Source organism: Hypanus sabinus, chromosome 14, assembly GCF_030144855.1.
Source record: "Hypanus sabinus isolate sHypSab1 chromosome 14, sHypSab1.hap1, whole genome shotgun sequence".
NCBI lineage: Eukaryota > Metazoa > Chordata > Chondrichthyes > Myliobatiformes > Dasyatidae > Hypanus > Hypanus sabinus.
In genome coordinates, this window is record NC_082719.1 from 73,190,718 (window position 1) to 73,334,896 (window position 144,179).

Here is a 144,179-nt window from a genome sequence, read left to right on the forward strand (position 1 = left end):
CAAAGTTTCTGTAGAGCGTACAGCAAAGAAACCTGCACTTTCAAAAATATGCCATTGGTTTCCATGAAAAAAAATGCTTTGTTTGGTTTAATGGAAACAATTGATATTTTTTTCTTCAGTGCAACAGCATGAAATTTGATTCCCAGGAACGCCGTTTATTAAAAAAAATGCCAAAATGTAAATGATAAAATGTAATGGAATAGACAAATATAAAAAGTAAAAATATTTTGTGCAACTATAGAATCAGCACTCTAGATTATTGAAAATTGTACAAAGCCACATGGGCAATGAAATATGCAAGCATATATTAAAGTGGAATGTAGCAATTCGAAATTTGGTGTAAAACATGTGACTTGAGCAAGGTTGCAAATTTACCTCCAAAAATTTCCTTCTATAAAGAATAAGAAAAAATAGCAAGAACGTTTGCTGCATACAATAACATCTAATATTTGCACTGGTATGAAATATCACATACGCCAGGCCCTACTTGAAAAGTCCTCAAACCTATAATTATGTAGATTCACGTCGATTCCCCTTCGGAATGCACTGTATTTCAATAAGGGCAAAATGTATTCGATTATTTTTAGAGATCTAAGTAAAGGAGGTTACACCGCCCTGACAGCCATAAAACCATACATTAGATGATCTTTGAGCAATATAAATTGAAACGTCGATTCTTGAAAACAGCTTTGATGCATGTATATAGTAGAGGTCATTTTTATGATATCTTAAAGCAAGTCTCAAATTTGGGGTTTGATATTATTGCTTTAATATACATAAATATTAACAGGAAATTGTATTTACAAATCACAAGCACTGCACCTTACACACAATAAGTTGTCATTGGTAAATGACTGTATAAGAAAAGGCACTGGAAGAAAGTCCAGTTCTCGAATTCAGAAACAGAAAAATCTTCATTAAAATAACACAATTGAATAGTTATGGGAACATTTAGAACTGAATGTCTTCAAAGTTCTAATGTCGAACGACTGATGATTTAAACAGCTCAAATGAAAATATAAGGGTAACTGGACACTGTTCAAAAAGTTTTTAAATAAGTTGGAATGAAAGAAAAAAACATTTATATTCGTTAAGCATGTTTGTAATCTATCATGACTAGTGGCAGATATATATTTTTAATAATCAGGTACAAAATAAATGATTCAATGGGAACATGCAGTCCTAAGTATTTCGACTGTATGAAGCCTATTGTCAAGATCTAAAACTGTAGTGAATATGGGCAAATCCAAACTTTAGTTCACTACCGCCAACTGTGTGTGTATTCAAGTTCAATATGTAGTATAGAAGCAGTTAAGTTGTTTCATTCCATAATATCTGAATACATCCTCAGATAAAATCGAGTTTTGAAATCGTACATACCCGCCATCTGTAAGGGTCTGTTGCCGTGCATGGGACTGAGGGGATCTGGGCCAACCGACGCTCGCTCTACAACATCGTGGTCAGCCCGGCAGAAGAGTCCGTCTTCCCGCAACGCGAATTCATCACCGGGGATGAGCTGGCGACTACACGCCACACAGCGGAAGCAGTCGATGTGATACACCTTACTGCGTGCTCTCATCACAAAGTCATTCTTACTGAATCCTATGTTACACTTTGCACATTTAGTTCCATACAATCTGTAAGTCAAGAGGCACGAAGGACATTTACTAACGGTCAGAAATGCTTCCAGTATGTCAAATACTTCGACACAAAGGACCGAAACAGAATTACTTTTGATATCATTCTGTTGGGCTATTTTGTCAAAACAAATAACATCCTCATAAACCAAATTATACTTCATGTTACTCTAAATATGAAACATACTTCCTGATTTAAATCATTGGGTACAGCTGCTAAATCATAATACGGCTTTAGATAATGCTAAAGTATGTAGATCTTTATAATATATAGTATTTATAATATAAACAACCATTGAATGTGGTTTATTCATTAAAAATAAATTGTCTGCAAAATATACGTGTCGATATGACTTTAAATTCTTGCATATTGACATACTAAACACCAACATTAATTTCTTAACAAATCTAAATTTTAAATAATAAAAGCTGAAAAATAAAGTCATGTTGGAACTCGTATAAATGGAACTTATTATATTTCGAGTCAAATTGTCAATTGACGATTTTGTTTCAAGCATTTTTTCTCCATAGTTCAGCAAAGATTGCATTTTAGTCTAGATTTCCCCATTTTGAGGGGAAATAATGTGTATTTCAAACGCACTAGTAAAAGTGAATCAACACAATAGCTTTTGTACAACATTTTTCATTGGAAGTGATGCTTGGTGAAAATAACTGCTGTAAAGGGTCACCCGGTGATCAACAATTTTTTATATGTCAGGGTTCCTAGGGAGTCATTTGCATTTTCAGTTCACCTGCCTCATTTCGAAGTAATAATTACCAGCACTTGGAAATACACGGCCTAAACTGATGATGACAGTGAAGTTTTCTTTAACGAATTGTTGTGTCCCGCAAATAGTTAAAACAACCGATCGGTTGTTAGGCTGTGATGTGGACACCAGCACTAGAAGAGTCAAAATTCGCATATTCCCTGCTCACAGATTTGTGTAAAGGAAACAGTTACATGATATATATATCCCAATTGTTCACTGCCAAATAGTCAGCAATTTGATCTCTACCAGCCAGTTAAGATAAGATAAGGGGAAAACAAGGAATAAAGCAATTGAAGGGTTAACAATTTGATGGTGCCTGGGTGGGGAGGGGTTACGTTTAAATCGAGCACAGGAACGATATTGCTAGAATATTAAAGTATCCAAGATATTCACTCACCGAATATAGTCTCTTTTGCAGTATGTTTTTCCATCCCTAACGAAGCAGGTACAGGTTTCGTCCAAATACTGATTACACTCTGCACATTTTAGACAAGCGGCATGCCATTCCAGATCCGGAGAAACACGAAGAATATACTGATCATGAATCTGATTCCCACAACCAACACACAGAGAAATAAGGCGTTTTTCTGTAATTTGATATGAAAATAGTGTCGTGAAACCGATCAAAGGCGTCTTGTAGCAGACATAGATTGCAGTAGTGTTTTTAGTTAGCTGTTGCATTTGCTGGATAGATCTAAAGACAGATTATGTTTTCAGGCCGTATTGTAACAAGGTGGTGTTCAAAATAAGATATTAGAATAACTGGAGTACTGTCAATTGTATCTTTTAATGTTTCAGTGGGTTACTCAAGAATATATTCTAAATCAACAGGATTTCATTTCCATTTTAGTTTTAGCATTTTCACAGTTCTCAGCAAAACGCGTGCAGGGATAGATTTCTGATATTTAAACAAAAATTCTGACGACTCTTTAGCAGCATGCAAACTTTTTTTAGGAAAACTTCGTGCTTATATATGTACATCTTTAGAACATAGTCTGAAGTAAGCGTGCATCATACTGTTACAACTGGATTTTTACAAGCAGAAATTTATATTTGTTAGTAATATCAAACTGAGCTCATCTTAGTAGAGAGCCTGAAAATTCAGATACGTGTATCTGCGATACATGACAAGGCTCTGAAAGAAATGATCCAAATGCTCCAATAATGTCTAGCATTGCTTTACTTCAACACTATACTTTTATTCACACGAATCGCGAGTGGTGGGAATACATTTAACAATTCACACATAGTGGAAGACTTTCTTTTACCTGAACCTTCAGACCACTGTTGTACGACTTATGAAATAAACCGAAAAATCCAATTAATGTACAAGAGCAATGATTTTTTTTTAAAAAAGCCAGAGATAACAGTACAGTTACAGCTATAGTAACTAGTCAACTCCTTGCACCTGAATCCGATCCACGAAATGCAACAGCAATGAAGAAAACTTACTTTTGGGTGGATCTCCCATGTCTCCCATTTCTTGTTATTGTGCAAAAGTTTGTTTTTGTTTGCTTTTTTTCCCCTTGGATTTTGTATTTTTGTTTGGAGGAGTGGGGAGGCAGGGAGTCCTTGGTTATATCCACAGAGCAGGGCCGGTTAAGAGGAGTGCGGTCGCTGCTGCCAGACACTGGGGAAGGGATTGTGCACAGAGGCGGTGCGCGCTGTCCCGCCGCTCATGCTCACTGCTCCTTATCTTTCTCACACTCTGATTGCGCTTCCTCGAACCTCTCGCCATTGGTCTGACGTAGAGCGCGCCTGACGTCAGACGTACGCCATCTTCCACTTTCTACCCCCCTTCCCCCAGCACTCACCCCCCCCCCCCCCCACTACATTCAACTCTCTCTCCTGTTGGCCGATCTCCCCACCATGCGGTGATTGGTCTAGGGCTCGACCCGGGCAGCACCAGATGTTTGCATTGTCTTCCCGGGAGGCAGCGAGTGCGCGGGCGCCGGGTTTCAGCGCTGCAGCGGCTTCTCTCGAACCCCCCTGGGCCCGTCTGTTTCATTTGCTCCATTGCCCTGACTTATTTCTCCACCCCCCCCCCTCCTCCCCACCCGGCCCGACCACCATCTTCTACCGTTTCTTTTTTCTCTCTCCTCCTCTGAGGTCCGCCTCTAGCCGCGGATCTGCTTGCTGCACTTCCAGCCTTCCATTATTTGACCGTCCCAGTTCTGCTTGGCATTTGGCGATCGTCTCCTAGAGCTTAGCACCTGTATATGCATTTTGATGGTGGCATGAGCTTCTTTGAGCTTTGTCAGTTAGCGTTCATTATACCTCAAAGGTTCAGCTTCACTGTTAATACTTTGCAATTGCTTGAATTATAGAGTTTAACTTTCTCCCCGCACTCCCATAGGTAATTTGAATCCGAAATCATTTGCCTGATGAAAATCTTCCAGGATGCGGTTTTCAGCAGAACAGCCCATGGGATATGGACATTTTGTTTTACAAACACATGTTTCAGAAAATCGGGGTTGTAAGTAGGATCGTGGAATAAGTTACAATAAGGACGCAATCGGATTGTTTTTTTAATGCGTTATGTCTAGGTGTTTAGCGAAGTGCATGGCAAGGTCAGAGTGCTCCCAAGGAAACAGTCTTGCGGCAATAAACGCGATTCTGTTTCCACTGCAGACACGGTATAAACCGAAACAATAAAATGCAACTATAACTGTTTTCGATTGACTGTTTTACGACTTATATCTTTCTTGAATAAATAAATATGAGGGCAACATATGCATCTTGTTATACTCAGGGTTTCCATCAGACAAATTTATAGTGCAGCACTCAGCGTAGATAATCCATTGTCTTAGTTATTTTTCTGGAGAATGTTGCGGAGAGTGCTTCAGGACAGGAATGCGATGTACAAAATAAGAAACTGATAAATTCTGCTGAGTTGCACATCCGAAGTTTTCCAAGCTGTTTTTTTTTGGCGTCATGTGTAAGGTAGGTGCAGCATTAAGGTAAGAACTCTGGATCAGGCATCATACTTTTCTATGGTTTTATTTAAAGGCGAAATCTGGTTTGGTGAAAAGCAATAAAATAAATGGGAAAGTATTTTCCAAAAATAAGATTGCTTCCAAAATTATGGTGCATGTGCTTTATCGTTTAAACTCACTGCTGGGATACGCACAAAGCATCTTGATAAGAACACGTTTGATTGAAAGGACTCCTAGGGTATCATTGAGTCTGAATCCATGAATATATAATTTTATTGCTATGTACAATTTAACGATTCAGGGTTCGCGAAAAGACTTGGGATGGTGTTCGGTGCATTCACGAGAGAACCTTCTAATTTCCAAAATTTCCAGAGATTTTTAAAAAATCTCCTGAATTGACTATGATACGCCTAGAAATCTCTGAATTTGACCGCCCCAATTAAAGACATGGAAGGCGGAAGTAAAGCCAAAACGAATAGAAACGCTTTAACACTAACCGACAGCTGCTGTTCACTCTACGTTGTGATCAATTACGCAACCTCACTATGTGTGTGAGTTAAATCACCTATTTTCTGTATAGGGTTGATGCGCTGGCCAGTGCATTTTCTTTTATCAACAAGAATCACGAAAGTTTCTCCAGAATGTGAAGCTAATGTCACTCCTAACAACACTATTCCGTTGTGCATACTCTGTGCGCGTGCCCGCGCGCGCGCCCGTGCAATGTGTACATTGTAAAATTAGACCAGCCAGTCCATACGTGAGTAACGGAAAGACTGATAAAATCAACAAAAAGAGGGCAACTTCGCGGTAACTCTTCGGCTCTATGATGCGTGGATGCTGTCTTTAAACACTGAGCAAAAATCGCAGAGCTGAAAGTGGGGACAGACTACCGCATTGAATCATCAATTGTTCATTCGTGCATCTTCTGCCCAGTGCAATACAAACACTTCTAACGAGCTTTACATTTTTATACATTATCAAGAGTGCACATCTGACCAAATATAATTACCCTTCTTTTTAATATAAGCCAGCAATTTAGAAGTAACACACGTGGGTGGCACGGGCAGGAGACACCGGTGCGTGTTTTTTTTCGATATTTCAACTGTGCGTAAACCTAATACGTAATTACAAAGAATAATTGGGGATAATAGTCCTAAACTGACAAATAAGCACGTGGTTTAGCGGAAGCCCTATAGTGACAGACCGCAGCTCAGCGAGGAAGCAAAACAAAAGCATATAGCAGTTTGTCCGCTGTAACATTGCGGTAAATTGTCCGAAAAGCCTGCGCTTTTAGAGCCAAGGCATCCCTGTCCCAACGATCTACTTGTCAATTTCAGATCAGTTTGCTATTCAGAATCAACGAGCCAACCTGTAATTGCTACTCAGTTTGAATTAGAACGCAGAGAAGGGTCGGTGATAATTATATTCTAGCAAGTAAATTAGCTTGTTCTAAATTAGGAACAAGGTGGTTAGAGAGCACCAGCTAATGACAATTTTTAAACTTAGTTTCCTCTAGCTTTCGATTTTATTTAGTCAACACGTAGGATGAAGCTTTATATTTCGGACAGAAGCTCGTTTAAAGTATTACCATGCTTGGTGATTGTGTAAAAAAGAAACCGAGAATGTGCTTCATACTGGACCAAAAGTATTAGCCCTAAGTAACAGTACATACATTATACTGTATACACCTTTGCTTGGCGCTGTTTCCCAAAGCAACCATACGCCAGCAGTCATGAGGTGCTGCATTAAAGCCAAGCATTCCCAAATTTACAGATAGGCCAGAGAAAGTCCAAAAGCAACGGGATCCCGGAAATGGTCAGGCACAGGAGTTTATCGCCTAGAAGAAGATTCACTTGCAAAATTAATCAAACGAACAAGGAACACCTCTACATTCACCTTCTCAAACGAAGAATGGCCTATAATACTTACTGAATGCAGTATATGTATTAGCAACTTCATTCTGATGTTACTACCCTGAAGCACAATACTGCGACTAATTCTATAGTAAAAACATCCCACGTGTTTCCATTGATTGAAATGAACCCTAACTTCAGTAATAAAAAAAATAAGAGAAATTGCTTTCAGATTCCACCAGCAACGAATTTATTGTTCAACCTACAGTACTGGGTGACCGAAATTGCGGTAAAATTATGTTGTTCTTGGTTTCATTTCGGCAATCTCACATTGTGTTGTAGCTAACTTCCAATACGCTGCTTATATAATCCGTAGTACTCATGTCATTCAATTGAACAGAACAGTTCACGTGAAGAGGCAAACGATTTTAAGCAAGCAGTCTATGTTCCTGCTGATCTAAGCTTTTTTTTTGCATGTCAGAAATGCATGGTTTAATGGTCTTTTAGGGTGTATTATTTTATACGTAATCGAATGCAGACGTTTCCACAATTATTCACAGATATTCTAGCAGCGCATGCCAATTTGCGATGCCTATCATATCGCTGTTTGTTGCCTTTAGGATGGGAGGTGGTGGTAGGTAGAGGAAGGTCAGTCAATCCCCCCCCCCAAAAAAAAACAAATGATTAGCTTTAAAGCCACATTCTATAAAATGGAAAGCAACACACTCAAAATGCTGGAGGGATGGCACAGAAATCTAGCCATTCGTCTGATATCCATTTTTAGCAACCCCGCATAATTATTTGACAAACGTTCTGTTTTAGTATACAGGTTCCCCTTTCTGGATGGGTAATTGCACAAATTATACGCGAGCATGTGCGCCCGTCAGACAACGTACAAAAGAGACAATCAACACCAACCTTTTCACAGGACGTTTCAAATGCACAATTGCGTTTTAGATTAGCTCAGGTTTCGCGATATAGCGTGGGCATTTCATCTACTGATTAAATTAAGATATATTTTTAAATATTTGGAAAAAATGGGGGGGTTAGAGAGTAGTTTCATTTGGAGCACTGAAAAGAGACAATTGAAGCGCAAAATAAAAGCATTGAGGGGCCAATATAGTGTAAATGGAAAGGATCTACTCTCCTTAGAAAAATTATCCACAATCAGGAACATGGACTAAAATAAGTGCTAGGAAAAGAGGGGAGATGAGAATATATATTTTACCCAGAGGAGAAGAGGTGTCAGGAACTCGCGGCCTGAAGGGGTGCCCGTGGTAGACAGCATCGCAGCTTTTAAAAAATGTCTGGGACTGGTCTTCAAGATCAGTGATCTATGGGGTAACGGATCAACTGCTCGAAAGAAGGATTAGGCTGAGAAGCACCTTATTGATCGGGACGAATTGAAGGGGCCGAACAACCTCCTTCCATATAATAGTGAAATTGCTGAAACTCTATTCTACGAATATACCCAGAACAATATTATCATTATCCTCATTAAGACAGAATTTCAAAGACAGTTAATGTTCTTGGACGCGACAACCATGCTTACTCCCATTGGGGAACAGAACTTCCATGTGATATTTTTCCTCGTGTCCCAATTTGTTCAGCACGACGCTCATAAACTTCGCAAACATTTGAAGTGTAACTTAAGTTCTTCATCTAGAATCAGTAGGTTGCACAGATGACCGCATTGATACCAGAGCTATAAACATGATATTTCTAATATGTTAGAGTAATATGTCATAAGTTGTAAAAGTCCCGTTCGAAGTTCTTTTTCATTTCAAATAATCTTCACATTAAATTTATTCTGTCTACACAAAGATGCTGCTGACTGTATATTTTTTTCTTTTTGCAAATGTGTCTAAATTAAAATTAATTTGGCATATAGAAAACGAAGCGTTTTGCACATTGATCCAAAATCTGATAACTTGCTCCGAGCACGTATAAGTATCTATGTGGGTCGTCAATTTCAAACAATTATTACATTCACTTATTTCTCTGAAATACACGCAGCTGTGAATACGGTTCGTGTGAGGCATAACTAAGCGTATCTACGCGATGTGCATTGTTATTCAAGAGCTTAGTGGAAAATGGCGCGTTGAATATTTCCCCTTTTCCATCTTGTAAATCTGGCCAACCATTTCTCCCTTCGTGGTTGATGGCATTTTGCATTCCGAACAAAAAGGAACCGGGCGCTGTACTTCCTTGGAGCAAGCTCGCTTCACACTGCACTACGTTACTGTACGTTACTGCCTCTGTACAGTTTGGGGAGTGGAGTAAATACATCTAATTTTCTTTCTGTTCAATTAACTCAGTGCAGAATGCTGCAAACGGAAGATAATATATTCCCTGCCATTTAATGTCAAGGCACGATGTTTTGTGAAATGCAATTGTTTTGCCTATGTTTCGTACATGAAGTTTAGAAGAGGAAAATATATCAGAATCCAATAATGCCCCTGATGATCTATATACGCGGTGATACCTTCTAACTAGTTGGCTAGGAGTAATAATTGCTCTTAGACCTGCCTAAATATCAGTGGGCATGTTTAGCTGGGGTCGGAGTTGAAGGTGTAAGAGAGGAGTTAAAGTGTACAGTCCTTGAGGAACCCGGCGAGGTTCAAGGCTATCAAAATCAGACGCTAGAGCATTAAGGCCAGATTTATTCTCTCGGTTGCATTTTATTGGCCAAAAATAAACGTCCGTTTCACGGTTATAAAACCAGTATTGCTAATCTAGCTATTTTTAGGGCTGGGGTACGGGTTCATGGTGTCCCGTGGGCTCATGTGGGAAGGGTGCAGGCAATTTCTTTCCCAATCCTTGGAAGCCACAGGAACCGACGCGTGAAAAGCAAACTAAGTGATCAGTAACCTTCTACCACATGACATCAGAGGGTCAAATCGGCTTTGATTTTACGCTACGCAGAAGAGTTTTAACCGTTACCCTACCAATACTGAATGTTAGTCTATGTGTTTATGCAAATATAAGTGCACGCCTCACTGCCAATAAATTTCACCGCGATGTCCCATGATCCTGACGACTTACTAAAACGCTAATTAAAAGTGAATGTCTGCAATTTAATGCATTAGATTTTTTTTTGCAACAGTTTCCAATATCACCGTGGGGCAAAACACCGTTTACCATACTAATCCGACATGTATTAGTGTTAATGTAAATGTTAAACTTAGAAGTTATTGTAAAAAGAAACATAAACCACATTTCCACCAGTTTTTTGAATATATTAAACCTTATTAAAACGCATTTTAAGCTGCCAGTCTGTATGGGGATGGAGTACAACCAGCCTGCAATTTGTTAGAGTAAGTACATAACAGACACTGCTGCACAAGAGCCCCTGTGAGAGAACTTGAAACATATTCAACCTTTAGTTCTGCCTTAAGTACACAATTAGCCGTAATGGCTCGGCGAGTGATATTAACTGTATTCCGAAAAAAAAGTGAATTTATTTTAAAAATAGTCGAGTGGGAATAAGACTTGTCTCTGTCACTGCAGACTACGGGTACAGTTGACGATTCTTTAACATCGCTATTATAGTTTTAAGATTAAATGTATCCCTGTTCAAACAACCGTGTATTTTAATGCACTGAACCAAAGCCTGCAGGAGCTTGCTTTAAAGCAATCTATAAAACTAGTTCTGAAATACCTTTAAAATATGCTTTTACGAAGATTGCTTACGTAATCATTTAATTCCAGGCTGGTTTCTATTATATTCCACCGTATACACCAAGCCTATTCGAAGCCCATAGCACAATAAATCTTTTTAATTTTTGCTGCATTTGGAAGCCTGATGAATGAGGGAAGTTAACGTAAACTAAATTACAGCGGCAATACAGAAGAATTGTGCTGAGGTATGAATTCTTCTCCAGAGGAAAATGCACCAGAGAAATCAATCATCAAATTTATTGAATTCCCTAGAGTTTTCTTTATTCTCCAGAGGTGGGCGATCTTTAATCTCACGAACCTTGACTGCTGAATGTGTAGAACAAATGTACCATATTAGCACTAAATCTATTGAGAGGGCTCTACGCCGCCAACTGAAAGGCAGCACAGCCTGGAGCCTCAGTTTCAAGTCAACAAAATGCAATTCATTAGCACAACAACCTGCTTAAAGAGACAGTACATACCTCCCTTCAGCTGGCTGACCCGGCTACTTTATGCATCCAAGCCTGGCTGTCTTTCTTCGTACAACACACATATAAACGAAAATGTAGAACATACAGAGCAGTATTTCGCAACTTGCATATGTTTCTCCCAACAAACTAGAACAGAACAAAACTCTTATAAGCACCATATGTAAGTTTAATCTAATGGAGTCGATTTTTTAAAAATGAAGTTAACTTACTAGTAATTGAATTTATAACGTTTATATTTGTGTCCAGCATGAATCAACAGTGAATACTGGTCAGGCACTACCAAGAGAGAAGTCATAATTTATGAAATTGCCATTTTTAGTGTCGCATTTAACACGCTAAAATAAGATATATCGAAACATAGGAAACTAAACTTCAGAACGCTTGTAATATAAATTACATTGCATCTTTTCTCGAACGTTATTGCGATGAATAGTTGCAAAGCAGGCAATTCTGGGAGCTTTTTCTTAAGTGTATCAAACAATATTAACTGTATTTGGCATTTTATCGCATTACTATTAAGTGCATATGGAAGCAAATAAATACGCTGGAAGTGTAACTATTTTCGTGAATTACCGAAATGAATTAGTCACTAGTGATACTTCAAACTTATATATTCCAGTGCAGGGTTGTAGGAGAAAATGACGTTGCAGATGTATGGCCACTCAGATGGTTGCGTTGCGAAAAAATAAGTACACAATAGGGTAAACTTTGGTTAAATTCATTTATAGGGGGTAGCCATCCGATCAAGCAGAGTTGATATCGTGACTGTTGTATAGACACCAACACTTCAATTTAGGAAGCCATCTGAAATCACAATAGGCGTTTAACAAGCGAACTGAAGTTCTTTACAAAGTGGGAGAGCCAAGCTGAAGTACATTATGTTTTGTCTAGGTTTTACAAGTCATCCGACTTTGAGTATTGCCTGCGTGGGGAAGGTCGACCACGTGACGCTCAACCATCGAATATAAAGAAGACTAAATGTTACTATAGAAACCTAACAGTATTATTGAACACAGTACTACATGGATAGAACATTAATTATAGTTTATATATACGGTTGCAAAATAACCGTACTGTCAATTACTCAGATATTGAAAATTAACAAATTATACGGTGCATCGACTTATTTTGACGGAACCGCTAAAGTATTATTCTATAAATGTAACTTAAAAGGGGGCGCTGTACTTCAATGTATACAGTTCTGCAACTGCCAAATCTAAATTCCATGTGGTGCGACACATTTCTAATTCCAGATTTGGAATGCATTCTTCCCCATATTAAATTGAAATGATACTTAATGTCAATCTTTTTTGACGGTTTAAAGGTGGTATGTCCAACAATAAGTTCACTATGTGATCAGGTTTAGTCAAGGCAAAAAGATTTATCTCGGTTTTATTTTATTCTAGGTCTACTCTACTTAAATATTAATGCATTTTTCTTATTTCTTGTAATTGTCATTCTAAGACGTGTTTTAAGTGTCAGTATTAGGTGGGTGCGACAGGAGAACAGGGGCTTAATATTTCTAATATCAGGTTTTAAAGCCAATGATTTCCATTGTGTAGAGTTTATATTAGTATACTGTACAAGTCTCATATTTTAAAAGTAGAATGACATTTAATAACTGAAAGGTAAGTGAGCATCCTAAACAACCTCCTACGAAAGCGCATTCACAAAAATGTACGTAGACATATAATCTTTGCATTCATATTGTAAACATATAATTCATTTTTAACAAATTCTTGAGGATGGAGGTGAAGTTACTTGGCTTTCGTTTGTTGAAACTATTGAATCAAGGGCCCCAATGTGCGCGCGTTAAGTGACTTATTTCACATTGCGAGGGGAATGGACTCATTCACGTGGGGTTATAATAACCGGCAGGTAAGGGGACTAGTTCCATTTTATAATCAGAGGTGTAAATGCGACTTTTGTTAACTGTCTGCACGGCAGAATGGATGTTGACATAGGCCATCTTCAATGACTTCCCTATAAAATAATTTATTATTCTAAAATTATGAGCTCCCGGCCAAAAAGGGATAATATCGCTGGGTGATATGTTTCCACTCATATCAATATAACGATAATAAGACTTTGTTTAATTTTCCCCTTTGTTATATTTGTCACACAGTTAGTTGATGTATAAATGAGATACACCTAGATTATTTATAAGATCTTCCAGGACCCATTTGTAGGAAAGGCAGGCGGGACTTGGTGTTGGAATAAAATATTTTACCACGAGTAACGGTTACCTTAATACATGGTCACTGTTCCAATGTGTGGAACCGCATGTAAACCTTATTAGAGCAAATCGCTAAGAATGCACAGTTAGTTACATCGAGTAGTTCTGAGTAAGATCCAGATTCTTCCATGATTTTTATTTTGGCATTGGCCTGCCTACTTAGACGATCACTTGGAATCGAAGATCATTTGGTTTCACTTAAGCTGTGAGGAGTTCAAGATGCCACCGCATGCATGATTCTGACGTGGGATAAACGTACAGGAGTTGCCTAGTAAAGTGACACTGAGTGCATTTCTGTATGTTCATGGTCTGCTGTTGCTGTCGCCTGTCTGTCGTGCTGTGCGTTCAGAGATGCTCGTCTGTACACCACTGTTGTAAACGCGTGGTTATTTGAGTTAATGTCGCCTTCCTGTCAGCTCGAACCAAGCTGACCATTTTCCTTTGACTTTTTACATTTACAGACGTTTTCGCCCACAGAGCTACCGCTCACTGGATATCTCTTTGTGTTGTTTTTTTTTTGCGCACCACTCTCTATAAACTCTAGAGACTATTGTGTATGACAATCCCAGAGGGTAGCAGTTTCTGAGATACTCAAACCACCCCGCCTTGCACCAACAATCATTAGATCATATTCCTTCCCCATTCTGATGCTTGGTCTGAATAACATCCGAACCCCTTGACCATGTCAGCATGCTTTTACGCATTGAGTTGCTGCCACATGATTAACTGGTTAGATATTTACACCAGTGAGCAAGTGTTCAGCTGTACCTAATAAAGTGGCCACGGAGTGTACATATAACTTTCCCCAATTCGTCTCAGTACAGCAATGCAATTCATTAAATTGATCAATGAACTTCAGCAATTGTAAACAAAAAGGAGATTGATTTAAGAAGACAAACAAGAGAAAATCTGCAGATGCTGGAAATCCGAGCAATACACACAAAATGCAGGAGGAACTCAGCAGAACAGGCAGCATCTATGGAAAAGAGCACAGTCGACGTCTTGGGCCGAGACCCTTCATCAAGACTGGAAAGACAGGTGGGGAGTAGATTTCAAAGGTGAGGGAGGGGAGAGAGAAACACCGGGCGATGGGTGAAACCTTGGGCGGGGGGTTGGATGAAAAAAAGAGCTGGGTTGTTGATTGGTGAAAGAGATAGAAGGCCGTGGAAGAAAGGAAAAGAGGCGAGCACCAGAGGGAAGCGATGGGCGGGCAAGCGGGCAAGGAGATAAGGTGTGAGAGAATGGGAAATGGTGACGGGGAGGGGCTGGGAGCATTACCGGAAGTCTGAGAAATCCATGTTCTTGCCATCAAGTTGGAGGCTACCCAACCAGAATATAAGGTGCTGTTCCTCCAGCCGTGTGGCCTCATCACGACAGTGGAGGAGGCCATGGATGGATATATCGGAATGGGAATGGGAAGTGGAATTAAAATAGGTGGCCACTGGGAAATCCCGCTTGTCCTGTCGGGGGAGTGTAGATGCTCGGCGCAGCAGTCTTCCAATCTACGTCGGGTCTCACCGATATACAGGAGGCCACACCGGAAGCACCGAACACAGTACATGACCCCAACAGACTCACAGGTGAAGCTTCGCCTCACCTGGAAGGATTGCTTGGGGCCCTGAATGGTAGTGAGGGAGGAGGTTTAGGGACAGGTGTAGCATTTGTTCCGCTTGCACGGATAAGTGCCAGGAGGGAGATAAGTGGGGAGAGACGAATGGACAAGGGAGTCGCGAAGGGAGCGATCCCTGCGGAAAGAAGGAAGTGGGGTGGGGGGGGGGTGTGAGGAAGATGTGCTTGGTGGTGGGATCCCGTTGGAGGTGACGGAGGTTTCGAGAATTATGTGCTGGTCAAGGAGGCTGGCTGGGTGGTAGGTGAAGTCAAGAGGAACCCTATCCCTGGTAGGGTGGCGGGAAGATTGGGTAAGAGCAGATGTGCGGGAAATGTAATTTAAGAAGAATCGCAATTCCACTGTTTGGACATCTGTGACCAATTTACAAATAAACGTGTTTGACTTAATAAAATACGCGTTATTACATAGTACAGAAATAATTCCACAGCAATCGCTGGCATTGCGAGGCATCTTTCAATAATTTCAGAAACTATGGAGTAGCCGTTTATGAAAATCGAATGCCGTGAAATTAAATTCTTAGGAATAAAATAAAACTTTTTGCTAGACTCCAGGCAGAGAAATTTCAGGCAATTATATCTTTATATACAAAAATAGGTAAGAGCGTCTAAAGGTGAAGGGCTATGGTTTAACTCAAACGCATAGAAACGCTCTAGTCATCCAGATTCATTGCCATTTTAATCGTAGTAAGCTACCTTTCAGTCATTTAAAATATTCAAAAATGATACGTTTTACTATTAAATTAACATCTTGCCGATATACATTCTACTTTGGGCATCCTACAGAAATGTCTGCATAATAGAAGCTTTAAATCGACTGGGCCTAGCTCTGTGCCTCATCTACAGTATCTACATAGTATGTTGATACTATGAAAACACACAAAAATTGCTGGAGAAACTCAGCAGGTGAGTTAAAATCTATGGAGAGGAATAAAGAATCGACGTTTCGGGCCGCGACCATTGTTTCGGTCCTGATGAAGGGTCTCGACTCGAAACGTCGACAGTACATTTTCCTCCATTACTACAGCCTGGCCTGCTAAGTTCCTTTAGCATTTTGTGCGTGTTCACTCTGGACTTCCTGCATTTGCCAAATTTCTTGTGTTTTTTATATTGATATTACACGTTAATTTTCTGCGAAGAAGTCTGCTCCAGTTTGACAGGCAGTATTTATTACATGCAATCGACAAGGTGTGTGTCTTGAAAAGTGGAAACAACGGTAAGGAAAGTACACAAAATTAGAAGGCTAATCTAATGAACTCACTTAGTTCAAACTCACTTTGTGCGCGTTATCTCGATTCCACGGTCTGTATCGTATGGTAAATGCCCACTATCTTGTAACTTGACTCCCACTGACGCAGCCCTGCACCGTAAGCACTGGATTTTTTAAGAATCACAAGACGGCTGATTACATAATGATACATAACTTAAATAATAACTAAAACCACAAGATCTTATCCTGCACAAGGTGTAAATAATGCAAATACGCAAAAGTGAAATCAAGGGTATGAGAAACAAGGTTCCCTGTCGGAGTGCGGAGACGAACTCAGACTGATTGCTTTCAAACCGTGCTTTAATTGTTTTTAATTATTTGTTAGTTTTCCCCCTTTTTATTTACTCTTCAAAAATAATCCTTAAATTATTGAACTGAATATTTTTAAATAATTTATCAGATATATTTAAAAGATGACGAGCTGCCGCGGGTTGACATGAGCGTTCTGACACATGACCTCAAGGCAGGCGACCTTGGCAAGTCGCAGTTCACTGCCCGCTCGACCTATGAGGATATCTCGGAGGCTCAGTGAACCTGTAGTCCAGTACTCCATATCCAGGAATCAGTAAGAGGGAGAGTACCAGACTGTGGGTTGTGAACATCCGGCCAACCTCCCCAAAGCGTGCCCTCGGTTAGACATCAGGTTCCCAAATGCACCACTCGAGAGCTCGGCCGCTCGGTCACCGCCTGCCGCGTCTACGGAGAAATCAGCTGTCCTCGGATTGGCAGTATAGCTCTCAAGACCGTAGTGAAAACCTGTCATGCTTCACCCAAAGCAACTGTGGAAGAAGGTTCCCATGTCTGAAGTCAATTGCTGACCCCACTCCTCGTGAAGTTGTATACAACTTGGTGAACACACATAATATTCTGGAGGAACAAAGCAGGCCGGGCAGCACCTATGGATCATGTCTGAGGAAGGGTTTAGGCCCTAAACGGCTTTGTGCTTTTTCCCCCCATAGATGCTGCCTGGCCTGCTGAGTTCCTCCAGTATTTTGTGTGTGTTGCTTGGATTTCCAGCATCTGCAGATTTTCTCTTGTTTACAGCTTGGGGAAATTAGTTTTGAAATCTTGCAGTATAATAGCTGAGAAACAAAATAAAATTGAGAGAATGCATCCAAAAATGTTGCTAGCCTTTAAAGTTTCTATTATATGGACAGGTTTCATAATTACACTAGAAAAAAATCTGCAAAATTATAACAAATAAACGTGGCACATATTGTGGTGAGTAAGATTGAAATGGGAAATCAAGGAGTGCTTATTCAAATTAATGTTAAGAGTAGGAATGCAACTTATGCCAGTTTGCTTTTCTCATTAGTGGAAACAACTCTGTTGGCTGAAATGTTTCACCATTGTAATATGTAAAGAACAAATGGAATAGTTGCAAAAATATATCATTATTCTGTAGCCAGGCAGAAGTACTATTCCAGTGTAAAAAGAGCTTTACTCCAGTGTGCAAAGGTGGAATTGGCCAGGAGGAGAGTATAATAATATTCTGGTGCCTTTGCAAGGAGACCTGTTTACAACTCAAATACTGAAGGGTCTGGTGACAATTATACTGAATATTGTGTCTAAACTATTTCCTATTAGTTCTGAAAATTAGCTATGCTCTTGCAGAAGACTGTCAAAGATATCAGGAACCATGAGAGCAGGTGGGGTTAGCCTGCAGGCTTCAGGCCAGCCAAAAGGTATAACTCTGTCTGTTTCTGCCCTCACCAATGCAGTGCCAGTGGTAATCCACTCTGATGATCTTATACGTTTTAGACTGATGTGCCATGAATCTATGAAGACTAATTGATGAACATTAGAGAGGAATCACTATGTTTAAAGTCAAAGAAATGTATACATATACATCCTGAAATTCTTTTTCATCATAAACATCCACAAAAACAGAGAAGTGCCCCAAATAATGAATGACAGTTAAATACTAGAACCCCAAAGCCCCCCAGCTGCCCCCACCCACACACAAGCAGCAGCAAGGCAATGACCCCACCCACTCCCGCACCAGCAAAAAAGCATCGGCACCCTCTACTGAGAATTCAATGGTTCAGCAAAGCATCAATAAAGACGCAGTACCACAAAAGTTATTCATTCACCTGGTATTCAACATACCACAGGCTCTCTCTCTCTCCCTAATAAGGGAAAAAGTGTTGTCCCCATTTCACAGTAAGACAGGAGACATAACAAACAAGTTACTGATTTATGGTGGTAAAAGTCTGCTGCGTCACTTTTTCCATCTCTGAGCTCAGAGAGCTCAGGTCTCTGGACACACATCCAGCAGCCAAATCACTGCTCCTGATGTTCCATGACCTCCCGCGATGCCTCAGTCAGGGGCACCGGCCTTGAATCAGCTCGGCTCCAGAGCCACAAAAATCTGGCACCCTGAAGTCATGCTAGTCTTCCAGGCAGTGTCCTTGGAATATATCAAAAGGCAGCTGGTCATGAGACCCTGAGAGTGAGTCCCATTCTTGCAAAGAAGCAAAGTTGGAGTGTAACTCCAGGTCAGGATCTTAAAAAAAACCTTGAAAAGGATGAAAAAAAGATATTAGAGATAGAAGTAGAGCTGTTCCCAAAGATGCAAGCAAAGGAGTCGCCGTTTAGCGCCATCAGTCACCATGTAGAATATTCTTCCATGTTTTTATGGAACAATAACAGGAAAATAAAATAAGCAGCTCTTTGGCATAGAAAAGGCTCTGTCTAACTTGTGTTGTTATGTCGGATATTCTAGTCATATCATCTCAGCCTTTCAGCAAGTACTTCTGTTACCTCCTCCTTCATGTACCTTTCCTGGTTTTCCTTTAAAAATACCCAATTCATACAGAGTGTCTCCATAAATTTCTTTGAAGGCAATGACGTATTTTTGTGATATAGTAACACACATCAGCTCCACAAAATGAATGATTTTGGGTTGAGTGAAAAATAAAACAATTAACAAAATTTCACACCCAAACCCAAGACATATGATAGAAAGTATTGCAGTCAATTGATCGTTCATGGCAGAAGTGTGAAATTATATCACTATACTAATTGTTTGTTGGCCTGTCCTACAATAGAATTAAGGCTCTTAAACAACAGACACTGCTTGGTGATATGACAAGTGTTGAAATGCAGCCAGCTACCACTTCTGTTTGCAGAGTATGGGTTGAAGGCTCTATACAAAGTGAGGTGCCTGTTTGGGGCTTATCCTCCTCTTATTTATGTTTCTTTCATGTAACTGTTCAGCTAGTTATACTTCAGCATCTAATCGTGTGTGTCTGAAGGCTATTCCATCAATATCATGATCTGAGACTTCTTTAGCAGACTTCTCGCATCAGCTTGCTTGTCAGAAATCTAGCACTTAAGCTACCCTTACTCAGTTAGTGGCTTTAGTATATAGGAAATAGGATGTTTAGGCAGATTAATGCATGACTGAGGAGCTGGTGCAGGAGACAGGCTTTCAGAGTTCTGGATTATCGGAATCTCTTATGGGGAAGATATGATTTGCACTGAAGGGATGGGTGACACTTGAACCCCAGGAGGACCAATATCTTTGAGGACTAGTTTGCTAGAACTGTTGGGGAGTGTTTAAACTAATTTGGCAGGGGGTTGAGAAATGAGTGATAGGGCTGAGGATGGGGCAGTTGGTATACAGGCAGAGGCAGTATATGGTGAGACTATTGGGAAGGATAGGCAGATGATAGAACAAAATTACAGCCAGTGAAATGAGTTGCAGTGTAATAAGGTGAGACAATTCAAAAAGGTGGTGAAAACAGGACTGAAGGCGTTATATTTGAATGCACACAGTATACAAAATAAAGTAGATGATCTTGTAGTGCAGTTAGAGATTGGCAGGTATGTTTTTGTGGGTATCACTGAGATGTGGCTGAACAAAGATTACAGTTGGGAGCTTAGCATCCAAGGATCCACTTTGTATTGAAAGGACAGACAGGATTGGAAGATGTAGAATCATTGTGGGTAGAGTTAAGGAACTGCAAGGGTGAAAAGACCTGATGGAAGTTAGGCAAAGGCCACCAAACAGTAGCCAGGATTTGAGCTACAAATTACAACGGCAGATAGAAAATGCATGTCAAAAGGGCAAAGTTATGATGGTCATGGAGATTTCAATATTCAGGCAGATTGGGAAAATCAGGTTGCGACTGATTTTGGATCCCAAGAGAAAATGTGTTTTAGAACGCCCATGGGATGGCTTTTTTGAACAGCTGGTGGTTGAGCCCACTAGGGGATCAGCTATTATGGATTGGATGTTGTGTAATGAATCAGTTTTGACTAAGGAGCTTAAGGTAAATGACAAACATGAAAAAATCTGCAGATGCTGGAAATCCAAAGCAACACACACACACACACACGCACACACACACACACACACACACACACACACACAATGTTCCAGGAACTCAGCAACTCAGGCAGCTTCAATTAAAAAGACTGAGCAATCAACATTTCGGGTTGAGACCCCTCTTCAGGACTGGAAAGGAAGGGGTATGATGCCCACTGGGAGAAAGAAAAGAGGCTAGCTAGAGGGTGATGGGTGAAGCCAGGTGAGTGAGAAAGGCCAAGGCAGGAGAAGAAAGAATCTGATAGGAGAGGAGAGTGGGCAACAGGAGAAGGGGAAGGAGGCGAGTCCCAGGGGGAAGTAATAGGCAGGTGAGAAGAAGCGAAAGGTCTGAGTAGGGAAAAGAGGAAGTGGCAGAGGGCTGGAAATCTGTTCACCAGAAGGAGAGATCACTTTTCATGCCATCAGATTGGAGGGTACCCAGACAAACTACTCCTCCACCCTGAGGGTGGCCTCATCTTGACACAAGAGAAGGCCATGGATCGACTCATTGGAATGGGAATTGAAATGTTTGTCTAACAGAAAGTCTTGCTTCTGGCGGATGCCTGGAGTTGCTCGACAAAGTGGTCTGCCAATTTTCGATGGGTGTCACCAGTGTGGAGGAGGCTGCATCGGAGGCACTGGACACAATAGACAATCTCAGCAGATTCACAGGTGAAGTGTTGGAGGTGCTGGAAGAACTGTTTGGGGCACCAAATACAGGTAATGGAGGAGGTGAATGAGAAGTGCAGCATGAAAGAACAATGGAAGGAGCAATCCCTGTGGAAAGTGGGTGTGGGGGGAATAAACATTCGTTTAGTGGTAGGATCCCTTTGGAGATGGCGGGTGGTGTGTAGGATAATGTGTTGGATGTGGAGGCTGATTGCGTTCTAGGTAAGGACAAGAGGTACTCTCTCACAATAGTGGCAATGGGAAGTTGGGGTGAGTACAGATATATGGGAAATAGAGGAGATGTGGGTGAGGACAGCATCAATAGTAGAGGGAGGGAAACCAAGTTCTTTGAAGAAGGAGGTCCTGAAATGGCAAACCACATCCTGGGAACAGATGCGTTGGAGGCAAGAAAACTGAGTAAAGGGCATTTTTATAGGATATAGGGTGGGAAGAAGTATCATCAAGATCACCATGGGAGTTATTAGGTTTATAAATGATGTCGGTGGATAGAGAGATCAGGAAAGTGGAGGAAGGTGTCAGAGATGGACCAAGTAATGGGCAGTGTGGAAGTTAGAGGTAAAGTTGATAAAATTGACGAGCTCAGCATTGGTGCATGAAGCAGTGCCAATGGAGTCTTCAATGTAGTGGAGGAAGAGTTGGGGAATATAACCAGGGAAGGCTTTGAACACAGCTGACGAAGAGGCTGGCATAGCTTGGGTCCATGCGAGTGCCCATGGCTACCTCTGGGGTATGGAGAAAGCGGGAGGAGCCAAAGGAAAAATTGCTCAGGATGAGGACCATTTCTGCCAGACAGAGGAGGGTGGTGGGTGAGGAGGATTGATTGGTCCTTTTTGAGGGTTTTGAGGACTTCCTGATAGGGGATAGAAGTGTGTAGGGACTGAACATCCATTGTGAAGATCAGTCAGAGCCAGAGAATTGAAAAATACTGAGAAAATTGAGGGCATGAGAAGTGTCGTGGATGTAAGTGGAAGGGAAGTGAACCAAGGAGGAATAGAATGGATTTGAGATATGAGGAGTTCACCAGGGCAGGAGCACTTTCTTCAAACCCGAGGGGTACCCATGGGCACTTGCATGGGTGCAAGCTATGCCTGACTCTTTGTCAGCTAGGTAGGACAGTCTATGCCTGAAGCCTTCCCCAGTTATGCTCCCCAAATCTTCTTCTGCTACAATAGGCCTTACCCAGACAGTCCATTTTGTGGATCTTGGTATGGAGGTAGAAGTGAGCACTGCAATGTAAGCAAACTATGAGCTCACCAGAGTGGATGAGGTCAGAGACAGTTTTCTGATGGCATGGAGTGCGATTTTCCTCAAGGGGGAGGCATGAGGAGGTGTCAGAGAGTTGCCACCTGGCATCAACAAGTTAGAGGTCAGCGCCCACACTAAAACAGCACCCAGTCAGCAAGGTTGGGATTGGTGTAGAGAGAGTGGAGGGTAATGCATTCAGAAGGGGTCTGGTTGGAGAAGGAGGGTTGAAGTCAAGATGGTTGATGTCACATTGGCAATTAGAGATGAAAACATCCAGACTTGACAGAGAACTAGAGTGGGATGTCCAGGAAGAGAAGAAGGGTGATCATAACAGGATAGAATTCACCCTGTAATTTGAAAGGCAGAAAGTAAAGTCAGATGTTTCAGTATTACAGTGGAGTAAAAGGAATTGCAGACACATGAGAGAGGAGCTGACCAGAAGAGGACACTGGCAGGGAAGACAGCAGGGCAATAATAGCTGGTGTTTCTGGGAGCAATTCGGAAGATGCAGGATAGACAGATCCCAAAGAAGAATTATTCGAATGGCAGGATTTTGTGGCTGACACAGGAAGTCAAAGTCAACATAAAAACAAAAGAGAGGGCATATAATAGAGCAAAAATTAGTAGGAAGATAGAGATTTGCAAAACTTTTAAGAGCCAACAGAAGGCGACTAAAAAACGCCATAAAGGTGTGTGGGGGGGGGGGGCAACATTTGAAATATGAAGGTAAATTAGCCAACAATATCAAAAAGGATAGCAAATGTTTCTTCAGGTATATAAAGCATGAAAGAGAGGTGTGAGTCGATATTGTACCACTAGAAAATTATGCTGGAGATGTAGCAAAGGTGGGTAAGGGAATGGTAAAATAAGTATTTTGCATCACTCTTCACTGTGGAAGAACCTAACAGTATGCCAGTGCCAGGGGGCAGAAGTGAGTGTAGTTGCTATTACCCACATATTAAAAAATTAAAAGCAAGTCTGGCATGCCAGTTTCTCAACTTGCAAGATGAAGCCACAACCCTTTGGAGCAACTTGTTATGTGAAACATATCAAGACTTTAACCAGACAACTGTTAGACGAACAGTGAGAAATGTGCTCGTGGCCATACATGTTGTCAGGTTGCATGACCTTTTCAGAAGGGCACAGAGTAAAAGCTTCGTGGATTGTTTTGCAGGAAACAGATGGGAATAATTGTTTTTGAACTTCTCCTCAGTTCTGCCATATCTTTTCACATTAGCAACCAAGTCTTTGGGTTTTACGAAGAGCAAACTCCTTGTTAGTTTCCTCATACTAAGCATTTCAGATTCCTCTTATGTTGAAAGTGTGGTCTAAGGTTTTAACCAAAGCAATTGACATTTCCTTCATCACTTATAGTGACACATAAAGGTCATAAATATCCATGTACACTTTCCAGAATTCAGCACTGGTGAGAAATGATGGCGATCTTTAACCTTTGCATCCTAGTTCATGTAAAATTCTGGTTTAATTCACCCCCTCTATTGCTAGTAGGCACATTGGTGTCAATATTATCACCCATCATATACAAAAGAATGAGAGAAAGTTTAGGTTCTTTCTCCACATTTCCTGCTTTGTCTAAATGCCCCAATAATAATCCAGATGAGGATAAGTGTGCAGGTAGTGCTCCATGAGTTTCACATGCAGTTGCACAGGGTGATGTACAGTACGCAGTGTTCTGGTCAGTCTCACCTGAACGTGGTGGGACTTAATGACACTTTAATGAAGTGTGAACAGCTACATGAATTGCCTGAAATAGCTATGCTAGTTAATATGGAGCAAGTGACGCCTTTGTAATTGAAACTATGGTAATAAATAAAGAGGTCCACTTGCTCAATTGCCCGAGGCAGTTGGGATAAATAACAGAATACATTGTAGGAACTGCAATCCCTCAGTTTTCAACTTTTGTTTTTGTAGGTCAATGTATTTCGTTGGGAGCCCTTGAACGAAAACCTTCAAAAAAAATAGAATCTTTCTGACCTATCTGACAAACCCAGCACCTGTCGGCCATGGAGTATCTGTTCCACTGGGCTCAAGCATCTCTGACTGTATGTTGTGCTTTCAGCACCATTGGACCTTAGGTGGCTCAATAATATATGGAGGCATTGAATCTGTAATTCCCCACCTTGTCTTTGACAATCAGACAAAAGCAGGAGTTTGCCAGGAGCAAAAGCTACAACTAATTTTCAACATTCTTAACTAAATACTTAGAAATACTGTTAAATTGAGGCAAATATTTAATAAAACAGCAAAACACATAAAGCAATGATAAATAAAAGCCCTCCTTACATCTGCCTCTTAAACCTATCCTACAATCCCCATAGAAACCTCTGTCTATTATATCCTAATATTAAACACTGTTGAAAAATTATGGGCAGGTACATCATCAATTAACGTGAAAGTCCATTGGATAGGAACTATTCCAAAGTTTGACCCTTAAGCCTGTCAGCACTATAATTGTCTTTTTCACATACCAAGAAAATGTTGTATTGCTATTAATCCCAAAAAACAAACAAGGATTTAATCTAGTAGTGTAACAGGTGTGCTTTGCTTCTACAGTGATTTCATTCAGTTGCTTCAGCAATGCTTTTGGGAATTTTACTTCAAACATCCACTGAGAGCTCATTGAGAATGACTGATTATAGGTTGACTTCATCACTTGTCAATTCATTTAAATTCAAGTAAACCGTAGCCATGAAGTTGCATGAAGATCATCCAAGCCCCCACCAAGTCCACTGATACCATTTGGGAAGGAATGAAATCTCCCATCATTAACCAATTTAGTCTATGCAGACCCCACACTCGATAGATGGTCAACTGTGCTCAGCAATGAATTTCAACCCACTCAGTTAGGGCCTAATTTAGGATGGTTAATAAATGCTGCCTTTACCTGTAATGTGCACATCCTCTTGATAAATAAAAATGAAAATGAAGAGCATTATGATGAAAATTATTTGTCTGTCACCCTCGCTTTATATCCCTTCTTCAATTCTTCTCATTATTGGTGCTGAATCTGGTCGCCCACACTGAGGCAAAGCTCTGGAGGTAGACACACTAGGGGAGGGATTCCATAGGCCTTGTGCAGTAACTATGTCAATCACTGGGAGGTCAGTATTCGGAGTGAGCTGCCAGAGGCAGGGTCATTGATAACATTTAAAGGGTAATTGAAGGGGTACATTGATAGAGAAGGTTCACTGGAAGATGGGCCAAATACAAAACAATGGAACTAACTTAGATGGGAACCTTGGGTAGCATAAACCTAATGGGCTGAAGGGTCTCCTTCTGTACTGTATGGCTCAGTGACTATGTGCCCTGGAGTGTATCTGAATTAAAAACATTAGTAATATGTTGCATTAGAGAAGATAATCTTACAAAGTTAAATCTTGTGACATAGGGGAAAGCAGAGCTTTGCTTCCTGTGAGCTCAATGATTTCTATGCTTGCTTTAATCACCAGAACAGGGAGAAACCATAGTGCACCTGCACATCTCCCAAAATTCCTATTGTCTCGGTAACTGAAGATGACGTGCTGTCTGCCTTCAAGAGAGTGAATCCAAAGTAGGCACCCAATCCAGACAGAGTACCTGGATAAGTACTGAAGACCTATGCTGACCAGCTGGCAGGTGTATTCAGGTGTGTGGTACTCACCTGCCTCAAGCAGACTTCAAACATACTGGTGCCCAAGAAGAGTGCGTTAAATTACTATTGCCCAAAGGCACTTACATCCATAGTGATGGTGTTTTCAGAGGCTGGTGTTGAAGCATATCAGCTCCATTCTGAGTAGTGATGGATCTGCTCCAATTCACCTACTGAAGCAACAGGTCTAGAGCAGACGCCATCTTGTTGGCTCTTCACACAACCCTAGAACATTTGGATAGCAAAGATGCATATATCAGATGCTCTTGATTACAGCTTAGCATTTATCGCCATCATCCCCTCAAAACTAATCAGTAAACTCCAAGACCTGGGTCTCAATATCCCCTTGTTAAATTGGATCCTGGATTTCCTTACTTGTAGACTCCAGTCAGTTTGAATTACCAAAAACATCTTATCCACAATCTCCATCAGCACAGGAGCACTGCAGGGTTATATACATAGCCCCCTGCTCTACTCACTTTATACCGATGACTGTGTGGCTAAGTACAGTTTCAATGCTGTATACAACTTTGCAGATAACATTACTGTGTGTGCCATATCAAAAGTGGTGATGAATTAACATACTAGAGGGAGATGGAATATTTTACTGAGTGGTGTAATAACAACAACCTCTCACTCAATGTCAACAAGACCAAGGAACTGATTATAGACTTCAAGAGAGGGAGATCAATGACCCATGAGCTACTAATTATCAAAGGATTAGAGATGGAGAGGGTCAGTAACTTTACATTTCTGGGTGGGGTGTCACGATCTCAGAGGACTTGTCCTATGCCCATCATATAAATATAATTGCAAAGAAAGCACGATAGTGTCTCTACTTCCTCAGGAGTCTGTGGAAATTTGAGATGTCATCAAAACACTTGGCAAATTTCTATAGATATGTGGTGGAAAGGGGACTGATTGGCTGCATTTTGGCCTGGTATGGGAACACCAATGTCTCTTAGCAGAAATTCCTACAGTTACATACCCCGTGGGTATATTGTGACTGTCACATGACCATGATGTAATTGAGTCTCTGCTGAGCATGATGTAATGGCCTTGTGATGGTGGAGTGATGTAATTTTCCCGCCAGTGAGAGGTCATGTGATGGCCTGTTTCAACAGGTATAAAAGGGGAAAGCCTTGCTGTGATGCAGGTCAGTTGGTTGTTTAATTCATCTGTGACCCCGCTATGCTGTGTATTCATCTCATGACACAGTTTTGTTTTAAAGTGGAGTTTTACTTTCTATCTTAAGTCCCAAAGGTTGCTGCCAGCAGTCTCGCCAAACGCTGCCAGTTTAGTCCATTCGGAGAGTGAAGATTTACCGAAGTACGGAAAACTAGAAGGATCGAGTAAAGTTGGTGTCATTGGCAGCAATACAGGATCGACCTAACTTAATCTTCGTTCAAGGAATTACTAACCTGCATCCGAGATAGCTCCTGCATTGTGAAAGCAGAAAGAGCTGGACGCAGAATTTTGCCAAGGAAAGGTCAGTGCCTTTAAGCCATTTTACTTCCTTCGTCGTAAATCCTTCGGGCACGGCGTATTTCGGCTAGGATCAGCAGTAACGTCACGTCGTTGTGGAAGGGAATAGTGCTGACTTCAGGCAAAGTGGTGACGCTGCCAAAATTCCTGCAGAAGTAGTTGAGGAATAAGTTCTGATTGGACTTACAAACAGAAGGGTGTTTGGAGGTGAGGTCTAGTTTGGAGTATTATGTGCAGATCTGGTCACCTTCCTACAGGAAAGAATTAAACAAGGCTGAAGGAGTGCAGAGAAAATTTACAAGCATGATGCTGGGTCTGGAGGACCTGAGTAGAAGGAAAGATTGATTAGGTTAGGACTATGTTCTTTAAAACTTAGAAGATTGAGAGTAGAGAGGAGATTTGGTAGATGTATACAAAATTATGAGGGGTATAGATAGGGTAAATGGAAGAATGCTTTTCCACCCATGTTGGGTAGGACTACAACCAGAGGCCATGGCTCCTCTGTTGAGATCGTTAAGAGCACCAGATTTCTTGGTGTTCTGCTGATGGAAGATCTTACCTGTTTGCTCAATACCAGCTCCATAGCCAAGAAAGCCCAGCAGCGTCTCTACTTTCTGAGAAGGTTAAGGAAAGTCCATCTCCCATTCCCCCATCCTCATCACATTCTACAGGGGTTGTATTGAGAGCATCCTGAGCAGCTGCATCAATGCCTGGTTGGAGAATTGTACCGACTTGGATCGCAAGACTCTGCAGCAAATTGTGAAGTCAGCTGAGAAGATCATGGGGGTCTCTCTTCCCACCATTAAAGACATTTACACCACACGCTGCATCCGCAAAGCAAACAGCATTATGAAGGACCACACACACCCCTCACACAAACTCTTCTCCCTCCTGCCGTCTGGCAAAAGTCACCGAAGCATTCAGGCTGTCACGACAAGACTGTGCAACAGTTTCTTCCCCCAAGTTTCCTCAATACCCAGAGGCTAGACTGACATCTATATCATTTAGTATTATATTGAAATTTGTCCTCTACTGTGCCTATTGTCTTGTTTGTCTATTTATTTATTTATTTATTTATTTATTTATTTATTTATTTATTTATTCATTCATTCATTCATTCATTCATTCATTCATTCATTCATTCATTCATTATTGAACTGCCCTGCACTGTTTTGTGCACTTTATGTAGTCCTGTGTAGGTCTGTAGTCTAGTATAGTTTTTGTGTTGTTTTATGTAGTCTAGTGTAACCTTGTGCTATCTCACATAGTCTAGTGTAGTTTTGTGTTGTTTCATGTAGCACCATGGTCCTGGAGGAACATTGTTTCATTTTTACTGTGTAATGTACCAGCAGTTTATGGTCAAAATGACAATAAAAAACAACTTGACTTGACTTGACCTGAAAAGAAAGAAGTTTAAGGGGAATATGTGGTGAAATTTCTGCACTCAGATTGTCATTAGTGTGTGAAATGAGCTGCCAGCACAAGTGGTCTATATGAGTTTGATTTCAATGTTTAAGAAAGGTAAGTTTGGATAGGTACGTGGATAGAAGGGATATGAAAGGCTATGATCCCAGTGCAGGTCATTGGGAGTAGGCAGATTAAATGATTTTTGGCATGGATTAGAATGGCTGAAGGGACTGTTTGTATGCTGTACTTTTCTATGACACTATGCCTTTAAGCAAAGCCAGGGAAAGCCTGATGTGTACTAATTCATCAAGAGCGGCAATTCATGCATGAACAAAACTGAATGGAATAGTTTCCAGTCATACTGCTGGATGTTTCTTCTCATATCCAAGCTTCTCTGTGCATTAGAGTACCAGGCACACAAAAAAACCCACAGACTTCATGTAACTCAAAGAATATCTCTGATTTCCTTTTCCCATCTGGGTGGAACAGAAAAGTTGGGTACTGTATGGCCAGTTTCTAGGCATGAGATAATACATTCAGCCTGTTGAAGGCATATCTTGTAATTTTTAAAATCTCATTTTGGATTTCCACATTATTGAGCTTTTGTGACTTGTGGCCTACTGTGATTTGCAATAGAAGTTTGAAGAAACTCAATATTACATACAGAGATCAGCATGAGGGTGGTAGGCTGCCAAACATACCAGGAACATACCTTTTTGTATACACCTGAAATTGTGCATCAATATACACAGGGAGAGGTAGGAATCTTTCACTTGGTAGATGAATTTGATGAGCCATCTTCTGAAGTCTGTTACATTAACAGTATCTCAATGTGATTACAATGGAAGGTGGCTATTATTATACTGAAAGGATTTTAAGAAGCATCCCTTATGTATATTTATCCAGAATCAGCTGCAAAAAAACCCATCACAGTAATGTTGATTGTCACTTTGATATTGGCTGCTATTCCTCATCCTGCTCTGCTGTTGCATTTTCAGTTCAAAGTATATTTTCCCCTCAGGCCATCCTTACCAATGTACAGAGATCTCACACAGAGTTTCTTCCTGCAAAGTTGTGAAAGTCACTTTGTGGCTCCACTTGATCTTTTAGCATCGTATCACACTGTATCACCTTTGTAGTAATGAGCATTCTATGAGGAGTACCTGGGAGAAACAACATTGAGAAACTTGAAACATTTGAAGACATGTTAAAGCAGACAAGGCACAGGGCAGAGATTTCAGCAAGTTTAAAACTCTGAAACTGTGAACCAAAGTATGATCACTTTCAGTTGTGGGAATGAGGAGAAAGGTCTTACTTACTTTTTAACCTTTGTTGGACATTTAAGAGTGCGGTGAGCTCAATTTTAGCAATGCTACCACTGCTCAAGTATGTGAGGAGCAAGTGGATGAGACATGAGAGAATAGGACTAATCGAGTGTGACAGTGGGTGGAAAAGTGTGTACGGAACTGGAGGAGATAGTAGAAATACATCATGAATACTTTCTTTCAGTATGCACTACAGGAAAGGATCTTGGCAATTGTAGGGATGACTTACAGTGGATTAAAAAGCTCGAGCATGTAGACATTAAGAAAGACGATGTGCTGGAGCTTTAGGAAAGCATCAAGTTGGATAAGTCTCCAGGACCAAATGAGATGTACCCCAGGCTACTGTGGGAGGTGAGAGAGGAGATTGCTGAGTCTCTGGCAATGATCTTTGCATCATCAATAGGGACAAAGAGAGATTCCAGAGGATTGGAGGGTTGCAGATGTTGTTCCCTTATTCAAGAAAGGGAGTTGAGATAGCCCAGGAAATTATAGACCAGTGAGACTTACTTCAGTTAAGTTGATGGAGAAGATCCTGAGAGGCAGGATTTATGAACATTTGGAGAGGCATATATGATTAGGATTAGTCAGCATGGCTTTGTTAAAGGCTCGTCATGCCTTACGAGCCTGATTGATTTTTTTGAGGATGCGACTAAACTCATTGATGAATGTAAAGCTGTAGATGTAGTGTACACGGATTTCAGCAAGGCATTTGATAAAGTACCCCATTATTAAGAAAGTAAAGAAGCATGGGATCTAAGGAGATCTTGCTTTGTGGATCCAGAATTGGCAAATGACTGGTTGTAGATGGGTCATATTCTGCAGAGAGGCCAGTGACCAGTGGTGTGCCTCAGCAATATGTTCTGGGACCTCTTCTCTTTGTGGTTTTTATAAATGACCTGGATGAGAAGTAGAGGGATGGGTTAGTAAATTTGCTGATAACACAAAGGTTGGTGGTGTTGTGGATAGTGTGGAGGGATGACAGCAGAACATTGATAGGATGCAAAACTAGGCTGAGTTTAACTAGGCTGACAGATGGAGTTTAACCCAGATAAGTGTGAGTGGTTCATTTTGGTAGGTCAAATATGATGGCAGAATATAGTATTAACTGTAAGACTCTTGACAGTGTGAAGGACAGAAGGGGGTCCATGTCCATAGGACACACAAAGCTGCTGCGCAGGTTGACCTTGTGGTTAAGAAGACGTAGGTGCATTGGCCTTCATGAGCTGTGGGATTGAGTTCAATAGCTGAGAAGTAATGTTACAGCTATATAGGACCCTGGTCAGACCCGACTTGGAGCACTGTGCTCAGTTCTGATCACCTCACTACAGGAAGGATGTGGAAACTATAGGAAGGGTGCAGAGGAGATTTACAAGGATGTTGCCTAGATTGGGGAGCATGTCTTATGAGAATAGTTTGAGTGAACTTGGCCTTTTCTCCTTGGAGCGATAGAGGATGAAAGGTGACCTTATAGAAGTGTATAAGATGATGAGAGACATTGATCGTGTGGATAGTCAGAGGCTTTTTCCCAGGACTGAAATGGCTGCCAGAAGAGGGCACAATTTTAAGGTGCTTCAGAATAGGTACAGAGGAGGTGTCAGGGATAAGTTTTTTTACACAGAGAGTGATGAGAGCTGGAATGGGCTGCCGGCAATGGTGGTGGAGCCAAATATGATAGGGTCTTTTGGACAGGTACATGGAGCTCAGAAAAATAGAGGGCTATGGGTAATCCTCAAGCAAGTACATGTCTGGCACAGTATTGTGCTATAGGTTTTCTATGTTTCGAATCATCATAGCATGCCAATTGACTACTCCTGCCTCTTGACTTCAGCCCTAATTCAAACATGCAGACAAATTTTGCACCCAAGTTTTACATCTGAGAAACAGAATTCCTTTTTTTTAACTTACCATGGACCTATCATCCAGCAGTGGCATCAGTGGGGTGTAGGGCAAAGGTCAAAAACCTTTGACCTGTCACTTGAAAGTCACTTGCACTTCCTGATTCAATAGCTCTCACTTCAAGTTAGTGCAACATACACTTGTGATGTATTTATATATAAGCTTGAGATGAGTATCATACTCTCTGCTCTTTTGTTCTGATAGAGGAGCCATCTCAAGTAAATGGATAACAGTTATAAAATGAGAAGGAAGAAATTGCCACAGTAATTTTCATGCTATTATATATAGACAATAGAAAGAAATTCAGAAAATAATGTATAAAATAAAATTTAGAAAATATAAAGGTACTCACAGTGATGTGGAGACATGACAAAGGACATCTGTGGATGTTGGGCTAGCAAATGCTATGGATAAGGACCAGCAAGGGTGATGGCTGGTGGCCCCCCCATTTGTTAAGTCCCCCAGTCAGCGATTCCTGGGATCAACTGTTCATGCTAGCAGGAAGCACAAGGGTTGATGACTCCCTAGTTATGTGAGTTGCACATCCAGAGCTTGAGGCCTGGAGTTCAGGATTTCGCCTTTGGCTATTCATGGGGCTGATATCGAAGTTAAATCACGAAGGTTGGTCAGAAGTCTGGAAGTCAAAGTCTGATGGCAGAAGTCCTGAGTTTATGTGTCTATGATTCCACTGGGGAAGTTGGAGGTTTGTTGTCTGAAAGTCCACTAGAGGCGCCTTCCTGGGGTAGGAGGAGTGTGTATGTGTGTGTGTGTGTGTGTGTGTGTGTGTATGTGTGTGTGTGTGTGTGTGTGTGTGTGTGTGTGTGTGTGTGTGTGTGTGTGTGTGTGTGTGTGTGTATGTATGCGGGCAGGAAGGAGGTAAGGATCTTGTTTTGCTGTTGTTGTTTTGTTCCTTGTTGTGTTCTGTGTAGGTATGCCATGTTGGTGTCAAAATGTGTGACAACACTCGTGGGCTGCCCCCCGCACACCCTTAAGTTGTGTTGGTTGTTTTTGCAAATGGCACATTTCACTGTATGCTTTGAGGCGTACATGATAAATAAATTAAACTGAACTTAAATCTGAATCATACTTGCAGAATGTAAATATGCCAAAGAGTAAACAGATATTTAGCTTTGATACCATCATTTTAAGTTGATAATATTAACAAAATTCATAACATCTATTTTAAGGTTATGTTTTTCCTGTGCAGACTGAGGTTGTTCTATTTGACATTTAGTATCTGAGAGCCTTCTATTGGAATGGAATGTTACCTGAGCACTTTGTTTTTGAGCTCCATACACAGATTTCTGGTTGCTCTTAAGTAATACTATTGTCAGAAAACTACAGTGATATATAATATACATATAAAATATATTATGTCTGAATATAATACCACTTTGTTACCTCTGTGAAAATATGAAGGAGGCTGGAAATGCTGACAATCACTTACAGTCATTTTCAGAATTTACTAAATACAGCTGTATCGAGGTCAGAGGACAATAGTGTTCAGTACAGTTACACCTTTACATGATTCACTTAAGACGATTAAGAAAGCACTTTAGCTAGTCACTTTCAAGATATTGTCTCCAGGGTATTGTTCTATTACATCTTTGGACCACAGCCTTCAATACGTCTATCCACAATATAGTCATAAAACTGTTTTCAGTGGTGGTTTCAGTAGCGTAGATGGCTGAGATAATATTTGCCAAACTGAATTATGCCTAAGGCACTCATAGAACTCTGAGAGTATGATTTATATGTTTTTGCTGCCAGAGTTTGACTCCTGAGATGATGGTGCATGGCTGTAAGTTGACCTCCAGACCCATAACTAGTAGCCTGTTGTATTACATTTTAAAGAATTTTTATTGTATATGGCAATCAAAGCCCGTGTATAAAAGATGTTCTGAAGATAATATTAGAACATAGAACATGGAAAAATACAGCACAATACAGGCCTTTTGTAAACACTCTCTTGAAGCAGGTCATTTGCTACTTGTTAAATTGAGCATCATAATTTTTTGTGTACATGTGCTGGAAACTTATAGGATCAGCAGTTGCTGACAAAGTTCTCACGTTGCACAAATTTGATACCTGCCCTGACAGTGTGAACCTGGTGTGATAAATCTGCATTTAGCAGCAGGTCCAAACCAGTTGTCTTTCCAAACCCACCACAAGATGTTCCTCTTCAATGTGGACTTTCCCAAGTTAACAGTGGACTTATTAAGAGCTGAAGAAGAGATGATCTTAAATATTTCCACCTAATTCGGAAACCTGTGATAAAATTCCAATGTTGATGTGTATGAAGAATGTTCCCTCGGGCTCTGATCAGAAGGAGAAGAAGAAGGCTGATTTGTGAAGAATGTATTACCATTGGAGATCAAGAAGGAAGTGTTGAAAGTACTCCTACCAGGATTGCCTATCATTCATGATTAATAGAGGAATTACACTGTATCTCCACCTTGCAAAGGAGCACTGAATTCAAGAGATTCTCCAAAGAAGTGGTCACTGACGATTGGACCCTGTACTGGCAGAAATCAAACCTCAGTGCCAAGACTGGACGTAACAGGAGGCATGTTTATTTCTCCCTTTGCTGGATAGAGACCGGCGCACAATAAGAGTATGCGGACCAGCAAAGATAGTCTGTTTACCAATGATTCAGGGAGTGAGAGGTCATAATTGTTTCTTTTTTTTAATAGCTATTCACAGCTTACTCTTCTTGATTAATAATGAAAAAGACTTCAGTTACTACTTGTCAAAGCATTTTGGAGGGCAGTCATCACAGCTACTCAGCAGACCGTATGGCTTGTGCCAGATCTGAGGTCTTGACCTTTAGCTACCTTATTCCTCACTCAACCAGAGGATGTGCTAAAACACTTGAAGAGGGTGGTGAATTTCCCCAACTATGTCTACCAATAATGAGACTTGGCTTTTGAGATATGAGAAGAGGTCTATGTTTACTAGGACTTAACATGAACCTTTATTGCTAGACGTCAGTGTATTCAACAGGAACAGGAGCAAGGGTATCTTTTGCAGAAATTACCCATACTCATGTGTTCTTCAGTAAAACCATCAACAATGGCTGGGAATTTGGCCTCTGAGTGCACAGATACAAGTCACATTTGCCCATTGAAGCTTAATTAACAATCAGTTTTTGTAGAAGTTTGTTAATATTTCAGTCGTAATGCCGAATCTTTGAAAACTTCCTAGAAAGAAGAGGCACTGCTTTGGCCTCTTTGTAATGACACATATGTGCCGGAACCAGGACAGATCCACTGATGTGATAACACTGAAGAATTTAAAGTTGCTGACAGTCTCCAACGCTGATTCCTGATGAGGTCTGGCTCATGGTATTTGGTTTCCTCCACTTCTGGTCGATAATCTGCCCTTTGATTTTGCTGACTTTGTGTGAGAGTTTGTTATGACACCATTCAGGCAGATTTTCAATCTCCTTCCTATATGCTGATTTGCCAACATCTTTGATTTGGTCAGTGGTAGTGGTGTCATCAGCAAACTTAAATATGGCATGGAGCAATGTTCCCTCTAAGGTGTGTACATGTACTCTCGCATACATCTTTTGCTTCCATCGCACATTGTATGCAAAAGGTTGTCACCCTCTACCTCATTGGCATGTTAAGTATACAGTGTTTCACAATTGTACACAATCACATTTCCTTTTCCAGTTTTCTGATGTGAACAGTGTTGACAACATGGAGTTTGTGATGATCTGTCTGCAAATTTTAGAACTGACTTACTCATACCATCTTTAATGAAGAAATTAGTGATTCATTATGTCGAATTCCAAAGAAGCAAAGGGTGTGAAGTGCAAACGAAAAGCCTGTTCATTTAAGGCAGAATGGCTTAATGAAACAGAAGAACAGTACTAATGAACAGCTGAAACTGCTACACCAAAATCTCATGAGGGCAGGAACATGCAGTTGGAAGAAATATTTATGTACAATACAGGAACTGGTATTAACTGCGTGTATTGTCGCAATGCAAAAGTTGCTGGCGAATTTGCAAGTGGAATGGAGTGATATTTGAAAACTTGACTTCTTAAAGCATCATTTAGGAAGCAAATCACATATGATGGTGTGCAAAAGATCCATCGAGAAATCCTTCATTACCCACGATAGGGCTACTACATTAGTTTTGTGAGAGTGCAGATGAATGAGTGCGAAAACTATCAAACCCAGATATCAAAGTTCTGATTGACTAAAATTCAGTGCCCACATGCTGTTGGCTCTGGGCTAAAAATTGCACAGCAGAAGACTTTTGCACACTGGTCATTCCAGGTTAGAGGGGACATTGCATTGGACTTGTAGTTGGAACCTCTCAGCCATAAGTATAAAGCAAGTAGAACAGGAGGCTAAGCACAAAGGTTTGTGGTGCACCTGTGCTGCTGGTGATTGTGGAGGAGATGTTATTGCCAATCCTAATAAGGAAATAAGGAAATAAGGGAATTAAATAAGGAAATTATTAATTCCTTAATAATAAGGAAATTAAGGATTCAATTGCACAAGGAGGTATTGAGCCTTGGTCATGGAGCTTATTGATTATTTTTGAGGGGATTGAACACCATACTATAGTCATTGAAGAGCACCCTGATGTATGTAGCTTCACTCTCCACATGTTCCAGGATTGGGTGAAGAGCCAATAAAGTGACATCTGCTGTTGACCTGTTGACTGGATGCAAGTTGATCCTCAGGCAGGAGATGATAGGTTTCATCACCAACCTCTCAAAGCACTTCATCACAGTGGATGTACGTGCTAGTGGATGATAGTCACTGAGGCAGATTACCATGTTCTTCTTGAGCACCTGAATAATTGAAGCCTGCTTGAAGCAGGTGGGTACTTCAGACTGCCGAAGCAAGAAATTGAAGACCTCAGTGAAAACTCCAGCCAGTTGATTAACACAGGTCTTCAGTACTCAGCCAAACATGCCATCTGGGCCAAATGAACACAATGTGTTCACTTTCCTGAAGGATGCTATCACATCAGCCACAGACACAGACAGGATCATCAGCGGCTGTGGGAGTTTGTGAAGGTCCGTTCTAAGCTCATCTCGGAGCAAAACCTTGTTTTCACATACAGTATAGTATGTCACTTGGTTTTACTTTGTAGGAGGCGGTAGCATTCAAACCCTGCCATAGCTGTCGAGAATCCTTCTGTGATTCAAATTTAGTCTGGAAATGCCACTTCACTTGTGCAATGACTTTCCAGAGGTCATAGTTAGACCTCCTGTGTTTTACTAGGTAACCAGAAGTGAATGCCGTTAATCTGGTCCTCAGCAGATTGTGGAACTCTTGTTCATCCAAGGATTCTAGTTGGGTATGACTCTGAATGATTTTGTGTGGACACATTCATCCACAACTAACTTATAAAGTCTGTGATAACTGTGGTGTATTTGTCCAGATCCTCTGTTGAGTCCTTGAAAATGGCCCAACTGACTTTTAATAATCCTGTAGCCACTCCTTTGCCTCCTGCAGCTACCTCTTTGTTGTTGCTTTCTCTGGAGTCTTGCCCAGTAGGATGAATGCAGGTAGGGGGGGGACACCCAGAAGACCAGATTTCCCAAAATACAGTCTAGGGAAGGGATGTTAGGCACTCCTAATCATAGTGCAATAGTAGTCAAGTGTGTTGACAATCTGGTGTTGCAGGTAAGCCCCAGCAATGTCTTGAAAGGTATTAGGGAAGGCTGTTTCTTATTTTCAAATATAATGCTTGCTTAACATCCACCCTTGGTGGTATGTAAACTGCAGTCATGATCATGGAGAACACGGTTGCTAAGTAGAACGGACATCAGTTGATTATTAGATGATCAGATCGGGAGAACAAGGGTGCGACAAGACTGCTACGCCTGAGCACCAAGAAGAGTTTATCATGAAACACATCTAGCCTACTTCAAATTACCAGTTTGATGTATCTGGTGGATCACAAAGTACTTTGATCTGACCATCATATCCAACGTGTCCATTGTGAGCCATGTCTCCATGAAACAGAGAATGTAGCAATCCCTCATTGATACAGCAATCTTGTCCTTAGGACCTCTATCTTGTTCTTTAGTGACTGTACATTTACTAACGTGATGCTGTGTAGAGGAAGTTTTACACCGTTTTAGTCTGGCATGGAATGCACTCTTCCAGCCATACATTAAAGGTGCCACACCTGCATTGCTGGGATCAAATCTGCTGAATCCTTCAGATCATTAAATTGCTAGTTTGGCTAGACCAGCGGTTCCCAAAATGAGCAACATCTCCTCCCCTGGAGGTGTTGGGAATTTCTAAAGGGGTGATAAAGATAAACAGGGTGGTGGGGTGGTGTTTGGTAGCCAGCAGGGCAGCTGGGGTATTTTAGGGTTAATTTAAGAAATGAATTGCTTGTTTTAAGCATTTGATTACAACAATCACATAATCACCTCACCTGTTTCTCAACCATTGTTTTAAAAGACTTCAGTCAAAGCATGTTACAGTTGTTGAAGAGCAATGGGACATGTTTGTATTCCTGTAAATTGGGTATGGCATTCAAGGTGGTCAGCTTCATAATCTGCCCTTTCAAATGGGCTTGACCATATTTCTCCAGCCCACAGCTCGACTGAGATACTGCTACCCCACTTTATGTACCTTCAGGCAGAGCTTTGCCTGAGCTATAATGACATCATAACTTTCCCTTTATCAATCGCTGTACTTGAGATTGGATTTAAACAACTGGTGATTGACTTTTGTCATTAATCCATAACAAAAATGGCAAAACAGACCAAATGAAAAAGAAGTGTACACTGTACAGCATGGAGTATCTGAATTTAAAAATTATACCACCACCAACCAACCAACAGCAGCCATTGTTTCTCTTGTGTGAAATTTTTTTTTTCAAGTGAGGCAATGAAACCATCCAGGCTCCTTTGAAGAGAATACACTCTGAAGAACTTTTTCCACCAGCAGTAAGAGAGGTTCTGAGTATGGTATTGCATAAGTCGACAGACCAAATAATTAAAACGATTCCACTCCGCAACATATCTGTTCAAAGATGAATAGATGAAATTTCTGAGAATGTTGAGAACACAGTCTGCAACATACTTAAGCCAACAGAATTTGCTCTGCATTTGGATAAGTCATCTTTGCCAGGATCAACTGTTTGCTTCTTGGTTATGTTCACTTCACAAAAGATGAAAACATGGTTCAAGAGTTGTTATTTGTGTATGGTGTAGGCCTCCGCTAGTCTCGTGAGGCAATGGATTTGCGCCTTGGAAAGTTTCCAGGGTGCAAGCCTGGGCAAGGTTGTATGGAAGACCAGCAGTTGCCCAAGCTGCAAGTTTCCCTTTTCCTTGGTACTAGTGTCGTTGCAGAGCAATGTGTGGTTAAATGCCTTGCTCAAGGACACACACACAGTCTCAGCCAAGGCTCGAACTAGCGACCTTCAGATCACTAGACGAATGCCTTAACCACTTGGCCACATGCCAACGTATTGTTATTTACAAGGGGACTCAAAACAGTTAAGAAGAGGGAGTCAATAGTTTGGCTTCTTGAGCAATTTTTCAACCAGAAGGACATTTTGCTCACCAACATACTTGCTTGTGCAATAGATGGGAAACCATCTGTGGGGTGATTATTTTCTTGAACAAAGCTGTAGCTAACATAATTTTCATTCATTGTGTAATTCATAGACACCATCTTCTCACAAAAAAACCTAAGTGATAGGCTACACAAATCAATAAATACTGTTATCACAGTGGTAAATAAAATCAGGTCACAAAATTTCTATTCTTGACTATTTTGAGAGCTTTGATGAAGAGTTTGAATGCTTGCTGTTGCAAACAGAAGTCGGATGGCACTCAAAGGGATACTGTATGAGACACTTTAATGCATTTTTTGAAATTTTCATAAAATTCTTGAAGATTCAACTGATTCATTCAGTAATCAACTCAAGAATATTAAATATGACATTGCTTATTTTTTAAGAATTATTTGCAATGTTTAGTGAAATCAGTCATCAACTGCAACAAAATTATATGAATCTTATCAAAGTCAAATCTGTTATTTCCATATTTCTGTCCAAGTTAACCCTATTTAAATGCAACATTAACTGATGTGACCTTTTCCAATTTTGGAGCCACACTGAGTTGGAAGAGAAAGAAGACTAGATGATTATATTGTGTCCAACTGGGTGAGCAGCAAAAAGACATGTAAGAGAGATTTCACGATCTTCCCTTGATATAAATTTCTGATTGGGTAATAAATCCATTCCTGAACACTTGTAATGAAGAATTAACAGGCAGGATGGAGGTTGAACTGATCTTGCTCCAAAATAACTTTGAGCTGAAGCTGAGGTTCAAAAAAAATCATATCAAGAGTTTTGGGTGCAGAAAGACATCTCTGAACACTATCCTGTACTGTGGAAAATGGCCAAGATGTTCCTTACTACCTTTCCAGCATACAGTGTATTTAGTAGGGCATAGTTTCGGTAAACTCACCCAACTTCTTTCAAAGTAATGAAACAGAATGCAAATAACTACATGTGGGGATCTGAGATTCCTTCTGAGTGACATTCAGCCTGATGTTGAGAAGCTGGTATCACTGCACCAAGATCTTCCATCTCACTGATTGGTGAAAAAGCAATGAAGTAGTTAATAGTTGGACTACTAATATACACTCTAAATGTGTTGACGTATTTTACTATAATTAAATAAAGAAATAATTTTATTTGTAGCTCTAAGTAGATTTGACTAATATCTGCAATTATTTGTCAGTGCTTTAAATTTACAGTCACTATTTTCTTGCACTGTGCATCACAAATCAAAATTCTTAATGATTTTTCATGTAATGGCCAGAAAGGGAGAGTGGGTACTGGGGAAATAGTCTGGGAGCCAAGGGGACAATAATTTTGGGAACCACTAGTTAAGATGGTTCAAAAAAAACATTACTTAAAGGGAAATTGTATGCTGCAGATTGCAGCAATAGTAGTTCATAAAAAGTATATCTAGAAGTTTCATGAGCTGCGGGTAGAATGTTGCTATGCATCACCAGGGCCATCTTGGATTGTAACTGTGATCCAATAGTTTACTTATAAGGAGAAATCATAGGTTATTGACCAAATAATTTAAAAAGTTACAGGGCAATTTGATTGAATTTTTTATTAAATTTTTCATAGAGAACTGTAAGGCTAGACAGAGTGAATCTGCTTCCTTTGTTTGGGAAATCTGTCATTAGCAATTATGTTGTAAAAATTAGAAATGTGCATTTCTAGAATGGCTAGGGAATATCAATGAACAGAGAGTCGTTAAAATCTCATAATCCATACTGGATAGGTTTGAGATGTAGCTTCTTGTTCTGATATTTTAATCCTGATTATGCCTGTAGCTCTGTTCTAGTTCTTAAGCCTATGTTCAATATAAGCCTCAGTTGTGTTGCTCCAGTTATTCTGACATGACACAGGACAATTTTTATTTGTTGATTTTGGGCACTTATTCTTAGTGCATTTGACTCTGTTTAGCAACCATAGAATTGTTACTGCATAGAAGGAGGACATTGGATTCATTGAGAAACAAATTACCTACTGGGGAACTCAGCAAGACAAGCAGCATCTGTTGGTGAGGAACTGTAAATATTTTGGGTCAAAATGTAGATTATGATTGGGAGAGGGAATATAGCCAGTATAAATAGGGGAAGGGAAAGGTCAGATGGACTATAGGTGATTGGTGCAATAAGGACATTTGAAGGATAATGGGCAGATAGAGTTAGGTAGGGTAAGGAGGAATGATGAAGTTGGGCAATAGAGACAGGTGGATGATAGATGAAGGGAAACAAAAAAAGACGCATGGATTCAGGTGAGGGTAGGGTAAGAGACAGTTAGTAGGGTGAGAAACCAAGAACACAAAGGATCACAATCTGATAAGTAAGGGAGGTGATAATGAGAACCAACGAAGAGAGGAGAAGGACATAAATTTGATTGATTGAACCTGGAACAGGCCTCCTTAAGCAATCAAGACATTTCCATTCCCATAGCTCTGACATTTGTTTTCCGCTAAACATTGATCCAATTACGTTTTAAAGCATGATTGAATCTGATTCCTTCACTCTGGCAAACAGTAAATTTTAGATCAGAATTTCATTCTGTGTGGAAAAACTATTCACTCCTAATTCTTTGGCAATACCACTATTCTGGATCAGTGCAATAGTCCTATATGACTATTGCACATTCTAAGCTTACAGAGCATGCAGACAGTAAAGTCATTTATCTTGAAATGCCTTTCTGATGCCATCAATGTCAAACTGTGTCACTAAGAAACTGGCTTTGTTCCTGATTTACAAACCAATCCAATTTTTGAAAGTACAGTACTTCAATGACTATAAAATGCTTTGTAACATTTGATAAGGTTGTGAAAGGAGCTATGTAAATACAAGTCATTATTATTATTAGGTATATGTTAGCCACACATAAAGAACCTGGTATTTAGTAACAGGATACTTGGTTGCATGTACCACTCTTCAACAAAGTGTATTCCAAATCTCATTATCTCATAGATCCTCTGAATATTGGCAGTCCTGGAAACAAGTTCTCCCTACTTTTCTTTAAAAAATTGCTCCTAGCTAATATCAATCTCCTCTAACTTTTGTCTGCTTTAAGGAGGCAGCCTTTGCATCTTCAATCACCCTAAGCAACTGACTCCCTCATCCTGGCAATGTTGCATTTAATCTGTTTTGTAATCTCTCCAAGGCCTTATGCTTGGTTTCTGGAACTAAAAATAATACTTCAGTTGTGACCTGATCTGTATTTTTAAAGGTTTAACATAACCTCCTAGCTTTGTACTCTATTCATCTATCAACAAAGCCAAGGATAAGATACACTTTTTTTAACATGCTCTTCAACCTGTTCTGCCACCTTCAAAAAGATTGCCTGATTATGCCCTTGGGTTTCACTCTTCCTGTTTCCCATTTAAAACTATACTATTTAATTATTTTTTCCTGACTATAATGTATTGCTGAAAAGTTCCCTCTATAAATTATATTCACCATATGTCAACCTATTTTGTTCTTGCCCTTCTGAATACTGCCTGACTCATCTGAGTGTCTACAGTATTTTTAAGATTTGAATGAATGTTCTGTTCCATTTTGGTTCTGACCACTGCCTTCCATTTCTACAGTTTCAAATAGGAATAGCATATTATCTGATAACTCAGCACATTTTACCCTTCTAGATTTTATTTTAGATGTCCAGGATTCACATCATAACTTGCAACACGTATTTAACATTTACACTTTCTTTGAAGTGATGATTTGCTTGTTTGTTTCTTTACTTTTCTTTCTATTTGTTCACTGGATGTGGATGATTCCGGCGAGGCAATAGTTATCACTCATTTCTTCTAATCTCTGACATGAGTGCCAAGCGAGGCTATTTCAGAGCCAATTACTTTCTTTTTGCGCTTGCAGTCAAATGGTATAGATGCCAGATTTCTTTCCTGAAGGGGATTAATGAACCAAATAGACTTTACTGATAAGCTAGTCATTTCACAGTCATCATTACCAAAGTCAGTCTTTTATTCCATGTTCATTTAATAACTCGGGTTTCAATTCCCAGCTCATAGGATTTGAACTCATGTCACTGGATCAATAGCCCAAGTCATTGTATGCTAGACCAGAACTTTAACCATCCTAATGAAATGTCCTTGACCGGACACGTTAACTCTGTTTCTCTTTCCACAGATTCTGCTTGTCCTACTGACTCTTCCAGCATCTGTAGTTTTAATCATTTTCATTAAACATAACCACAATGCTATCATGCCTTAAATAATGTCCTTTCTTTAACATTGTATTATCATCACCTTTCCAGTTTCAAGAAAGATAGTCAAACTGAAATCTTATTTCTATATGGAAATCGGGAGAGTGGAATTGATGGGACTGCTTTACAGGGGAGAACATGAACCTGACTGGCCAGATTGATTTACTCTGTGTTGCTATAAATAAATAAGAATCCATTTACAAAACTCAAACTTGTTGGAAGCATTTCCGCTTTGGGGCATCTCAAATGATTGTCAAAGCTCTAGAATGCCATGTTTGGTGCAACACTTTGCCAATCAGCTCAGAGCTTTGAGGAAGTTGCACTAGGGACTTGCTCAAAATGAGAACAGTTTAAGAGGAAGCTGATCAGCAATGCTTCTCTGAGGTCATTTCAGGCCATTATCATTAATTGCTTTTCAATAATGTCATATGCAAGTGACTGATGCTCCCTTAACTTGTGACTATGTAACAGTCCAACAAAAACTTCTTAATCTTCTTAAGAATTTGATCTCAATGTATGCCGAGAAATATTCTTACAAAATTCAATAAAACAATGCTATTGTTTGGCATGACAGGGTTCAATTTTATAAATGTGTTGAAAAAAATGTTATCTTCACCTGTCAGATTGACAAAAACCATCTCCATTGTCAATTATGTGAATCAAGTAATACAGTGAGCATCACACAAACCTTTAGATACAGCAGAAGATGTAAAGAGTTTGTATCTGTATTATCAGGTTTTTTCTTAATGTAAGGTAAATGTTAAGTGAATGGCTATGACTTAAAACAAATAAGATTTATGGTACTAGTTTATACAACATAACTTTTTTTTACTTTTGACACAGATTATATGTAGCTTTTCATCTTCAGTTCTCTCTTTAGGACTTTCACATCCTTCTTATAGTCTAAAAACCAACTGAGGTTTACCTTTTGCTTCATAAAGGTTCATGATAAGTGCACTATCTTGTATTTATGAAGCCAGGATCTCATCTGTTTTAGTAATCTCACTTTCAACATACTCTGCTACTATCAAAGAATTATGCACATATGCACCTAGACAGTCATCTCTTTCAGAATTGTGCCATTTAATTTATATTGCTCAAGCCCATTCTTTATCTCAAAACATATAATTTGCTCTATTGAATTTTATCTGTCTCATCTGTGTCCAGAGTGACCCCCTACCCATGTCTCCTTTCAGTCCATCACATGCCTCCAAATTGGATGTCCTCTGTAAACTTTGGAAATTGCATTCTGCATCCCAAAATACAAAGCTTTAAGTATCAGAGATAAAAAAAGAACAGTGGTATTAAGAATAACACCATTATCATCCAGCCTACAGTCCGAAAAATTGTTCAGCATTACTTTCTGCGATCGATGCGTGAGCCACATTTCCCTCCTGCTTCAACTGACTCCTTTGCCCATAGACTCAGTTTTGCCAAGCAGTCTTTGCCAAATGCCTCTTGAAAATCTATCTAAATCCCAAACAGTATATTCTTCTTGCCGCAATGTTATTTAACTGGACCCCAGGCAATTATAAAGCCTAAAGATAAAGCTCATTGCTTGAGAATGAAACACATTTTGTGTTAAAGAGCATTCTGATAAAGCTTCATTGTTGCAATCCACAATGTCGTCCTTATACCTTGATGTGCCGTTGCTTTGTAACCAACTGCCAAATACTTGTTATGCTATACTTCTCAATTTGTAATCACTTTTCAAACTGAGAAGAGTTGAAATTTCACTGGATAACATGAATACATAATTAATGTTTTTCACAGCATTTGATGCTGAAGTGTGTTAGAGTTTAATGCTTTGACTTTCAGGAACTAAGTTTGGTTCTATTCACTCTGTGCAAGTGCAGGATCTGTGGATATGGCCTGGGACACTATCACGGGGCAGATAGCATCACAGGTTCACTGTCAGGAAGCTGATCCCATGGCTTCAACATACATAAAATGACTATGGAGGAATGTATTGCTGTCAGTGATGCTGGCCAACTTTGTTTTTGTAGTCCATTATACCATGCAAGCCTTGTCACAATAAATGGCTGGTCTGGGGCTCTATTTTGGTCTGATAGTCTCCCTTGATTTCCCTGATAGCTTCATAGAGGTCATACCTTGATTTCCTGTATAGAACAGGATCATCTGATTTGAATGCTGCAAACCTGGGCTTCAGTAGTGTATAGGTGTCTTGGTTAATCAATAGTTTCTGGTTGCTTTGTCAAAAATTATTTCAATTATTTATTTGCCCAAAGAAGGTGGGAAAAAAAGGTAAAACATCCTGCAAAATATCTGCACAAGTGCCTCAGAATCCTGCCTTCTGTTAAAGTGCACACTTATTTTAACATAATAAATAGAGGTAGTAGTAATCTCTTCAGCCCCTCACGTATGATCCAGCATTCAGTAAGATCATGACTATGTCAGTTCCATTTTTCCCAGCTACGTCATATCTTTTGACATTCAATATGCAAAATTCTACTCATCTCAAAGGGTCACCACCCACTTCTCAATACAGTCCCAAATGCCAATCATTTTATTTTCAGATTGTGATTCCTGGTCACTAATCATTTTACAAGGGGTTATTTTAAAAGTCTACTTGTCAGAGGTCATGTTTGACTCCTGGATGAGAAGCAACTCAGTAGATATGTATAAAAAATGATGAGAGACATAGATAGAAGAAATAATGAGTGCCTTTTTTCCCAGGGTGGCAATGGGTAATACAACAGGTCATACACTTCGGGTAAATAAAGTAAATTATAGGGGGCAAGTCAAAGGTGAGTTTCTAGTCAGAGAGCGGTAAGTGCGTGGAACACACTACAGGTGTGATGGTAGAAGCAGATACATTAGAGACATTTAAGAGACTCTAGATAGATGCACAGATGAAAAAACTGTGGAGGGCTATGTGGGAGGAAAGGGAAAGTTTGCTCTTTTGAATAGTTAAAAAGTTTGGTTTAACATCATAGGCCTAGGGACCAGTACGGTACTTTAGTGTTTTACGTTCTGTGTTGATTTACTGTTGCTGCTGAGGTGATGGACTTGATCAGATATCACAACTACTTCAGCTATGAGAGCATTATAAGCCCAGAAGATAGGACAAAAACACAGGTAGCTGCAAAATACTTGGCAAGTCTGCACAATGGCCAAAATTGGACAAAGAACAAGAACATGAACTTCTTCGGATCTTCCATGAATTGACTTTGGGCCAAAGAATTACCTGAGATTCTATCACATATCTGTGGGTAGTTAGCGTAACTAGAATATCAGAACAAGGTAGTGTAAAGTCAGCATGGTTTACTTCAGGGAAAATCTTGCCTGATGAACCTGTTGGAATTCTTAGATGAGATTGCAAATAAGATAGATAAAGGGGATGTATTGGATATTGTATATTTGAACTCTCAGAAGGCCTTTGACAAGGTGCCACACATGAGGCTGCTAACCGAGTTAAGAGCCCATGGTATTACAGGAAAGTTATTGACATGGTTAGAGCATTGGCTGATTGGTAGAAGGCAGTGAGTGGGAGTAAAAGGATCCTTTTCTGGTTGGCTGCCAGTGACTAGTGGTGTTCCACAGGGGTTGGTGTTGGGACCACTTCTTTTCATACTGTATATAAATGATTTAGTTGATGAAATAGATGGCTTTGTTGCCAAGTTTGCAGATGATACAAAGATTGATGGAAGAGCAGGTAGTATTGAGGAAACAGATGGGATGCAGAAGGACTTAGACAAATTAGGAGAATGGGCAAGAAAGTGACAAATGAAATACAATGTTGGAAAATGCATGGTTATGTACTTTGGTAGTAGAAATAAATGTGCAGACTATTTTCTAAACATGGAGAAAATACAGGAATCTGAGATGCAGAGGGACTTGGGAGTCCTTGTGCAGAACACCCTGATGGTTAACTTGCAGGTTGAATCGATGGTGAGGAAGGCAAATGCCATGTTAGCATTCATTTCAAGAAGTCCAGAAGACAAGAGCAAGGATGCGACGCTGAGGTTTTATAAGGCACTGGTGAGGCTTCACCTTGAGTATTGTGAACAGTTTGGGTCCCTCATCTTAGAAAAGATATTCTGGCATTGGAGAGGGTCAGGAGGAGGTTCACAAGGGTGATTCCTGGAATGAAAGGGTTATCATATGAGGAACATTTGATGGCTCTAGGTCTGTACTTGTTGGAATTCAGAAAGATGAGGGGGGATCTCATTGAAACCTTTTGAATGTTGAAAGGCCTAGATAGAGTGGATGTGGAAAAGATGTTTCCCATGGTAGGAGAGTCTAGGACAAGAGGGCTCAGCCTCAGGATAGAGTAGTGCCCTTTCAAAACAGAGATGTGGTGAAATTTCTTTAGCCAAAAGGTAGTGAATTTGTGGAATTTGTTGCCACAAGCAGCTGTGGAGGCCAGTTCATTGGGTGTATTTAAGGCAGAGATTGAAAGGTTTTTGATTGGACATGGCATCAGAGGTTATGGGAAGAAGGCTGTGAACTGGGGTTGAGGAGGAGATATACAAAAAAGGATCATCCATGATTGAATGTTGAAGCAGACTCAATGGGCCAGATGTCCTAATTCTGCTCCTATGTCTTATGGTCTTCTTTCCACCTCATCTAAAAAGAAGATAGCATTAGACAAGTTATTTCTCTCTTCATTTACTCGAAGCTCATGTTGTTGCTTGGTTCTTACTTCACGGTTGTTTGATTGACTGTACCTTGTAGTCCTCAAGCCTGAACTTCCCAATCACAATCACATTGAAAATGATGCTCACGACGCTCATACGATACTTATTTTCCATTTGGAGCCGATATTAGTTCATTTTGACCCTGATGAAGCATTTACTCCTTTCCATAGATGCTGCCTGTCCTGCCAAGTTCCTCCAGCATTTTGTGTGTGTTGCTCAGATTTCTGCAGATTTTCTCTTGATTGTGATTGGCTTATCTTGTGTTTCCATTTGATCACCCAGACACTGAGAATTAGTTATAATCTCAGACTCCTACAAACAATACATCCCTCACTTATTTTTTCCTTGGGTAGCTTCTAAACAAATAAAACATAAACCTGAAAGAGCCACCAAAATGGCCTTTTTTCCACCTCTTTAAGTGCACCTGACCCCACCCCTATCTTAAGCTCATCTACTGAAAAAAATTCCCCGCCTCTTCTGACGTTTTCTCTGCTGTTCTTTGTTCTATTATCCAGTAATGAGGTCATTCTAAAGGCTACTGCCCTTGTCCTGACTTGTCCCAGGTCAACTCATCCATTATCTGTATTTATGTTGATGTACAGTGGCTCCCAACTAAGCAACGCCCCAATTTTAAAATTGTCATACATACCTTCAAATATTTCCTTGGTTTCATCAATCTGCCCCTATCCCCTGTCATACCACAAATATTTCTGTAATCTCCTCCAGGCCCAAAACACGACATTACTGGACTCTCTGGAATCCCTGAATGTAATCATTTGGGCAGCATTTCCATCATTTGCTAAAACTAGCTTTCCTATTAAAATTCGTAAACAAGACGGTAATTTAACTACTGATTATAAAGAAATCAATAACACTTTTCAAGATTTTTATAAATCTTTATATCAATCAGAATTTGACGGTGACCGGCTTACGATGGATAATTTTTTTAATAATTTGAATATTCCTAAACTGATAGATGAAGATTGTAGCTTGCTTGATGCTCCTATTTCTATGGATGAAATAAGAGAGGCTATCTCATCAATGAATTCAGGGAAAGCTCCTGGTCCGGATGGTTTTATTGTAGAATTTTTTAAAACTTTTTCTTTATTGCTTTCTCCTTGGCTATGTGAAATCTTTAATGATGCGTTTGTTAAGAAGAGACTACCTCAATCGTTTTATGAAGCTACTATCTCTTTAATTCTTAAAAAAGATAAAGATCCTACCTTATGTGCATCTTATCGCCCTATATCATTATTAAATGTAGACTCTAAGATTCTTACAAAAATTTTAGCCATTAGATTAGAAAAGGTATTACCACAGATTATTTCAGAAGATCAAACTGGTTTTATTAGGAATCGATATTCCTTTTTTAATATTAGAAAATTGATTAACATAATTTATACTTCATCACCTACAACCCCAGAATGTGTTATCTCATTAGATGCTGAAAAAGCCTTTGATAGAGTTGAATGGACATATTTATTTAATGCATTGAGAAACTTTAATTTTAGTCCTAATTTTATATCATGGATTAAATTAATATATTATAAACCTGTTGCTTCTGTTCTTACAAATAATTATAGATCCTCTTTTTTTCAATTATCTCGTGGTACGAGACAAGGTTGTCCTTTAAGTCCTTTATTATTTAATATTGCATTAGAACCTTTAGCTATTGCTATTCGTGAGTCTCCTAATATTTTTGGTATTACCCGTAATGAGAAGTTATACAAATTATCGCTTTATGCTGATGATTTGTTGTTATATATTTCTAATCCTAGTAGGTCTATTCCTGCTATTTTATCCTTGTTGGCTCAATTTGGTAGCTTTTCTGGTTATAAGTTAAACTTAGATAAGAGTGAGTTATTCCCTTTAAACGCGCAAACTTTATTGAGTGATAGGATGCCATTTAAAGTTGTTACTGATAACTTTATCTATTTAGGTATAAAAATCACCAAGAAATATAAAGATTTATTTGGACTGAATTTTTTACCTATGCTTCATCAAATTCAGCAACTTACTACTAGATGGTCTCCCTTATTTTTATCATTAGTTGGTCGGATTAATGCTATTAAAATGATGATTTTACCGAAATTTTTATATTTATTCCAAGCTTTACCAATTTTTATTCCTAAATCTTTTTTTGATAATATTGATTCAAAAATTTCCTCATTTGTGTGGCAAAATAAAAATCCTAGGTTAAGCAAAAGGCAATTACAAAAGTCTAAAAAAGATGGTGGTCTAGCTTTACCTAACTTTAGATTTTACTATTGGGCGAATAATATTCGTAACCTAATGTACTGGAAACTAGATTTGGATTCACCTGTGTGCCCACAGTGGGTAAATTTGGAATGTAGTGAGGTTAAGGGATATTCTATATTTTCCATTCTTGGTTCTTTTCTTCCTATTGATTTAGCCAAATTCAATAAACAGATATCTAACCCTGTTGTTAAACATACACTACGAATTTGGTTTCAATTTCGCAAATTCTTTAATCTGAAAAACTTTGCTCTGGACAGCCCTATTTTATGTAATTTTTTTTTTAAACCTTCATTGACAGATCAAGCTTTTAGTATATGGAAAAGGAAAGGTATAAAATGTTTTCGTGATCTTTTTTTTGAAGGTACTTTGATGTCTTTTGATCAACTATCCAACAAATTTGAATTACCTAAATCTAATTTTTTTAGATACTTACAAATTAGAAATTTCTTACATAAAATTCTTCTATCTTTTCCTAACTCAACTCCATCGGATTTTTCAGATTTGATTTTTACTTTTAATCCTTGTCAGAAGGGATTAGTAGCTTTTATTTATAACATGATTATGAAGATACAGCCAGAAATATCGGATAGAATTAGACAAGAATGGGAAAAAGAACTTCGATGTAATATATCAACAGATAAATGGGAAAAAATTTTACAAATGGTTAATTCCTCCTCTATTTGTGCTAAACATGCTTTAATACAATTTAAAATTGTACATAGAGCTTATATGTCTAAAGATAAACTTGCCCGATTTTATTCGCATATTAATCCTCAATGTGACAGATGTCACTTAGACTCACATTGACTCACATGTTTTGGACATGTCCCACTTTACATAACTATTGGAAGGACATTTTTGATGTCATTTCCTCAGTATGGAATATCGATTTACAACCCCATTTTATTACTGCAATTTTCGGTATACCAAATGAAGATGGCAATCAGCTTTCCCCTTCAATCAGACGAATGATTGCCTTTGTAACATTAATTGCCAGAAGGTCTATATTACAAAACTGGAAAGAAGTAAATCCTCCTACTACATTTCAGTGGTTCTCCCAAACTATTTCTTATTTGAGTTTGGAAAAAATCAGAAGCACTATCTTTGATTCTTCAATTAAATTTGAAGAAACCTGGGGACCATTTATTCGACACTTTCATATGAATTAATTTGGCTTATTTCAGATCCTTTTCTCTACTTATACTTGTTCAGGTATGGAGTTCTGGAGTTCTTTTCTTGACACCTTTATATATTTATAAAGTGCTATTATTGCCCATGTTAGTTTTAGTTTAGTATTTTTTTTCAATATATATTTTTTCTCATATATAATTTCAATTTTTTTTTTCTTCTTTTTTCGACGATTATTTTTGTTTTTCATATATATTTATATAGACTTGATTGATTTATGTATCTTTTGTTGATGGATGTTCTAATAGGATATTATTATCCTATTACTAATGTAATCTCAAGTTTATTGAATCTGTAATCTATTCATTATTTTGTGTTGTTTTTTTTTATATATGAAATTTAATAAAAAGATTGAAAAAGAAAGAAAGAAAAAGAAAACTAGCTTTCCTTCCTTCTTCAAGATTGCCTTTAAATCCTGATACTTTGATGTAGTCTTTACTCACCTGTCCTAGATTAGTCTTTATGTTTTCGCATAAGCTTCTTCTGATTGATAATTTCCCTATGTGTTTTCTTTGTATGTTTGTTATGTTAGTGAAACCAAATAAATGGAAGTCAGATTAAAAGGAAAATAAATGCTCATCCATTAATTGTTGAATAAGTTCTTCTAATTAATGTATCAACGATAAACTGCATATCCTTGTCTGTTCACTACAGTCAATCTTTTTGCTCTTAAGATGCATTTCTCCAGTGGCTTGTGGAATGCTGCTGACTTTCTTTTGAAGTGGCTTCTCAACACATCAACAATGTGCGAGGCTGTAGTGGAGGCTATCGGGAACACTTCTGGCCAATTTGTAGCTGCATCCACAACTATCAATCTCAGCCATTTGCAGCCACACAATGCTAGCCCTTCTGTTTTTACCACATACAAGCCCAATGTGACTTCTTGATTGTTGTATTTCACTGTTACAAATGTTATTCCTACAGGAGTGAACTCTTCTGCAGTGTAAGTTCGCTGTTAGATACTTGCAGGCTTCAGTTCAGTAGCTTTGAAATGCCATTCAGACTAATTTTGTGTATTGCTGAAACAGCCAAGTCAGTGTGCAAATCCATTTTAATTCATTTGCCATTCAGTTCTGGTGTGAGTCATATAGCTTGCATCTTGTTAGTTTTCATATTATAAATCTCAAGGCTACACAGTGCTGCTTCACTCTCATCATTATCAGATTTTCCATCAGCAGCATGTAGAGTAGTGCTCTTTTTTGAAACTCTGACTTGAACTTTTATCTTCTTCTTTTCCCTGTGAAGTCTATTTATTTTTGTATGCCCTACCTGCTCTTTGTATGTGTCCTACTTGATTGCATTTTCTGCAAGTTTCACCTTTAAACCTGCATTAGTCTGGTGTATGTGAGCCCCTGCCACAACAGTAAAACAAATTGTTCAGCCAGGCAGGTTTCTACTTAGACAATGCAATTTTGTTCACACTGACTTTCATTCCTGACTGCAACTCAATTGTGCCTCTGGCTGCTGTTTCTATTGTTACAGTGATTTAAACTGCTCTTTTAAATGTGTGCTGTACTTCAGTTAGGAGTTATTTCTGAATGTTTTTGTGTAGGATTCCACAAACTAAACAATCTCTCAGTGCATCATTAAACCCATCACTGAACTAACAATGCTCAGATAATTACATCAATTCAGCCATGTAAAATGAAATGGACTTCCCTTACTTTTGATTCTGCTTATGAAACTTAAAGCATTCTTAAACCAAAAATGGTTTCAGTTCTAAATGGTTCTGTAATACTTTCATGATATCTATCAGCAAAGCACATTTTGGCTGGTTTGGGTGAAGCAATCAAATTTCTAAGAACATTGTATGCTCTTCCACTAATTAGACTCAGCAAATCTCATTGGCTATTCCATTTGCTTTAAAATACAGCTCAATTCTCTCAGTATACTGTACATCACCTAGTACCTGCTGTGCAATCTAATGCCCCTATCCTTCTGATGTAGCCAGCCATTTATGTTGTTTTGTGGCGACCCATTTCCTGGCACATCTGAACCAGCTCACAATTAGATAGCCTACGGGGGTTTGCGAGCACAGAGCTTTGGAGCCTCTGCGCCATGGGGGGGCAGGTTGAGGGAGGCTAAAAAGTGAGGCTGAAGATTTCGAATAAAGTTTTTTCCTTCGACTGCAGTTACCGACTCCGTGTCGTAATTTTAGCGCTGCATGTAGCACACCACTACAGTTTTAAAATTTATTATTATTATAATCCAGTAAGCACTGTTTATGGAACTATGAATTTTGTCTGTTTTCTGTCCTTTTAAAATCTTGACCATTTTAAACCTTCCTCGTCACTACTGTTATGTTTTATAAATCTGGAAAATGAAAAAAACACCAATAAAGCCAGGATAAATGTGTGTACTTAGTTTTTCTTTATTGAGATGCTCACATATGATGTGGTGGCATAATGACATATGCCATTCCCATACTTCTTACATTTAACCCATTATGTAAACAAATGAAGAATGCTTAATCAAACAATACATTTGTAATATTACTCAAATATTTCTGAAATATTTAATATAATACAACTGCCGATAAAGTTGGGGCAACTTTGAGCGGCACTGTGGTTAGAAGACTCAGCTTCACACTGGAATGAGTGTGCAATTGCCCTCGTTGTAATTTCTTTGTGCCAACCAGTGGTCACAGCTTTAGGATTTCCTCCATTGCAGCTAAAATGTGTGCCAGTGCTTCCTCACTTTTATGTTTCCTACTAATTCCAAATATATTCCACCTTTGTCCAGAAGAAAGCAGAATCTCTGAGGAGCAAATCAGATAAAGGAAAATGGCTGATAGCAACACTGGTTTGAAGTTTGATATGAACTTGCTCACCTTGATGACAGGTACCAGATTTCCAAAGCTGTTTTTCCATGGCACTGTTTCTTGGAGCAATGTATCTGTTAATAAATGCTTCTGCTTTTTTCAAGAGCATCTGAACCTGAACAATAAGCATATATATTATCCTCCCCAACTTCAAATTATTGCTTGAACCAAGACACTCATGCTTTACCAGCAAAACCTGGTGCCAGCTCTCTTTTAATAAGTGCAATCTTAAGTTACGAAAGATCATTTCAAAAAGCAACAGTGTGATTGCTGCCTGCCATACAATAAACAACCATTATTTAAATGTGTAATACCATGCTCATTTTTGGGTATTAGCTTTTTAAATGTCAATGTCTTCCAATTTTGTTTGTTTAGGGACAGCTTTGCTGTGAGAATTAACAGGAATAGTTCATTCAGGTAATCCTTCTTTACTAATTTCATATAGATTTCATTTCAGATTTGCATTTTAGTTGGGAGAAGTGACAGCAATCTTTCCTTTGAGTAATTCTTTCCGTCTCCAAATGTAGACTTTGAAAAGATATCATCAAACAAAATTTAACATCAACCTTCCTCTAAAGATATAAAGCAGTTGAGCAAGTGCTTTGCAAAAGCATGGTACTGTTTTACAGTACAGGTGACCCGGCTCAATTCCTGCTGCTGCCTGTAGAGATTGTACATTCTCCTTGTGACTGCATGTGTTTCCTCTAGGTGCTCCAGATTCCTCACATAGTCAAAAGATGTACCAGTTAGTAGTTTAATTGGTCCTTGTAACTTGTCCCGTGATTAGACAGATTAAACCAGGGGGTTTCTGGGTGGTGTGGCTCAAAGGTCCAGAAGGCCCTATCCCTCACTGTATCTCAATATATAATAATAACTTCTCAAAAAGGAGATAAGTTTTAAAATGGTATTTGAAGCTGGAAAGAGTTAGTGTAATTTCTAGGCTGCAGTTTGCAGACATCTTCCTTTACAATGCTGTCTTTCCACCTCTTTCTGTTCACTTTACATAGTTGCACTTTTTAAAGGAGATTTTATGTGAAATGCTTCATTTAAAATAATGTAAGGGAAAAGAAAAAATAAATTAGATATCTTTTGAAGTCCAAAAGCTTAGCTAATCAAACTCAGGCAGAATTTAAAAAAAAATTGAAGTTGAGCTGGATGTTCTGCTATTTCCAATTTACACATGGCTAAAACCAATTGAGGCCTATAGTTTGAGGCAAATATTGATTGGCAACTCCCTAGAGTGAAGGGTTTAGATGGGGTAGAGTTTGTTAGGTGTGTTCAAGAATGTTTCTTGACACAATATGTAGATAAGCCTACAAGAGGAGGGGCTGTACTTGATCTGGCATTGGGAAATGAACCTGGTCAGATGCCAGGTCTTTCAGTGGGAGAGCATTTTGGAGATAGTGAACACAATTCTAACTACTTTACCATAGCTTTGGAGAGGGATAGGAACAGACAAGTTAAAGACATGTTTACTTGGAGTAAGGGGAAATATGAGGCTATCAGGCCAACACTTGGAAGCATAAATTGGAAACAGATGTTCTCAAGGAAACATACAGAAGAAATGTGGCAAATGTTCAGAGGATATTTGCGTGGGGTTTTGAGTAGGTACTTTCCAATGAGACATGGAAAGGATGGTAGAGTACAAGATCTGTGATGTACAAAGGCTGATATAAATCTAGTCAAGCAGAAAAGAAGAGCTTACTAAAGGTTCAAAAATCTAGGTAATGATAGAAATCTGGAAGATTATAAGGCTAGCAGGAAGGAGCTTAAGAATGAAATTAGGAGAGCCAGAAGGGGCCATGAGAATGCCTTGGCGAGCAGAATTAAGGAAAACCACAAGGCATTCTACAAGTATGTGAAGAGCAAAAGGAAAAGATGTGAGAGAATAGGACTAATCAAGTGTGACAGTGGAAAAGTATGCATGGAACCAGAGGAAATAGCGGAAGTACTTAATGAATACTTTACTTATGTATTCACTACAGAAAATGATCTTGTCGATTGTAGGAATGACTTGCAGTGGACTGAAAAGCTTCAGCATGTAGATATTAAGGAAGAGCATGTGCTGGAGCTTTTGGAAAGCATCAAGTTAGATAAATCACCGGAACCGGACGTGATGTAACCCAGGCTACTGTGGGAGACGAGGGAGGAGATTGAGGAGCCTCTGGCAATGATCTTTGCATCATTGATGATGACGGGAGAGGTTCTGGAGGATTGGAGTATTGCGGATGTTGTTTCCTTATTCAACAAAGGGAGTAGCGATAGTCCAGGAAGTTTTAGGCCAGTGAGTCTTCCTTCAGTAGTTGGTAAGTTGATGGAGAAGATCCTGAGAGGCAGGATTTATGAACATATGGAGAGGCGTAATATGATTAGGAATAGTCAGCATGGTTTTGTCAAAGGCAGGTCATGTCTTACGAGCCTGATTGATTTTTTGAGGATGTGACTAAACACATTGATGAAGAAAGAGCCATAGGTGTAGCGAATATGGATTTTAGCAAGGCAATCGAAAAGGTACCCCATGCAAGGCTTATTGAGAAAGTAAGGAGGCATGGGATCCAAGGGGAAATTGCTTTGTCGATCCAGAACTGGCTTGCCCACAGAAGGCAAAGAGTGGTTGTAGATGGGTCATATTCTGCATGGAGGCCGGTGACCAGTTGTGTGCCTCAGGGATCTTTTCTGGGACCCCTACTCTTTGTGATTTTTATAAATGACCTGGATGAGGAAGTGGAGGGATGGGTTAGTAAACTTGCTGATGACATGAAGTTTGAGGGTTTTGTGGATAGTGTGGAGGGCTGTCAGAGGTTACAGCGGGACATTGATAGGATGCAAAACTGGGCTGCGAAGTGGCAGATGGAGTTCAACCCAGATAAGTGTGAAGTGGTTCATTTTGGTAGGTCAAATATGATGGCAGAGTGTAGTATTAATGGTAAGACTTTTGGCAGTGTGGATGATCAGAGGGATCTTGGGGTCTGAGTCTATAGGACACTGAAAGCTGCCACGCAGGTTGACTCTGTGGTTAAGAAGGCATATGGTGCATTGGCCTTAATCAATCGTGGGATTCAGTTTAAGAGCCGAGAGGTAATGTTGCTGCTATATAGGACCCTGGTCAGACCCACTTGGAGTACTGTGCTCAATTCTGGTTGCCTCACTACAGGAAGGACGTGGACACCATAGGGAGGCTGCAGAGGAGATTTACAAGGAATTTGCCTGGTTTAGGGAGCATGCCTTATGAGGATAGGTTGAGTGAACTCGGCCTTTTCTCCTTGGAGCAACAGAGGATGAGCGGTTACCTGTAGAGATGGACAAGATAATAAGAGATATTGATAGTGCGGATAGTCAGAGGCTTTTCCCCAGGTTTGAAATTGTTAGCATGAGAGGGCACAGTGTTAAGTTGCTGGGAAGTAGGTACAGAGGAGATGTCATTGATAAGTTTTTACACAGAGAATGGTGAGTATGTGGAATGGGCTGACTGCGGCAGTGGTGGAGAAGGAAGCGATAGGGTCTTTTAAGAGTCTCTTGGATGGATACATAGAGCTTAGTAAAATAGAACGCTATGTGTAAAGCCTCGGTAGTTCTAAGGTAGTGACATGCTCGGCACAGCTTTGTGGGTTGAAGGGCCTGTATTGAGCAGTAGGTTTTCTGTAAATGTATCTGATTTTCAGATCTGCCACCTAGATTGTCGTCTTCATAAGAGAGACTGTCAGTTTCCATGAAGTCAGATAATTGTTCTGCCAATTTAGAAACCAAGCAGCAAAAATGGAAAATTATCCTTATATATACAATGACCCAAACGATTATTTCAGGATAAGTTGAAAAAAAAATTAAATGATAATCTTGAAAGAAAGAAGTTTGTAGCTCTATTTATTTAGAAGGTGGTCTTTGATAATACTTAGATTATCCTCAGTCAATGGCAGCACCTCCATAATGAGCACACACACAATGCATTAATCAAACATATAATTGTTCAATGTTTTGTATATTTTCCATAGAAAACACTTGAAAAAATATTGGGAAGGAGTAATGCTGCCAAAATGAAACATTTTCGCACAAGATAAAACAAGATTCTACATTGATGTAATTTTTGTTTTCTCATAGAAACACTGAGTTACACAACATGGAACAAATTCCTTTTGCCCTTCTGATCCACACCAAACAAGAGTCCTATCTAAGTTAATCCCATATGCCTGGGTCCATATCTTTCTCACCATGCAGCCGCCCAACACACAGACCACCCTGTCTCACTACCCTACTGCCCACTGCCCAATCCATCCCCACTCCCCAACTCACTGACACATTCTGGTCACTTTTCATCTTTCATTGATGTAGTTTCACATATTTTATAGGATTGCTTGTTGTATTATAATAGTGCCAGTAACATTATACTGTCTTATATAAACACCCCCAGCAATAGGTAAATAACCGGGCAGCCTCAGGAGAGACTAAGACTACAGGAGTAAACCGAGTAGAACCCCAAAGGTGGCTAGACATCACTAAGCATCCTTCCAGCAGCTCCTGCAGCCAAGCTGGTGCTAAACATATTGCTTTGCTTTCCTTTGGACTGTACCAGTGAGGGCGAATGGGGGATCTTGATGACTGGGCATCCCAGGATCTTCATACCTTCTGACCAGGCTTGTAAAACACCACTGTCCTTTAAAATGGGCAGATACCATCATGATGATCATCGTCACACAAACATGCTCCTCACACTTTATGTCAGCCTGACAAACTTCAGGCCATGCCACTCAGGGACTTGTGCTAACATTATTTTGTGACTGCATGCGCTGGATTGTAATTATATGTGCTGTGTGTGACTATATGTACTGAGTTTTGCACCTTGGCCCCAGAGGAACAATGTTTTGTGTTGTTGTAAGAAATGTATGGCTGAATGACAGTAAACTTGAACTTGAAATTTTCCCATTCACATATATGTCAAGTGCCTTTTAAATATTGTTAATACACCTACCTTCGCCACTTCCTCTGCCAGCATGCTCTTTATACATACTTACCGGTGTCTTGATGTAAAAGTTGCTCCCTAGTTTCCTAAATCTCTCGCTTCATTCATTAAACCTATGTCCTCTGGTTCTTGTTTCTCCAACCCTGAGAAAAGAGACTGTGCACATTCACCCTATTTATGCCACACAATTTTTTATTCACCTTTATAAGATCGGCTTCATTTTCCTTTGCTTCAATGAATAAAGTCCCAACCTGTTCAAACTCTCTTCATAACTCAGTCCCTCTATCAAAGTCACCATAATTCTCCTCTACACTATATTGAATTAAAAGGCATCTTTCCTATAACAGGTTGACAAAAACTGAAAACAGTATTACAAGTATGACCCCTCCAACATCTCATACAAAAGTAACATAACATCCCCACTTTGATACTCAGGGTCAGGATACAGGAGTCACTGCCCAAACCCCTTCTTGTCTAAATAGGCTTCTTCCTGAATTTCTACAGAGCCTGAACAGCTGGATACAACATGCTGGGCAGCTTCATATACAGTTAGGAATGTTGTTGTGAAATTAGTACTGCAAATAGCACATTCTGCGTAACGGGAGCAGGATTCTAACCAGAAAACATATTAACGAAACACACTGGAATTTTGACAAGGTTGTGACTAAGCCCTCCTCTCTTCGCACACATCCCGAGGTACCAGAGACCTGTGCCTGCCAGAAGTCTCAGATGAGAGACTTATCCAGGATGTCATGAGCTTGCAGACAAGAATGTTCCTCAGGGTCACATCCTTCCAATCCATGACATAATGACACTGCCCTGCATCTGGCAAGATGTCAGGAGGAGCTTCAAAGAATAGACCCATCCAGCAAATAGTGAGGGCGGGGTGGAATCTGTCTAGAGCAAGGAGGGAAGTAGTCACTGGCTTGAGCTGGGAAACATGGAACACTGAATATTCATTAATGATAACAGACGTCATCTATATGAGACCTTGTAGATAGTCTCCAGAACAGATGGTCCCACATAGTGTGGGGCCAACTTCTGGCTCTCAACTTTCAAAGGAAGATCTGGAGATGCCACCCAGACTTTCTCCCTTGGCTTGAGAGGCCTCTCCTGTCAGCAGAGCCAATCAGCCTGCTGGTAACGTTGTTTCTGAGCACGCAGCAGAGAAGCTTGTCTCCATGTGTGCTTGTAGCATTGGACTAACCATTCAGCAGCAGGAACTCCCACATCCGTTTATTGGTCAAGGAAGAGCAGTGGCAGGAATCCATTCTGGCATTCAAAGGGGGACCTGCCATTGGAGGATGACTGGAGGTTATTGTTGGCAATCTCTGTTCAAACCAATTGAGAGCTCCAACTTGTGGGGTTGGAAGAGATAAGGCAGCACAGAGCTGTCCCTGGCTTTTGATTCACTCTCTCAGTATGGCTGTTAGATTGGGGGTGACAACCTGATGAGATGCTGGCTGTGGCTCCCAGAAGATAACAGAAGGTCTTCTGAAATTGAGTTGTGAACAGAGGTCCTTAATCAGACACCATGGCCTGAGGGAAGCCGTGCAACCTGGCCTCGTGCTGAACCATGAGGGTAACGGCCTCATGACCCAGTGGGAGTTTAGGGAAAGCAATGAAGTGTGTACCTTGGAGAATTGGTTCTCAACCACCAGAACAGTAGTTTTTCTATTGGATGGGGGCAGATGAGTAATGAAATCTAGCGAAAGTACCAGGAGCAATGAGGGACAGACAGCGGACATAGCAAATCCACAGCGTGCTGATATGATGTCTCATTCTGGGCCAAGTGTAACAGGCAGAGATGAAGTCGAGGGATTTCTGATAGACAGATGGCTACAAAATCTTCTCTTGATAAATTCATGGATCTATTGAAATCTTGGTTGTCCAACCAGTTGGAAAGAGTGACCCCATTCCAACACTCTGGGACATACCTGGGCAGAGACAGTCAACTGGGAGCCTCCTAGGCCTGGAACTGACTGCTGGGTGACTGTTACCACTTTATTCTTTCTTATTATAACAACATATTACTATCTATTCACAAGCAATTTATAGTGTTACCCAAATTTAATCAGTGAATTTAAAAGAACTTCATGTGGTGTGAAGAGTTTTCATTAACTTGTGAAGGTATATCTGAATCCAACCTTCATGCCAGCAAGTGCCTTTCTAGTACAGCGTTAAAGAATTGATAGTAGTGTTTATGTGAAAGACGTTTTTATCACACTCTTCAATTATAAGATTATGAATGTAGGTATTACATACAATAAACACTTCCTTGACTTTGTGCAAAAGCGTAAAGTATATGGTAATAAATTGTTGGTCTTTTCTAATGTTATTAGAAATTCAAATTGAATGCTTGCTTGTCTGGGCCTTACGTTTCCCACAGTTTGAATGCATGCAAAAGCTATCACTGCTCCATTTCTTAGACCTTCTAATAATATAGCAGGTCATATTCAATCATTGTTAAAGTTAAACAGGAACCCTCTGCTTTCTGTTTGTCCAGTTGGTTTGACTGGCCTTCATCTCCTTGCATGCAAGCAATGGTGCTGCATTTGGTGCAGCCTGTGTTCAATCTGAAACTCTGGTGCAACATATACAGAGTTTGCTGTCCGATACCACTGTCTGCCCACAAGGAGCAAAAGGCCAATTTGACAATTATTCTGACGGTTTTTTCCTGTGCTGTGCCAATAGCCAGCTCAACATTATGTAGATTTAATCAAATAGTCCTCAGATCATCCGCTGTAAATTCAACAGATGATTGATGAAAACTTTGTTTACATAATGTCAGATTCTGCCAAATGTCCAGCCATGTTACATGGACTGATTAATAAATGCCTTGAGCTAAAACCCTATTACATATGAACCACTGTTTTCTGTGATCTTGTGTAATATATGACTATTGCTTGACTCAACCTCATTTTGGCATACCCACAGATTTTGATGAAGAATACTTTGAAGACTTGATTGACTTGGGTACAGATTTGGCATCCCCAAACCTGAAGACTAGGTCAATATCAGATAAGCTGTCTGTTATTGCAGTTATGACTTTGATACAACTGAATCAAAACCGTGTTCATGAAAATAATTCCAGGGATTGAATGGCTTGTCAGATGAAGAGCATTTAAAGGCTCAGGGCCTGTATGCACTAGAATGCAGAAGAATGAGGGGTGACCACATTGAAACCCTTCGAATGGTGAAAGGCCTTGATAGAGTTGATGTGGAGAAGATGTTTCCTATGGTGGGAGATGCATTCAAGAAGGAGCTAGATAGGTAAGACCAGACAACACAGCCTTAGAATAGAAGGGTCTTCTTTTAGAATGGAGATGAGGAGGAATGTCTTTAGCCAGAGGGTGGTGAATCTGTGGAATTCTTTGCCACAGGCAGCTGTGGAGGCCAAAGCTTTACGTATATTTAAAGCAGAGGTTGATAGATTCTTGATCAGGACATAAGACCATAAGATACAGGAGCAGAAGTGGGCCTTTCAGCCCATCGAGTCTGCTCCACCATTCAATCATGGGCTAATCCAGTTCTTCCAGTCATCCCCACTCACCTGCCTTCTCCCCAAACCCTTTGATGCCCTGGATAATCAAGAACCTATCTATCTCTGCCTAAAATACACCCATTGACTTGGCCTCCACAGCACTCGTGGCAACAAATTCCACAGATTTACCACCCTCTGACTAAAGTAATTTCTCCACATCTCAGTTCTAAATGGACATCCTTCAATAATAAGTTGTGTCCTCTTGTCTTAGACTCCCATGCCATGGGAAATAATTTTGTTACATCTAATCTGTTCAGGCCTTTTAACATTCAGAATGTTTCTATGAGATCCCCCCTCATTCTCCTGGAATCCAGGGAATACAGCCCAAGAGCTGCCAGATGTTCCTCATATGGTAACCCTTTATTTCCTGAATCATTCTTGTAAATCTTCTCTGAACCCTCTCCAAGTTCTAAAATAAGTAGCCCAAAACTGCACACAATACTCCAAGTGTGGTCTCACAAGTGCCTTATAGAGCCTCAACATCCCATCCCTGCTCTCATATTCTATACCTCTTGAAATGAATGGCAACATTGCATTTGCCTTCTTCACCTCTAACTCAATCTGGAGGATAACCTTTAGGGTATCCTGCACAAGGACTCCCAAGTCCCTTTGCATCTCTGCATTTTGAATTCTCTCCCCATCTTAATAATAGTCTGCCTGTTTATTTCTTCCTCCAAAGTGCATGACCATACACTTTCCAACATTGTACTTCATTTGCCACTTCTTTGCCCATTCCCCTAAACTATCTAAGTCTCTGTGCAGGCTCTCTGTTTCCTTAACACTACCCACTCCTCCACCTATCTTTGTATCATCGGCAAATTTAGCCACAAATCTATTAATCGCATAGTCCAAATCACTGACATACATCGTAAAAAGCAGCGGTCCCAACACTGACCCCTGTGGAACTCCACTGGTAAACGGCAGCCAGCCAGAATAGGATCCCTTTATGCCCACTTTGTTTTCTGCCAACCAGTCAATGCTCCACCCATGTTAATAGCTCCCCTGTAATTCCATGGGCTCTTATCTTGCTAAGCAGCCTCATGTGTGGCACCTTGTCAAAGACCTTCTGAAAATTCAATTGTACCACAACTACTGCATCTCCTTTGTCTACCCTGCTTGTAATTTCCTCAAAAAATTGCAGGAGGTTAGTCAGGTAGGATTTTCCTTTCAGGAAATCATGCTGGCTTTGGCCTAATTTGTCATGTGCCTCTAGGTACCCTGTAATCTCATCCCCAACAATCGATTCCAACATCTTCCCAACCACTGATGTCCGGCTAACAGGTCTACAGTTTCCATTCTGAGTTCATATTACTGGGGCAGTGAAGCAGCCACACCCACTGTTGCATTGTTCAGGAGGCGAACTCAGAGAAAGCAACTGCCCAGACAGGGTACCTGGCTGAGTACTGAAGACTTCAGCTAGTTGATCAGCACAAGTGTTCACCTTTACCCTTCAGTTTCCACAGTCTGAGGTACCCACCTGCTTCAAGCAGGCTTCAATAATTCTGGGGCCTAAGAAGAATGTGGTAACCTGCCATAATGACCATCATCCAGTAGCTGCGATGAAGTGCTTTGAGAGGGTTGTGATGAAACATATCAACTGCTGCCTGAAGAGCAACTCAGATCTGCCCCAATAAGCCTACCGGCACAACAGGTCCATAGCAGATGACATTTAATTTGCTCTTCACTCAACCCTGGAACAACTGGCATACACCAGGATGCTCTTCATTGATTACAGCTCAGTGTTCAACACTATCATTCCTCAAAACTAATCAATAAGCTTAGGACTCAATGCTTCCTGGTGCAAATGAATCCTTGATTTCCTCACTTGCAGACCCTGGTCAGTTCAGATATAGGAGGGAGATTGAAAATGTGGCTCAGCAGTGTCACAACAAAATCCTCTCACTCAGTGTCAGCAAAACCAAGGAGCTGATTGTTGACATCAGAAGCAGGAAACCAGAGGGCCATGAGCCAGTGGTCTTTAGGCAATCAAAAGTGGAGTGTTGCAAGGACACGGCTGGGGACAAACCCAGGTGCAGGACACAGGCACTGAGGCAGAGTCATTAGGCACTTGCACCACTGTGAACAGAGAGCCAGTATCTCGGAGAGTCTTTCTGCAGAGACAAGGTTCATGTGGAGAATCCAGGACACGATGCAGACCCTAGAACTGCTGGTCCTAAATAACCATGAAATGAGGTTAATCGTGCAAGAGTTGACCAATGAACTGGCAGCTCCTTGTTGTAATTCCAGGGTTTTTATCCTGCTGTTACTGATGGGAAGCAGGTGTGTGTAATTTGCTGAACTGGGAATGATTGGAAATCAGGCAAGGAGGTTAGGGTCCAATTAAGGAGGTAATGGGAATTGTCAGATGGAACCATGACATGGAGAGGATCAGCAACTTTAAATTCCTTGGAGGTATAATTTGAGAAGATCTACTCTTGGTCCAGCATGTAAGTGCCATTACAATGAAATCATAGCAGCGCCTTTACTTTTTTAAACATTTGTAAAGATTTGGCATAACATCTAAAACTGACAAATTTCTATAGATGTGCATTGAAAGTATTTTGACTGGTATGGAACAATCTTGAGTGGAAAAACCTACAGAAAGTAATGTATACTCACAGGTAAAGCCATCCCCAATATTGTGCACATCTACACAATGCTATTACAGAAAAGAAGCATCCACCATCAGGCCATGCGCTCATCTCACTGCTGCCAAAAGGAAAGAAGTACAGGAGTCTCAGTTCCCACATCACCAGGTTTAGGAACAGTTATTACTCCTCAGTCATCAGGCTCTTGAACCAGAGGAGATATCTTCTCTGAACTTCACTTGTCCCATCATCAAACTGTACCCACAACCTATGAACTCACTTCCAAGGACTCTTCAACTCATGTTCTTGATGTTTATTGCTTATTTATTTGTTATTTTGTTTTTGTTTGTCATTTTGTTTCTTTGTATTTACTGTGAATGCCCACAGGGAAATGAATCTCAGGGCTTGTGTATGTTGACATACAGCATATGTACTTTGAAAATAAATTTACTTTGAATTTGAATTTGAACTCTGTGCTTTCCTGCTGTTTATTAAGTACCATGTCACTAAAGACTGCAACTACTATATCCTTTCTCCTCGCAGGTAATGCAACAAATGAATACCTTTGGATGTCAAAGGAAAGAGGCAAGATGGTAAGAGTAAGTTAGGTAAATTAGGAGTTCATAGGCCAGATGTTTACTGCTTGGTATTAGTGCAATGTGAATGTTACTTGCTGCTCATCAGCACTTTCCTGGATGCTGCCAAATGTTTTGCATGTGGGCACTGGAGTCCAGGTTGTCCCCCCACGTTATGAATGCCTGATATATAGACACCCTGCACACATGAACAAGTTCAAGGAGGACTGTCAGGAGGTATAAGGATGGATTTATCAGCCACTACAGGGTTACAGAGTCAGAACATGCCTTTCCCTCCCATTGCCTCCTACTCCCATTGCTGAACCTCAATAATCAGGGGCTGGGACAAAGCTAGCAGAAAAGACAGCATTGAGGAAATTCATTTTGCTTGTCACATGTAAATTGAAACATACAGTGAAATTTGTCATTTGTCTCAACGATCACCACTGTCTGAGAATGTGCTGGGGGCAAGCCGCAATTGTCACTATGCTTCCAGCACCAGCATAGCATGTCCGCAACTTACTAATTGCTAATAAACTCTACGACTTTGGACCGTGGGAGAAAACCCGAGCACCCGGATGAAACCCAAGTGGTCACGGGGAGAAGGTACACAGACAGTGGCGGGAATTGAACCTGCAAAGCACTACATTAGCTGCGACGCTACTCTGTTGACCATTTGCTCACTCACTGAGTTAGTACGAGTAGCAGGCAGCCTTTCTTCCCATGCCTGCTCTATCTTTTCACAGCTGCTTCCACGGCTCTCTACCATGCGCTATTTTTGTTCATGTCAGACAGGAATAGTTTGGGTTGCGGATTGCTCTCAGGAATGGAACTATGTTGTAACCTGGGGCTGCCTGTAATTAGGAGCCACACTTAAGAGTACAGAACAGTATAGCACAGTACAGGCCCTTCAGCCCATGATATTGTACCGACCTTTCAACCTACTCCAAGGTCTTTCCAAACTTCCCCTCACATAGCCCTCCATTTTTCTTTCAACCATGTGTCTCCCTGAGTCCCTTTAATGTACCTAACACTTCTATCTCTACCACCACACCTTGGTGGGGTATTCCACCCACTGTGTAAAAAACCTACATCTGACATCTGTCTATACTTTCCTCCAATCAAGAACTCTTGATGTTGGACAATGAAACCTCTATTCTGCTCGTTTGCTATTTCATTGGTGTGTGAGATGGAATAACCCTGCTTCATACTGAGCTAAAATAGTTGGTAGTTGGAAGATTCTTAGTCCCCATTTTACCTGATGCTAGCATGCTTCATTGGATCAAGAGTCAATTATGTGGGCTCATTCTAAAAGTTTGGAGTCTGAATGTATGATTATGTTAGGATGTCATTTGACTCAGCTTCATTTTGACACACGCACACTGAATACTTCGCAGAGCTGAATGGTTTGGGTATAGCTTTGTCACCTCTTGACCTGGTGCTGTGGAACTGCTAAGCAAGTTGCCTGGCTTGCTCTTATAGCTTTGATACAAATGAATGACTTACAAGGCCAGTTTAGTGGCAGGGCAGTGAAATGAAACCCCATTGCTGAATACCAGAATGGGTAAATTCAGCAGATATTTACAATTATTCAATCATTTAATAATTGCCATTACTGACAGCAGCATTTTTATTCCAGATTCATTTAATTAACTGATTTTATATTTCCCAGTTGCAATAGTGGGATTTGGTTTCACGTCTATGGTCCATTAAGTTTGATTCCGCTCATTTCATCGAGTCATCTAATAGACACTAGAGTGCATTATGCAAATATTCCAATAATATCAGAAATAGCATTGGTTAAGCAAAGACTGAAATGCCTATAACATGTTTGGGAAATTATATTCTACTACTATGAGTCCCCAAATGCACCTAAAAGCTATAATCATATAGATTTTGCATCTGAACTGATAAATAGATCAACATTGCCAAAAATTAATATTTCATAATCAAATACTTAATACTTTTTTTTAGTTTATCGCTATATGCAAGATGAGATGTCTTACACTTTGTCAGGTATTTTTCGAAAAGAGTGGTTAAAATTCCATTTTGTGTTCCTACAAATGAGCTGCTGCCCACCGCTGATTACTGTATCTTTGATTGCACACAATGGGGCCAGCTAATGCATTCCTTGAAGGCGAGACGATCTTGAAGGTTACCCACAGATAGTCAGAAGAGACCACTTACACCTCCATCACTTCAAAGACCTCTCCATTTTCTTTTCCATCTTCCATCACTTCTGAACTTACCAGCTTTTTGAAAGTCTGATATTGACATCAGATCGACCTTGTGCAATCACTTTATTTCAAGGATTTGGATCAGTATGACTGCATTTTCATTTTATAAATGAGGTAGAATTCACTTTCACATCAGTGACATTATTCGTATTTCAATCTTTGTTTTCCAGCATTGCTTTCACTAAAATTTTCAGGTTATATGTTTTACATGTGATAAACAGATGTGTTAAACCAAATTTGGTTCAGTGACAGATCAGCCATTTGCTATAGGTTGCTGTTTATTACAACATACAGCAATGAATATATCACTTGAGAATTGTATGTAGTACACCTTCTTATGATTAATGTTAATGAAACTGATTATATTATTACAAATATATTTGGACTGTTAAGTCAGGCAGGATGCAGGTTTAACTGTTTAAGTAAATTGGATAGTTTCTAGAGCTAGGACAATTTTCTACAATGGGATCTTCACCAGATTGGTACTTCAATAGTTGGTACACTTCCTGCTGCTCCTCACACGTCAGAGCACTCATCCTGTTGAATATTTCTTCTAAGCTGAGAATAGGTGAGTTATACCTGCAAATCTGTGACAAAGGTGCCCACCTTATTGGCCATGAGCAGCATTACAACTCTGATTGCCAGCAATATATTTCTTCCCATGAGCATGTACAAAGTCTACATCTGAACTCTTAACTAAAACAGAGTGTCTGACTGTGCTCTGCCTGAATGACCAAGACAGGCAATTCCTGCAGCAGCCATGAACTACTGGGGGAACTCAGCAGGCCAGGCAGCACCTATGGAACAGAGTAAACAGTCGACGTTTTAGGCTTCATCAGGACTGAAATTCCTGGTATATCTAAAACTTTGCAGGTGCTCGCAAAGGGCCAAGGAGCTATGGATACTGTATAAGGAGGCAATTATATTTCTGGTATGAAACAAGTGCCCCAGAATACGGCAAAATTTGGATGCCAGACATTGACCTTGAAGATTTCTTTTGGCAATACTCAAAAATGACTTCAACAGAAATTGCTGGTAAAACTCATCAAGACCAATGAATAGTTCAAAACCAGAAATTTTAACTGTTTCCCTTTTCACCGACACTGCTGGGTTTTCCCAATGTTTTCTATTTTTATTTTAGGTTTCCTGTACCTTCAGATTTAATTCTTGATTTTACAGTACAGGCTAATTGCATATCTGGATGTGGTGGCCTCTCTGTCAAGGTGGAGCCCAAAGCAAAAATAAAAATGCACAAACTGTCACTTAGAAGAAGGAAATGCCACTGAGAAGGGAGCCTCTGTCACAATAATAATACAGGGTTGTGGTGGGCTGAACATAGTTTCGTGCAATAGCCATTGCCTGGACAGATTTGGGTGAGAAGTTCAATGCTCTTTATCAGCTGCACTTCACAGGTACAGATGTAAGGCTGTAATTCTGTTTACAACATCTGAGGGGCCTTTGTGACCACTTCCTCCATAAATATTTTTCTTCAGACTTTTAGACAATGGAGTTCTACACTTAAGGAAATTTTTGGGGATCACCTTTCAAAACCGAAGTTTTTTTGCCTCATTTTTGGTCTCTGTGAGATAAAGAAGATGCTTCCTTCAGGCAGATGTTCCACCAGCTGGATAAAAGCTCCCAAGTAAAGGACAGTAAAGGACTCTTTGAGTGTTATTTGCTATTATAGCTGATCTGATTTTGGTACCATCTCCACTTCTCTGCCATGAATGTATGAAGAGGCTCAGTTTTCATCACATGGGGTAGAAAATTCCAAAGATTAGGACCCTCTGGGAGAAGAAATTCCTCCTCATCCCCATTTTAAACAGGTGATTCCTATTTCTAAAATTATGCTCCTTATTTCTGGGTTCCTCTAGAAGACAAAGTTTGTTATCAGGATCTATCCCATCAAGCGTATGCTTTAGAAAATATTACTTCTCATTATTCTAAACTCCAGCGAGTACAGGCTCAGTGCCATCAAACACTCCTCATACATTACCCCATTCATCTCCGGGATCATTCTCACAAACCTTCTCTGGACCTTCTCCAAATGCCAGCACATCCTTTTTTAGATAGGAGCTCAAAATTGCTCACAATATTCTAATACAGTCTGACCAATGCATTATAAAGCCTTGGCATAACATCATTGCTTTTATATTCTAAACCTCTTGAAATGAATGCTAGCATTACATTTATCTTCCATGCTACTAAATCAACCTCAAAGTTAGCCTTCAGGAAATCCTACACTAGGTCTCCCAAGTTCCTTTGCACTTGCAATTTTTGAATTCACCCCCCCTTTAGAAAATAGTCTACACCTTTATTCTTTATACCAAAGTTGATGACCATATTCTTCTCTATTCTCTATTTCATTTACCACTTTGCTTATTTTCCTAAACTGTCCAAATCTTTCTGCAGATTCACTGCTTCCTCAACACTACCTGCCTTGCCAGCTATCTTATTACCATCTGCAAATTTGTCCACAAAACCATCTATTCTGTCATCTAGACCATTAATAGACAAAGTGAACACCACCTTTGCAGAACACCATTAGTCATCATCAACCAACTAGGAAGGCCCCTTTTATTCCCACTTTTGCCAGCCAATGTTCTCTCCATGCTATTATCTTATTTAGCAGTCTCATGAGTGGCACCACATCAAAGACCTACTGAAAATTCAAGTAAAAAACATACACCGACTCTCCTTTTTCTAACCTGCTTGTTATTTCCTCAATGAATTCCAACAGATTTATCAGGCAGAACTCCCCTTAAGGAAACCATGCTGATTTCTGCCTATTTTATTTTGTGCCCCGAAATCTCATCCTTAATAATCAGCTCTAATATATTGCCAACCACTAAAGTCAAGCCTATGATTTCTTTTCTTTTGTCTCCCTTCCTTCTTAAGGAGTGATATTTGCAAATATCTCATCCTCTGGACCCATTCTCGAATCTAGTGATCCTACAAAGATCGTTACCAATGCTTCCACAATCTCTTTAGCTACATTTTCAGAACCCTCGGGTGTATTCCATCTGGTCCAGATGACTTAACTACATTCATAGCTTTCAGCTTCCCAAGCACCTTCTCTTTAGTAATAGCAACTACACAAACTTCTGCCTCCTGACCCTCTCAAATTCTGACATATTGCTGTGTCTTCCACAGTGGGGACTGATGCAAAATACCATTCTGCCATTTCCTTGCCCCCGATTACTACATCACTAACATTATTTTCCAGCAGCCTGATGTCCACTCTTGCCTTTCTTTTACTCCCTATATATCTGAAATTTATGTTATTGGCCAGCTTACCTTCATGTTCCATCTTTTTCCTCTTCATTGCTTTTTAATTGCCTTCTGTTAGTTTTTAAACTCTTCCAAATCCTCTAGCACACCACTGAAATTTGCTGTATTGTATGCCCTTTTGTTTTTGCTTTTATGCTGCGTTTGACTTCCCTTGTCAGCCATGGTTGCCTCTTCCTCCGTTTAGAATGTTTCTTCTTCTTTAAGATGAAGTAATCCTTAATTACTCCCTTTAATTCCAGCTATTGCTGCTCTTTCGTCACCCTGCTAATGTCCCCTGCCAATCAACTTTGGCCAGCTCCTCTCTCATGCCACTGTAGTTACCTTTACAAATACAGCTGATTCATTCAATTATGTTTCAAAAGTTGCGGGCAGGTTCAAAACCTATCTCTACACTTTGCATGAAGCCCTTTTCCAAGTCAATACCTAAAATATAATGTCTGTAGTTAAAGAATTCTTTCATAGCTTATGGATAAGAATTGTCACTGCTGTTGAAATCTGATTTCTCAATGAATTGAATGAATTGACTTTATTGCTTACATCCTTCAGATATATGAGTAAAAATCTTTATGTTATGTGTCCATCTAAATGTGCAATGTGCAATTATAGTAATTTATAATAAATATTATGTACGGCAGGATAGTCAATATAACATAGAAATACAGTTGCATCAGCATGAATTAAGCTGCCTGGTGGAAGAAGCTGCCCCGGAGCTTGTTGGCCCTGGCTTTTATGCTGCGATACCGTTTCCTGGATGGTAGCAGCTGGAACAGTTTGTGGTTAGGGTGACTCGGGTCCCTAATGATCCTTTAGGCCCTTTTTACGCACCTGTCTTTGTAAATGTCCCAAATAGTGGGAAGTTCACATCTACAGATGCGCTGGGCTGTCTGCACCACTCTCTGCAGAGTCCTGCGATTGAGGGAAGTACAGTTCCCATGCCAGGCAGTGATGAAGCCAGTCAGGCTTGAAATACAGAATGCTGTACTTCAAAAGTATGTATGCGATTTACAGTGGTGGCCCAAGCATCTTGGAGTATTGCACAAGGATTGATGTTCTCACGATATACTCCGGGCACGGGTGCACACTGAACTCAGAACCACACCTTTGCAGTAGTGAGAGTATCTGTAGATGAAAATTAACACATAAACTTAATACTTGCTACATGATCAAATATCTGTGGCATTTTTTGTAAATTCTATTTCATTTTGCAGTTTTTATTGTGTACAGAATTTGAAACATGTTAAAGAAAAGAACAACTATTGATTGAAGGTTCGTCTAACTTAGTAATTACACCTAATACCTAAGCTATTTCACTTTAAGGTAAGTAACCTCCACTTCAAACTGGACAAAAGAATGGCTCTGCTGACACCTGGCCCGGAACAAAGGTCCTTTGCTTGAGATAGAGTGATGAATCATGTTTGTAAATAGACTGAATCCTGACAAGGTTACAGAGGTAGTTGGATTTCAAAGAGATAGCCTAGTGCAGGGCAGGTACAAGGGATAGGTAGGAAAGAAAAACTTCCTGAAAAATAAAGTGATAGGAGCCTGAAGACAAAACAAGGCCACTTCAGGTACAAAAGTGTTTATGTTCAATGCTAGGATTGTACTGAGAACATATTATGCTTTAAAATATCTTAATCACTGTGTTTTTATGCCATTTTGAAGTGGAAATCAGCGGAAAGAAGCAGGTAGATAGCAAAAACAAGCAGGAACACGGAAATTCCCCAGACACCCAGCTTCAATAAACCAGCTTAACAGGCGCAGACAGCCCTGCCCATTATTCACAGCAGCTTGTCACATGGAGTCTTACTCCAAGTTGTCTAACAAAGAGTCAAATGGACAGGGTGCAGATGAGGACCGACAATTATAAGCAGACTCATCTCCACTCTCATCCTCACTAGGAGCGATCAATAATCCAGCCCAAACCATATCCCTTTCAATGAGAACCTTCCATCCAACCCTAGCCTAACCCAGCCAATAACACTTCTCTTGAATATACTCCTTCATGATGACCTACAGTTCAACTCTGGTTCCAGACTTTACCTGCTACTGATGATTTTTTTTTTAATTTGACATTGCCCCATTTCTCTCAGCCATTCTGTTCCATCCTCCATACTATCCCCATCCTCAGAACAAATGATCTAAATCCAACCCTGTCCACACCCAGAATGAACATCCCTCCTTCCATAGTCATTTCATTACTTTCTACTTACTGATATCTGAAAATTAAGTAATGTCATCTCATTATTTTAAGTCACTTTAATTACAGCATAATTTTTTTTCCAACGACATTATTTTCCTGTATTGATGTAATGCAATTCTGTCAAAATGCACAGGTATCAACAATACAAAGACCATAAGGCATAAGAACAAAATTAGGCCATTTGACCCATTGAATCTGCTCCACCATTCCATCATGGCTGATTTATTATTCATCTCAACAACATTCTCCTGCCTTCTCTCTGTAACATTTGATGCCCTAATTAATCAAGCACAAATCAACCTTAAGTATATCAAATTATTTGCCAGGCACAGCCATCTATAGCAATGAGTATGACAACCCTCTGGCTAAAGACATATTTCCTCTTCTCTATTCTAAACGGACATCCCACTATTCAGTGCCCTCTGGTCCTTGACTCCCCCACGATAATGAACTCTCCACATCCACTCCATCTATGTCTTTCAATATTTGATTAGCTGCAAAGGGATTCCCCTCTCATTCTTCTAAACTCCGGCTTGTACAAGCCCAGAGCCACCAAACACTCCTCGTATGTTAACCCTTTCATTCCTGCAAAATCATACTATCCTTATCCTCTCTGGCACGTGGCACAGGCAGAAATCCAGAGATTACTACCCTGGAGGTCCTGCTTTTCAGCTTTTTGCCCATCTCCCTATAGCCTTTCTTCAGGACCTCCTCCTTTTTCCTACCAATGTCTTGGTACTCATATGTAGCGAACCTTCTGTTTGTTCACCCTTCCCCTTTAGAATGCTGTGGAGCCAACCAGAGACATCCTTGACCCTGGAACCTGAGAAGCAACATACTATCCTGGTCTCTCTTTCATATCCAGAAAGTATGCTTTCTGCTCCTCTAATTATAGAATCCCCTGTCACTATTGCACTCCTCTTCACCCTCTTTCCCTTCTGAGCACAGATCCAAGCTTGGTGCCAGACACCTGGTCGCTGCAGCTTCCTCCTGGTAGATCATTTCTCCCCACCCCAACAGCACCCAATGCGGTCTACTTATTGTGGTGAATGGCCACAGGGGAACTCTGCACTGGCTGCCTATTCCCTTTCACTCTCCTAACAGTCACCCAAGTACCTGCCTCCTGCAACCCAGGGGTGACTACCTCTCTGCAGCTCCTATCTATCACCTCCTCATTCTCCAGTATGAGACAAAGGTCATTGAGCTGTAGCTTCAGGTCCTTAGCAATGTCTATAAGGAGCTGCAGCTCATTGCTCTTCGTGAAGGTGTAGTTATCGGGGAGACCAGAGATCTCCCAGAGTTCCCACATCTCACACAAACCACTACCTATGGATCTATTCTCAGCACACAAGCTATAATCTAACAAGGCCTGTGACTTTGCAAGCCTTTCGAGCCAAAGATGACCACTCTGACTCTAACCCAGTCACACAATGGCCCGGTTGCACCTCCCTTCTTCTTATTGGCCCTGTGCTGACTGCAGCCCGCCGAAAAGAGCCAAAAGCACTCGAGCTCTTCTTAAATCTCACACTGCATCACCAATGAATGGCTTTTCACTCTGACTGCTGTCAGCGGAAAAGACAAAAAGGAAAGACAAATTGCAAAATAATTTGCTGGAAGAACTCAGTGGGTCAAACAACGTCTGTGGGAGGAAAGAATAATCAACATTTTGGGTCACCAGCACCACCCCCCCTTGGACTGCGCAGGGTCTTCAACCAGACTATTGACAATACTTACCCCTATCTTCGCCACAGATGCTCCTTGACCAGTTGATACTGTCTAGTTTGTTTTTTTGCTCCAGATTGCAACATCTGCCTATCCTGTCAATTCTACTTTATTTATGGATCTTCCTTTGTTATGAACCTTTACTTCGGGCTCTGCCTTAAGGTGTCAAGAATCTGGAAATGGATCAAAGGCAAGCAGTTGGAATTGAAGGACCAATCATTGATAATGTAATTAAGTAAGAAGATTTAAGAGGCTGAATGATCCACCCCTCTTCTTATTTTCCTGAACCATTCTGCTTCTGCATGGGAATTTAATCATAAATGCAGGATGAACAATAAGTCAGACAATTACGAATGAGAGAGAATCAGAGACAATTTTTGGGTTTCAGATCCTTCATCTGCTTCTCTTTCCATGGATTTTGATTAACCTGAACTGTTTCCAGAATTTTCTACTTTTATCTCAGTATTAGAATCAGGTTTAATATCACTGACATATGTCATGAAATTTGTTATTTTGCAGCAGCAGTATTTTGAAATATATAATAATAAAAATAAATTATAACAATAAGTGTATGAATATATTTAAAAAGTTATATTAAGTAAGTAGTGCAAAAGGAGAAAAGAAAGTAGTGAGGTGCAGTACATGGTCACAATGTCCATTAAGAGATCTAATGGCAAAGGGGAAGAAGCTCTTTCTGAATTGTGTGTGTGCCTTCAGACTCCTGTACCTCCTTCCTGAGGAGAGGGCATGTCCTGGTTGATGGTAGTCCTTAGTGACGGTTGCTGCCTTTTTGAGGCATTGATCCTTGAAGATGTCCTCGATGCTGGGGAGGCTAGTACCCATGATGGAGCTGACTGAGTTTATAACTTACTGCAGCTTATTTTGATCCTGTGTAGTGGACACCCCCCCCCCATCCCCTGCAACCCCGTACCCAACGGCGATGCAGCCAGTTCCGATGTGCTCCATTGTACATCTGTAGAAAATTGCGAGTGTCTTTGGTGACGTACCCAAACTCTTCAGACTCCTACTGAAGTATAGCCGCCATCTGTGCCTTCTTTGTAACTGCATCGGTAAGCTGGGCCCAAGATGGATCCTCAGAGATGTTGACACCCAGAAACTTGAAATTACTCACCCTTTCCACTTCTGATCCCTCAATGAGGACCAGTGTGTGTTCCCTCATCCTACTCTTTCTGACGTGCACAGTCAATTCTTTGGTCTTACTGTTATTGAGTGCAAGGTTGTTGTTGTGACACCACTCAATTAGCTGATCTGTCTTGCTCCTGTGGGCCTTCTCATCACCATCAGAAATTCTGCTTACAATTGTTGTGTCATCAGCAAATTTAGAGATGGCATTCGAGCTGAGTCTAGACACACAGTCAGGGGTGTAGAAAGAGTAGAGCAGTGGGCTAAGCACTTGTCCTTGAGGTGCACCAGCATAGATTGTCAGCGAGGTGGAGATGTTATTTCTAATCTGCACAGACTGTGGTCTTCCAGTGAGGAAGCTGAGGATCCCGTTACAGAGGGAGATACAGAGGCCCAGGTTTTCATGCTTTTTTGATCAAAACAGAAGGAATGATTGTGTTAAACACTAAGCTGTAGTCAATGAGCAGTACACTGATGGAAGTATTAGTATTTTCCAAGTGATTTAAGGCAGCGTGAAGAGCCAGGGAGATCATATCCATTGTAGACTTATTGTATTCAGTTGTAGTTACTATTCAATAGATTTGTTGAGTATGGCCACGTGAAAATGAATCTCACTGTTGTATATGGTGACATTTATGTACTTTGATAACAAAATTAATTTGAACTTTAACTGCTCACTCAATTGCTTTGAAAATAAAATTGCATATTAATATTTTAAGATTTTTTTAAAGTTTTATTAATAATTCTGAAAGTATTTTATTATAGATTATGGCAATAGCCAAATTGCAGTGGGTTTGGTCCTTGCTTAGGCAGGAGTTGATTTCGGCCATAAGCAACTTCTCAAAACATTTCATCACCATAGATGTGAGTGTTACCGGACGATGGTCAGTAAGACAGTTCACCCTGCTCTTCTTGGGCACTGGTAGGATTGCTGCCCTTTAAAAGCAGGTGAGAACTTTCGACTGTAGCAATGAGGGATTGAAAATGTCTTTGAACACTCTTGCAAGTTGTTTGACACAGGTTTTCAGAGCCCAACCAGGTGCACCTGCCTTGCGACTTTCTGACATTGGTTTCCGAGGTAGTGATCACAGGGTCACCGGATGCTGCAGGAATTCTCATAGCTCTAGTTTTATTCGCCCTCGAAAACCATGCATAAAAGACATTGAGCTCATCTAGGAGTGAAGCAACACAGTCATTCATGATGGTAGGTTTCACCTTGTAGCAAATAATGGCCTGCAAACCCTGCCAAGTTGGCATGCATCCAATTCTGCCTCTAAGCTCAATCAAATTGTTCATCTGCTCTTCAGATAGCCCTCTGTAAGTCATACCTGGCCTTCTTGTATAGTCCTGAATCACCAGACCTGAATGCCACAGATCTTGCCCTAAGCAAACAATGAATCTCCTGGTTCGTCCACGTCTGCTGATTTGTAGTATGTATGGTACGTTCTCATAGGCATCCAATTATCCACACAGGTTTTAATGAAGTCAGTGATAATTTGAAATTTATAACCCCTTCAAAATTATTTTTAATTTCATCTTCTTCTGCATCTCTCTATCTTTCATTATGGTCTTCAGTAAGATATTCCTATTCCACCAAGCTTTCAGTCATTGTGTCAAAAAGCTGATTTAATGCTCTGATTACATGGTTTATTATATCTTTGAGAAGAATTTTGCAAAGTTGAAAAATATTAGATATAAATTATTGTTATCAGTTTGATATTTTCTCTATTCACTCCTAAAATCACAGCATGTAAATCGTTTTCCCTTTTCTGTCTTAGATGACGTGTGCAGTCAATCAAGAAGCATAAAGTTACTAAAATTCTCATAATTTCATTGGTGTCACAAACTTTATGCTTGCTTCTGCTGATCATTGACAATGATAACATTTTTAAGTTGGTCTTTAACCCAAAGATATTGCCTTATTAAGAAAATTTCAGCTTTGAATTTGGGAATTTGAAAATTAAAATCTGACTGCATTTTTCGTGAGTATTCAATACAGTGAAGTGTAATCTTTGGAAAAGTTATTATGGGACTGAAGCCAAACAACTTATTGTCATCCAAGTAGTAATGTATCACACAGAATCGCATTTATTTTTTTAAAATATATTTTCAAAATGTAGAGGCATTTGTACTCAATTATGGAGAGGCTATTCGGTGCATCAAAGTTTAGGATTTTTTGAAAATTATTCCCATATCCTATCCAGTATAATAGTCAGGTATGAAGCAGATGTTTGATAAAATGCTTGTTGTTTGTTTTAATTTGATTAGCAGGATTGAAAGAACTGCATTGAGTGCTGATCGAGGGATCCTCCAAAAAAACCACAACCAAGTTGCTGGGTTTGAAGACTTGCATGCCTCATTGATCCCGAGAGCCATGTTGGCTGGAGCCAGGGCATTATGCTCTGGTCCTTGCTAGGGTCACCCATGCCAGACGGGTCAGACGATAGAGGGCAGACCAAGAGTGGTCTACCAGTCCTCCAGCTTCCGTGGCTTAGCTCAGGGCTACAATTGTTGTGGAAACAGCAATGAAGGATCCTACATCTGAGTGCAAGGGTATTCCTGAGTCTCCATCCTGGTCTTGCATGACTGGCAGTCGTGAAAACCGCGAGAAAGTTACCGATATGATAAAGGAAGCCCTGAGCACTACCAGAGATGGAGGGCCTTCATTGCTGCCCTAAACACCAGAGACATAATGGCAGTAAGTAAGTTAGTTGATTGAGGGCTGGCATGAGTGTATGCACTACACCTTACAACAAATTTCAGTGACATGATCAGTCTTCTTTTTTTTTGCCAATGATTACATAAAACTGCTTATTGATCTCTTTTCAAATGATGCAGTTTTTCACTAATATTGAACTTAGTATGTATCAAAGCACAAGCACTATTTATTCACATTGGCTATCAAAAGCATTATGTTTCATCATCTGTTTTCCCAGAACTCATCATAACAGTGTGCACTATCCTTATGTTAAAGCAACAAGTGTGGGAATGTGAATGTGGCAGATGTGTCTAACTACTCTTACAAAGGTGATTATGAATGGTAACATTGTGCACCTTCCTTGTGATCTCAAAGCCTTTTTCTTATTCACCATATCAGTGACATTCTCTCCTATATGTTTTGTTCTTTCACATAGGCAGACCTGGGGGAATTGCATGCAGCATTGCATTACTGTTTTATATGCACCCATCAAAAAGAATCAACAGATGGTCCTTGGTTTGATCTATAAACAATACAATCTTTTAAAAATAATGATAAATATATATCTGTCCTTATGAAAGAGGTATAGTTTACAGCAAATAATGACCAGAAATTCTCCTCTTCCTGGACAATTGACATACCCTGGGTTCTGAGCAGGATGGCCACAGGATCCATTCTTACTATCCTGAGAGCTTCATAAATTCTCTATGTAGGATAATTCGGGACCAAAATCCTTCAGATTTTCAAAGACATTTGAAATACTTTGGGGGTTGCACTTAATAGCTTGGAAATCATGGACAATAAACATCATTTTGCTTTTACATTCTATTGAAGAGATTTTTAAAAATCTTGATTCAGAACGATACGTCTGACTAAAACCACGGCTGCTAATTGACTAATGGTCACAATAAGCCTTCGCCAGAGATTAAACATTTCTGGTTAAACCAAAGGGAGTGAAACTGTGTGTTTCCTAACATTTCCCAAAGGAACTTGACCTAATCAAAGGAGTTGTGTCTTTGTGTTTGATCTGTATGACAAACCATGGTCCTGACTGAACAGTGGCAGGCATCCAAGTTTTGGCACTCAGTTTCCCTGGAGTATGGTTAGATGCTGCTGTCCCATTAAAACTCAGACTGCTATTTATTGCCTGCCACATTCCTTCATGGAAAATCTGTACTTATAGGCCTTGTGCTGACCACTTAGTGCTCAATAGTAGGAGTTACATTTCTAGTATTGCTGCTTGTGAAGGCATGTTTAGACCGAGACTGAGACCATTCTAGTTAGACCTTACTCTGCACTTCTATTCACTATATTGAATGGTCTTATGATATAACTTCCTTATTGTTTGCCATGAAGAATCAAAACAATATCAGAAAACTGACGTCCCTTCTTGACAGTTTGACAGGGAAGTGAGCCCTACAGCTATAATTTCTACTTCTAGAGGGGGTTGCCCATCTGCTGGCATATAGACTGATAGTGCAGTGAGCCCAGGAGCAACATGGGGCAGGCCCAGGTAATGTTCCTCCTGGATGTATCTTTGTTCCTGAACCTGTTCGTTCAGAGGTTTTCAACTGGGTTCACTTCGAATATGTCTGGAGGTCCAGTGGTGGCTCACACACTAGGGTTCATCAAGAGACGTTACCGGTGGCCAGGTATGACTAAGGATGTCCACGAATATGTCTTCATTTTGATATCTGTGCACAAAATGAAGAATGCTGAGCACAGGCTCAAGGGCTGCCTCAGCCTCTCCCCATCCCCACTTGCCCTTGGCCCCACATTTCTATCGATGTTGTCACTCGTTTTCCAGCATCTCAGAGTAATACAGTAATCTAAGATATAGGAGCAGATTTAGCCCATTTGGCCCATCGAGTCCACTCTGCCCTTTTATCATGTTTGATTGATTTTCCATCTTAGCCCCAATCTCTTGCTTTCTTCCTGCTTCCCTTATGCCCCGTATAATTAAGAATCTATTAAGCTCTGCCTTAAATATACACCCAATAACTTGGTCTCTACTGCTGCCTGTGGCAACAAATTCCACAGATTCAACACTCTCTAGTGAAAGATATTCCTCCTCATCTCTGTTCTAAAAAGATGCCCCTCTGTTCCGAGGCTGTGCTGAGGCCTTTCAACATTCAATAGGTGTCAATGAGAACCCCCCCATTCTTCTGCATTCCAGTGAGTACAGGGCCAGAGCTATCAAACACTCTTCTTACGACAATCCTTTCAATCCTGGAGTCATTTTTGTGAACCTCCTCCAAACTCTCTCCAATATCAGCACATCCTTTCTAAAATAAAGGGCCCAAAATTGCTCACAATACTCCAATTAAAGGCTCACCAGTGCATTATAAAGCCTCAACATCACATGCTTGCTTTTATATTCTAGTCCTCTTGAAATGAATGCTAGCATTGAATTTGACTTCCTCACCACTGACTTAACCTGCAAGTTAACCTTTAGGGAATTCTGCACAAGGGCTGCCAAGTCCTTTGCATCTCAGATTTTTGAATTTTCTCTACATTTAGAAAATAGTCTACGCTTTTATTTCTTTTCCTGAAGTGCATGATGATACACTTCCTGACACTGTATTCCATCTGCCATGTCTTTGCCCATTCTCCCAATCTATCTAAATCCTTCTGAGGCCTGTCCGCTTCTTCATACTACCTGCCCCTTTACCTATCTTTGACATTGACATATAATGTAAAAAGAAGCCAAACAGACTGCTGTGGAACACCACTAGCCTCTGGCAGCCAACCAGAATGCCTCCTTTTATGCTCCCTCTTTTCCTCCTACCAATCAGCCACTGATTTATCCATTCTAGTATCTTTCCTGTAATACCATGGGCTCTTAACTTGTTAATCTGCCTCATGTGTGGCATCTTGTCAAAGGACTTCTGAAAATCCAAGTACACAACATCCACCAATTCTCCTTTGTCAATCCTGCTTGTTATTTCTTCTAAGAATTCCAACAGATTTGAAAGCCAAGATTTTCCCTTAAGAAAATGATGTTGTATATGGCCTATTTTATCAAGTACCCCGAAACAACATTCTTACAATCAATTCCAGCATCTTCCCAACCACTGACGTCAGACTAACTGGCCTATAATTTCCTTTCTTCTGCCTCTTTCCCTTTTTGAAGAGTGGAGTAACGTTTGTAATTGATTCTTGAAAGATCATTGCTAATGTCTCCACAATCTCTTTGGCCAACACTCAGAATCCTGGACCAATATAATCCAGGTGACTTGTCTACCTTCAGACCTTTCAGTTTCCCAAGAATCTTCTCCCTGCACACACTTCTTCCCTCGACACTTTCAAACTTCTGGCATACTCCTAGTGTCTCCACTTTACTCTACTCTAACAATACATATGACTTTATATTCTCCTTATCAAATTGCCTGATGAATTATATCATATTATGATCACCTGCCCCTAAAAATTCCTTTACCTTGAGCTCTCTAATCAACTCTGGTTCATTGCACAACACCCACTCCAGAGTAGCTCGTGGGCTCAGCCATCTCGGAGTCATTCTCCCTCCTGAGCTGCAACACCACCTTGATTTTACCAATTTACTTGCATATTGAAATCACTTATGACTATTGTAACATTACCATTTTGGTATGCAATTTGTAGACCACGTCTTTACCACTGTTTTTGCGTCTGTATATAACTCCCATCAGGGTCTTTTTACACTTGTAGTTCCTTAGCTCTACCAAAAATGATTCAACAGTGTTCATCCCTACAGTGTGTCACAGCTTTCTAATGACTTGAATTTATTTTTTTTTGCTAACAGAACCATGCTAACTCCTCTGCCTTCCTGCCTGTCCTTTCAATACAATGTATAACCTTGGCTGAATAGCTAAAGCCTGCTGCTGTGTATCCCTTCTGAAACTACCATCAGCTTCAGACTCCACCACGCTTGTGTTACAGCATGTCTTCAGGCTTCCTTGCTTCCCCCAGGGCATCATCTCTTGATTGAAGACTCTGGTTTGCCACAAAGTTTTGGAAGGCCTTTTGTGAGCTCATTGGGATCTCTGTCAGTCTGTTGTCCAGGTTTCATTCAAAGGCAAATGGACCAACAGAGAGGGTCAACCTGGACCTAGAAAGAGCATTTCGATGTCCAGCCTCAGGAAACCTTACCACCTGGTGTGTCAAGCTGACCTCTGGGTGGAGATGGCGCACAACACACTGCAGCATTTGCTCTCGGCATGTCCCCTTTCGAATGCCAATTTGGGTTCTGTTTTCTGCTGTTCCCGAAACAAAAAGTGGAGGTAAGGGTTCCATCTGCAGACCAACTGATCTAGCAATGTCACCAGAAAAGGGTTAAGGTGAGAGAGGTATTGGCCAATTTGTGGCAACAACAAGACCAGCTCAAACACTGGAGAAGGACAGGGACCAGCACTTCTTCTCGGCTCAACTAAAGATCTCCCCATGTGGGTTGAATCCAGAAAACTGGCCCCTTGTTACACTGGTCCATTCAAAATCCTGTGACACATTGACCCAGTTACCTTTCATCTCCAAATCCTGAACACCAGGCAAATTCACCACACATTCCATGTATCCTACCTCAAGCCCTTGAGTGCCAGCCCCTTGGTTCTAGTTTTCAAAGTTTAATGCAAAATTTATTATCCGAGTACGTACATGTCATCACATACCACCTTGAGATTGTCCAGGATGAGACAGGTATTTGCTCATGTTGACCACTTCCTTGAGGCAGCTGTAGATAGAGATAATGGTTGGAGGCTGGATTTCCTAATACACTATCAGAGGGAAGGTTGGTTTGTATAATAGTATATAGTTGAATTGATATATTGGTTTATTTTTGTCACATTTACTGAGATACAGTAAAATGTTTGTCTTTCATACTGTCAATGCAGATCAATTCATTGCAACAGAATTCGTGTGAGCACAATGCAGGTCAACAGTAAGGTAACATGGAAGATTGTACGGTCAAGATTCTATCTTAATATACTAGGGACTTATTCAATTGCCTTATAACAATGGGATAGAAATTGTTCTTGAGACTATTTTACATACGTCCATCCTTTTGTATCTTCTGCCTGATGGGAGAGGGAAGAAGAGAGAAAGCCTGGGGTGGGTGAGGTCTTTGATTGTACTGGCTGCTTTACAGAGGCGACGAGAAGTTTAGACAGAGTCCATGGAAGGGAGGCTGTTTTCGGTGATGTGCTGACTGTGTCCACTACTCTGCTCTTTCTTGCAGTCATGGGCAGAGCAGAAGCTGTACCAAGCACTGATGCTCTTTATGGTGCTTTAATAAATATTGGTGATAGTCAAAGGGGATATGCCAAATTCCTTTAGCCTTTTGAGGAGTGCTCTCCTGGCTCTAGTGTCAATGTGACTGGATTAGAATAGACTATTGTTAATGTTCATTGCTAGGAACTTGAAGCTCTCAATCTTCTTGACCTCAGGGTCATTGATGTAAACAAAAGCACGTGCACCAGCCCCTTTCCAAAATCAATGGCCTGTTCTTTTTGAAACAAAGGATTCAAATAGGATAAAAAGGACACAGCATGAGTCCTACATGTTTCCAAGGGACAAACAAAGTTGGGAGTCATGATGAGCTGACCGTCAAAGCCAATATTATCACTGTTCCCAGCCTGCAACAAAAGCAAATGTCTACTGACCCAGAGTGAACAGGGAGATCAGGAATCCTGTGCAGATATCTGAAATCTATAGATCACTAGAAAGCACGCAAGCAAAGATAGTGCCTCACTCCCATCAAGTCCCAGACAGAACATAGAACAGAGTTGTTCTGTCCAACTGCTTTATGTAGTTAGAGAAATTATATCTGCTTACAAAGGACAGCTTTTCAAATTTTAGGAACAGACTGAGAAAACATTCATTCTTCAACAGATTTACATGATCAGAGGACAATTTGCTCAATTATAATATCAAAAGATATAGAAGCAGAATTAGACCATTTAGATCATCGAGTTGGCTCTGCCATTCAATTATGGCTGATTTTTTAAACTCCATCCTCCTACCATTTCCCCATAAGCCTCGCCAATCAAATATGGTATCCTTGCAGTGTTTTTCACAGATAAAGGACCACTGTTCCCTGCTGAAAATTTTGTTAACTTTTCTGCAGTTCAGCAATTTAATCACCGGACATAATCACCTCACTTTCCTCAAGATAGTGTGCACCAAGCAACTGTTAAAGAAGGCTAACCAATCCTGACTCCTGTCTGGGCATCGTAGCTTTCCAGAGTGGTGTAGCCTAAGGACATTGGCAGACGTGAAGTATTGATTGAACTAAATTGTGATGCCTTTGCATTCCTCTATAAAAACATCTTAATTTCTACCTTTGATATCTCTCCTTTTCCTTTTCAGGGTGGATGGGGTTCTGCTAAAGACCCTGACCTGTGTTTATATTCAGATTTGGTTCTTTACAGTGATGGGACACATTTCTCAAGGGCTCATGGCCGACTGCTTTGCGACATCCCAAGGACGTGGCCTAGAAGATGAGCATGCCTTCAAGTTTCGAGGTTTCACAGCCCTGGGGTAGGGGAGGGTCATTGTTTTGCTGCTGCTTGTGTGTGGAAGTTGGGGGGGGGGGTGTTATGGGAGGCTTTGGGGTTCTAATGTTTTAATTGTCACTCAATCTTTGGGCCACTCTTCTGTTTTTGTGGGTATCTGTGAAGCAAAATAATTCAGGATGTATATTGCATACATTTCTCTGATATTAAATGTAACTTCTGAACTATTGTATGGTAAATCATTCTGTGTAGAGATTTATATGTAGTTGTGCTATGCTTCTCCCAATGTGCTGACTTTGTCCACATCTCCCTGTGGTTTCCTGTGGTTATGGGCAAAGCACTAAGCCATGATGTTTAGGCGTTGCTTCAATTGCTAGAGCCAATGGTGTGAAAAATGGAATGTGACTAAAAGAAGACAGGTAAGCTTCTCCTGAAGTGTTACTTTTAGTATGAACTATAGGGTGGGGCCCACATCAGACCAACACCAGTTTATGTAAAAAAATAAACAGGAATGATTTGACATACACCATACCCTAGATCACTTGAGGTCAGGATCAGGACATTCCATACTGGTGTCATCTCAGGAAGGCTATTGAACGGGTTTCTATGATGAAGACAGACATGAAGATAACACAGAGTGCACAATTAATTTGTAGAGAGCAGTAATATCCCAGGGAGAATTACCTGTTATGACCAATTTGGATGCACAATCTATTGATGCAAATATGATGGGTGATTGATGAGTCCATGGCCTAAGGTAGAAGGAGACAATTTTAGAAAACCTAGCACATTCATTTTTCTACATAGTCCCCTCCTATACTTGCACACTTAGTCCAGCGGTCATGGAACATATGGATTTTGGACCTCCAGAAAGTCTCCGCAGCATGGGTGATTGATAAGTTTGTGACCTAAGGTAGAAGGAGGTAAGTTACACAGCTCTCGTTACATGCACATGCAGTTCAACTCTTTGAGTGATTATGCATAAAGTTTGAAGTTAATAACTTATCTTCTTCTACCTTAGGCCGTGGACTTATCAATCACTTCTCGTATCTGGAAAAGATTGTGTCAAAGTCAAGTGAACAGAGACTCGACAGGCATTGTGAAAGTTTGCTCTTTCTCTGTAAAAGGACATAACTTTTGTTAACCTATGTAAAAGATTGTATATCCTTTAGAACTCTAGAATACAAGAGCAGGGATGTGATGCTGAGGCTTTACAAGACACTGGTGAGGTGGGTATTGCGAGCAGATTTGGGCTTCTCATCTAAGAATGATGTGCTGGCATTGGACAGCATATCAGAGGAAGCTCACAAGGATGATGTTGGAAATGAAAGGGTTATCATAACAAGGAACATTTGATAGCTCTGGGTCTGTACACACTGGAACTTGGAAGGCTAAGGAGGGATCTCATTGAAACTTTTTGAATGTTGAAATGTCGAGACAGAGTAGATGTGGAAAGGATGCTTCCCATGGTGGGGAGTCTAGGACAAGATGGCACAGCCTCAGTATAGAGGGGCGCCCTCTAAAAACAGAGACGCAGAGAAATTTCTGTAGCCAAAGGGTGGTGAATTTGTGGAATTTATTACCCACTGGCAACTGTGGAGGCCAGGTCATTGGGTATATTTAAGGCAGAGCTTGATAGGCTCTTGATTGGATACAGCAACAAAGGTTACAAGGAGAAGGCTGAAGAGTGAAGCTGGGGAGGGAGAGAGGTTAAAAGGAACAGCCATGATTGAATGGCAGAGCAGGCTCGATGGGCCAAATGGCCTAATTCTGCTGCTAAGTTTTATGGTCTTTAATTGCACCATGCTGCTCTATGTGCCCTTACTGATGCAATATTTAATATAGGACTTTCTGGAAATGTTTCATTTTCTTGGAATATTCACAACTTGAAAGACTTCCTCTTACAATTTTTCCCTGTTTCCCTTTTAAATTTTTTTAAAAAATAAGGCAAATTATTAGTTTAACCAGTGCTTGATATTCAGAGCAGATTTGTAGACCATAATAAATAACGTGAATGATTTTCATAAATTCATGATGCACCTATTTGTTGCTCAGAGGACACTTTTGCACTGCAATGCATAGATTGGGAAACACTGATGTTTGTCATATGGCTCCATTTCCTTCCTTACTTTCTTGCTCAAGTTATAATGTATTTGGTTATTAAATTCAGTTCTCCAATAACAATACAGATCAACTGATCAATAAAACTAATGGAATGTCTGCCAAGCATGAGGCGCCTTGATTCCTACAACATAACTATGATGGTACCGCCAACTGATAAAAATAAACCTGTAAATGGTAGCAACTTAAACTCTTGCTGTTATCTGGAGCACTTTAGACTGACATAACAATGATACAGAAAATTAATACTCTACACCATGCTTTTACTAAAATGTAGTATTGCTACTTCAATCAGTAATGTGGTAAAGTGGCTCATTTCTATCTCGGCAAGATGCATTAGTTCCTGAAATTGCATGCCATGCCCTGTGTGCAAGTAAAATATGCTACATTTCTGAAAATTTTGCAAATGAATAGAATTTGACCCCATTTCTCAAATTAATTTATATTCATAAAACAATTAGAGCGGAACCTCTATAGCTCTGTCTCTGTGGAGTAACTGGTTCTGTTTTATTGGACAATAGCAATATCAACAAAAATTAGTTTCTGGGTGTGGAGCTGCTCGTCACATGAAAAAATTGGTTGATGATGTAATGCCCCTGATCTTGAATAATTTACCAACTTTTCGGACTTTTTGTTGGCATTCAGGTGAAACAACAAAAAACTTTCTGGCCGTCAGGTTGCTGTTCAATGGTAAAGCAGAGCCAAGCAACCTTCACATTTGTGATACATGCTTTTCCCAAAATGTATTCTGTTCTCGGTGCACAGAACTGAATATTGAAAGACAGAACAAAACTATGGTCTATTAATTGTTTGCAAAAAAAAACTTAGGTCCTGTTTCAAAAGGTAATGTATATTTTTGCAGCTGACAAATTTCTTCAAAGGCCGAGGAGCATTCAGAGCTTAAAGCTTGTTAATGCTGGTAATTGGACCACAGATAATACTGCAAATGTATATTCATATACTAATGAAGAGTGTGGAACTATATAATGTTTAACAATATAGGCTACAAAATTGCAAAAATACAGAATAGATGGCTTCCCTTAAGAACGGAGATAAGAAGGAATTTCTTTAGCTAGGGAGTGCTGAAATTGTGGAATTCGTTGCCACAGGCAGCTGTGAGATTTAAGTCATTGGGTATATATAAGGCAGAGGTTGATAGATTTTGATTTTTAAGGCTTCAGTGATGCAAAGAGATAGCAAGAGATTAGGGCTAAGAGGGAAAATGGATCAGCTATCATGAAATGGCGAAACAGACTTAATGGGCTGAATGGCCTAATTCTGCTCCTATAGCTTATGGTCTTACTCCATGATTAGTTAATAACAACAGCTTAAAACCTAACAAGACAGTTGCTTCCAGCAATAATCATAATCGAGGAAATAAAATCAACCTGAATGAAAGCAAATGGAAACTATGTAACATGAGTTAACAAGGAAAGATTAACAACACTTGTCTGTAGCCACAATATTCAGGGGAGTAGATTTAGGACAGAGATGAGGAGGAATTGCTTTTCCCAATGAATGGTGAATCTGTGGAATTCCCTCCAAATGAAGCAGCGGAGGCTACCTCAGTAACTATATTTAAGACAAGGTTGGATAGATTTTTGCATAGAGAGGGAACTAAGGGTTTTGGGGAAAAGGCAGGTAGGTGGAGATGAGTCCATGGCCAGATCAGCCATGATCTTATTGAATGGCGGAGCGGGCTTGATGGGCCAGATGGCCTACTCCTGCTCCTATTTCTTATGTCCTTATGTACAGATGCCAAATGATATTCTTAAGTTTAAAGCACTGAAGTATTTCATTCAGAACATCTGTGGAGCGATTCTCAGAATCCTTTGAAAAGTCACACTGCAAAAGGACACGGCAAAAACAAAACATGCCAAGTCCACAATTTTAAAGTACATTGAAAGGAATTGTAAGGTAGAAAATAATTTGGTCTTGCAATTTTACTCTTGGAAGAAAATGTCACTGATATGAAAATGTACAAAACAGCAACAATAGTGTACCACGTGACCCTTGTGTCTGTTCCAATGTTTTATAAGCTCATGACCATTCAGTTGCCTTAGTTTTCCTCAAACCCTTGATTGCATTGAGTCTGTAAGAGTTTTGTGAATAAAACATGCGAGAGTCATTTTATATGTTTAACAAAAGCCACAGCCCTTTATTTCCATTGTGAAGCTTACACTGACGTCATGTCAGACACCGTCTCTTAAAGTGAACACAACAACTCAATGACAGTGTTTGTGAATTCTGTAGAACCATTTCTATTCTGAACAATTTGTGTCATCTGCCACCAATTACATTACCCTACGCAGGCCACCCCAAGAGTTCACCAAAAACAAGCGTTATAAGTCTGTCTTGAGAGCGCATATGAGCCACCATGCTCGGTTCTTATGTGCCTTGGTTGGAGTAACAATAGATGCCTCCAGCTCATCCAGGGGTAGGCTGACATGCACGTGATCATGTTGTGATGTAAAGTTAATGGTAATGGAACCATCCAGGTCTTGGAGGGCCGGCTTAAGATGATCTACAGAAATACATTCGGCTTAACCCCTCCCATCTGCGATAAAAACCTTTTTTGCCTTTTTCCAAAATGCAGAATGAACCATTGTAATGAGGCTTAAGGAAGTGTTGATGAGCATCATAGTACCCAAAAATTAAAAAGGTAGAACGTAGGTCAACTGGAACCCAAGAGTGCTGTATGCCATACTGGGAGGCAATAATAGGTGTAAAAGAATTGAGTTTACTAAGGAGGGTGAAACGCTGCTGAGACGGCGACCAGTTGGTTGAGACATCAGAAATAAAACCACCCAGCACTGGTATCAGCTGAGCAGCTGATGACTGCAAGTCCTCCTTTGGAGGCATTCTGAGTCCCAGCAAGACCCACTGGAGACTATGATGCCAACATCTGTCCATCATGGAGGCCCTCAGATTCGTTTTTAAGGAATGGTGAAACCACTCACACAGACCATTAAATTGTGGATGATATACCATGGTGTGCTGCAATTCAGTGCTGAGGTTCTGGGCCATTGTGGCCCAGAGATTTGTCATGAGCCACAGTCAGAGTAAAAACTGGATGGCATGCCAAACTGTACGCTCCCAGTGTTGGTGAATGCCTGAGCCACATCTGCAACCATTGTCGACACTCAAGGAACAACCCCTGGCCACCTGGTGGTACAGAGATGTGTGAGACCACAGGGTGTGGGGTGAGAGGACCAATCAGGTCCACATTGATGTGGTCAAACCTTTGCACAGGAACCTCGAAAGGTGCTAATGGTGGCCAAACATGACGGTTAATTTTCACCCTCTATACACAACACAGGCTGCATTCCAGTCTCGCAGGTCCTTCCTAAGGCCATACCATGCAAACTTTAAAGCAACTATTTTCTATGAAGCTTTCCCGCCCGGACACAAGAGGACATGAATTGAATTAAAAACAGTGGACCTCCATTTTATAGGCACTATAGGGTGTGGACGACCAGTTGAAACATTGCAGAGGAGAGAATCAGCTGCATCCCGAACTTGACATCGGCCTAACGCAGGCCTGTGATTGCTGTCCTGTGAGCCTGGACCTCTGGGCCGGTAGATTGGCCGTCTGCCATGCCAGCATAGTCAGCTCCAATGTGTATAGCATCGATGGCAAGCTGTGGCAGGCGATCAGCCCAACATTATTTATCCCTTCATATGCTTTATGTCACTTGTGAATTCCGAAACGTAGGCCTCATGGCGTTGCTGCTGTGCACAGCAGGGGTCTGATGCTTTGATCATTGCGAGCACGAGGGGTTTTTGGTCAATGAATGCTGTTAAATGCCAAAACTCCAGTGGATAACAAAAATGGTGGATGGCCAGATAGCGACAGAGGTACTCTTGGTTAAACGTGCTGTTCCTCCTCTCAGGAGGTGGAGGTGGAGTGGCCGGTTGAAAAAGTCAGGTGGCTGCCACACCCACAGCATAGTCTGAGGCATAAACAATGATGGCTATCGGAGCGTGGCAGAGTAGATACACCAGTACGGTCACGTTCGAAAGAACTCGTTGGTCATGTCCGCAAAGTGTTCAAGCTTGTGATTGGGGCACTGCCTTTAAGAGCTCTATACAAGGGGAGCATAATTTCGGCGGCTCATAGAATGAAACAATGATAGAATTCACCATACCTAAAAACTTCTGAAGTGTTTTGGTAGTGCGTGGTTGTGGAAAGTCCATAATAACGATGACTTTTGACAACAGGGATGCCACACCTTCTGTGGAGATGTGGTGGCCGAAAAAGTCAATAGCAGACAAACCAAATTGACATTTAGAGTGGTTAACACTCAGCCCACTTGGCTTAAACGCTTGAAAAGCGTGCAGGGATGTGATAAGTCTTCAGTTTTGGATGCATTTGTGACAAGTATGCTGTCCAGGTAAACAGATTGACAATCCAAGTCTTTTAACATGTTCATCGCTGGAAAGTCTGTGTTGCATTTTTAGCCCAAACAGCAAGTGCAGAAATTCAAATAGGCCAAATGGGATTAACAGCAGCTTTGAAAGTGTCTTCAGTGCACACAAACAACTGATGGTAGTCCCTGATTAGGCCACTGTGGAAGAAAAGATCTTTCCATCAAAACATGCCGAAAAGTCTTGAATATGTGGGACCAGTAACGACCCGGGTTGGTGGCCTTGTTAAGGCGGTGGTAATCACCGCATGAATGGCAACCACACTTGGGCTTAGGGACCATGTGGAATGGTGTCAGCCTTTGTGCTGGCCAGCTTTTCTGAGTCCAGTCTACGTGCACGGGTATGGGCCAGCCAGCTAATTGTGGAAATGTGGTGCTTGACCCCGTGCTTTGTGACTGTAGTGGAAAATATGGGCTTGGTGAGATTTGGGCATTCATGCAGAGAATGAGTGAATTCACATGTGCTGGTGCATGCACTAGTCAGAGTCATCATGGGGAACTCACTTGGGGTTCAGGGTAATGGCCCAAATTCCTTTTGTGCACAAACCAGCAGTTCTTAAGATCTACTAGAAGTCCTTTGACACACAGGAAATCTGTGTCAAGCAGATGTCTAGCAATTTTTGCCAAGACAACATCCCATGTGTAGTATATTCCAGTGAAATGAAGCAGACCATCACATCTCATGCACCACTGCCGTTGGCAGCCTCCAGTGAGTGTCTGGGTACTTCACTGCCTTATAACTAATGGGTGATACTAGCAACGCACTCACTTGAGCCCCTGAGTTACACAGGAAGAATTACCCTGAGAGAGTGTCCATAACGAACAATAGGTAACCCTGGCAGCTGGAACCCTTGGTGTTCACAGACCCCCAATGTCCCAAATGCACTGGCATTGTCGAAGTTGCATGCTGGTTGCTATTTCTTGATGTTTGTGCCAAAGCATGTGAGGTAAAAACATAGATCCGGCATTGTCTGGTTTGGAGCTGTGGGGTTGAGTCTGCTGGAGGGTCTACGGACAGGGCTTATTGAAATGTGGAAAGAGAGGAATGATGCACCTCTGCCTGGCTGAATGTACGCTATCGGCCATTTTAGCAAGCTCCCAATAATCCTTCATGGGTGTATTAGTGAGGACAATGCAAACTTGACCAGGCAATCTTGTATAAGGAATTCTTTAAAAATAAAGCAAGGATGGTGATTGCCCCGGAGAGATAGCATGAGGTCCATTAGTTCTGAAAGTCTAGCATCACCCAGGCCAGACAAGAAGAGCAACGGTTTTGTGGTCTCAGACTCAGGCAGTCCTAAAGTTTGAAATAGGTAAATTATCAGAGTGACATACATATCATGTGCAGGTGGGTCTTTTAGTAGACTCACCATTCTGGATGCAGTGGAACTAATAGCTATGCTGCAACGTAGTAAAGTTTGGAAATGTCCGTGATGATTTCTCACAGTGCGAACTGGTTTTCCTCCAGTACAAACCATGCAGTAGCATACTGCTCTCAAATCTCAAGGAGCTTCAAAGTGACTGTGTTGGTACAAAGAGAAAATCTCAAGCTCCCTTGACCTATCCTTCTAATACATGCTCTCTAGTCCACTTGAACTACACCTCTTATCATCTTGTACACCTCTATCAGGTCAATTCTCATCCTTCTCTTCAAAGTGGAAATCACTAGCCCCCTTAACCTAACCTCAGAAGTCATGCTCTCTAGTCCAAAAGCAACTTGGGTAAATTTCCTCTGCACCCTCTCTGAAGTTTCCATATCCTTCCTATGTTGAGGTGATGAGAACTGAATACAATATTCAAAATTATACCTTTGGACCACTGATTTGGCCTTCTGAACATTGCCCCGGTAATTTAACTAAGGCCGTAAAAACACTCCAAAATTTGAAACATCCATAATTGGTTTGCTGCAACCCCAAAACTTCAAACAATACCAGTGTGCAGCTGGTGGAAGAGCATTAATGTCCATGTAAATGATGGACAACTGAGCAAAGATGTGATATTTCTAGGACCCCACCCCATTCCACATGTATCTCCAAAACATGCACTGATCCAAAATGTGGTTTAACTATCAATGATCCTTCATATGATCAATGCCTTATACGAACTACTAATTCTTGCATTTATCTGAAAATCACTCCTCAAAGATTCACAAAAAAACAAGTGGGATTTCAGCCTACTTATAGCTCTTTGAGTCAAAAATCATGATCAAGCTCAGGTTGACAAAGCTTTTGTGTACTTTTGGTGCTTTCTGGATTAAAGGCCTTCTGTTAAAGCTTCTAACGATCATTCCCTACCTCAAAGTACATGCCTGCAATGAATGATATTGAACAATTGAGGTCTACAGCGTTAGGCATAGGCAACTTGGGGAGGTCTAGGATCTGTGATTTGATGCGTCTGGTTCCAGTAGATTCTATGTCCAAGGGATCTACACTGTTAAGGAAGCATAGTCGTATTTGATGAATGGAAAGCTATCAAAAACAAGAGAAAATCTGCAGATGCTGAAAATCTAAGCATCACACACAAGATGCTGGAGGAACTCAGCAGGCCAGGTAGCATCTATGGAAAAGAGTACAGTTGATGTTTTAGACCGAGACCCTTCACCAGGACAGGAAAAAATGATGAAGAGTCAGAGTAAGAAAGTTATCAAGGCTGGTTTCCTGCAGTATTTTACATGTTTTACCAGAGTCCTGTCAAATTTACAGGCAGGGTTGATTCAAAGACTATCACTTCAGATTTATTCCATTTCACTGATCTATCCTAACCTAAACCTGGCTCACCTTCTCAAGGCAGGTCCCATTTCCCCAAAGAAGAAGTCAGTAAGTTTCTTCACAAAAAGCCTCCAGAATTTCCCAGGGGTGCATGGGCAGATCATGGTGCAGGATTCTCTGGTCTCAGCAAGGAGTCTATACACCCTGTTCATGTAAAAGGTGGACAACACTCTGCCTAAACAAGACTGAGAAGAAAATAAACCTGAAATCCAAAATGCCCTGGTCCCAGCTAATAATTTAGCTCTTTTTCAGCACATTTGTCCAAGAATGCCTGCACCATTAGTGTGCTCTATTCATAGGAGGCAACTTTAAAAAAAATCTGTGTAATGATATACCACCTACCTTGTATAAGACCAGTTAAGTAGCATTGTATTTTGTAGTGTGTTCTTACTGAGTATTACATCCTGGCAAGTAAAGTGGATTGATTTAAATCATTTGGCCTATGCTGTAATTGCTTTGCAATTATTGGTGAATAAAGTTAAATTATTGTTTAAAATTAGCTCTGCTTATTTCTTGGCTTGTAGCCATTTAAGTGTCTCAGTTGCTAACAGGGCAGGAAAGTTTACTACCATCGTCATAGCCTTCAGGCATTTATTCAACAATTTCAGGCTACTCTTGTCATGTATATCAAATTTCCAGCATTCATTTTCTTTGTGTCTCTTATCATTCACTTTCTTTTCTCGACACCTCCGCCAGAAACACCTTTTGTAATTCATGAGTTATTTCAACCCTTTTTCAGCCGATACTGCCACCACGCATGTCACTTAGTTGGTCTTCTCCGATCACAAAGCTTCCCTTTAGTTTTCTCTACTGCCTCCCCTTCCTCTGCAAAGTGTTTCATTTCCAACTTTTCCCAGTTCTTTCAGTCATCAACCTGAGGCATTAGCTACGTTTCTGTTCCTGCTGTTGCTGCCCACCTGGCTAAGTATTCCTAGGTGGTACCAAACACCATCCCGATTCTACATTTGAGTAACTTAAGGCAAATTGCAAGACAATTACTGAAGTGTAGACCAAACCAGCGATATTAGCATTTACATTTTAAAAGATTAAAAATTTCTATTAATAATTGATTGGAATTGATTATTTTAAATTTTGTAATGCCCATTCCTTTATTTTGCAAATTGGTAATGATGCTGAGTCTAAACCAACAGAATCAGGAAAATGGACAGGGGCAGAAGATTTTCAGTAATATTTTGACTAGAATATAAAGCTATAGCTTAACAAAAAGTTGTAAATTTGTGCCAGTAATTTTGAATTGGATGCTTTGGGGACCTAGATGCAACTGGTTCATTTCTGATTTTCCAAAGCCTCCTCATTAACAGTCGGTGGTGAATTTTTACTGCCCTTTATGGGACTACTGGATGCTTGGCAGTGGGACAGTCATAATGACTGTAAGTACATAATCATAGCTGAACCTGCACTTCAAGATGTGCACACAGGGACTCCCAATCTTTTTTATGCCATGGACCCTGTGTGCAAGGAAGAAATGATTTTCAGAATGAAATTTCGAGAGATTAGTACAATAGCATACTGTTCCCAAGGCTGCTTATTTGACTGATAAAGTTATAGAAGGTGAACTAAGCACTTTTCTCTCCTCTCTTGGAATGAGGCCAACTCGGGAAAAGGTGAAAGAGCAGAGAGCTAAGAAGTTGGCCTTCAATTTCCAGAAGCTTATCCGGATACAATAGGTCTTAAAAAAAGGTTTTGCACAGATCTCCAATCCCAGAATATCACTGCAATCTAGAGTGTTTTTCCTTTAATCAATGATAATGTGATCAAGAAACAACCTATGACTAATATACTCCCATTTTTTCCCAGAAATTTGCTTATTGTGATAAGGCACAATTAAAGATTACCCCAATAACCGTTGCTCCTTCACTTTGAAAGCACAGTATTTAGTTGCCAAGGGAAACAGTGCTTTATTACTGACGTTCACTGCAGATCAATGAATCACATAATGAGAAAGGAAGTGCTAGAAATACTCAATAGTTCATGCAGCATGAGAAGAGGAACACAGTTAATACTTCAGGTCCATGAAATATGTAGTTTGCTTTTTGCTCACATTGGGTATGTTTTCACTGTCTCAGTTCATTGAGAACAGTAAGTTTTCAAAATGAAAACACATACAAAATACTGGAGGACCTCAGCAGGCCAGTCAGCAACTATGGAAAAAAACTACAGTCAACGTTTCAAGGTCCAGGCACTTTGATAGGACTGGGTCGGCCCAGAATGTCAACTGTACTTTTTTCCATAGATGCTGCCTGGCCTGCTGAGCTCCTCCAGCATTTTGTGTGTGTAGCTTGGAGTTCCAGCACCTGCAGATTTTCTCTTGTTTGAGAACTCACCATGATTTCTGTTTGTACATGACGACTGAGAACTTGATCTTGGAGTATTTCTTAGTAGCCTTCTAGGTGAAGTGAGTTTGCATTAATTTTTGTAACAACATACAAATATTAGGTACACTGCTGGGAAGTTTTCTTGCAGCTTTATAAAGCTCTAGTTAGGTCATATCTGGAGCATTGTGTTCAGCTCAGGCTGTCCCATTTATAAGTGAGATGTTGAGACTTTGGAGAGGGTGCTGGTTTACCAGGAAGCTGCCCAGATTAGAAAACATGTGCTATAAGGAGGGGTTGGACCAGCCTGGGTTGCCTTCTCTAGAGTGATGGACAATAAGTGGAGACCTGATAGAAGCTTATAAGATTATGCGAGGCATAGAATAGATAGCTGATACCGTTTTTCCAGGGTCAAAATTTCTAATACTAGAAAGCAGACATTTAAGTTGAGAGGAGTTAAGTTTAAAGGAGACATCCAGAGCCAGTTTTATACGCAGGGAGTGGTGGTATGTGCTGTCAGGGTGGAGGTGGAGGCAAATATAGCAGAGGCATTTAAGAAGCTTTTAGATAAACACATGTATGTGCAAGGGACATTGCGTAGGCAGAAAGGATTAGTTGAATTCCACATTTCATTACTAGCTTAATTAATTCAGCCTAACATTGTAGGCCAAAGGGCCTCTACCTCGGTGCACTGTTTTAAATTGATCATAAGTCACAATTTGTCTCGTTCCAATTCATCTCTCGATGCTATTTCCTCTTTATCCTCTGAGGAGAATCTCTTAAAGTGCTTCTGTAGGACATGTGATCTTTTCTAAACTAGTGCAGTAGGGGCCCTATGATAGAAGAATAAAGTTCCCGATTTAATTTTACTCTTCCTCATCAAGTTAAACAGTTGTGAACAGAATTCCACAACTCTTGCAATGGAAAAAATAGTCAAAGTACCCAAGGCAACAACCAATTCATCAGCATTTGATATGCATACATCATTACGGGTCTTCTAACTCAGCAAAATTAACCTCTGTTCTGATTATTTGTTACAAACCAGAATTACATCTAATGTAATGGAAGGCTATTCTCCAGCCCCACCTTCCACTGTCTGCTATCCTTGATACATATCTAGTGAACTCTCAGACAACAGAAAGATCTAGTCCTCTACTTCTTTGTTCCTATACATATAGAGAATAATTTAAGGCTCCCTATTGCTGAAATCATGTTACAAAAATGATCAGTTTACAACTGACAACAGGATTTCTGGGGAAGGGTTCCGATATTCATCTTGATCCCTTATTTTCATTTTTTTAAATTACAGTTTTAGGTTTTGCAACACACACAAAATGCAGAAGGAACCCGACAGGTCAGGCAGCATCCATCAAAATGAATAAAACAGTTGACGTTTCAGGCCAGGACCCTTCTTCAGCACTGGAAAGGGAAGGGGAAGATTTCGGAATAAAAAGGTGGGGGGGGGGGAGTGGAGGGGAAGGAGGATAGCTAGAAGGTGATGGGTGAAGCCAGGTGGGTGGGAAAGGTCAAGGACTAAAGAGGAAGGAATCTGATTGGAGTGGATTGTGGACCATAGGAGAAAGAGAAGGAGGAACCAGGCAGAGGTGATAGGCAGGTGAGAAGTCAGACTGGGGAATACAAGAAGTGGGAGGGGAAGCAAACTTTTTTTTACTGGAAGGAAGAATTGATACTCATGCCATCAGATTGAAAGCTACCCAGATGGAATATAAGATGTTGCTTCTCCATCCAGTGGGTGGCCTCACAGTTTTTGCCAAATATTGTTAAAAATTGGTCTAATTGATTCTGCAAATGATGAAGGAGACAAGGGTTGTCCAATGAGGGTAATGGAAGGAGACTGGGCCTTTTTAGAGCCTAGAAGAACCAGATGTAACCTTGTTGAAATGTTGGCAGAATAGCAATAGGAATAGTGTTTCTCCTGACCAGGATATATTGTATCAGGAGTTACAGTCTCAGAATAAAGGGCTAAGATAAAAAGAAAACACTTCACTGAGAGGTGGATGAATCTTTAGAATTTTCTGCCCAATAAAGCTTTGAAAGCTCCATTACTGAGTATATTCTAGAGCAGGGGTGGGCAAACTTTTTGACTTGTGGGCCACAAAGGGTTCTAAAATTTGACAGGGGGGCCAGACCAGGAGCAGATGGACGGAGTGTTTTGGTAATACACCTCATAAGAGAAAATAAAATATCATGGGATATGTAGAAAACATGTGCTTTAATTTCAATTGAAAATGAACAAATGCATTTCAACAAAATATCTGTCTTTGAAGTCCCATGGTATTTAGCTATTTACTGAAATGACTTTTAAAACACTGAAAAATAAATGAATAAAATACAGCTTTTTTTAATAGTAACAGTTATTATTTAAAAGCACTGAAAATTCTGTTATCCTTCAAGATGTTATCATCATCACTCTCCTCCTGACTGTCTTTATTTCAAAAACGGTAGGAGATGCAGGTCTACTTGTCCTGCTCCTTCTTATTCAATTGTCCCCTGTGCCAAAACTCAACAACGACCAGCACAAAGACAGAACAGTGACAGCGCGCCAGTATGCGGAGCGCATTTTTTATTTTGAGAACATACGTGCACCTGCGCACTACTCATGTCCATCACTTAACAGAAATGACATGTAACATGTAAGGCTTATTCAAAAAAATATTTTCAAATGCAGTTTTTACATAACACAATGAAGAAACTTATTTTTAATTTCAGTGGGAACAGTGTTGTTGGTCTCCCTTTTTAGCCAGCGCATCAAAGTCTGGATTTAGTTTTGTTGTGGCGATTCTCAGGATGGATCTGATGTGTTGGTCAGTTAACTTGGATCTGTGGCTGGCTTTGTTGATGTTCATGACGCTGAATGCCTGTTCACACAAATAGGTCGAGCCGAACAAAGAGTAAAGCGCAAATGTGGAATAATACGCTGCATCTCAACAAAGGTCAATGTGTAGCGGTGTGCTACATGCAGCGCTAAAATTACGACACGGAGTCGGTAACTGCAGTCGAAGAAAAAAACTTTATTCGAAATCCCCAGCCTCACTTTTAAGCCTCCCTCAACCTGCCCCCCGTGGCGCAGAGGCTCCAAAGCTCTGTGCTCGCAAATCCCCGCAGGCTATCTCCCTTAGCCGGAACGCTGGCTAATTGTGAGCCGGTTCGGATGTGCCAGGAAATGGGTCGCCATAAATGTATATAGAGTACGTCATCTATTGGGAAAACGCCAGAATTGCAGGGAAAAAACGTTAACAAGATTTATTAATATAATTTCATCAAGTTCTGCGGGCCGGATTAAAAAGCTTAACGGGCCGCATATGGCCCATGGGCCGTAGTTTGCCCATGCTTGTTCTAGAGCAATGGTTCCCAACCTTTCTTGTGTCTTAGACCAATACTATTAAGCAAGGGGTCTATGGACCCCAGGTTGGGAACTTCTGTTCTAAGCAGAGATCATTTGGTTTTTGGATTTTAAGGGAATAATGCTGGAAATTAGTCCTGAGGTAAAAGGTTAACCATGAATGGCAAAGAGCCAAATAATCAACTGCTTATGTTCTTATGTTACCGATCCATACACTGAACCAACTAGTTGTTTTACAGAACACAAACTCACACAAAACTTTATACTGTATATTGGATAATTTTGTTCTTTCACTTTTGGGATGTTTGTTTGAAGTAAGAATTCTCAAACTTCCCTTCACTAAGAATTAATGGATCCAGTTATAGTTTATCTGTATTTAGCATGATACTCACAATATTAACAGCATAGGACCGATATTTCTTATTTTAACATTCATAATTATTCAAATAAAACTGAACACAAAATAGTTACAACCATCCTGTTCTAGCATAACCAAATGGTTTGCATAATTGCATGGATAAATTAGTTTTAGCAACTGCAGAAGCAATGGAACTTACAAAAAAGTTTCACCACAACATTAAAGCATTTCAGGTCAAATGTAAATTAAAATCTTACACATTGGTACAGTTGCCAAGTAATTATTCATTATCCTACTCAAACACCATTATAGTTAACTTTGATTCTTTATAGAGTAAATGCCAAATGAAATCCTATAATTTCTCGAATATATACATGATGTGTTAAATCTTAATAACATTGAATATACTATTTCTAAATGAAGTTCAACTCTACTTTGCATATGATCCTGTTGGCAAGAACTCTCATAATATTATGTTGTACAATGGTCTTTTTTGATGTTTAATGAAACACACAAAGACCATTCAAGTAAATGGATAATAAAATCTCAACATGCTGAAGCAGAAGCCTGAGGGCACAATGCCAGAAAGCACACCTCCTTTCAAAATGTATGTGTTATGTGAAAGAACACAAAATCTGAAGTCACATAAAGAAGTAACAACTTTTAGTTTTAGTTGACATATTAAATATATAACAGCATACTAATTAGCTAATAGCATTTTTGCTGTTTTGGAAACAAAGAAACACAAAGTTTTTAGATGTTAGCCTTTTTTGAAAACATCCCTTAGATATTCTTAATATATTTTCTTGGAGTAATCCAGCTTCTAACAGGATAATTCCTACATATTCAGATCAATATCATCATCGTCGTTTGTCCCTATTTGTACAAAACGGTGTAGATAGATGGTCAGGTAGAGGACACCCAGATAAACATTTGGAAAGAAAATCAAATCCAAAGTGCTTCTTGTGTGGAAGAGATTAATGCAGAATGTTCTTCACATTCTTGTTATTGCATATTCTGCATGCCGCCTCTGAGAGCTGTACACAAAGTCTCAAGCTGAATTAGCAGTCTGTTTTTTTTTCAGTCTTTACCTACCACAGAGGTTGGTGAGGGAGGCCACACCAAAGGGGTTGCAGAGAAGAAAAGACTGCCAAAGTGTGAGAAGTGATGGGATTCAGGTACCTGACAGCCTGGAGCAGCACCCTGACAACCAGTCAACTTGTGTCAAGCGCCACAGGATAACTTTTGGTGTCTCTAGGCATTTTGCAAAGGAAAGGAAGTGTGACAACAATTGCTTTTTTTTAAAAAGAAGGTGGAGAGCTGGGAGGTATTTTCTTGCCTGGTGAGCACAAAACAAGTAGTTGTCATGCTTCGTGTAACCTTTCCTGAGAGATAGAAAAAAGAAAACTCTCTCCCAGGGCCAAGCTCTCTTCACACAGCTTCTTTGCTGGGATCACTGCCCGTGGGTCACACACATCCCCTGTCCTCCTTAGCTCTGGCTGAGGCTGGATATATAATGAGTCTCACATTACATGTGGATTAGATTTGTAGAAATCCTGTAATTCAATAGGTACCTGCCTATTCTCTCCTGGCGTCAGCCTGCCTGCGTTGTGCTGCTCTGTAGACATACCTGGCATTCCACCCATGCCGCCTCACTTGCTAAGTGGACTGGGGCCTGCCTACCAAAACATTGAGTTATTGTTATAAATTTAAAAAAAGCTCTTGGTGGGCAAGCTGAGTGTGAAGTTGGTCTTGTAATGCCTTCCTCTTTCTTATAAAGTATACATGCAGCCCTTATCTCAGTTACTTCAGGGTACAGTAACACCATCGATTTAGGATCATTTATGGCACCAGCTTGTGCGACTGCCTCCTTGTGACTGTTTGCTTGGAATTGCCAGAAGTGAGGGCAAAGAAAACAGTTAACAGGACGCATTGTTAAAATTCTGAAGTGAAAAGATTTGTGGATTCTGGCTGCGCTTCTTAAGTGCTGTTTAATGGGATGTAGCAGTCACTTTCCTTAACTCTTTCTGTTCGGATGGAGGCTTGGTCTCAGGTGCAACTTCTCTGTGACGTTTTAACTGGAAATATGCCACTCTCTAATCATCTGCACATGTGTTTCCCTGCACCCTTTGTGTCACAATTTATACACTTCAAATCAGTGAACATCTGCTTCCCATTGAAACACACTCAAATTAGCTGGGTACACATGCTCACAAATTTAGCAGCAAGATCATTCCTCTTTTGACTGTAGCCAGAGGTCAACCTGTGGGTAACTTTCTGCGTTTTGCTGCCATCTCACTACTTTACAAGTAAATGCATCATTAATTAAAAACAAAACAATGTTTGTGAAGGAGCTGGTACACTTTCTCATTCTGGTACGCAAGTATCAAAGACCAGCAATGTTGAATGCAAATGCACTTCAAATTTTATTGAATGTAAATATACTTAATATTTAATATTAAGGTGTGATTAAATATCTGTGGCTTGTTCATGTCAGTTAAGTATCTACTTAAATTAAAATTAAAGTTGGTAGCAGCAAACTTGAGTGAAAATGGTTTGTCTAGAATATAATTATAACCCAATTGTTGTTTTGTGTGGTATCTCTGGACACAACCATTGACACCGTCTATATAATTAGGTCATTAGAGCAGAATTTCCTCAAACTAAAAGGTTCTGGGGACAATATACTTGCAAATAAGTTTTCCATTGAGATTTTGATGCATCCTAAATTAGATTTAATGCCACTCACCTTGATAAATGACCTCAAGTTTATACTAGTTTTCATTAAGAACAGATGAATTTTTCATGGCAGCCACATAGGTACTTAAGAAGTAATAGGTTGATAATTTACTGTGAATTTTCATTTTACATTTAGGATATAATTTGTCAGAGGCAAGCTGAGAACTGCAAATAGAAAAATCTGAAATTAATACTTAGTGGGTCAGCAAGTACCCATAAGGGAGAAACAGAGTTATGCTTTCACATTCATATTTTTTGTGATATTGAATTATCTAACTAGTTTATATCATCCTCCAGCATTCTCAGGAGAAACACAGAAGGCTGTGGTGTCATCCATGAAATTGTCAGTCATGACTTATGTTAGAATAAGGTTTTGGATACAAGACTCTACTACTTTACTGCAAAATCTAGGTTCTCACTCCTGGACTAAGGGCGTATTACAGAACCTACCTTCTGGAGGGGATCCTAGAGTCAGGTAAAGTCAGACTCTCAGGTGGATATAAAAGTCCTACAGAATCATTTTCAAAGAGAACAAAGGGATTGTTCCCAACTTCCTGACCAATATATATAATCAACATTTGTCAGTAAAGTCTTTTTTGAGCCTAATGCCTGAACACACTACCCACAGTTCCATCCCCCTATTCGAATCTTATTCACATACAGGTAACTGGCTGAGCTTCTCTCCACAACCAAGTGTTACCCACAAAGCAAGGTGGGCCACAAACAGCAACTAGATTTCAGTGGCCACTGCCATTCAGCACATAATTTGCCACTATCAAAGATCCAAATGCTAATTTTAAATGCTCTGGTAAATAGAGGTATTTTTAAAAAGTTCACCTTGGCTTAAGTAATTTAAAAAATAAATGTTTTTTCAGAAGCACCAGTTTAATGAAACATTGTAAAATCCATTAATGAACTGGATATGGTTAAAATTAGCATACAGTAATGAAATCTAGACAAGATAGGCAAACTACTTTTCTGCACTTATGTCTTTATCCAGGCATATTTCACATTACCAACAGGGCAGGAATAATGTTTAGGTATCTTTCTAGCAGGGGCTGATATGTTTCTTCTTAATAAAGACAATCCTGGCGTAGGTAAATACTAAAACACTATATTACTGAACACTGTTCAACACTGATCCCACCATCAAAGCTTCTGGTCGCGGGTGAACTGCCCGCATTGCTCACTCAGAACTGAAGTTTTTTATTATATACACACATAATAACACAAAGGGATTTTTCAAAAATATTTATTGAAACAGAAAGTATTGAAAGATCTCTCGGTCAAGTCTTTGTACTGTGCACATGTCACCCCTATTTTGTTCAGACTGAGTCCTTAAACAGGCAACAGGGGAAAGGGACTAGGTCCACAGTATTATCCTGTGGAATAGAAAATGTCAATAAACCTCTTCATTGTAAATGGTATGCAGGGGGCATTTTCACCTCAGACTGTGGGATGGAGATCGATCTGCAAAAGATGCAAAATTTCTGGATCCATATAATTTTGGTTAGTTTCTGGTCTAAACATCAGTAGCTAGAGAAAATGAATACAAAACACAAAATGACTGTAATTGACACAAACTTATTTTTGTTTGATCAGCATTTTATAGAAACAATAGGGATATTGTAAAAAAAAGTAACACAATTTCATTTAAGGCTGAGTTTCCAACATAGTACCATTTTCTTCTTTGCTTGGAAATGTTGACAATGGTGGATTACCTGCCAGGTATTTGGCCTGCTTTATTTTCCTTTTCAATGAGTTCTGAAAATTGAAAATGAAGATTGGAGAAAGGAATTTGTCAGTTTAGCAGTGTGAAAATTGGATCCACAAGGTCTAGCATGATATACTTGGTGTCTGTAACTTAAGATTTCAATCAATACACATGGGAATCTAAAGGCTGACAAAAGTAGAGAGTGGCCACAAAAGGTTCTATTTGTGAAGAGTGTTTTCTGTGTTGTTTATTCATTGTCAAAATCTGTACACTAAAACATGATGCTTACTACTGTACTCCTTCTATATGGACACCATCCTTGGCACAAGCAGCAGAAAAGTTTAGAAATGAAATCAGAAGAGATGGGTTGATATTGTCAATCTTTGGCCTAATAAATGAGTTACAAAGAAGAAAGAGAGAGTCATAGAGCAAAGAAATCAGTCTTTTAGCCCATCATGTTCATGCCGCAGTTTAGACCACTTCTACTTCTTCAATTTACCCACATTCAGTATATATTCTTCAATGCTTTAACTTTTTAAGTGACACAGGAATTGTATGTGATGTCACCATCTCCTCTGGCATGGTATTCTAGATATCAGCTACTCTGAGTCTTAAAATTTGCCTCCCTCAAATTCCCTCTTGATTCTGGATGGGGTGTATATAATCCAATAACAAAGTTAGCTTTTACTCTGATAGTCCTCAATAAATTTGGATTGGAAACAGTCAAAATTGAGTGGCTAACTTTGATTAATTTCCCATCAAGGCTGGGAATGTAGGTCTACTCACACTCTTCTCAACTACATCATAAAAGTCAAATCGGTGCTAAACGGTGTCTCCTTTGCTTACATATTCGAAAATAGCTCTATTTCTATCTTTGATATCCCCTTTTACCTTTTCAAGGTTCTTTTGAAGACCCTGACCTGGAGTTACACTCTGACTTCGATTCTTTGACCCTCTCTCAGGGCCTTATGACCAACTGCTTTTTGATGTCCCAAGGATGCGACCCGGAAGAGTAGTGCACCTTCAGGGTGCCGGATTTTTGAGGCTGTGGAAGCAAGCTAATTCAAGTCCGATATTCTGACTGACGTGTCGTGGGAGAACATAGAACATACGGAGCAGTGGTTTGGCTGCTGGCTGTGTGTCCAGAGACCTGGGCTTTCTGGGCGCAGAGCTTGGAAAAAACGATGCAACAAAATTTTAACATCATAAATCTGCAAGTTGTTTGCTATGTCTCCCCTCTCACTGTGAAATGGAGACAACTCCTTTTCCCTTATTATGGAGAGAGAGAGCCAGTGGTATGTTGAATACCAGGTGAATGAGTAGTCTTTGGGGTACTGCAAATCTGTGTCTTCATTGATGCACGCTTGAGTGCTCGGTGGAGGGTGCCAATGCTTTTCCTTTGCTGGTGGGGAAAGAGGGAGTGTCGTTGCCTTACTGCTGCTTGTGTGTGGGAGGGGGAGCTGGGAGTGCTTTGGGATTCTAACTTTTAATTGTCATTCATTCTTTGGAGCACTCCCCTGCTTTCCTGGATATGTGCGAAGAAAAAGAATTTAAGAATGTATATTGTATACATTTCTCTGACATTAAATGGAACCTAATGAACCTATTGAAATTTACTTGGGTTTGTGGCCACGTTTGCAGGCTATGCAAAAATAGGTGGAGGGGCAAGCAGGGTTGAGGAAGCAGGGACAGATGAGGAGAATAGGCAAATAAGTGGGAGATGGAACACTGTGGAAGGAAGTGTATAGGCATGCACTTTGGTCAAGGGAATGGTGTAAATTACTTTCTAAACAGGGAGAAACTTCAGAAATCAAAGGTGCAAAGGGGATTAGCACAGCTAATTTGCAGATAATTTGCAGTTTGAGTTGGTGGTAAGGTAGGGAAATGCAATGTTAACATTCATTTCAAGGGGATTAGAAGATAAAAGTAAGGATGTAATGCATTGGTTAGACCAGGCTTGCAGTATAGGGAGCAGCTTTAGGTCCTTTATGAAAGAAAGGATCTGCTGGCACTCGTGAGGATCCAGCAGGTGTTTGTGAGAATGATTCTGGGAATGAAAGAGTTAATGTAGGAGAAGCGTTTGATAGCTCTGGAACTGTACTTGTTAGGGATCTCATTGAAATCAATCAAATATTGAAAGGCTTAGATAGAGTGGATGTGGAGAGGGCGTTTCCTACAGTGGAGGAGTCTAGGACCAGAGAGGGAGCCTCATAATAGAAGGGCATTTATTAAGAACAGAGATAAGGATGAATTTCTTTAGCCGGAGGGTGATAACTCCATCAAATTCATTGCCATTGACAATTGTGGAGGTGAAGTCATTGGATATATTTAAAGCAAAGGCTGATAGATTTCTGATCAACAAGGACGATGGTGGTTACAGGAGAAAAGCAGGAGAATCGGGTTGAGAGGGAAAATGAATCAGCCATGATGGGATGGTGAAGCAGACTCGATGGGCTGAATGGACTTATTCTGCTCCTATGTCCGATGGTCTACCTGTGGACTCATTAGGTGATTTGGTCTATTTCTGTTGTGTTTTAGTTAAATGGGTCTACACATAGAACAGGGTTGTGACTGTTGAAATCCAATACAGGAGCCTTCTACTAGATTGCTAATGAAGCTAATATGGGAACTGCACACTTCTAGCATTAGGTGCCAAAGATTGTAAAACAATATGTGAATCAAATCCATTTATTTCCCTAATTGTGAGACTGTCTCTGAAAAATTAGTATCAAATATCTTCTTTGCTCTCCTTAAGGGGCCAGACATGCTAAAATCTAAATAAATCTAAATAGCCAGGTTACTTTCTTCCTCAGCTCTGTCCCTTAACCCTCTTGTTATTTCTTTTCCAATAATTACCTGGCCTGCCTCTCCCAGTCTCCACCCAGTAAACAGGAGGTACGCCACTTGATTCAGGCACATCAACTGCAGCCTATTTAAACCCAGCTCCTGCCGGTAGTCCTTGTTCACTCAAATGAACAAGTCTTTTTGTTGCATTGTTGCCCTGTCGTGTTGCGTATCAGTTCACTCCTGTTTACTGGCCCCTGGTGGTTTATTATTTACAGTTTATTATTAAAGTTATCACTCCCCACCAAATCCCCGCTGGTTGCGTTTGGTTCTCCGCAGATCCTGATAGGATGAGTGAATCTTCGATTGACCCTGCAGGGTATGCTCACCTGAAAGAAATCATCTGAATTATTTGTCACCATGAGCACATGATCTATAAGCAGCAGGAAACCGCTGACCATCTGCTCACCCCTCTCTTCCAACTTTCCGTCTTGATACAATCCCGTGACAGTTAATTTCCTCCCCCAGAGCCCTGGATTCTAGTGTCTGAATGCTTCAATGGACCCCAAACCCAATGCAGCAATTTCCTGTCTCAGTGCATCTTATACATTGAACTCCAGCTATTTCCGTCTGTTACGGACTGAGCAAAGATTGCTTTTGTCATCTCTGTCTTGACTGGGCAATCTCTGACCTGGGCTGCTGCTAACTGGGACAATAAAACCACTATTTACAATAAATATGAGGAACTCAGCAATGAGATGTGTTGGGTTTTTGACCACTGGGAAGTGGAAGGGGGCCAGCGGGTTAACAGATGAAGAATGAGTAAGAAAAAGATTACCAGATACTTGCGTCACCCAAGCCTGATGAGGCAAAGCCAAAACCGTCCCCATTCTAACACTGTTCCATTCATATAATTGCTGCTCCAACAATGATGGCTCTGTTTGCCCTGCCTTATTTTTATTTGATCTTGCTAATTAATCCTGATCTCTGATTGGCCACTGCTCAAGCTCCAAAAGATGCTATGAAGCATTGATTTTTAAAACATTGTTTGTTGGTAAATCATCTCTGCTGCTCTACTTTTATGTCAAGCCTCTTCTACAATGATTGACCCAGAAGCGTGCGTTTGCCCAAAGGAAGTCATCCATTGACATGAGCATATGATCCCAAAGCAGCAGGAGATCATTGATTATCTGCTCGCCACTCTCAACCAACTCTCCATTACAATACTGCAACCCCACCCCAGTCAATCTCCTCCCTTGGAGCACCGGATTCCAGTGTTCAAAGACCTCAACAGATCCCGAACCCGATGAAGCATCTTCCTGTCCAGTACATCTTACACATCAAGCTCCAGTCATCTCTGTATATTATAGACCCAGCTAAAATTACCTTTGTCATTTCTCACCTGGCTGAACAAGCTCAGACTTGGGCTGCCACTAACTGGGACAATAAACTCCTCATTTGCAAACAAGATGAAGATTTTACTGCTGAGATGCTCTGGGTTTTTGACTATCTGAGAAGTGCATGGAAGGCAGCCAATTGGATGCCTCACCCACATTAGGAATACACCATGAGATTCAGAACCCTTGTGGTAGAGTGCGAATGGATGCAGAAACACTGCCAACCCACTCCCATCACAGCCTCTCAGAGTACTTGAAAGATGAGCAGTCTTCCCAGGAGGTGCCCAACAGCCTCAAAAGCCTTTCACTCTGACTCTCCAAACTGCCAAGTGTCTTTTGGAATGAATATACAGATCAGCCAAAAACCCTACACCGTTCCTACAACCATTTCAAGCTGCAGAACCCTCTTCATGAATGCCTACAGAACCCATGCTGAGCTGCCTTCTGACTCTCCCCCAAGAGTGTGAGTGCTGGAAAAGAAACAATACATGTGCTTGCTGCAGCACTGCTGATCACGCACACACCAAATGTCCACTCTGTCCACGAAATGGTACCACCAGGTAGAGAAGAGGGTTCTTCTATCTGTTAAGCTCCACCTGTCTTATCATTCCTGCACCATAGACTGACTCACTCTCTCTCCTCCTCCTCACCCCAATGGGTCTATGCACACAGGAGGCTCTAGTGGATTCTGGTGTAGCAGCTAACTTTCTGGACTGGACTCCCCAAGGTTTATTCTTCCTCTCCCCTCCAGACTCCAAAGCCATGAATGACTACATAACCAAAGCAGTACAGCACAGCTTCATTGGACCATCCCAATACAAGATTCTTCCTCGTCAAAAAGGAAGATGGGATTTTCGTCACTGCATCGACTACCATGGAATCAACAATGACACCAGTAAGGACCATTATCTCTCCCTGTGATGGCCAGCACATTTGAAACACCCGCTGAGCCCAGTTCTTCACCAAACTGGATGTATGGAGCACATACAATCTGATTCACGTCCGCCAGGGAGATGAGTGGGATTCAGCGTTCATAACACCCTTTGGCCACTATGAATACTTTTCAACGATCCTGCCATTTGCCAAGCTTTTATTAATGAGATCCAGCAATCATCTGAAACATAGGTAGGTGCTCATCTACCTCGATGACATCCTCATCTTCTCCAAGCACTCCCAACACTACATCTGCCACATCCATTTAGTCCTTCAGCATCTCCTCAAAAATTAGTTATATTGCAAGTTATGCCAGTTCCACATCCCAGTCCTTTACTCCTGGGTTATGTTCTTTCACCCTCAGCATAACTATGGACCCAGACAAAGTGTGTGCTGTTGTCGAATGTCCTCAACCGTGCTCCATCAAACAACTACAGGACATCTTGGGCCTCTTTATATTCTACTGGCTTTTAACAGGAACAGCAGCCAAATTGCCAATCCTCTCACTTCCCTCACCAAATCACCTACTTCATGGATAACCTGGTCTGCTTCCATGGACTATGCTTTGAAGGAGCTCAAGACATGTTTCACCACTATTCCCAATCTTCACCATCGACCCCCCCCCCCCCCCCGACGTTTTGTGGTAGAGATGGATGAATCTGTCATAAGTGTCATGTCTGTCCTCTTCGAGCAAGGAATGGCAGAGAGGCACACTCCCACAAATACAACTCAACACAGTGCCGTTATGGAGTAGGAGACAGGGAATTAAATGTAGGAGACATTGAAAAGGCCTTGGAGGAGTGGAGACATTGGCTGATAGGAAACGGAGCTCTTCCTGAACTGAACTGATCAGCAGAACTCATATCCATACAACAGACCCACCAACTTAACCCATGTCAGGTTCACTGGGCCCTTGTCTTTGAACAATTCAACTGCATCGTCTCCTACAGACCCTGCTCCAATAACACTAAGGTGGACATTCTGTCACAACAGCTCAACCCAGCTGAAAATGAGACTGACCCTCAGCCCATCATTGCATCCTTTGTAGATCCTTAATCTGAATGTCTGAGATTGTGAGAAGCAGATCTGCTAGGCCCCAAGCATAAGCCTACTCTGGCCGACACACCTGACAACCACATGTGTGTGCTAGTGGCCATTCATTCTGAGGCACTCCAGTGGTGCTGCTCCTCACCCCTCTCCAGCCGTCCAGGCACACGATAGACTGTAATGTCAGTCTGATGGCCCATCATCATTGCAGATGAACAGTTATCAGTTCATTGCTGCCTGTCTTCAATGTGCCCATGCAATTCATCTAACCATTGACGGACTGGGCTGCTGTGGCCCCTAACAGTCCCCACACGTGGTCCTACATCGTTTTGAATTTCGTCACAGGTTTGCCACCTTCTGATGGGGGCATGGTGATCATGACAGTGGTGGAGTGGTTGTCCAAGGTAGCCCACATCACTGCCCTCCCAAGCTTCTGTCAGCCACTGAGATGGTGGACCTGGTTCTCCAACATGTAATTTTTCTCGAAGGCTTCCCTAAGGACATAGTGTTGAACTGGGGCCCACAATTCCTCTCCCACTTCTGGCAAGCCTTCTGCTCCCTCCTCTATACCCAACTGAGTTTGTCCTCTAACTATCATCTGCAGACCAGTGGTCAGTAAGAAAGAGCAAATTGGCAAGTAGATAAATTTCTGCAATACTTCACCTCTAACCCTTTCACATGGAAGAAGTATCTGCTCAGGGCCAAACAGTCCTTCCAATGTTGGTTCCCCACAGAGGAACCAATGGTAGAGGACCCATCCATCAGGGCCCTGGTTAACTGATGCCAGAATGCTTGGAATAGGGCACAGTGGATTGCACTGCACTGTTCCCTGTTACTGTTGATGGTGAGGATGTGGATGTGTTGAAAACCGTCAAGTATCTGGGGGTGCACCTGGATGACAGAGTTGAGTGGAGCACCAACACAAAGGCTGTGTACAAGAAGGACCAGAGTTGCCTCTACTTCCTAAGGAGACTGGAGTATGCAGGCCTCTCCTTCACATGTTCTACCAGTCTGTTGTTGCCAGTACAATCTCCTATGTGATGGTGTGCTGGGGCAGTGGCATCACCAGGCTTAATAAACTGATTAGAAAGGCTGGCTCCATTATCGGAGTCAAACTGGACAAACTGGAGGCTGTGGTAGAACAAAGAACACTCTGGAAAATCCTGGAATTACTGGACAATGTTTCTCACCCTCTTTATGCCACCTTGGCTGAACAGAGAAGCACTTTTAGTAAGAGACTAAGTCAACTACACGGCTCCAAAGAGTACTATATGAGGTCATTCTTACCCTCGGCCATTAGGCTCTATAATGAGTCAAACTATAGCCTGGGAAATGATGACCTACCACTCCTGTTAGACTGTTTGAGGTAGCTTATTTTTTATTCTTACTTACATCTCTTCTAATATTTGGATATTGGTATCTCTGTAGACTTGTAATGCTACTGTACAATGTCCTGGGTATGTTACTCAAAATGGCCTCTTTGGTTTGTTACAAGTAGGAATGTTTCTTTGTCGGATAAGTGTTTCTCTAGCCGTTGTTTCACTTTAGAATGGCTGGTATGGTAATTGTATTCATTTGTTAATCAATGGGGAATGTCATTGTGTCTTGTGATGCTGGGAACTTGGGAGAGGGGTTTTCGCGGGTTTTTTTGGGAGAGGCCGAGGAAGACATGGAAGAAGGTGGACGTGTGCTGGACTGCTCGTAAGACCACCGGGGTGGTCCCAGGTGCGACGGCCGGATGGGTCGATTGGTTCGTTGATTGAGCTCCAACGAGTGCACTAAACAGACTGAACTTTGATAAGTGGCGCCTTTTGTTTTTTTTCCTTGTGTATATATATTGTATTGCTTACTACTCTTTTTAATTTTAGTAAACTCTTTAAAGTGTATTTCATAACGGTATTTGTTGTGGATTTGATACTGTTGGCGGGCTCGAGGCGTAAACTCGATTCTCACAGCACCTGCGTGTACGGGAGGTGGGTTGGAGAGTGGCTGGATCCCTTTTTCCCCTAGACATATACCAGCCTGTGGGTAAGTGTTACATTTGTGGGGTGCTCGTCCCGGATTGGATTGTCAGGGGCTGTGGAGTCGCGCAGGCAGCACAGCGGAGATGGACAGAGATAAGTTTGTTTGTTGGTGCCAGTTTGAAGATGTACCGGTACAGTACGCATGCGTAGTGAGCGGAGTGGATTTTCGAGTTTCAGGAGACGTGATAGTGAGGGGTTTAAGTTCGGTGAAGGGTATTGGGCAGGTAGAATTGGTAGCTAGACGGTGTGGTAAAGAGGTGGGGTCTAGCTGGGTGTTGGTTCGTACGAGTGCTGAAGTCAGGACAGTGGGACTGCCGGCGACGGTCAGTGTACCGGGGGAGGAGGGGCCGTAGGGTCTCCACTCCTACAAGGATGAGGCTGAGGAGACATCGGGGGAAGAGTTAGAGCTAGAGGTGGACCCCAGAGAGGTGCCCGGCACTAGTAAAGGGAGGTGGGAGGAGGGAGTCGTGACTAAGCCCCGCTCCCCAGGTAGGGTGGAAGCCTCGGAGCTGGCAGCCGCACTTTATTCCCTGGTGGGGGTGGCCGAGAGACCACGGCTGAAGCTGGGGGTGTTCTCCGGAGCCAAGCCTACTCCGGATGGGGAGGTGGACTATGAGACCTGGATCGAGCATACGTCTTTGATGTTAGAGGAGTGGCCAGGTTCAGAGGAGGAGAAGAGGCAGCGATTGCTGGGAAGTTTGAGGGGTTTAGCAGCCACAACCATCCGGGAGTTGAAAGCTGAGAAGCCTGGGGCCTCAGTGGAGGACTGCCTAGAAGTTTTGGAGGGAGCGTTTGGGTTGTCAGGGGAACCCTGGCTGCTTTTAGCAGAGTTTCAACGCCTGGAACAATGGAGAGGGGAAAAGCTCTCCGAGTACATATTTAGGATGGAGGGGATGCTCTCGGGGCTGCGGCGCCGAGGGGTAGTGAAGGCGACTGACGTGGCTAGCGTGAGGATGAGTCAGCTATTCAGTGGCTCTCTGGAGGAGGACAAGGTGGCGTGGACTATCCGGCAGGCTTATAGGAAAGGTCCCCCTCCATCCTTCGGGCAACTGATTAGAGAGGTGCGAGAGGAAGAGAGAGCATTGGGGCGGAAAAGGGGCACGGGCCTACGGGAGCGATCCTCAGCGATACAGGAAGTGGTGGCTGAGTGGAGGAATGACAAACCCCCGGGGAGTAGGGAACCCCCTTTGGAGGGGAGGGACAGGGGAGGTACCTACTCTCAGGGGCGATCAGTGCAGTGGATTGGGAGCAGGAGCCGTCCTGGGAGAGGAGGGGCAGCCGGCAGTGAGTGCTATAGCTGTGGAGAGGAGGGTCACTTTAGGTGGGATTGTGAGAGACAAGGAGTCCCGCGGAGGACAAGCCCCCCTGCGACTAAGAAGGGAGAGGTGTCGGGGAAACTTAGGAGAGGCTCAGTGAGGGAATGGACTGGAGCCTCTGGAGGAACACGTTCCCAGAGATCAGCCGGAAGACCACCGGGTGCCCACGCCTCTGTTCCGGATGGGCTGGTAGGACCCCGTGCCAGTGTGGGTCTACGGATAGAGGGAGTTTACGCAAAAGCCGTTCTTGATACTGGATCGCAGGTGACCTTATTGTACCGGTCTTTCTACAATCAACATCTAAAGCATTTGCCCGTAACACCATTTGACGCCCTGCAGATTTGGGGTGTGAGCGAGGGTGACTACCCGTACGATGGGTACCTATCGGTGAGATTGGAGTTCTCGGAGGGTGATGTGGGAGTGTCGGAAGCTATTGAGACGTTGGTGTTGGTGTGTCCTGACCCGGTGGAAACCGGTGGTGCTGCCCTCCTGGTGGGGACTAACTCCCCAGTTGTGCGACGGCTCCTGGGAGCTTGTAAGGAGAAAGGGGGGGAAGACTTTCTGGAGACCCTCTCGGTGCATCCAGTGTTTCGAGCAGTGTTCGAAGAAGGGGTTGCCTCCCAAGGGCTGGACCCGGAGTGTAAACGAGGGACGGTGTGGTGTACGCAGGCGAGGCCCAAGGTGATCCAACCAGGGGAGGTAGCACTAGTGATGGGGACCCCCAGATTCCCAGGAGTGCCGACAGGAGAAGCCCTGTTAGTAGATGCCCCAGACGATCTTGAAGGGGAGACACGATTTCCGGCGGGGGCGCTGGTGAGGCCCGAAGTGCAGAGACCAGGGGTGGTACATGCGAGGCGTTTAGCTATAAGTGTCAGGAACACCACGGCAAGAGAAATCACCTTTAAGAGGGGAATGCCGCTGGCACATCTGTTCCCGGTGACGGTAATGTCCAGCGCACCAGTGCGGACCCCTAACGGGGAGGGATCGGAGCATCGAAGGGAGCTGACCGCTGAAGCCTTTAACTTCGGGGATTCCCCAGTGTCGCCGGAGTGGAAACGCAGGCTAGTGGAGAAGATGCTGAAGATGGAAGCTGTTTTTTCTCGGGGCGAGTTTGATGTTGGCTGCTCCAAAAGCACTCGCCACACCATCCGGGTGACGGAGGACACCCCGTTCCGAGAGAGATCCCGGCGGCTGGCTCCGGCAGATGTTGAGGACGTGCGACAGCACTTGTGCAAGTTGAAGGAGGCCGGAATCATAGCTGAGTCTCGAAGTCCTTATGCGTCCCCAATAGTGGTGGCACGGAAGAAGAATGGGCGAGTGCGCATGTGTGTTGACTACAGGACGTTGAATCGGCGAACTGTCCCTGATCAATATACTGTCCCAAGAGTCGAGGATGCGTTGGCCTGCCTGAGCGGTGCAAAGTGGTTCAGTGTGCTGGATTTAAGAAGTGGGTATTACCAGATCCCGATGAGTGCGGCCGATAAAGAGAAGACCGCTTTTATCTGCCCACTGGGGTTCTTTCAGTTCGAACGAATGCCCCAAGGCATATCCGGAGCCCCAGCCACCTTCCAGAGGCTCATGGAGAGAACTGTGGGGGATATGAATCTGTTGGAGGTGCTGGTGTACCTGGACGATTTGATAGTGTTTGGATCGACTTTGGAGGAACATGAGGAGAGACTGTTGAAGGTGTTGGGCCGGCTTAATGAAGAAGGGTTGAAGCTTTCCCTGGACAAATGCCAGTTCTGCAAGTCGTCGGTTAACTACATTGGCCATATCATTTCGCGAGAGGGAGTGGCTACTGATCCAACCAAGATAGAGGCTGTGACCACCTGGCCGAGACCCCAGAAAGTGGGTGCTCTGCGCTCATTTTTGGGGTTCTGTGGGTATTACCGGCGATTTGTGAAAGGATACGCCAAAGTGTGTCACCCGTTAACTCAGCTGTTGTGTGGCTATCCCCCGGTGGGGAAGAAGAGGACGGGGAACCAGAGGCAGGATGCTGGAGGATACTGGAACCCGGCGGAACCTTTTGGCTCGAGATGGGATGATCAATGTGAAGAGGCGTTCCGATCTTTGAAAAGGGCACTGACCCAGGCCCCGGTGTTGGCTTTTGCCGATCCCCAGAAGCCATATGTGCTGCACACGGATGCCAGCCGAGAGGGTCTCGGGGCTGTTCTGTACCAGGAGCATGGCAAAGCATTGAGGCCGGTAGCCTTTGTCAGCCGAAGCTTGTCGCCATCGGAGAGAAACTATCCCACTCACAAGTTGGAGTTCCTGGCGCTGAAGTGGGCGGTGGTGGACAAGCTGGGCGATTACCTTTACGGAGCCAAGTTTGAGGTGAGAACGGATAACAATCCTCTCACTTATATTTTGACTTCGGCGAAGCTGGATGCCACAGGACATCGGTGGCTGGCGGCATTGTCGGTATATGATTTCAGCCTGAGGTACCGCCCCGGAAGCAAGAATATCGATGCGGATGCATTGTCTCGTCGGGAGCCGGGGGAGGAGGAGAAGGACGAGGAGTGGGAGAGTGTCCCTGCCCCTGGAGTGAAGGCGATGTGTCAGTTTGTTATCACCGTGAAGGCCGAGGGAAGAGGGAGGCTGGAACGAGCCGTGGACCATTTGGGGGTTTTTGACGACGCCATACCCCTAGTTTACTGTGACCTGACCGCTCTGGGGACTAAACAGTTGCCGGAACTGAGTCCGGGGGAAGTGGCAACTGCTCAGCAAAATGACCCGGGCATTGGCACAGTGTGGAGAGCGGTCGAGAAGGGGGATGGGGCGTTGGCTGAGAAGGCGAAACACCCATACGTGCCTCTGTTGTTGAAGGAGTGGTCTCAGTTGAAGTTAAAGAACAAAATCTTGTACCGGGTAACAACGCCTCCGGACCAACCCCGCTGTTGGCAACTGGTCCTGCCAGAGGAGTATCACCAGACTGTACTCCAGGCCTTACATGATGATTCTGGACATTTGGGGGTGGAAAAGACATATGGATTACTCAAAGACCGGTTCTACTGGCCCCGGATGAGGGGGGACGTCGAAGAATACTGTAGGGGATGCCGTCGTTGCATCCAGAGGAAGACCCTGCCAGCGTTGGCGGCTCCACTGTCGCACTTGCAGAGTGCGGGACCTCTGGACCTGGTATGTATGGATTTCCTGTCGATTGAGCCTGACACCAGCAACACCGCGAATGTATTAGTCATCACCGATCATTACACTCGCTATGCTCAGGCATTTCCCACCAAGGATCAGAAGGCGACGACAGTGGCGAAGGTGCTATGGGAGAAGTACTTTGTGCATTACGGCCTTCCCAGGCGAATCCATAGTGATCAGGGGCGGGACTTTGAGAGCCGCCTTATCCAGGAATTACTGACTATGCTTGGGGTTGAGAAATCCAGGACTACCCCTTACCACCCACAGGGAGATCCTCAGCCAGAGAGATTCAACAGGACCCTGTTGGATATGCTTGGGACGCTGGAGATTGGGCAGAAAAGCAGGTGGAGTCGTCATATTGGACAATTGGTTCACTGTTACAATTGTACTCGCAATGAGGCTACAGGGTATTCACCCTATTATCTGATGTTTGGGCGGGAAGCGAGGTTGCCCATTGACGTGTGTTTTGGAGGTGGAGTGGGTGAATTTCCCGGGAAGTCCCATCTAAAGTACGTGTCCGACATGAAGAGGGAGTTACAGCGGGCGTACGAGTTGGCCGAGGCGGCAGCTACCAAACAAAATCAGCGGAATAAGATGCGGTATGATCGAAAGGTGAAGTTTGTACAATTATTACCGGGCGACCGGGTCCTTTTACGGAATTTGGGACTCCCTGGTAAGCACAAGTTGGCAGATCGATGGGCGGCCAGCCCCTATGTAATAGAGAGCCAGATGCCGAACCTGCCAGTTTACCGGGTGAAACCCGAGGATGGAAAAGGGCCTATCAAGGTACTCCATAGGAATCACCTGCTGCCACTGGGTCAAGCGGTGCAGGTGGATAAGGAGCCCGAGTGGGAGGTTACGCCCAGTACAAGGACTCTGCGAGGGAGCGGAGAACGGGAAGAGCCCGCTGCTGAAGAGCGGGGACGGGTCCCTCACTCGGGAATGGCTACCGATTCAGAGGAGGACGACTCAGATGAGTGGGTCCTGTTCCCATTCGCTAGTGCTCCAGTACCAGGAGAGGAGGCTCCTGGCCCTTCCCATACTGAATTGGGTGAGAGGAGGGAAGGTCTTGAGGGGCAGATGGAGAGGCAGCCTACATTGGTGGGAGAGAGGGTGGAATCTGAGCGTGAGCCGGAGAGATCTCAGGTGAGGGAGGACCCCTGTGAGGAAGGGGGTGCGGGTCTGTCAGGTAGACCTGGGGTGTCCGAGACAGTGGGTTCGCAGGTGACGAGGGAGCCCAGTGGGGCAGAAGGGGTATGGAGATCTCAGAGGATTAGGCGCCCCCCGGAGCGGTTGACATATGTGGTACCGGGAGAACCGAGTGTGATTTCTACTGCTTTGGGTAGTTATGTCATTGCCTTCTGCACCTGGGTTGGGTTTTGTGTGTTGCAAGAAGCTTTGGGGACCTCTAGTAATGCCATGAGGGCATGACATTTGCTGGTGGGGAGAGAATGTACAATGTCCTGGGTATGTTACTCAAAATGGCCTCTTTGGTTTGTTACAAGTAGGAATGTTTCTTTGTCGGATAAGTGTTTCTCTAGCCGTTGTTTCACTTTAGAATGGCTGATATGGTAATTGTATTCATTTGTTAATCAATGGGGAATGTCATTGTATCTTGTGATGCTGGGAACTTGGGAGAGGGGTTTTCGCGGGTTTTTTTGGGAGAGGCCGAGGAAGACATGGAAGAAGGTGGACGTGTGCTGGACTGCTCGTAAGACCACCGGGGTGGTCCCAGGTGCGACGGCCGGATGGGTCGATTGGTTCGTTGATTGAGCTCCAACGAGTGCACTAAACAGACTGAACTTTGATAAGTGGCGCCTTTTGTTTTTTTTCCTTGTGTATATATATTGTATTGCTTACTACTCTTTTTAATTTTAGTAAACTCTTTAAAGTGTATTTCATAACGGTATTTGTTGTGGATTTGATACTGTTGGCGGGCTCGAGGCGTAAACTCGATTCTCACAGCACCTGCGTGTACGGGAGGTGGGTTGGAGAGTGGCTGGATCCCTTTTTCCCCTAGACATATACCAGCCTGTGGGTAAGTGTTACACTACTGTGACACTGTAATTTTCTCTGGGATCAATAAAGCATCTATCTATCTATCTATCTATCTTAGTTGCCAACCTTACCAACCGCTGCCAGACTAACAGCGGTCACGCCTAATCAGACCACTCTGGCCTGGGGACTATGTCTGGCTGCCCACCCAAGATCTGCCTCTGCGTATCAACTCCCACAAGCTCTTGCCCCAGTTCATTGGTCCCTTTAAGATTGCTTATTGCATCAACCCAGTTATTTATTGTCTTTAGCTTCAACCATTCCCCATGATCACCCCTACCTTCCACATGTCCTGCTTCTAGCCATAGACCATTCAATCCACGTGAACCTGAACCTCCAGAATCAAGGATGGTGGAATGTGGTCCAGTGTACATGCTTCACCAATTGATGGATTCTCATTGTCATGGACAGTGTGTGCAGTATCTGGTCAACTGGGAAGGGTATGGCCTAGAAGAAAGGTCTTGAATGCTGACCAGTTTAATCTTGGATTTATTGTTCATTGAGGAGTTCCACTGGACCCAACCGGATCATATTGGCATCAGGTGCCAGCCATAGGAGGAGGGATTCTGTCAAACCTGAACAGACAGGCATCTCACAGTCTCCACCCAGTTATCAGGTGTCACCTGTCGCTCACATCCAACTCATCACCTGCAGCCTATTTAAACCCAGCTCCCATCCACAATCCTTGTTCACATACAAACCAGCCAGCCTCAACCAATTGCTTTTAGCCTTCTGTTACCTTGTTGTCTCGTCATGTTGAGTATCAATTCTTCATTGTTTTGCGGCCTTTTGTGTCTTGTTATTTTGCAGTTTGTTATTAAAGTTATCACTGTCTGCTGCATAATTTCTACTGCTCTGCATTTGGGGCAAACCTCCTGTACAGTTCCTAACATTATAAATGGACTTGATTGCTCAAATACCATTTTTTCATAAGCTATCTATTTATTTCATCACTCTCTAGACTTTGGATCTTGGGTTCAACAGGAAATCAGGAATAATGAATAATATACAGAATGATAACAAAAATATAAGCAAAATGGGGAAAGTATTTAGTAAGAGAGGAGGTAAATGTGCTCGACACATATATGCAATGGCAATAATGGGCAATAACCCAAAAAGAAAATAATATGCAATTATACACTAAGTGGCCACCTTATTAGGTACATCTGCACACTTGCTTGTTAATGCAATATTTAGTGAGATAAACATGTGGCAGCAACTAAACCTAGACCATGCAGACACAGTCAAGACGTTCAGTTGTTGTTTAGACCAAATATCAGAATGGCATATAACAGTATATAGATTACAGAAAATGGTGCAAAAAACAAACAAAAACAGCCAGTGAGCAGCAATTCCATGGGCTAAAACACTTCGTTAATGAAAAAGGTCAGAGGAGAATGGCCAGATTAGTTCAAGCTGACAGGAAGACGGTAATAACACAAATAACCATGCATTAAAACAGTGGTGTGCAGAAGATCATCCCTGAATGCACAATATGTTGAACCTTGGAGTGAATGGACTACAGCAGCAGAAGACCTCATACATACACTGAGTGGCCCTATTTATTAGGTACAGGAAGTACTCCTTCATGTTCAAGCTTTAGATCAAAAATGTTCCCAATATTGCAGTTACATTTCCCTCAAAGTATCATATTTCTTCAAAGCTATTGATTTCTTTGAATTTTAATTATTTTGTTCTAGCTTTGGTCAAGAGAACAATAAGACACTATGATTCATTGGGTCGCATTATAATATCAAGCAGAGAAAAGAAATAAGCTCACAATTTCATTCCTGACCTCTTTGTGTTCGGGTACAAATGACATCATACAGGTGCATTATTGTCCTTTTTGAAGTTTGCAGCTAACATTACTGAGGCACTGAACACTGAACAATGAAATGCACAGCTTAATTTCTGGTTAAAATGTCCAGCAGCAGTTGTCTGCAATGTAATTGACTGTGGAGCAAGGAAGGAAGCGTGTGCAATCACCTCAGAGTACAGATGATTTTCCTCATGATCTATTTCCACTAAACTATATGCAATCCTAACTGGTTTTCTTTGAATTCATTTATAATATCTTTGTTTTCATTATAATGCAAAAATTTTTGCTTGAAATATTTTAATTGACAGCATTTGTATTCAATTTATACACCCAGACATCTCTAAAATGATCAGCAGTTATACATTAGCCTATTCATCCAGCATGTCCCAAGCCTGTGACCACCACTGCAAAGACGGATGACAGTTTCAGTAGCATAGGCACACCACCAGCTACATTCTCAAGTTATTTCACCATTTAGGCATTGACAGTTGGTCTATTAATGGAACTCCCTACCCACCAGCATTTGGGGCATACTTTCACTGGAAGGACCACAAAGAATTTCAGAAAGTATAATTCAGCTCTGACTAGTGACAAATCAGGACATCAGAAGTTTGAGAAGAGGGAATTTCACTCAGGTCCATTGACCAAGAAGAAAAAGGCAGCGGTGGATCGTGGCAGCATAAGTGAGCCAACAACCAATCAAAGTTTGGGATTGATCTGCGAGGGCAAATTACAGAAAGGCGGGGCAAGCGCAGTGGTCATCATGCGCGTGGACAGAGTAAGGATGGTGATCTTGTGGATTTAGCTCTTCGAGGCTCTTAGTGGGAATGTTTGTTAATGCTGCAGAGTGGGATTTAAAATAGAGTAGCAGGGGGGATGGGAAACAAAGTGCTAGAACAGTTTGTGGAGAGGTTGTGGGGGCAGATGTTGGTAAGACCTCAGACAAAGTCAGGAGTCAAGAGGTTGAGCATGGTGCAACCAGTGTCCTGAGCTACATATATTTCAATGCCAGAAGTATCGTAGGAATGGTAGGTAAGCTTCAGGAATAGATCAATACTTGGAATTACAACATTGTAGCTATTAATGAGACTTGGTTGTAGGAGGGGCAGGACTGGTAGCTCAATATTCCTGGGTTCCTTTGTTTTAGACGTGACAGAGCGAGAAGGATTAAAGGATCTGTGTTGGGACCAATTCTTTTAATGCTATATATTAATGATTTGGATGACAGAATTGATGGTTTTGTTGCAAAGTTTGCAGACGATATGAAGAGAGGTGGCATTGTAAATAGTTTTGATGAAGTAAAGAAGCTACAGAAGGACTTAGAGAGATAAGGAGAATGGGCAAAGAATTGGCAGATGGAATAGAATGTTGGGAAATGTATGGTCATGCATTTTGGTAGAAGAAATTAAAGGGTTGACTACTTTTTAAATGGAGAGAAAATACTAAAAATGAGGGTCAACTGGATTTGGGAGTCCTCACAACAGTACAAAGCTCGTATGTGCCCATCAGAATAAAAGGTAAAAATATCAAGTATAGGGAAACTTGGTTTTCAAGAGATGTTGGCACCCTGGTTAAGAGAGAAAAGGAGGTGCATAGCAGGTATAGGCAAGTAGGAACAAATGAGGTGTTTATGGAGTAAGAGAAGTGCAAGAGGACACTTAAGAAAGAAATCAGGAGGGCTAAAGGAAGGCATAAGGTTGCTCTACCAGATAGTGTGAAGCAGAATCCTGAGGGATATTCAGAGCAGAAAGGATTGTAAGGAACAAAATTAATCCTCTAGAAGACCAGAATGTTAATCCATGTGTGGAGCCAAAAGAGATGGGGGAGATGTTAAAAGAATTCTTTGCATCTGTATTCTCTCAGGAGATGGACACAGAGTCTATAGAAGTGAGGTAAAGCAGCATTAACTTTATGAACCCTATACAGATTACAGAGGAGTCGGTGTTTGCTACCCTGAGGCAAATCAGAGTGGATAAATCCCCAGGGCCTGAAAAGGTGTTCCCATCCACCCTGCGGGAGGCAAGTGTAGACTTTGCCAGGGCCCTAGCAGAGGTACTTAAAATATTCTTAGCAACATGAGTGGTGCCAAGGGAATTGAGGATAGCCAAAATTGTTCCGCTGTTTATAAAAGGCTATAAACAGAAACCAGAAAATTATAGGCCGGTGAGTCTGACAGCATCTGTGGGAAAGTTATTGCAACATATTCTATGGGACTGAATTTATAAGTACTTGGATAGACATGGACTCATTAAGGATAACCAGGATGGCTTTGTGCTTGGTGGGTCATGTCTAACCAATCTTATAGAATTTTTTGACCAAGTTACCAGGAAAGTGGATGAAGCCAAGGCAGTGGATGTTGTCTATATGAACTTTGGTAAGGCATTTGACAAGGTCCCGCATGGGAGGCTGGTTAAGAAGGCTCAGTTGCTTGGCATTCAGCATGTGGTAGTAAATCGGATTAGACATTGGCTTTGTGGGGGAAGCCAGAGAGTGGTAGTAGAAGGGTGCCTCTCTGACTGTAGGTCTGTGACTAGTGTTGTGCCACAGGAATCAATACCTTATTTTATTAAGTACTTTTTAAAAGTATGCCTTTTATTTTTTGTCATCTATATCAACGATCTGGATGATGATGTGGTTAAATAGATCAGCAAATTTGCAGATGACATCAAGATTGTTGGTGTAATGGACATTGAGGAAGGCTATCTTGGTTTGCATCAACTGGAAAAATGGGATGAAAAATGACAGATGGAATTTAGTGCAGAAAAGTGCGAGGTTTTGCACTTTTGTGGGACCAACCAGAGAAGGTCTTACACAGTGAACAGTAGGGCACTAAGGAGTGTGCTAGAACAAAGGGATCGTGGAATACAGGTCCACAATTCATTGAAAGTGATGTAACTGGTAGATAGGGTCATAAAGAAAGCTTTAGGCACGTTGATCTTCATAAGTCAATGTATTGAGTACAGAACGTGGGATGTTATGTTAAAGTTGTATAAGCTATCGGTGAGGCCTAATTTGGAGTATAGTGTGCAGTTTTGGTCACCTACCTACAGGGAAGATATAAACAAGTATAAAAGAATACAGAGAAAAATTACAAGGATGTTGCCAGGTCTGGAGGACCTGAGTTAAAAGGAATGATTGAATAGGTTAGAACTGTATTCCTTAGAACATAGAAGATTCAGCATAGATTTGATTGAGCTATATACAATTATGAGGGGTATAGATAGCGTAAATGCAAGCAGGCTTTTTCTACTGATGTAGGGTGGGACTACAACCAGAGATCATGGATTAAGGGTGAAAGGTGAGAAGTTTAAGGAGAAGATGAGGGGAAACTTCTTCACTCAGATGATCATGAGAGTGCGGAATGGGCTTCTAGCGTAAGTGGTGCATGTGAGCTCAATTTGAAAGTTTTAGAGAACTTTGGTTAGGTACATAGATGATAGGGGTATGGAGGGCTGTGGTCCCAGTGCAAGTTGATGGGAGTAGACAGTTTAAATAGTTTCAGCATGGACTAGATCTGCCATACTTCATTATGACACTATGACTTTAAAATAGCTCACCACCATGTTGTCATAGGCATTTGGGGTTGACCTTACTAGCAATGTTGAGATATAAAAAAGTGAAGAAAATATTTGAACATTTTTGGCACCCCTCTATATAGACTTAGGCTGAATTGATGGATTGGATTTAAGATTGTAAAATTCAGAAAATGCTGGAAATATTCAGCAGGTCAGGTCACCTGTAAGGGTAAAGAGTCAATGTCCCAGGAGTGAGAGCTTTCATCAAAACTTAAAAGGAGACAAAAGAACCCTGTGAAGCTGCAGTGAATGTGAAAAAGGTGTCATGTCCCTTACAGGGTGACCATAAGGATGTATATGTTTTAAACAAAATTAACTGGTCAGTTGGGTGAAAGGGAGTAAATAGAGTGTATGAACATTGACAAAAAACCTAGACAAAAGAAAGTGGTCTTCAGTGAACTCCACCCTCCCAATCAAACTCCAAATCAAAATTGAATTTTTCATATTCACAAGTACAATGAAAAACTTAGGTACGCAGCATCAAAGACACACATTCCCAAGAAAAACATAAATTGTCAATGTAACTTATACAAAGTTATCTACAAAAGAACAAGGAGAATGAGAAAAATTGTAGTGCCAACTGGTCAAAGTGGTCATTGTATTACTATACCGAGGTAGTAAGTAAGATTGTGCAGATTTGTTCAAGAACTGAATGACTGAAGGGGAGCAGCTGTTGTTAAAGCTGGTATGAACTTCTGGCTTCTGTACTGATGGGATGGCCTGGACAATAGACATTTTGATGATAACTGTTGACATCTTGAGGCCTCATCTACAGTGCCTCGAAAACGTATTCAGCCCCCATAACTATTTTCACATTTTTTTTGTCTCATTTTCTAAATTTATAATATATTGAAGTAGGATTTTTTGAGCTAATCTAAAAAACATTCTGCATCATGTCAAACCAAAAGAAAAATTCCAAACCCTATCAACAATTTACGAAAAATTAGAAACCAAAATTTAGCAACCAATAGCTGCAAGAGGTGGTTTAATCTAGTGCTGAGAAAAGGAGGATGAATACCTTTGAACTGTTGACATTTCAGTATTTGAATTTTGACTTTTACATGCTTTACAATTTGCCCTGTTTGTTGAGTTCTACTGTGAAAAAAAAACTGAGCATGTGATTCACAACTAAAAATTCTTTGTTAAATTGATGAAAATCCCTGGTTGTAAAGATGTAACTGTGATGTATTAGACTGAGTCCATTACCCTTTGCACCTTTTACATTTTTGTGCATTCAAATTGTCAGACCACGCTGCAACCAGTCAAGATACTTTCAACAGTACATCCATGGAGGTTTGGTGGGATGTTCAGTGACATGCCAAATCTCCTTAACCTTCTAAGAATGTAAAGATGCTTGGTGCACCTTCCTTCTGGACAGTTAATCTAATACAGTAATGCAACTGCACATCAACGGGAAGTGAACTTGACTTCAGCTCTTGACTGACAAGGTCAAAGAACTGGAACTGGATGAATTCATGACCACCCATGAAATTGAAAGTTTGATAAATGAGTCATTTACTGACATGGTCACACACAGAGTACAGGCTTTAAGTAATAGATGGGTGCCCACCAGAAGAAAAGGGAGGGAGCAGTCAGTGCAGGTTCCCCTCTGGTCATTTCCCTCATCAACAAGTAAACCTTTTGGGTACTGCTGGGGGGCAGGGCTGCCAAGCCCCAGTGATACTATAGCCAGCTCTGTGGCTCAGCAGGGAAGAGTAAGGTCAGGCAGAGCAGTAGTGATAGTAGACTTGATAGTCAGGGGGGTGGACAAGAGATTCTGTGGCTGCATCAGAGAAGCCAGGATGATGTGTTGCACTGGGATTTCTCCTGGAGAAGCTATGACTTGTACAAAAAGGACAGGTTACGCCTGAACAAGCGGGGACCAATATCCTTGCAGGCAGGTTTGCTAGAGCTGCTGGGGAAGGTTTAAACTAAGTTGGCAGGGAGGTGGGTACTGGAGTGATAGGGTTGAGGATGGCTAGTTGGTATACAGTACAATTAAAAGCAGTGTGTAGTGAGACTGTGAGGGTAGACAAGTAGATATTAGGGCAAAATTACAAACTGTAGGATGAGGTAAAGAATAACATGACGGCAAAATTTAAAAAAAAGGTGTTGAATACAGGACTGAAGAGGTTATATTTGAATGCATGCAGTATAGTAGGTGATCTTGTAGTGCAGTTCGAGATTGGCAGGTCTGATGTGGACATCACTGAGACATGACTGAAAAATCATACTTGGAAGCTTAACATCCAAGGATACACCTTATATCAAAATGACAGGTAAGTAAGCAGAGGGGTGGGGGTGGGTCTGCTGGTAAAAAATGACATCAAATCCTTAAAAAGAGGTGACATAAGATCGGAAGATGTAGAATTGTTGAGGGTTGAGTTAAGAAACTGTAAGGGTACATTGACCTGATGGAAGCTATATACATTACCCCAAACAGTAGCCAGGATGAGGGACAGAAATTTCAACAGAAAAAGCAAAAGGCATGCAATAAGAGCAATGTTTCAATAAACATGGGGGATTTCAATAAGCAGGAGGACTGGGAAAAGTCAGGTTGGTGCTAGATCCCAAGAGAGGAAATTTGAGAGCAACTTGTTGTTGAGCCCTCTAAAAGAAAGGCAATTCTGGATTGGGTGTCATGTAGTGGACCAGATTTGATTAGGGATCTTAAGGTAAAAGAATCCCTTGGGAGGCAGTGATCACAATATGATAGAATTCACCCTGCAGTTTGAAAGGAAAGAGATAAAGTAAGATGCATCAGTATTACAGTGGAGTAAAGAGAAATACAGAGGCATTAGAGAGGAACTGACCAAACGTGATTGGAAGGGGAGATGAGCAGGGATGACAGCAGGACAGCAAAGGGTGTGTTTCTGAGGGCAGGTCGGAAAGCACAGGATAGATACATCCCAAAGATGAAGTATTCTAAAAGGAAGACAAGGCATTCATGGGTGACAAGGGAAGTCAAAGAAAGCATAAAAACAAAATAGAGAGCATATAATATAGTGAGAATTTAGAGGATTGGGAAGGCTTTAAAACCCAGCTGAAAGCCACTAAAACAAAAACAGAAGGAGAGAAAAGATGAAATAGGAGGCTATGCTACCCAAAATATCTAAGAGGATATCAAAAGTTTTTTCAGATAATTGAAGAGTAACAGAGTTGAGAGTGGATTTTGGACTGCTGGAAAATGATACTGGAGAGATAATAATTGCAGAACATGGAAATGGTGGATGAACTTAATTATATTTTGGGTCAGTCTTCAATGTGGAAGACACCAACAGTATACCAAAAATTCGAAAGCATCAGGGGCAGAAGTGAGTGTAGTTGCTTTTACTAAGGAGAAGGTGCTTTGGATCAGATGGACTACACCCCAGGGTTCTGAAAGAGGTAGCTGAAGAGATTGTGGAGACATTAGTAATGATCTTTCAAGAATCACTAGATTCTGGAATGGTTCCGGTGGATGGGAAATTTGCAAATGTTACTCTGCTCTTTAAGAAGGGAAGAAATAGGCCAGTTAGCTTGACATCAGTGGTTGCAAAGTTGTTGAAGTCCATTTTTAAGGTTTTGGTGTCAGGGTACTTGGAGACGCATGTTAAAATAGCCAAAGTCCTAATGTTTCCTTAAGAGAAAATTTTCCCTGACAAATCTTTTTGAATTATTGAGGAATTAGCAGGCAGGATAGACTTCTCCTGCTGTAATAAGGAGCAATGTGTTTCTTCACTCGCTGTTGAATATGAATTTAACATAATAACCCAATTTTTCCCATCATTGTAAACTTGATTTTTGATTCACTACATTGTATGTTAGTCTACATTAATCATAGAACCATAGAACATTACAGCACAGAAACAGGCCTTTTGGCCCTTCTTGGCTGTGCTGAACCATTTTTTTGCCTAGTCCCACTGACCTGCACCTGGGCCATATCCCTCCAAACCCCTCTCATCCATATACCTGTCAAAGTTTTTCTTAAATGTCAAAAGTGAGCCAGCATTCACTACTTCATCTGGCAGCTCATTCCACACTCCCACCACTCTCTGCATGAAGAAGCCCCCGCATCCCAATGTTCCCTTTAAACTTTTCCCCTTTCACCCTTAACCCATGACCTCTGTTTTTTTTCTCCCCTGGCCTCAGTGGAAAAAGCCTGCTTGCATTCACTCTATCTATACCCATCATAATTTTATACACCCCTATCAAATCACCCCTCATTTTCCTACGCTCCAGGGAATAAAGTCCTAACCTAATCAACCTTCCTCTGAAGTTCAGTTTCTCAAGACCCGGCAACATCCTTGTAAACCTTCTCTGCAATCTTTCAACCTTATTAATATCCTGCCTGTGATTAGGTGATCAAAACTGCACACAATACTCCAAATTCGGTCTCACCAATGTCTTATACAACCTCACCATTACATTCCAACTCTTAGACTCAAAACTTTGATTTATGAAGGCCAATGTACCAAAAGCTCTCTTTACAAACCAATCTACTTGTGATGCCATTTTTGGAGAATTATGTATTTGTACTCCCAGATCCCTCTGTTCTACTGCACTCCTCAGTGTCCTACCATTTACCTTGTATGTTCTACCTTGGTTTGACCTTCCAAAGCGCAATACCTCACACTTGTCCACATTAAACTCCATCTGCCATTTTGCAGCCCATTCCTCCAACTGGTCCAAATCCCTCTGCAAGCTTTGAAAACCTTCTTCACCGTCCACTACACTTCCAATCTTTGTATCATCAACAATATGCTGATCCAATTTGCCACATTACCATCCAGATCATTGATATAGATGACAAATAACAATGGATCCAGCACTGATCCCTGTGGCATGCCACAAGTCACAGGCCTCCACTCAGAGTAGCAATCCTCCACTACCTTGGCTAGCTTCTTGCATTGATCCAATGTCTAATCCAATTTACTACCTCTCCATGTATACCTAGTGACTGAATCTTCCTAACTAACCTCCCAGGTGGGACCTTGTCAAACGCCGTACTGAAGTCCATGTATACAACATCCACTGCCTTCCCTTCATCCACTTACCTGGTAACTTCCTCGAAAAACTCTAATAGATTGGTTAAACATGACCTACCACACACAAAGCTATGCTGACTGTTTCTAATAAGTCCCTGTCTATTCAAATACTTGTAGATCCTATCTCTCAGTATTCCTTCCAATAATTTACCTACTACCGATGTCAAACTTACCGGTCTATAATTTCCCAACTTACTTTTTGAGCCTTTTTTAAACAATGGAACTACATGAGCTATCATATAGTCAAATTAGAGTAAATTAGAAGCGAATTAGACCTGAAGTGAGTAAAGGCCAGTAGAAAGCCCAGGACATCCATTGTTGACAACCTTTCTGACTTTATGCTTTAAAACCTTCCGCGTTTAACATGTTTGCTCTTATAGAGTTACTTCCAAAGTTTTACCCTCTTTTTATGTTGTTGCCGGAAGTCTTGCCTGATCTCCCCACAATCAGGTCACCAAATAGTCTGTTTGGCAAATATTTTCACACTGCCAAGATCAATAATAACATTGTAATAAGGACTTTGAAGTAAAACAAACTGCCTTGAGTCACCATTATTTCCTCAGTCTCCCCACCAAGTATTTCTAGAACTGGCTGCTGTGATTGACCCGACCCCTAACTCATCAAACTAAGTACAAGGTGAAAATTGCCCCGGAATTTGCTGAAGAAGTGTGAAACAGCAGCTTAATACTATCAGCACAGGTTGCCATTACGAATAAATTGAGATTGATTCCATCAAACAAATCATTGTAAAGTTTCATTTCTGGAGGATAGGAACATATAAAAGCTATGACCACAGTTTGTATGTGGTAGTTTAAAGGTTTAAACCAATTCACATCAAATACACTGAAGGAATAAATAAAACACATTTATGTGTTGCTGGAAAATAGACTTGAAAGCTGAAAGATTACTTGCCCAGTATTTCTCAAGGGCTTTTTAACATTGGAGAGTACGTATAATCACCTCTTTCCGCATGATTTCAGTGTGTCTCTTTCCCTAAGCAAACTAGCACAACAGAACCTCTTTAACTGCTGCTGTATCCATCCCAGCCATCTGTTGTAACCTGAAGTGCACCAATGCAGTTGACTGAAGCTTGCAGATCATTTGGCTGGTATCAGGTGTCAGTTCTCAATACTGTGAATAATTGTAAACTGAGGAACACGGCAGCTAATACTGGTATTTTCCAAGCACATAGCTGGTAGTCCCCAGTGATTAATGAAAGAGATGACTGTATCTGAGCAATATGTGGAGCCATGGTCCAACCTACTCAGCACTAAATTATTCTTATCCAATAAGTGATGACATGTGTTGGTACTTGACTGTGCTCTTTTATTTCACCATGTATCAAATGCTCATCATACTTGTGTCTTTCACTGCAAGGATCAGTGTATTTTGCATTTTACCACTTACATCAGGAAACTTTTTCATTTTGAAAGGGATTGCTAGCTGCCACATACTGCTGTAGGAATATTAACAAAACCACGATCAGACCAAAGTGATATCATTTTACACAAAATATTTTTTTAAGATGTACCAAAATGTGCCAAAGTCAATTAATTACTTTTGAAATACTATCAAAGTTGGTAAGGATCTGGCATTCCAATTTTCATGCAGCAAATTTTCTCAAACAATAAATAGACAGTTAAATTGACTTGAAAGTGCAGGTGGATAAATATTGAATATGTAAGTTCCTCTGCTCGTCTTCGAAACATATCATGTCATCTATACCTGTGTCAGAGTTTATAAAAGAAAGGTTAGAATTTTTCCCTCTTATTTATGCTTCGAACATGATATTACAGTGTATAGGCATTCATCTGAAATCTTACCGGAGCAAATGGAAATAAAAAAGTATCTCCTGCTTGGGGCGGATTTTTTTTTAATAAAATGCACATGAGCATAAAACATAGGGTAGTAATATAGCACAGCATGACAGAGACTGATATGATCACCATCATCCATCTTAACATGCCCTGTTGCAGGGTTTTGACCTGAAACATTCACAATTCCTTTCCTCCCATAGTTGCTGATTGATACATGAAGTTCTTCCAGTGGATTTTTTGTTATTTAAGATGTGCATTCATAGTTTAATGTTCATATGGCAAAAGTAAACTTAAAAATCGGATAAAGGGTGCTCATTTGCCTTTTAGTTAGTCATTTCAACTATGTGTATTTTTTTTTGTTGTATTTTAAAATGAGAGTAATGCTCGGCAATTACAAGATTTATAGGTATTTACTGTTTGCCTATGTTGCAGAGTCAAAGGAAAATTTTATCACTTATCCCACGTGAGAAACCACCCTTTGAAAACTTCTGAATACTTCCATTATTACCATATGGTTTGAAACAGCTGTTGTCATTTTGTTGAACATTTCGCTATGAAGCTATATGAGTTGCATTACAGGAGCGTTTGAAGCTGATCAGCTTATGGAACTATTAATTCTGAAACTTCTATTATTGTTTAAATGTGCTGGAATAGACACTTTGAGTATTATGAAATCTAAGCAAATCCTACTCTCCGCGTGAGTTGCTGCACAATGATTTACCACCAACCTCTGAATATGACAACATATGCTTAAAAAGAGATAGATAAGCAACAGCCAGGGTAAGTGCAGTGTACTGTATTAATTATTTAGAATGTTATTTCAGACTGAATCCTCAAAGAGCATCTAGAATCTTGAAAATACACTGCTCATTGTCATTATGTCACTAAATAACAAAATTATTCAAGTTGTAACAGACATTTCAATCAAACTTAATGCAAATGTTGTTTTGGTTCACAAAGTTTATATTTCAGACCTGAACATTTAGTATTTTGAATTGTGTTCATGTAAAATAATTACATTATGGTGATGAAAATGTCTTACTTTTTAACACTAATAGTTGTGATAATTCAAAAATAAAATCAATCTGTTAGAAAGTACCATGGTAGACCATATATGTTTATGTTTGTTTCATGTAATAATTATTCTGTCACCTGAAATAGACAGGGGATCTCAGAGGGTTAATACTTTATGCACTATAAGTGCAATATTTTAGTGAGATCCTCAGCCAGACTACATTAATCCAGCCAGAACACTGCTTCATGTTAAAGATGTGTCTTAATAAATCACTTCTGAGTGCTGGAGGTTGAAGCCTTCTAATTAATCAGCAATGTCGTTATGTTTGTCTTGTAGAAGACTTTGTTTAGAATGAGAAGGTGGCATGCTGAATACTAACTATTCATTATTTAGAATATTACTTAAATGCTCTTGACTTAGAGGCAGTGAATTCCACTCCTTTTGAGTTTGCTTGGTGCATTTTAGGCAAGTTTGATTTTTGTCAGACTGCTGGATGAGGAACTCTTGGTTGAACATGCAATGTTGAGCTTGATGAATTAATTTCAATGTATTTAAATAGAATACAGATTTTGTTGTGAAATTTATCTGTGTCTAATTAACAATCCCCATTGGGTTGCTGTGTTTAGCTGTCAGTGAACCTCTATGAGACTCTTCGAAGTTTTACTGGGCTTATGCTGTAAAGATGTTTCTTGCTGCATAGTCTAGAACTAGAAAATAAGTTTCAGGATGTTGGATCAGTCACTTAAGAACATTCATTCCTCAGTGGAATTCACTTTCATTGAGAACTGTGAAAATTCTGATTAAGATTTTAAGGATATTTACTGTTGAGATAACATAGAGTTAAGGGAGATGTTAAGGAGAGTATGATTTAGGCCAAAAATCAGATCAGACCAAGTCTTATTGAATGGGAACACCTGATTCAAGTGCTTGCTCAAGCCCTAGTATGGTAAACAAGAGAAACTCTGCAGATGCTGGTGGTCCAAGTAACACACACAAAATGCTGGAGAAACTCAGCATCTGTGGAAAAAAAGTACAATCAACATTTTGGGCCTAAACCCTTCGGCAGGACTGGAGAAAAAAGAGCTTTTTCTTTCCAATCCTGCCAAAGGGTTTCGACCTGAAACGTCAACTACTCTTTTCATAGATGCTACCTGGCCTGCTGAGTTCCTCAAGCATTTTGCGTGCATTGCATTGGGATGGTAAATTGGACTCTTGATCTTACAATCTATTTTGTTGTGATCTTGCACCCCAATGTTTATCTGCATGGCACTTTCTCTGTAACAGCTACACTTTTTTCTGCATTGCCGAAGTTCCACCTTGTTCTACCTCAATGCACTTTGTAATGATCTGACGCAAGATAAACTTCTCACTGTATTGCAACCATCTGGGTAAAATGTTCCTCATAATTTCAGCTCTATAAAGATAACAACATTCATTGTGCCATTCTAGATTTCTTCACCAGAGATAACATCCTCTCAGAACCTATACGTGAAGTCACTTAATATTGGTATGTTCTTTAATAAGATCACCTCACATTCTCCAGACGTCTTTGAGAAAATGGTTTCTCGGAAAGAAAAATTTCCCATCCCAAAAAATGAATCCATTTGAAGAAAATATATCTTTCCTTCCTTTTTTGAGGGCATCAAAATTATGTATTGTATCCTAAGTGCTATCTTACTGAGGTCTGTACAACTGCAGCAATACTTCCTTACTCTTCCACTCCAATTCCTCTATGCTATGAGGCAGTTTGGTCCCCTAATCCTTGCTGTACTTGAATGTAAAATTTCTGTGGTTTCTATACAGCCATGTCCATTTGAATACTAATGTTTCTAGGTCTCTTTTGATTTGCATTTTTTTCTATTGATAATGTCAAATTTATTTACATTGCCTTACATTTAACTAACTTCTACTGATTTAGTTTACTTACTTTAATGTCTTTACAATTCTCTCACAGATCACATTCCTCTCTAGATATGGATCATAAGAAACTTTCAATATACTACACTAAATTAACAAATCTAAGACAGAGGTGCCCTCCGTTGGTTGGGGGTCGGCCGTGGCTGTTGCGCCCTAGCTGTTACAAGCTAGAATACAAGCCAGGGCAGTACGAAAAGGAGAGGCAGGCCCCTCCTCTCCACATGGATGATGAGTATGAATGATTGATACAGTTTGGCAGGTGTGGCATCACAAGAGGTGCCAATCAGAGTTGAACTCAATGTAGGACTGTCTTAGGGACTCAAGCTCTGGACTTTTCCTTGGGGTTTACTCCTGAAGGTTCCTATCAGTGGATATAGCTGCAAGGCAGTGGAGGTTTGAGATCAGTGTTTTCCTTCTCCTAGATGAATTGCCAATCACAGCTGATGAGGCCTGTCTGCCCAAAACAACTGGTTCTAAGGCACCAGTAACCCACCTTTGCCTCTTCTCCTGTAGGTAGAAATAGTTCCTCTGGGCTTAGTTGCCAAGCCACATGCAAAGATTAGGAGGTAGACTTGACAGTCAGAGGCTACATAAGATGTACGCCATTGGGAGCATTTAACAGGTAGTGGAAACTTAACCCCATTACTCCCCAACCCACCCCCCAGCTATGACAACTTTAAGGAACCATATTAAGACACTGACCCAATTTTCTTTATTTATATTTTGTATTGCTCCTCACTCAATACCTTTTTAAAGATTTGAATATGTTTCAAACACTCATTCACTATTATTTATTTTGTTATTTACGTCCTCAATAACAACTCAAATAAATATGTTTGATTTTTTTTCCCCATCTTGAATATGCCAAACTGTTAGGACCCTAATAATAAATTTGAACTGTTCTTCACTACTTATGTCAGACCAACTGGTCTATAATTCCTGTCAAATAAGGAAAAAAAATGCATTTGTTGGAAATCCAAAATAAAAACAAGAAGTCCTATAAATGCTCAGCAAGTCAGGCAGTATCCATGGAAAGAGAAATGGAGTTAACATTTTAAATTAAATAATCTTTGTCAGAAGGTGCCTGATGAAAGGGCTTTGACCTGAATTGTTAACTCTCTCTCTCTTTCCATAGACTTTGCCTGACCTATAATTCAGTGGTTTTTCCTCTGCCTACTTTCTTGAATAATAATAATAATTTTATTTCAATCTGCATACACTATTCTAAACTTATAAGAACATATAACAATCAAAATTAACCCATCCATGATTAAGGAGACCATTAGCTGCAGGGAATTTATTGGCTTCAGTCACTATAATAAATTCCCTGCACCTAATGGTCTCCTCCTTAGGTGCTATTTTTTTGTTAACAAACTGGCATGTTCCTCATTCTCACTATGGTCTTGGTTCCTCACATTTTCCAAGATGATTTATGTGCTTTTTGCTGGGGTGAAAGAAGAATCACTATCATTTTTATGTTTTTACATTTCAATTTTACATAATTATGGTAACTTTTATTACTTGTTTTATTGTCTCTTTTTAATTTACATTCAAGCCCTTTAAGTATTTATTTTTTGACTTTCTTCAATGAATTCTCATGCCATATAAAAGTTAAGTTTTCTAGCATGTTGCCAAATTGCAATAACATACGCATCAAAGAAGTATGTTTACTATCTATGCTAGTTACTTTGACTTGGAAACTGCTGAATGAATAGAGATTCAACAGGATCTTTCAGATGAAAACACAATACATACTTGAAGAGGAAAACTGTGCAAAAAGCAGTGCAGCAGCTCACTTACAGAAAAGGTAGGTAGGAGAATTTGGTTATGCTTGACAGTATGAACGATACAATACTAAGACATACTTAAAACCTGCTTCTTGGCCAAGTTATTGATTTTTTTTTGCCCTAATGCTTTCCTGCATACCTCAATGTCCAATATTGTTTGACAATCATCCTTTGTAATACTTTAATAATCTAAAGAAGGATATCAATGAAAGTTATTGTTGGCATAGTGAAGAAACATACATTTGAATCTGCAGATACGTGGGATTTGCTGAACCATAATGTCAATGGATTTGAGGGATAAAGTAAAGCAGTCAAGGAATTGTGTAACAAACTAACATATTAACGTCAGAGATCCTGGTAAAAATAATTTGTCCATATTTACTTTTTTTAACTTCTATGGTATTTGTAATAGTAAAACATAACTAATTTAAACTGTCCTCTTTCTATAACTTAGCTCTTCAGAGGTTTCCTTGCAGCCACTGTAACTTACTGTACCTGCCATATGCAGGCACAATGTAGATACTAGATAGGCATAATGTTTGTCTCTTCAAACTGCAATCCAAACAGAAAAATTACCGTTGCCACAAAGATAAAATATAACATATAAATGGCAATTTAATAATTTATCTGTGTATATGATTCCAGTTCAACCCTTTCAGCCTGCTATTATTATTTCCTAAATATTTCTATAATGCCAGAAATGTTCACTCCTTTCACTGCTCAGTATGAATAATTCTAATAAACTTAATGATTTAGTGCACACTTTCATGATACAGAAAAGAGATTTAGAAGTTTGTAACATAAAACAGTGTACTCCTAGCACCTTGGGGATTAGTGGAAAAGAGCAAATATAGTAAATTTATTGGCACACACAGTAGATTGACATTGGCATCTAACATTTAGCCAGATATTTATCTGAGGTCTAAATTCTTCATGACAGAGGGGTCGAGCAGCAAATCCCATGTATCTGCAGGCAGACGGTTGGGCCGATCAGCAGATCACAGTAATTTGCAGACTTGTGGTACTTAATATAATGCAATAATCTATGGTGAGCAGTTTGTCATTTGGATGAGACCACAGATTATAGCTTAAGGCTGTGCATCTGTGCACAAATCCAAGAGGAAATGGACTGGGAGCTGTAACAGCTGAGGTTGCTGCAGCCGCACTAGAAAATTCAACTCCTGCTACAGAGGTCACTGCACTGATCAAGCCTGACAGCCCAAATTGTTAAGCATGTGACTAATATGCATATATTACACAGCCTGCCTGATGTCTCCATAGCTGGTTAGTGGCTAGTCTTAATTTTATGTGACAAACCAGTGCAGGAGGCGCTGCTTTGGTGACTAAATGGAGCATATTGATGTCCCACTGGGTGTAGCCTATGTTGTTGTGACAAATTCTCTTCAGCATTTATCAATCACATTTACAATGGAGAGTGTGCTGAATGTTCTAATCAAACATGCTAGTCAGGGCTAATAGAGTGAGGTCGTATGTTATTCAATTTGTTCTTGTTAGTGGATGTTCTTCTCACTGAGCAGTTTGCTATCATATATCACAAGGTGCAAAAAATTATTCAAATTAATCTTCCTTTTATATATTTAAAATACATTAGCATCACAGTTAACCGTTACTTTCTCTGAATATTTCTTGAAAATTCTGCACTTATTCACACACAGTAGAACATTAACTTTTTCATTGCGACTAATAAACTGTTCTTCGCTAATTTAACACCTTACATACTGGAAATTAATCCTGGGTGTGCAACTTCTAAATATATCTGAGGGGTGGGGTGAAAGTAGCTATATCGTTTTGCGATATAGAATTTTCTTGACTTCCATACCATTTAACCAAAGGAGAAAAATTATGAGCAGGGGAACTAAAGTTTCCTTTTGTGCTGAATTGCCAGAAGCTGTGGGTCCCTTTATAGGAGATATCACCCCTAGCAAGCTTTATGAAGGCGGGCATGGGCTACTTTCTGAGACAAGTGTCACTAGCATATGATGACAAAAAAGATAATAATTGATTTTAAACACAAACACACCTGATGGCTTGTATACAGCCATGATGAGGTTGTATTCTAGTTGGAGGAGGAACACCTCAAATTCCATCTTGGTAGCCTCCTACTTGGTGGTATGAAAAACAATTTCTCTAACTTCTGCTAACTTCTCCTTATCATCCTCTCCCATTTTTCACTCTCCATTCTGGTTCCCTCTCTGACCATCTCTCTTCTCCTCAATTGCCCATTTCCTCCCTTAGTGACTCTTTTGCTTCCCTTTCTTCCATGGTCCACTATCCTCTCCTATTTGATTCATTCTTCTTCAGCCCTTTACCTCTTCTGCTAACCACCTCTCACCTTCTTACTTCATCCCCCTCCTCCACTCACCCACCTTCACCTTCAACTTGTCTACCCTTCCCCACCCTCACCCTCACCATCTTATTCTGTCTTCTGCCTCCATCCTTTCCAGTCCTGATGAAGGGGTTCAGTCCAAAACTTTATTCCCCTCCATAAATGATGCCTGATTTGCTGACTTTCTCCAGCAGTTTGTCTGACTTGCTAGTAATCAAGCAGGTATTAAAAATGTGTGGCATTGAGTATAAAAGTTAAGAAGTCTCAGTAGAAATTTTGTTTCAGTCACATAGTGGGTAAATTTGGTCACTACATTGTTGGAAGGATGTAGAGAATTTGGAGGGGGTGCAGAAGTCATTCACTATGACATTGCTTGGGCTGGATGGATTTAGTAATAAGGAGAGTTTGGGCAAACATGCATTACTTTCTCTGAGGGGAAGGAACAGCATGATTGAAGTAAGTAAAATTGAGAGGCATAGATAGATTGAATAGTCAGAATTATTTTTTTCACCCAGGATGTGAAAGGTGAATTCAAGTGAGCATAGGTTTAAGATGACAGTCAAGAAGTTTAAAGGAGATTGACAAGGCATTTGGAATGTGCCACAAAGGAAGATGATAGGAAAAGATGTGATGGCATTGTTTAAGAAATATTTAGGGAGATATGAACATGGAGGAAACAGGGAGGGATGGACCATGTAAAGCCAAGTAGCATTAATTTCAATTAGCATTATTGTTGGCACAGACCTCGTGGATCAAAGGACTTGTTTTTGTGTTGTATAGTTCTATGTTCTAAAGTTTAATAAAATGAAAAAAAGAAGCTGCATCCTTTTGCTTAATTTTGTTGTAGGAATGTATGGCAGACAACATATGTAAAAATATCACGAATTTGAGCCATCATAGATTTTCTATAGAGGGACTATGAAAGCAGCCATGATCAGAGCTAATATGTCAATGGCAGGTTTAAGAATGAACAGTTATACTGATGCCGAGGCATCTTTGTGAAGCTCAGCGGATGTACTTGCCTTTATCCCCTCCCCTTTTTTAAAAGAAGAAGGTAATAATCTATTGTAATTCTTAGTTATCACCCTGCTTCCTTATAATTCATAGGACATAGATACAGCGCAGGAAAAGGCATTTTACCTTACAATATTGTGGTGAACTATTAAATAAATAATTGAGTGCCCAACTAAGTTAATTCCTTCTGCCTACTTGATCTCTTCTTAAACATAAAAAACTCTGGAATATTAAACATCCATTCCTGTCACTCTCTTAACATAGTATCTGTTACGGAAGCAACAATAGCATGCCATGTGCTGTTCCATGCTTTAGCTTCATCACCCAGGCCCATAATACTCCTAGCATTCAAATACACACACTTCAACCCATCTATCCAATTGTGCCTGTTATCTTCCTCCTCTTTGTTCTTACGGATCATGAAACCCACCTTCTTCTCAATTTCTCCACTATCTTCTCTGGTGCTCTGGTTCCCAACACTCTTGCCAAGCTTTCCTAAACCCCTCATAGCACTAGCAAACCTTCTGGCTGGGATACTGGTTCCCTTTCAGTTAAAATGAAACCTGTTCCTTGTGTACAGGTCAGACCTACCCCAGAAGAGGTTCCAATGATGTGGGAAGCTGAGACTCTTTTCTCTGCACTAGTTCCTCAGCCACTCATTCATCTGATCTCCTTCTTAATCCTGTCCTGAGTAGCATGTAGCACCAGGAGATTACTTCTTTCAATATCCTGCTTTGTAATCTCTTCCGTAAATCCCTATATACATCGTGTAGCATTCTTCCCCTTTTTAACTACAGAATGTTCTTGGTACCAATGTACACCAGGCCCCCCCCTTGAGAATGATCTGTAGCTGCTCTGAGTCATCCACTCTACTCACCCTATCTCATTCCCAAGCAAAGGCTCAGTTTAGATCTCCTGAGGGAATCTGGACTCTATTTTGGAGGATATCACTTTATAGGTAAAGGGTGAGCTGTCTTCCCCATAGACACTACCACCTGAACTAATCAATATTTGAGGACCATCAATCACACAGGGGAACTTCCAAATTGGTTGACAACTACCCTGCAGTTGACAACAACAACAGGAAGTATTTTTCTGCACTGTAGATTCCATGGAATCTGCAGCTAAACTTTTCATGTAACAGGTAGCCAATACTCAACCGAACAGAAGCAATGATTTGTAAAGACAAGTTTTACTTTATTATTTTATTTTTTATTATTTAGAATTTTATTATTTATTTAGAATTATTTTTTTTATTTAGAATCACAACACAGTAACAGGCACTTCAAGCACAGAAAGCCTGCACCATCCAATTATACCAATCTGACCAATTAACCTACTTAGCTATACTGTATGTCTTTGGAATGTGGGAGGAAACTGGAGGACAGGGAGGAAACCCATGCAGTCACAGGGAAATGTATTGCTTACAGAGAGCTGCAGAATTGACCTCAGGTCTCTGGCACAGTAATATTGTTAAGCTATCCACTGCAACTGTAAGCTCCTTATAGCCAGAGAGAAGAGAATTTATTATAGGGAACAGGAAGATGGCAGAACAAGCACTTTGATTTTGTCTGCCACAATATTCTGCCAGGGATGCTAAGGAACTGGCAGCCGAGTGAAAGGAAGGTTGTGAAGAAATGCAATATAGTAAGGAAAAGATGTTGCAGAAATTGATGGGATTGAAGACCAATCATTACCAATGCCAATGGTCAATGCCCTGGAATATTAAAGGAGCTGGCCTTAAAAATACTAGGTATATTGGTTGTCATTTGCCAATATTCTATTATGAGATGCTCCCAGCCATGCCAACTTCCAGGAATTTGATGCTCTAACGTTCAAGAGAATGGATAGCTGGCTCAACCGCTTTAAGAGTTCAGGATGGTCCCACTAATTGGCAATAATGTTTTTGGCGCCATGAATCGAGAATTTAAAGAGCACCTGAATTAAGGTTCAGTGCTTAATCATAGGCCTACTAGTAATATCATCTCACATTTATTTTATGCTCAGTTCGCAATCAAGTTTGATAACATGTCTTGATCCTTGGTTCTGGTACTAGAGCATTTCGGTTCAGACTACTCTTGTCAAGGACTCTTGTTGCAAGATCTGGATCAGCTCTAATTATAGGGTAGTTAATAAGGGAGAAAGAAATCAGGTAATTATGGGAAAATTAGCCTGGTATCTGGAACCAATATTTGTGAATCCATTTTTTAAATAGCAGTTCATTTTTAAATATAGAATCACAGAGCATTTGGCAAACAGTGACAGTATTGATCCAATTTGTGAATTTAACAAGGAAAATTATGCTTGTCAATTTTACTGGAATGTTTTGAGGTCAGGTAGAGTGAATGGGGGAGAACCAAATGAAGTGCCATATTTAGATATTCTGAAAACATTCATCAACGTCCTAGAGAAGAGGACAGTGTTCATAATTAAATTAAATGTGACCAGGGGAGTTTATACTGACACTGACAGAGAACTGGCTGCCAGACTGGAAATGAACAATAAGAATAAGCAGGTCCTTTTCTGAGTAACAGATAGTAACTAGTGGTTACTGTAGAGTTCAGTATTTGACTGAATCAAGCTATTCATAATATGGTTTATAATATAGTTGAGGAAGTTAATTGTATTATTTCCAAGGTTGCAGGCAGTACAAAGCTAGGTGAGAGAGTGAATATGAGGAATATGAAGAGAATCTGCATTGTGAT

At 40.9% G+C, this 144,179-nt stretch overlaps 1 protein-coding gene across 4 annotated transcripts in view; it reads right to left on the bottom strand.

Moving 5' to 3' along the window:
* Positions 1 to 4,112, bottom strand: part of LOC132404437 (insulin gene enhancer protein ISL-1) — a 9,040-nt gene extending 4,928 nt beyond the window's left edge. For all 4 annotated transcript variants that reach the window (XM_059988569.1, XM_059988566.1, XM_059988565.1 and 1 more), the window contains exons 1-3: positions 3,860 to 4,112; positions 2,805 to 2,994; positions 1,381 to 1,637 (exon numbers count right to left, since the gene is read on the bottom strand). In XM_059988569.1, the coding sequence (XP_059844552.1) occupies positions 1,381 to 1,637; positions 2,805 to 2,994; positions 3,860 to 3,887 (475 nt within the window). In that variant the 5' untranslated portion in view covers positions 3,888 to 4,112. The remainder of the gene's footprint in view (positions 1 to 1,380; positions 1,638 to 2,804; positions 2,995 to 3,859) is intronic.
* Between the last annotated feature and the right edge of the window lie 140,067 nt (positions 4,113 to 144,179).